Below are 121896 nucleotides of genomic sequence, written 5' to 3'. Positions count from 1 at the left end.
CGGGACGGCACGGCACAGCAGTAGGACAGGATGGCACACCACGGCACGGCACAGCAGTAGGACAGGACGGGACAGCACACCCCACCCCACCCCACCGCGTGCTGCTCGCAGCCAGGCAGAGGGAGGCCTCTCGACAGATCCCCGTTACAGCCGGGCCTGGCTTTGAGGATGAAGAATGGAGTTCCACTGAGTTAGTAGCGTGATTTAAGTTATTTTAGGCAGCAGCTGATAAACGGTAGATCTGTCATCATTCATACAGTAGCTCATTTGTTTTTTCACCCGGAAAGATAATTTCTGTTTTTAACATGCTACTTTGCTCCTACCTGAAATATCAGAGATGGAAACATTTTACGATAGCCATCTTAAACAAGTTTAATACTGCTTTAAGCAAACAACCTGTTTTATATTCGGTTTTTATCTAGATGTAAACCATATGCTGCTGAGCACTGCTACCTGTGATCCATGTCTTGTACCTGGGGATAAAACTTCCACGCAACAGGCTCTCGGCGCTGCAGGCTGAAGACGCACGGGGATACACCTGGCCCACGGTCTGCAGGAATCTTTCTGGGTTTCCTTTTCTGATGTTTATTTTGGTTCAAAGGACTTCCTGCTCATCCACCTGCAGACGATCTGGCTGGCTGAAAAAACCCTTTTCATACTCCATACAACCTTCTTCCCAGTTAGGATACTGATCCGTTAAGAGGAACAACGCATGGCAGGGGCAGTGAGCCGTAAGCCCGTGTACCCGTCACTGAGATATAACAGAGACAACCACAAAGACCTGCTCTAAAGTGACCAAACGTTCTCCACCGGAGTTATTCTAACCCCTGACAAATGTGCTTCGGTATGGTTGAGCTCTTGATTAGGAGCTAAAATCACTGGTTCCTCTGAAGAGATGTGAGCAACCCAAACAAGGACAGGATCTTTCGACTCAAAGGCAACGATCTGAACAGCTAAACTTACCATCAAAGGGCAGCACTGGGAACAGGCTCCCCCCACTCGTCAGCAAACCTCCTGCGGACAATCGAGCCGCCCTGCACCCCTTCAGCACGACCAAGATGGCAACAGCGACGACAGGTTGCGTTTTCCTTGCCACCCATCGACCGCCCCAGGAACTAGTTTTCTTCCCACCACAATTTTGCTTATATTGAACCAGTTTGAATCTTCCCATCTGTTAGAACTGGAAGTTTTGAAGATGATTATGCCAAATAAGTTTAAAGGTTTCAGAAGAGGAACCAGAGCGATCTCTCCTACTCAGCCGTTAAAGCCTGCCTTGATTACTTTGATGTAACAACACTTGAAAGCTCCTATTCTTTGAAACTAATTTAAACACATTGAATTGTTGAAAGATTAAAAACCGCAGTCAGCTAATTACACTCCCTCTCATCTCTTATTCAGCAAATGAATCACTTTTCATTACCACTTAGCTGAAGTACATGAATTTCTGCCTAATTAGAAATGTTGTAGATGGAGCATTAGCAAGGCTGGAGCGGGTCAGGATATCTTGCCTGCTTCATTTTTAATTCCTAACCGTAGAGCCAGATAGGAAAGGCTTCAGATAAGAAGTCATTAAACAATTTTAAATTATTTATAAAAATTACTTTGCCCAAATTATAATTATTTTTTTTCCCAAATGCTCTCATAAACGTCAAATGGAATGAAAGGAAAAGCAGCCCAACATTGATTTTAATGAACATTTTAATGTTATGTATAACAGAACATTATGAATACAATGGAAACAAAGTTTTATCAATTTAATAATAAAAAAGAAATCCAACATAAGAAAAGGGAGGCAATAAATTTCATACCTATAGTATAGTGCTTATTCTTAACAATCTTCCCAGCTCGTGAATATAACAATGTCTTTGTATTCCAGATTCTAGAATCATGATTCATGTGAACTTAAATGCAGAATTACAGAAGGAAAAACAACCCCCCCAAAACCTTAATTCATTCTTTTGTTTTCAGTAAATCAGTAAAATCTTTGACTGCTACAGGTTTCCTTTATTAATATATATAATTTTTTTTTACTCCTCTATTGGATTCCACAGCTGCTAATGCCATATTTACACAGAAGAATCACCAAATGTTGTATAAAAGCTAAGATTCAATGCTGTTGGATTAGGTAGGGTTATAGATTTATATAACTTAAGTGTAATTAACCTTGTTATTTTTTTTGTAATGATGACAAAAATAAATATTTTTGCCTTTTGACTGCTGCTGCTGCCCTAAACCAGTGGCTCCGTAGGCATGTTGGTGGTACAAAGGATGCTACGTGCCACTGGAAACGAACTGCAGGGAAGTGCATTTTCTGGAGTTTTCGGAAAGGAAACCTTCCAGCAGCCTCGGATGGAGCTTCTCCCAGACTTGCACCGGGTATCACTTATGACAACAGAAGCCTATTAAGATCCCAAAAATCTGTTGATCACCAAATTGCCGAGAGAGGATTTTTACAATAAAAATTTGGGTAATAGAGCAGTGTGGCTGGAATACTAGCAAAAGTATATATACATTCCAGGTCCCTTTGAATTAGCCATAATCACGTATGTAAGCCATTTTTGGACAAAAATATATATTCTTATAAAAAACTGATCATAGTACTTGTGTGACTTCAATTGTGGACTCAGTGGTAGTAAAAGGAATGATCCAACTATGACAAAGCGATCAGGGAGAGGGGGAAAAGAAAGTCAAGCTCTTCAAGAAAAAAAGAAAAGTATAAAATTAGATTCAAACATTTTTACCCAACCCCCTTCCAGTCTTCCATCAAGTCTCAAAGTTAAAATTGGTTCTTCTACGTAGGAAAGGTTTTTTTGATGGTCTTAATACAAATTATTTTGCAAAATCATCTAACACATTCCCCAGAAGAACCTTTCACCTCTCCAGAATTTGAACACGAGTTATTTCAACGCTTAGAAAATAGCTTTTGGTTCTTTATGTAGACACTTTAACTGATAAAGGAAAAAAAAAAAGGTATTGATCAGTGTTTTCCATTCCTCACCCAGCTATATTTGTGCAGCTAAAAATCCTTCATTCGGTCTGCCCATTTATTTTATTTCATTTTATTTATTTATTTTACAATCTTTATTTGCTAAAATTGGCAAAATTTGCAAAGGCATCTTGCTTGGGTTGTACAGTCCCAGGAGTCAGAGAGGTCATAGCGATATTGGGTACCCCCATTCCTATTGTGCCCGTCAAACCCATTCCTGTAGCTGGCACTCCCATGTTCATGTTTATTCCCATCATTCCCTGGTTCATCAGAGGCGTGGGTCCCATGGAGGTCATTCCCATCGTACCTGACATCACACTGGGCATCCCCATCCCCACAGAAATGGGCGCTCCCATCAATGGGCTGCTCTGGGGTCGGACAGGCATCATGTTAGGCTGAGGATTGAGGTTCACGGCTGCAAAGTTTTGAGTCATGACATTCATGGGTTGTTGCATATCTGGAAAAAAAAAAAAAAGAGAACAAGATGAAAAAATCGTTAATCAGAATCCGATGCTGAAGGTGCTCATGTATTTTAAGAAACTTATGTGGTAACCGCTGTGAACAAAGATATGATGGCCAAAAACGTAGCCATTTCGCTCATTTCCCTATTATCTGCGTGAATACTCAGAAAACTTTAAGTTTTAAACAGCATTGTATCACAATACACGCTGCTATGCTATGCACAGTCTAGAGAGGTTCTAGAGCTTGGGAAGGCAGAAATCAAGACACGGCAATGGTGTAAACTCTACAGTAAACCCATGCAGACACCGGCCTCCTGGCACGTCAGTCTCCATTTAGACAATACCACTTGCATCAGAACCATCACAACGTTTAAGAAACAATTATAACTCAAGGTAGGAAAACAGTAATTGGCAGAATGCTCCAGCTCAAGGCCAACCTACTACACACACACAGGGCTCAGCATACACGCAGAGCACTGCAACGATCACTTACTTTGTTGCTGCATCATGGAATTAAGTGATGGCTGCTGGGGTTTGGAAGGCTGCATCCCAGGTACTAAATTGTCCAAACTGATATTTACACTGGGATCTGACCAAGTTGAGGGTAGAGTTTTGCTTGCGTTCTTCTGGACCATCTCTGTGGTTGCATTATAAAGAGGGCTAGGCTTCGGCATCATAGCATTCACGCTTTGCAGAGGCTGAAAAAGACAAGTTTGTTGGGATCCACTTGAAGCAATTTACCAATAGGAATCAGGACTAAACAAGAAGCATTAGTTTTTCCACAGAAGACAATAAAAAGCCAATGAGATCTTTAGCCATTAACTTCAGCTCTTCCAAAGCAGTTTTGCCATATGCTGTTACGCCATCAGAATGGGTTAAAAGAGTATTTTCTAAGCTAGCACCAAGATCCCGTATCAATGTGTGGAACGAGAATGATGATCTGCAGTCAAGTTTTGAACTCAAAGATACTGATTTTTTCCTCCTAACACCAAATTGAGCTGTTACGGTTTCAGAAAACACCCTCCACTGAAGGAGGCACTTCTGTGTTTTGGAGAGCAGACCAGTCCTCACCTCCATCTACTTGAGGCTGGAAGCCTCTAACATTCTGTGGAGGATGGCTTTAAGATTTAAAATATCATCAACCTCGTCTTTTCCAACAAAGCAGCAACACTTCATAGAACAATGAAGACCATCTCAGGGAAGACTAGCTTATAAAAGGAGGCTTTTCAAGAACACTCAACACCTTTCCTTTTTAGGAGGTTACTCAAACATTTTTGGACAAAACTTTCTTACAAAATGCTGATCACAACATCTGAGTGACTAGGTATGGCTTCCAGGAAGGGAGTGGATTCATTTTCAAAGTTGTGGTAAAGGAAAAGGCAAAAGATTAATTGAGGAAGGTCATTAGCAAATGTACAAGTAGCAGCATACCTGTGACCTTGACATGGGTAAATTGACGCCCACAGAGTTGGAGTTCATCATAGAGAAATTCATACTTAGTGAAGAGGTCATGGTTGTCTGAGAGGGGCCCATCAAATCAAAAAGATCGTTGGAATTTGAAGCAGTTGGAGGCTGGCCAGAAGCCGGCTGTGAGCTATTGAAGAGCTCTATGGCTGGCTGCTGGGCCATGCTGCTGAAGAGCTCTCCAGATGAAGCACTGGGACAAGGAGAAGCTTGGTTGAAGGCACTCCAGTCACCAAAGTCTCCATTTCCACTTGTTGCTGTACCTGAAGGAAAGGCGAGAGTACAGGAGGAAGGAAGACAGAGAGAAGACTTAGAGAAAGGCACTGAGCAAATGCCATATTCCATGAACTGAAACAAATGAGAGCTGATCTGTGTCCGTCCAGATTAACATCTGCAGGTAGAACCTCCATCTGGACATCATTCCCTCTCATGAATATTCCAACAATTCTAACAAGGTAGCAGAGGAAATATGAAACACCCATGCACAGAAAGCAGAAGGATGTTTGATAACATGTCACCTGTGGACGCAAGACAACTAGGGACAGCTTTTCTTTAGTTGAAATAGGACTGAAAGCTAACTTAGAGGTAGATTGGAGGCTCTAGTCAAAACAACACCTAGAGCTCTGATAATATTTATCAACTTTTTATCTTGGCACTCTGGTATTTGCTGAGAGAACAGTTGTCAGAAATGAGCCACTTGATAAAGCAAATTCCATCATGACAAAGACAACTACTTCAAAATTTGGTTATATACAATTAGTAGCTCTTTGTATAAGACAATGCTGGGGGGGAATAAGAACCAGAACTTTGAAAGCGGGTTGCCAGGGAATTATTATTTTAGGTGATAAGGAATAATTTCTTCCCATCCCATGAAGTGCTCATGTAAAACACATTAAGTTTTCTACATTTGATTCCTGAACTAAATGCCTTGGCTTGAAGCAGAAATTCAATCTTGGATCTAGCAAGTCTCTCAGCAGCAGCTTTGCTGAAGCCTTAATTCATCATTTGAACTTTGTTTCATTTCAATATACCAGGGTTTTTGTAGACAAGCATTTAAATCGCAACACAGCAACTTAGAGCCTCTCTCTGTATCTCACCGCGAAGAGCCCAACACTATAAATTGTTTGTGGCCAACTGCTGCGGTACGTATTTCAGGATCACAGATGTCCAGAGACACAAACCAGTGAACTGAGAATATGTCATAACCTTGGAGTCAAATGGGAGGAGATGTTACCTCCCTGAAAGACACGTGTTTTTCTATTAACAAAAGGGTTACTTTGCAGGAGTGACGGGGGAAGAAAAGCTTACAAAAACAGCTACAGGAGATGCTAAAAATAAAGCAACACCATTTAAACAGTTCTGATTGCTACATAGTGAATTGTGTTCCAAGTCTGGGCCACAGGTCAGCTTTTTGATTATGTCACTGATAGACTTTTGGTACTTCAGCTAAGTCACAAGCCATGTCATTGCCATATGAAACGAACTTCGAGTTCTAAGGAACAGTTAAATTATCCCTTGAATTTCTTTAGATCAGCGAATGAAGACTCCAACACGTGAAGCTGGGATAGGTGAATCTGGTGCCAGTTTCACTATAATGGCTATATATGACCTATAATGGCTACTTCCGTAACGGCCATCCATAGCAGTTTTCTACAATGCTATTCTACCCACTCAAAAGGGAACTGCAGCAGTCTTTTACACTCCATGTAAATATTTATCAGCATACACCTTCAACCTTTAGTCATCTTCATCTTTACCAATATATTAGAATTTAAAGAATGACGGGAGAGTAAATCTGTTCACAAAATCCAAGTATTACCAACAACTTCAGTGCATGAAGTGCACTAATACTCATTAGCTTAGGGCCTTATAGAACATTTGCTTTGATCTCCCTCATGAAGAGGGGCTATATTAGAATGTTTCAATTAGTATTACATATTAAAAATTAAAACCTACTTTAAATATTCCTGATAGATAAGTAAATGCTGAGTGTGCTCCTATGTTCAGACCTGTGCGCTGAGCACCAATAATGGAAGCGGGGGTAAAAGGGATAAGGTTCTGCCCCTTCAGTAGAACTTCAAAGATGATTAATCAAGAAGGAAAAGATTTCTAGAGGGGCTTACGCTGTTCAGGAATGATTAATCATTTCACAGGACTCCTTGTCCCTTGCATAATGGTGATTGGAATAGATTAATCATGTTAATGCAGATAAAGGATTGTATCAATTTAGACTGTATTAACACAGAAATTATTTGCATAGTAGGCGGCTTTGTGTTTGCAAAACAACTTGGTTTTGACTAAGAAAGCCTGTAAAAAAAAAAAATTAGAGCAGTTCTTCCCTGCCGAGCAAATCAAAAGTGTATTAACTAATCCATGCCCAGGACAGCTCTCCTAACACAGCAATACAAAGGAAGAGATATAAACATGCTGACTAAAAGCTGGCTCGCAGGCAGATTTGCTGATCAACCTCTTTGCTATTCTTTTCTCATTTTGGACTTAATCCTACACTCTGGCTGAGAACCCCGAGTTACAAACTACTGCCCAAATTACTGCACAAAAGATGGCCAGCAGGTCCCCCTGCTCCGCTTTTGTTTGCAGCACTCAGTTTGTAGCACTACAGGCTTCCAAAAATGCTCAAGCAAAAGGAAGCCGATGGCTTTAGGTGGCTTCCCAGCTTATATTGTTATTATTATTTTCAGTCCAATTTTAAGGGAAACGTTTTTCAGATGCTAGCCATGTCTAGCTTGTGTGTTTGCACACAAAATGATTGCAGACGCACTGAGCCAGCCGCACGGACACACGACAGCTCTAAACTGCACGCCATGCAGCCAGGCAAGGGCAAAACCGAGTGCTGGCCCAACATGCGTTACTAAAATCTTGCTCTTGTGACTGGCAGGGACTTGTTCATGCCTGACTTAAGTAAGATCTAGATATCTTTTATTTAATAGGCTTCTCCTAAAAGGGAAACAGACGGTAACAAATCGTTCTTTAGCCAAGCTAAAATAAAGGGTTGGTCAACTTCATCCCATAAATGCGCATATGCAACTTCAAAAATGAAAAACCCCCAAAACCATCAGCGAGGTTGCACTGCCACACTGTGATGCTGTGTAAATTCCCCTCCAAGTTCCAAATTCCCCTCCCCTTCCAACAGTAACCCAGACATCACTGGAAGCTTTGGAAATAGCCTGTCTCAGGCCCCCCTCATCATACCATCTGACACGGCCAACATTATTTGCGTCTCTCTAAACAATTACAGACTTTTAATTTAAATCTCAGGAGACGGGTGGGAGCTGAGGACATCTTTAGGGATTCTTATTTTTCGAGCACAGGTGGGCCGCTATTTTACTTTTAACATGATCCCATCTTTTGGTTTTGTTCAACTTACTCATTTAATTTATTGTCCTGCCCATAACATTAAAGTTTGTAAGACTGATCTGGAGCCTCTGCACATGTCTGGAAACTACAAACAGCAGCATAAAACCCCTCTAACAACTTTCCAGTTCACAGCATTATCACAAGCAAAAGCAAACCAGACTATCGAGCACTTCATGCAAGTCTTTTTATCGCACCACAGCAGCTAGCTGTTTTTTTTTTTAATTTATAATACATATATCTGAAAAACTTGCATTGAAATATTAGAAAAATGACTCCTTTTTATTGCAAATAAAATAGTTGAACCACCTCACTTAAAACACTGGGAAGACTATGATGATTAATAATGTGAATGGTCCTATCACTACTGCCAATTTTCTGGTCATTTTTGAAACACAACTACTGTCACCTTGAAGCATTCATCTCTGTAGAACTCCAATCAATATAGCTCCTTGCCCACAACTGCAAAAACGGGATGCAGCAGGCTCTTTTTTGAATTGTTTAGTGAGCACTCTTCTGCCAGCGTTTAGACCCACACTTGTTTATTTCGGGTTTTACTTTTCCACTCCCGAAGTCAGATCTTTTTTCAGTGCATTTCAAGATCAGGCTTGGAATTGTGTTTTAAGTCTTATTATATGCTTATATTATATTACTAGATGAACAGGGATATATTTGTAACTCCTACTAACATTTTTCTGAAATAAAGCTCATGAAGAGTTTTGGGTTCAGTGGGAAGCGTGCTGTGCCAGAGAGCAGCCATCGTCCTTACCCAATACAGCACTTGTGGTCTAGTTCCACAGACACGGTTTTCCCTACAAAGGGAAGTGACTTTCAGCGACGCCATGTGGCATCTCTTCCCCTCTTTCTGCCCTTAAACAGCATTTCAATCTGTAAATTAATCCTACCTTGCGATGATGGGAAACTTGCTGAAGCAGCAGCTGAATTAAAATCAGCGAATCCTCCAAACGGGTCAGTTGATCCACCTAGAAACAGAAGGAAGCCAAATGCTGTTACAGGGTTGTGCAAGGATCCATCGCAACAACCGCATGTGGGATTTATGAAGAAAAGCCGTTCTGTATTTGGCAAGATGGATTTATTGATTCTGCTCCCTAAGTGAGCACTGTTTTTCCTGTTCATCACCATACTGTACTTATACAAGCCTGAGCAACAATAAACTGGATTATTTCCCACTGACTTGCAGAAGCAAGTTTTTGCTATCTCTAAAAATAAATTTGGAGAGTATAAAAAGGTTATCAAGTTTTTAACTAGTGAGGGATGCTACTAGTTTGGCAGTTTGTAAAATTAAAACCTTTGAAGCATGGTATATACAACCCAAACATTCTTACTGTATAAAAGTTAATTTATTATGCTTACTATGAAAAATTACATGTCGCCTTATATTTAGTTTTTGTGTTACTTAAAGCATGAATGATTTTGCAATGATCTTGAACTGGGATTTCAAGGACAGAGCTTCCATTTATGCTCATTTTTTTTATAAGTCTGCTTCCTTTCTACAGCAGGAACATTAAGTTTTCCAACCAGACATTTGTATACAGCATATAAATTATTAAGTACCCAATACAGCACAGTAACAATTTCTCACTAAAAAAATGCAGCCAAGATATAAAAACAGAAGATTTAAGAACTGTATTGGAAAACTGCTTTTTTTTTTTAAAAAACAACAACAAAACAGTTTTTAGAAAATTATCTAATTATCCTTGATACTGCTTTTAAGTAGGTATTCCACTGACCTGAAACTGCTAAGAAGTCGACCTTATTTGTTTGTCCTCAAAGATTTCACCTCCAAGCAGTCCCACCCTTAGAAGACGCTGCAGCAGTTCAATTATTTTGCTTTTAGTGTTCCGCGTACATTATATAGGTTACATCACAGCTGCTTAGCCTGCAGTGCTTAGAAACCAGCCAGGTGGGACTGGAACATCTGTGCTGCACTCAAACACCACCAGGGACAGCTTCCAACATCTGGTGCCATTTCTGAATTGTCTTATCGCTGCAAGACATTCTGCCCCATCTGCTACTCTCAACTGGGTTAATTAAACTAGAACCATCTCCTTTTTAATAAATGGCTAGTAGTAATAAAAGGAACCATTCACTTTCTAATACATGTGTACTTGTATTTCTTTTTAATGTTATTTTACTGTAGACCTTGCCAGGAAGGCGACTGTTCTTCCAAGGGGAAATGTCTTTTCTTGCTGAGCGCGTAGCACATGATATAAAACACGAGAAGGGAATGCCAGGATGGTCTCTTTGAATTTTCAGAAATATAGCACTACTGATATCCTTTTACTGCTTTTTCAAGAGGGAGAAGATTTCACACAAAGTTAAGAAATTTCTCCAACACAAATTCTGGAGTGATTTAATAAGCATCTTACATTGCTTATAAACAAATTTTATCCTGACTGCAACCTGAGAATGAAAAAGGGTAAGATGAGACAGTGAAATATCAAGCTAAAAAAACTGTTCTGATCATGTTTACTCACTCTCCCTACTGCAAAGACATTTTCAAATCATTTTTTTCAATCACGAGTATCCTTACAGAGTTCAGAACAGGCTAATGGTTTGAGAGTTTATATGCAGAATGAGCAACACAGATGACATATTCTTGACCACATCCTCAAAAAAAAAATAAAAATAATCAATGCTCTCATGCTATGTGTATTATCCCTGAGCTGTTTGATGAAGTATCTAGGGATTAATTTAATTTTAAAAACAGAACTAGGTTCAAACCCAAAATAACCCCTTAACATTTTCAGTTAAGTCAACTCTTCTTCCACCTCTGTTGTCTGTTTTCAAATGAAACTGAGTTCTAGAGAGAGGTGGCAGAGCTTAAGCTGAATGCAGTAACTCTCTAAAGAAAGGTATCGCCAGGTAAGATTAAAAAACCTCATCTCTGGTAAAATTACTTCCAGCAGGTCTAACCACAGATTCTGCATCTTCTCAAACAGATTGCTCCTTTATGGCAACCAACCGTCCCCCCTCACGTACAAATTGTGTTGCTTTAGTAATGTGTAACCCCTCAAGCCCCACCAACCTTCTTCCACATCTCTGCACCTGAAAATACACAGATAAGCAAATTCCGAGTTCCCTGAATTCATACAACTTCCCTGCCGGTTCCTTCACAGGGCAGATCAAAGGCTGGATTTGACCCTTTCCCTGTGCCTTGCCTGACACTGGGAATGTTCCCACACCCTGTGCTGCCAGGAACAGTGGTCATAACAAGTGACCTGCACGTGAAGGACAGCGCTAATCTTCTCAACATGAGCCATCCTCAAAGATTCCCATGCGAGATCTGTCACCACAAATGAACCCTTTCCATCTGCCTTCCCAGGTCAGCAAAGAGGTTATTTAGCAGGACCAGCTGGTAACACGCCTCTTCTCAACACCACTTCTAAATGCTGCTTTGGAAAAAGACGAGAAAAGGCAAAACGAAAAAAGGCTTACTACAGCAAAGAACCACACTGACGGAAGACTCAAATACACCATAATATGGAAGCTGCCATAGTTCTGTTTGAAATGTGGGGAGGCTCACTTTGAAGTGGAAACGTCTATTTTCAATGTGATTTTGTTTTCATACATTAAAACAAAAACATACAGATACGTATATAAATAAAACCAAAAGAGGATCTAATATATTTCCCACAAGAATAGGATAGGAGAATTTTCAGTATTGATTTGGGGTGGTGGTTCTGATCTGGGATCTTAAGATTCCACAGAACTGCAGTAACTCGTGAAGTTAATAAAATAGAAAATGAGGCAAAATAAGTTGTTCCTTAAATTTGGGGGCATTTGTGCATAAAAGAACGGATGCATGGGATTAATTTTATTTGTTAACCATTAGGAATTAACACATATTTCAAAACAGACATATAAACTTTATCTACTTTCTCAAAACCAAAAGCGCACAAAGTTTTAAAGACCTACCAACAGAGTTTGATGTAGTTTATACTCTATTAAATACTTACAGAGGTAGCGTTTTGGTAGCCTAGTGATGAAAGGAATTGTGTTACACAGAGTGCTCAAAATTCTGACTTTGCTCATACATTATAATAAAAATACCTAGTGTGACATATCATAGGAGTTCCTGCTACAATACACCCAGAAGCGGCATAACTTCAGATAAAAGTAAGAACAGTCTTTACATACGTATGAATGCAGCCACTTTGCCACACGTGGGCCTCCAGCCACTCTGAACTGACATTTTTTTGGTACAAACTCTGTGATTTACATTGTCTTTAAAACAAAGACTGGAGCTGAGTATCTGTCATCCCCAAGATACACACATACACTTCTACAAACGATCTGAATAAAATCCCATATATAATAAGAGAAGTTGCTTATTTATACTGGAAGGAAGTTACACGACAGGTTTCTATCTATAAGAGGCACATGCTCATGCTTTATTTGCTATTCAAAGTGACCTTTAAACAAAAATTCTGCCCACTGTTAACTCTCTCCCAACTGTGCCACTACAGCACAAGTACACGAGAGTCCTTTTTCTATTCCACGCTAGTCACAATCAAACCTGTCGATATTACGAACCTGTAAGCATAATAACAAGTCTTTAGGTGTTGAAAAGCAAAGCACGAAACCCCTGAACTCTATCAATCCTGTATGCAATGCACTGAAATTTAACACGCTCCTAGAAAGAAACTGCATTTTGAGAGCGTAAGGGTAAGTCCGTATGAAGGTTAATGGACTTAAAATTCAACTGCGCGTGTAGAGAGGGAAGTGTTTTACAATGAATCATTTTACTTAAAAGTAATTTCTTTTTAGTATTAGGGTTGGGATCAACCAAGTGCCAAGACAAAGTAAGATAAAGAAACAAGTTTGCGACATACTTTAAATGAAAGCTCATATGAAGATCATCCACCTCCAGCTGCCTAGCCTCTGAATTGCACTATGAGAAATGCTTGAATGTGAATGGATTGCATTTGCTTTTAGAGTTAATTATAAATAACTGCATTACAACCACAGTTTCTGACAGACCGATCCGGCAGTTAATCTTTGTGCTGCTAACATTTATTAGTCCCGTGCAATAGCACATACAGTACCTTGCTAAAAAAGGTTCTAGGCAGCTCTAAATTTTTTGAGTATTCATTTCTCAATTGATCTACTACTACGCTCCGCGTAACAACAAAGAAGCTTATCCTCAGAAATTGTTCAAAATATGCATTAAGAAAACAAACGCAAAACGTGCCTACCTGTTGAGACTGGCTGGCTGGCTCCATCAAACAGCAGGTCAACCAGGTCATTAGACGACTTGCTGCCGGAGGGTACAGAAGCCTGAAGAAGAAATCACACAACAGATCTCATCCCATGACGTCATCACTCATCTTAAGTGACACTGAGAAGTTTTCTGGGGTTTTTTGGGTGCTTTGTTTTGGAGATGGCAGATTTGTTTTTGAAGCCAACAATCACTGGAACCCGGCTAAATCTCAAATCAAGTAGTGAACAGCTAGCGGCTCAGGTCTTTTTCTGATAACTGAAGAACATGACAACTTGTCAATAAGTGTGCAGGTTCAGAGAATCCTTCACACTTCAGGGCAGGGTTTTTTTTATCTTTGCTTTCCCGGAGAGAGTAAAACATGGTATTGACCACATTTAAAAAATTCTACCTCTCAAAGCAATCACACAAAAAGGTAGCCTGTAATTAAACCGTTCCATCGCCTTCGAAAACCTCAATTAAATGTTTTTGATAAAACAGTTCCCTTGAAGGCCGCATAACAAAAATTCTACCCTGAAGTAGATATTGTCTCAGAAGTTGGAAGAAAACTGTTTCCAAAGTCACGTTTCACTGTGCTCTGCTGTCTCACCTTTGCTGTCGGCTGTGCAGCATGAGCAGCCGCATTCTGTTCCGGACTCGCTTTATCCCCCGTGTAATGTGCTGCTGCTCCCAAGTCAATGGTTTTTGAAGGATTTGCTGAGCGTTTGTGTCTGGTGGTGGTAGTTTCTGTAGCTTGTGTAATATGAATGTGTTTTGTTGTCACGGTCTCCTCTTCATCTTTAAATTCAGCTTTAGGAGATTTACCTCTTCTTGATTTTTCCTCATCACTGTCACTAGAAAAACAAGAGCAATGGAATACCATTCATGATGGACTTAAGTGGACATTTGGCTTAAGCCACAAGAGTGTTGGTTACTGTGGTTCCTTGTAGCGATAGTTCATAATAAAAATACTGCTTCTTCCTACGTTTGAGGAAGGAAATGTTTTACCCTTACATAACGCGCTACTATAACGCAGCATTGCGCCTATTGTACAAAAGTGACAAAGAAAAGCAAGTTATTTTGTTAAACGTTAACTGCAAGTCCACGGCAGAGGATAATAGGAAATCAGTGTTTAAATCCAGTACATTTAATTACCTTCTGACAGGAACTCCCCCACACGTTATGTAACGCTTCAGCAAGAGAAAGTTCCGATGGCAGAACTGCTCAGCGCTGACGCCAGGAGACAGAAAGCAGTGAACCAAATACAGGTACCACCTTTCAGATTCAAGAATCCCATTCCTATTTCAACTCATTGCCCTTTCCAGAGAAACAGGCTTTTAGACTCTTCAAAACATTTGTGGAAAAAGAACGCCTACAGAATTATGCAATGATGCTATCCATTTTCTACCGGAGAACACACATTTATTCTTAAAATGTAAAAAACAAAAGCGTCACCATCTTAGGCAAAAACTTTTTAGATGTCACTGCGTAATATTTGTTTAATCTGCTACATTTTCTACTTTTATGTTTTAAGTCTTTCACAAACAAACCAATTGCCCCCTGCCAACAGTCATGTTGCCTGTTATCATCAAGATAAGATTTGTACATAACAGTAAATTGCTGCAGAGAAAGCTTAAATATATTGAAACGTATTTTGAAATAGTAATTCCCTTAGCAACATAGTTGAAAAGTGGAAGGTTTTTATATTTTAATAATGCATTAGAATACTAAAACTGCAAAATTTAAGAAAGGCCGTCCCTTTGTCAGTGGGAATGTGACAGTAACTGCAATATACTCTGGAGGGCAGCTTTGTTCTCTGCTAACAATAGTGGGCTTTTTGGAATACATCGCATGTGTCATTTCCTCTACGCGTATTACCTACTCACCACCAGGGATGGCTCAATTCATTAATGTCAGTGAATATAAATGCTCACTCTCTTTTCTAATTTTTTATTTTTGAAAGAAAAAGATCACAGCTGCTGGCCAAGCTAGCAACTCCTGGCCTTTGCTGGAGCCAGCCTTACACAGACGAGTGAGCTCAAATGGCAGCACCTAACCTCATCCTTCCAAGACGCTTCGACCCTGACTTGCAACAACAGGCCCAGATCTCTGCGGACAAGTCGCCTACCTACCCGCACAGACCCAGCAGAAGGGACCGCTAACCACATTTTCATTTGTGACATCAGGATTTTAACCCAAGCCCCTAGAAAAGACTGAACTGCACATCAGCAAGGTCCACATGGTACATCCATCCTAAAAGCCTCGGAGGAGCATGGAATCATGTTGCCTTTTAGAGGCATGCTGAAGGTATCCAAGACCAGGAAAACCACAACTAAGACTCGGTCCCTTAAAACCTGTTGCAGTGTATTTCTTGTCATCACTACGGAGTCTGCCTAGTCCATATATGCATTCTGCGGGTTGAGGAAGTGACTGACAACCAAAGTCTGATCAACGGAGCTATTGCTACAGAACGGGTAGAGATTTATCTCACTAATGTAACAATGAAAAAAGTGAGTCTTTGGTAATCTGCATCAAAATAAACGTCTAAAAGCTTTTGAGAAAAGAAATTAAAGATATATGCCAAAAAGCAGGACAAATACTATAATACTCAGTTTTCTATGGCAACCTGTACTGTTTCCAAACTCTCAGGAGATCTGGGTTTTATTTTTCTTTAATGGTCACATTAACACAAAGAAAAAAGAAAAAAATACAGATTAATGTTCCCTTTAAATGTGTTTACTGTGCTCAGAATAGTAAAAATACGGTGCTTCATCTGAGAATTGCAGAATGAACTTAAAAAATAAGAACGATAGCTGGCATTGTACCAAATAATTAAAAAAACCTGAACTTCTGCAAAGGAAGTACATGGTTGCAACTTCCAGAAATCAAAGTATGGATACACATTCCTTTTTCTCTGCCTTTAGGTTTTCGTGGTACAGGATTTTTTTGAACAACATTCTTTAAGGCAATAAAATAGTTTACTGATAGTTTGAGACTATCTGAATTATACCCTGCTACAAAAGTAATCCTTTACATGGAAGTTACCTTTAAACATGACTGTTGCATCCTTTTATAGGACGTACTAAAAGTTATGCTTCCTTTCCATTGTTAGCTGCATCAGCCTTTCTGAATGCTGAAGAAACAAGGACTGACAGAGTTTAAGAATTCTTACAAAAAAAATTGTAACGTTTCAGAAGAACCTCAGTATATCTGCAGGTAATTTAGAAAATAAAACTTCAAGATACAAAGCTGGACTCAGGGCAGCAGCTGGTTTATTCACCCAAGACCTAACAAGCACTACGAAAGAAAACCAGAGGTTTTCCCACGCCATGGGGTATTGTCTCTGGTCTTCTTTACTTCCAAGGACATATTTTACTGGAAAAAAGAATCCAATTCCTGCACAGGGGTACTAACATTTTTATTCTAAAGAAAAAAAAAAGCAGACTAAGCTTCTCCAGCGTTCGTTGTGTGAACTGCAGTTTCACTAGAGTTTACAGAAAACTCAAGCCAGCTATATCACGAGTTAAATACTTAATTACTTCAACCATTTTTTTTTCTTCTATGCAAACTACTGGCTTTGCAAGTAGTCAGACATCCAGAAGTTTGTCCGAGTTCCTCTGATGCGTACCTTGGGGGTGAAGATTGCATCATCCAAATTCCATTAACCACTGTGAAGATGTGCAAGCCACATTTATTCTTTGTGCTTCAAGACCTTTATTGGCTTTACAGTACTAGAGTAATAATGATTTATAAAGCTATTTAGATAGAAACAATAGAACATACAACAGCAGATTTGCCAGCTGAGCGAGTAGCACCATGTAGTCACTTTTCCAAGGGAAATGGCAACTTAATTCAATGTTTTTACATAGCAGCATGCTACAAATAAATTAGCAAGTTTCTGGAGGTTTCTTTTTTGGTTTAAAAAAACCAAAACAAAACACACTGAGGTGGAAACAGAAATGTACGGAATTCATGAAGAATTTACAAGACAATGTTATGTTGTTGTGAGCTTAAGTCACATGATCATTAAAAGTTCATTTTTCTATTCAGTTTCAATATTTAACTTCATACAGAATACAGTATTCTGTTAATATAACATGAATTATAAGGTTTGTATTTACAGTATCTAAGTATAGACAGACATTCTATAACCTTGAGTTCAATCTTCTTTGATCCTTTGATGCCTTCTGAAGAAAGAAACCCCTTCTTTTCAATACTCTGATAAAATACCTTCCATGCTGTCTCACCACCATGCCAAGGGAAGCCAAAAGGAAACTTCAGGCTGGCAGCCAAAGCAATGTTTGAGAAGCCATACTGCTGCAACCTGGATTCCTTTTTGGGGCAGGATAACCTGCAACTACAAATTGGTTTTGCTCATGCATGTCCCAAAAACCCCTCCATTTATTTCAAGTTTGAGTTTATTACTTTCATAAATTTTTACATACGTACCATACCTGACATTTACCAAAAAATGGGAAGGAAAAAAAGTGACAAGAGTTACAAGACCAATACAAAGATGAAAAATGTCATACTAGCCAGAGAAAATCATCAGTTAACTTGGGTTAGAGACGTACAGTGGAGAAGTCCTCAAAATAAGCTGCTTTTTATAAAGATCAGACTGCAGAAAGGACTGTCTAAAACACTGGAAGGTGCAAGACTTTGTATCAGCACAAGCAAGAGTCCAGGAGCTATTCAGAAATAACGCAAAGGAAATAAGACAAAAAAATGTTTACTGTACATCCTCTACATAAAATGGAGTGAGCTTTACAGACGTCATGTGACAAGTTGCTTTTGAAAGGTAAGTACAGAAAAGCACACAGCAATATAGCATTGTTAAATTTGAAATTGTTTATTTTTCTTCTGATCTCTTCTCTTTGTAGTCTACTGATAGTAAGTTCTAAGAGGGAACCCTGATGTGTGCAAAGAATACCAGTTTTATGATTTATTAATGCCCTAGCAAGAAGGCCATACTGCCTTTTTCTCAGAAATGCTACCATTATAATTATTTTTTGTTTCCATGAAAAATTGCTTGAATTTTCTAATATATGTACACATGTGTCCATGTGCATCAGTATTTTTATAGACATATATAGATAAAAGTGTGAACGTGAATGTATTTGAAGATATTCCTGTTAAAAATATTAATCAAATCTCAGGACAAGTTTGAATTTTAAGTTGTTTCCCAAAAGGGAATTATTTCAATATACTTGAGTACTTTCTCTACAGCAATTTCGGATTCTGTTAAGTACAAATTTGATCTCCAGATAATAAAATTCAATGCACCTGTTGAAGTGTGATGCATGTAAAGTTCTTTCTGCAGGCAAAGCAGGGCAGGTTCTCTTCCTTACTGAAAAAAAAAAAAAATGTAACGGCCAGATGTAAAATACAAGTTTCTTGAGAAAGTTCAACTGAAGTTGACTTTTTTTTTTCCTGTAATATTGAAGTAAGTCACCAGCAGTTTGTTCTTCCTGAGATCAGCTCAGGGAAGAAGCACCATGTCAAGGTAGGTCTAAGCAATTTTACATCACCTTCTTCTTTGGCACTTCAGCATTCAGGGAAACTGTAGCATTAGATGGCAGCCTCAAGTATACTGGCGCAGAGATGACCACTGAATTGCTGAGACAAGGAAAAGCTTAGGAAATTTCAGCCAAATGCACTGCTGTGCCAGCACCTATCTAAGCTAGGGGTAGGAACGGAAGGCAGCCAAGAGCAGTTAAGTATTGACAGAGCTACGTTACTGCCCAAGGCCAGCAAGAGCTGCATAAGAGGCTGCAGGGAGCTGGTATTGAACCCAAACATGCTACCATACAGCCAGAGAGAATGGCAGAGTGTTGTTAACTAATAATCAGCAATGTCAATGAGCTTTATAATAGCAATTTCACAGAATAAATTCACATTAAAATAACTCCAGTACCTGCACCTTTCTGGAGAGTCTTCTCTATCTTTCCTTCGGAACTTGCTGATGGTATCGTCAATCGTGCTTCCAATTTTGTCGCTTAGCTCACCTAACTTATCACTGAATGGAAAAGCTGTTTTTTTATCCCATTCTTCATCCCATTTTGACTTGGGCTCAGGATCATATCTCTCACCTGTGTAAGGCATTACAAGAAGAAATACTAAAGATAACAGGAAAAAAATAAACGCCTGTGGTCTTTTTGGAATCACACTCAAGCCCCCCTGACCTACATACATAAACCTTACAAGTTTTCAAAGCAAACTGAAAGCTCCCACAGTGCTGAATCAACACTATTACAGCAAGGCACAGCATGTAATGCCAATCATTAAGTGGCAGGAATGCAGATTCAAAGACTTTTGTTTACGACAATGACATAATCTTAATGCACCGCAGAGCGCAGCACATCAGGCCGCTGTTGGACTCTGCTGGAGAAGCACAAGAGGCACAATCAACCCAGGCTGCACAAGCAGCTGATCAGAAATGGGACATGCCAGTTTTGTAACAGTCAATGTATGATATTCCATTCTTGGCCAAGCTGTATGCCCAGAAGTAAATCCATGCGTTTGTTGTTTGTTTGTTTTTTTTTTTTATACACTGAAATTCATGAACACATAAAAGCATAGTACCAAAATACTGAAAGATACAAGTGCACAATGCATGGTAACGTCTGCTTTTTTTTCCCCACTTCGTAATTAAAAAACCTTTAAGAGATGAAAAAAGAAGCCGTAGTAAAGCAACTCACCTTTTCAGCATCCATTGAGTACCCTGAACATCTTTATCAAGAAATCAAAAATATTTTTTTTTTCTAGTCCAGTATTGAAGAGCTCCATGCTGGTACCTTAGCTTGCAAACAGCTGAGTTTTACTTGAACTAAGTACATTTGCTGGACAATCTCATTAAGAAAGTTTAAAGCAAACCTTAAGCCTGGGTTAATTTATACACACCCAGCCAACATGAGTTTAATTTAAACGAAAAGACAACACTTACATTTTAACAAAGACTTAACTATTAGAAGCACAGCACACTTTATGAACTTGTATTGTGATCTTATATCAGACCTTCTGCTAAAATATAGATATATAGAATAACCTAGTATAGCTCAGTTTGTAGACAACACTTTTGGACAAGCATTTTATATTTTGGGCCATCACACACATAAAACAAGGCTTTTTTTGTACTACTGAAAAATGTGAAACACTAGTTAAATTTTTACTGAAGCTGAGTAAAACAGTAGCAGAAAGGAACGAAAGGTGAAAAATTCATTACTTCAAGTTACATACAAATTATATTGTAGCTCAGGTAATATCCAAGACATATTCAATTAAACTATTTTTAATAAAACCAAAATGATGGATTCCAGCACTACAAGGTGCAAAATTTGAGTTATATCTCTCTGATAACGCCATATACTAGAGTACTTTCTTACTGAAGAGATATAGGCAAGTCTCCAATGGTATCTGTTTAGACCACAAAGGATAGATAAACTTTTTCAAAGTAGAGAACCTGTTACAAAACAAGATACTCAGTGAGATCTTTATAATTAGAAAAGAAGAAATTGCTAAGAAATGTACTACTGTTAAATTTTGCAGAAGAATAAGATAGCCTTATTTCATTTTATGTCAGGCTCTCAAGCATTTTAATGTAGATTCCATCAGAAGGCTTCCTTATGTGATAGGAATTTTAAAATAAATTAAATACCAAGCTCTTGGGGTTTTTTCGGGACAAAAAGAACTAAGAAAACTCTGAAAATACAAGCATTTTATATTTAAATAACCAGAACCTTTTAGATTAGAAGTCTGACCTAGGAAAAAGTTTGTTTTATGCTCCTAGAAAGACTTTTTTTTTTTTACTTTACTCAAATGAAAGGATAATTAAAAAGCCTTTACCATAAAAAAGAAATGGAAGACAAAGGAGACAGTCCTTTAAATTCAAAAACTGGAATGATACCTAAGGAGTATATAGAGAAAGGCTTCTACCCAGTATATAGGGATAGATCACGACTCTGTACAGAGCAAGTCAAAAGATAAGGCTCAGCGAAAGAACAGAGGGACACGTACTTAAAGCAGAAATGCAGTGACTCATAAGCACTTCCCAAAAAGAGAATCACCAGAATTCCAAGCAGGTAGCAAAAGCCTAAAAGACATATCCTGCCATGGATATAGAGATTTTCAACTACTCTGCCTATGAGGAAGAGGGAGAACACTGAGACAAAACCTGTCAAAAACAGAAGGGAGCGAAGCTTCTAGTTTAAGACTCACAGTGAAGAAAACTAAAGAACACACTTGCACCAGAGAAGGACAGGTGGAGTTTAAGTCCTGCACAGTTACTACTCAGATCTTACACCAAGGCCTTCTCTCAAAGAAGTCACTGATTTGAACAAACCAGAGCCTTGTGCCACTGTGACTTGCAGACTCATCCCTTCATAAGAGCTGCCAAGGATGTACTCAGGCCAATGAAAACACAGATAAACGCCTCAAGACTGACAGCTGGATCATGGACGACATGCTGGGATACATCAGACATAAAAGCCAGTTCAAGCTCAGATCCCTGCTACCCATTATGGCAGGGACAGGGGAGCAAGGTGGAAGCTGCGCACTTGGGCTTGACAAGCAAAACCTAGTAGTGGTGGTGCGCCTGTATCCAGCCAGGGCTGTCAGAGAAAACTGGGTCCTCTCTAAAAAACAAGCTGATAGCATTACATCCTCTAAGGCCAAGATCCTGCAAACACACTATGCTGAAGACGCAAATAGCCTGACAGAACTCATTGCGCACATGAAAAACATCAGTCAACTCAAAGGGAGTGAACCTATTTCCAGAAGCAAGGGTGCATCAGACTACCTGTCCAAAGTATTTAGATTTTTTTTTTTGGTGTGGGTTTGTTTGTTTTGTGTGTGTGTGCATGTTTTTAAATACTAATGAAGGTCTTATTGCAAGTACCAGACCCAAGCTGGATATAGGACTGGCACTTTGTGAGATTCATTATGGGCGCATGCTCTAATTTTTGGCATTTTGGTTTTTGAAAATGTGACTGGGGGTTTTCTGATTTTTATGAAGGAGCAGATAACCAAGTGACCCTTCACACACATTTTTTTAAATACACATATTTTAAATATAACCCTTTTTTTTTTTAAAAAAAACAGAAAGCGTAGAACTTCCTTTCTGGTGTTAACTATGACCTCTTCACTGACAGCTGCAGGAGTTAGGGATGAGCACTGGTGCACCAGATTTCCAGGCTGCATATACGTCTGCTGTGCAACCAACATCCCGCTGCAAGCTTAGTATGTCTACAGACAGCAAGTTTGCTATTACCTCCGGGAATCCTCCTTCGAAAAGCACATGGGACCTATAGTACTAATCAAACAAGATTTTAAAAAAACCACACAAGCTGAGACAGTAACAACTGCACTGGTAAACTCCTGACATACAAGCTCTATCACTTACAAGGTACTTAGTGCATATAGTTAAAGTCAAACCTGACAGATGTCAGAATCCAGACAGATAATCCACATCTTTCCAGTGTCCAAACAGTATTACTTGGGAAACCAAGAAGTTTAACAGCATATAATATCTACGTTGCTTGACCCAAACAGTATTACCACCCTAAAAGCCCTAACCCAAATTAACCAATGGTTCTAAAGGAGGTTGGCAGGAGTAGGTGAAGCGATTTTTGTGCTGTGGTGGGTGGAAAGTATCTTTTTTTTTCTTTAATTAAAGATTGACTAAGAGACCCTGAGTTACAAGGGCATTTATTTATCTACTTCTGCTCCAGCTGCATTCATTTAAAAATGACACTGCCTATGGATAAAAACAAGACAGCTAAGTTTTGGCTAAGCCAATGCATTAATGTAATTTGTATAAGTCTCTAGTTAATTATCCAAAAAAGACTAACTTAAAAGATTTTAAGTAACTTAAATTTTTATGTGGGGGAAAACGTGCAAGATTTCTTTTAAAATAATAACACTGGCAGTTAAAGAAATATAAAGAAAAAGCATCTAAAGGAGTATCTTAGAAATTCCTTAAGTTATCGGCATTATCTAAGCCAAGTTAGAAGTCGAGACTGTCAGTCCTTGACCAAAAAAGCCTAGTACTTACTGTATCTGAACCCTCCAACACTGTCCGAAGAAACCCCAATGTATTTGTCTTTGTTCTTCTTTGCTTTCTTCCTCTCTTCCCTAAGTCGATCATCATCTTGAGCAAATTCAACCATTTCTTTTACTTTCTGGCGTATGTTTATACCTTGGTCTTTGCCATTTTCATCTGTATAGGTAATGCAGGATAGAGGCAATGGATAGAAGAGGGGGGAAAAGAAAAATAAATCAGAGGCAGCAATACTGAACATCAAACTAATAAGAAAATTTTAATTACGAACACAGCACTCAAAGATCTTATGGCTACTAAGGTCCACTACATTTGTTTAAAAGGGACCAAATATTTTGTTTCAACACAAGTTTTCATCCTTAGATAAATGGTAAGTTTGCACTGAATGCTGTATTTAGAAACATCTAAATGCTGCCGAAACATTGAAAAGATTAACAAAGACCGAGACAGAAATTATATTCTCCACTTGAACAATTTTAACCCTTCAAAATATAACCCCTTTTCCTCAGTCTTTTTAATACAGTTTTTGCAAGCTTAACTGCAAGAACTCAGTCTCATTGCAAAACTGAATTTTTGAAAAATTGCGTTCAGTTGGGATGTATACAAGCTAAACGTGCTCCTTTCCCAGCCTTTTTCACATTCAAAACACACACTGGCCTTGCTGCCTTTGCACTGTAAATATTATTTGGTGGGAGGAAAAAAACCCCAGCTTCAAACAGATGTGTGTGTTTTGGAGCTCTAACCTTTTCTTCCCATATGATTAAAGCTATTCCTTTACGGACACCACAGGGGACCAGTCTCTAGTGCATATTTTAATATAAACCCGAACACTCATGTTGTGTTGGTTCTGTTGTTATTAGCCAGTCGTTTCTGCAAGTTCTTGTCTTCACTAATTAATACTCTAGGGTCCCACGTCTTGGATTCTGCACTCTTCACACAACTGGCAACAGTCACATTCTAATTAGACTGGGGAAGCTTCTAAGCTGGTTCAGGTGACTGACAACTCCAACTACTGTTTTAATTTGCTTATAAGATTTTTCTATTGCTCACCTACAAAGTGGTAATTTTCCAGGGATCGCAAATCATAAATGTGTTCTCTGGCACTTGTAACAACACGCTCTGATCCATTCCTTATGAGGTAAGCTAGGAGCAGCAAAGACTATAAAAATACAAAGCACCTTATGATTGCATGAACAAAAGCTCTATCTTCTTTTTTTTTTTTAAAAAAAGAAGGCAATAGGAAAACAAACCTACCCCCTCCCCAAATTAGTAAGTAATAAGACTTTCCCTTTTTCAATAAATGCTTATTACATGGGTTCACATGGAAAAATCATGTTTTCCCCACATGCACCTTTTGCTCTTTAGAACATCAAAACTGTATGTCAAACTCTAATTTGTTATTATTAAATCAGAAGTTGTTACCCTCATCAGCTACTGCTTACTTTAAAAGACAGCAGTAGCAGTTTAAGAGAAAAAGTTAACCCTGTTAAATGAAGCCTTTTCTTTTGCCTCTTTTGTTCACAATATTCCAATGGTTTTTGCTGAAAAGTAACTCCTACAGAAATATAAGAAGCCTTGTGCAGGATGCAATGGATGAATTTTACTGCATTTCAGTAAAATTTTAAGCAAGTGACAAAATAAATGAAGTTTAAATAGTACTTTAATTGCAATTTTTTTATGTTGAGGATATCTAGAAAAAAATTAATGCACTTTCTCCAAAATAGTGCCTGTATCAGCTAAAACTATCATTATATTTCAGCCTATCCAAACCTGATAAGCAATTCCAAGTAGTCTTTATAACATTAAGTAGTTATGTGTGATAGCATTAAATATTAATTTATATTGTACTTCAGGGAAAACAATTACTATGAATACAAAACATCAAGCACCTGTGAAAAGCACAAACCATGCCTTATAATTAATTCTGTCTTGTTACAATCCTTGCATCAAGAAAAACAAAACACAAGCTAGTCTAATACATCAATTCTTAAAAATTAGGTTATATTTGCATAATTCAGTGAACATTGAACACCACTAAGTGCATCATGATATCTTAAGCAAAAAGTTTCTGTACCATGCTAATTAGCCAAAGACAAGAAAAATGCAAATGATTCAGTTCTATTTCCAAAACACAAGGAAGACATAAAAGCCTCATATGATAAGATCTGCAAGAAAATTTGGTCCACTCAAAGCCTAACTACAATTTTTCAATAATTATGAATTGGCAGAAAATTAAGATTAGTTTCCATTTTATTTCAGGTATTCTTTAATTCCTTCAAAAACATTTTCCTGATAGCAAAATAATTTATCATCTGCTTCTCATGGAGCAGTGTAACAACTCCTTTGGGTAAATTTAAAATGTGAATGCTACTCCAATACTTGAATATCAGCACAATGTAATTCCTCTATTATGCTCATTAAGTAGCATCTTAGACACACTTCTAAAACCAGAGATTTTTGTTTTTTCATATACAGCATTTGAAAGACATCTTTGATGTCAGTAACAGAATTATAAAGCACATAGTTAGGAAATTTAGTTTACCAGTGGAGTAAACGATATAGCGGTATCTAAACAAGACACTACATCAGAACATTATAGCAACAAGCATTACGTTCTCCATAGACCAACGTAGTCTTGAATGCTTCCAGTTCATATACATACACACCTTATAAACTCTCCTCCAGTTCTTTTTATTGTCTTTCAGCATTCGAGTCCAAAGCATGTTCATAAGTTCTGGAAACTGTTCATACATAAACGTAGCCCTAAAGAATTAAACAAAAGGAGTAAAGAGATTTTATTCTCTGTGGTTTGCACAATAGCTTGTAAAGACTCAGGGCTGACAGTAGATGGCAAGCTTGATCTAAGCCCATTCACATTTGATGACATTACAAGGGAAAAAAGCTGTTTCTTACTCACATAGAAGTAATTTACATACCAGTACTACAAAAAAGTAATTCTGAAAATACAAGGCGGTAAAAGAACCTTCACTAATTTTTAGCAAAAATAACGTTTAACGAGAATACCTAATAACCACTGCAATTAGTCAAACATGCCCCTTCCAAACCCCTTTTAAACAGAAAAAAGTTCAAGGAAGAATGTGACATGTTTCTGTGCTATTTGTAAGAGGCACAAGAAAGCAGTTTGAAAATAAACACTCCAAAAAAGTCAGATATATTGAAAGAATCGAGGCTACATAAATAAAAATCAATAATTTAAAAAAGACTTTTACTTCATTTTTTGTTTGGCAGTTTTCAATGCATTATAAGATTATGCATTAAAAAAAATAAGACTTGATTTACAGCACCATTTCAGCATTATCAGTCAGCATACCGCAGAGTTTATTTAGCAGCAAATTTCACATTCCTGTATAAAATGCACCTTTCTTTTCTTCATCACTGAGCCAAATTATCACTTACTTGGCAATCTCTCCCATGAGTTGCCCCGAAGGTCCCCATGGATCATCATTGGTTGCTTCTCGAACCTTAGACTCTATTTCTGAATAATTCATAACCACATTGGTGCTGCAAAGGAAAAAAATTAACACACATGAAGATTAGCATCAAAACTGAGAAACACATGAAAACTTAATAATGACACTAGTGCACATCTCACTTAATGAGATACCTCTACAGGGTGGGAAAGAAAACAGCTTTAGTACGGAAGTTACCCTGAGGACACTAACAACACATTTAAGTTACCTTTAAGAAGGTTTTACTATTCTATTAGTCTTCAAGAATACAGATGAGAAACCAGGGATTACATTACAGCTGGATTCAGTCCAGTAAAAACGGCTTTTGGTCAAATTAAAATCCAAACCAAACCACTAGATTCAAAGCTGATAGCCTTCCCAAGTAGATACGGCTTGCTTGCAGGTTTGTATGGGGTAGAGTTATTTGCAAGAAGCTTTATAAGTCAATCAGAAGCAGATTTTTTTTAATTATGAGCACTACAAGAGAAACTCAAGAATATCTTTATCAAACAAGTTTCAGTTAAAAAAAAAAAAATCACACAAAAGACTGAAGTAAGGGAGAAAAGATTCACTAGGAAAGTCTGTTTCCTAGCTTGAATTTATTTAATTAAGGGTAAAGGGCAAAAGAAGAAAAGTGGCGGAGCACTCTGTATTACGATTAAAGCAATGCAAATACTATAAGGAGCCCAGGCTGTTGCTACAGTTCACAGAAAAACCTAACTTGGAAGAAGGAAGCAACTCTTCCGTATCAGTTACATTAAAGTCAATATGGTATTTTTTTTTTTTAAATAATCTCAAACTGGTACCATTCAGCTGTAAGCCCAGCAACCTCCTCAGCACCCCTAAAGCATCCAGATTCATTTGATAACACAATGATTTTCCTCATATTTTAAGGCGAGTGAGCAGGCGCAAGTCATCATTCATATGGAGAACGTTCGAAAAAGAGCTGCCTAGTTACGGAGCAGTATCACACACAACATTAATGAGCCATCAGTGAAAGGAAACCCTGTGGCCTCTGCCTTCCCTACAGACTTTGCAGTGTATTTGAAGTAACTTAGAAATTACCTGTTTACACCTATTGTATCAAAAGTTTGAAAGTCTACTTAACTGTTAAAAGTACATCATACAACTGGTTTCAGAAGCCAAAACAACCCCTATAAGATGACTGTATTCAACATACAAACCACACCGTAAAGTCAAATTGATTAAACTGCAGGAGAGATTTAATGATCTTGTAATACAATGTGGAGAAGGCATCTGCTGCCTAAAAACCTCCTCTGAACCTGAAAGGACTAGAAGAAAAATCAAATACTTAATAGTCATCCCTCTGTCCACGCAGGAGTGGGCACAAAACAGCATTCAAGCAATACCCGTTCAATTTTATTTGGCATAAGGATAGCAGAGGTCTTGGAACTGGGAGTTACGAACTGCAGAAACAAGAATGAGATCTCCTTAAATCTGAAAGGGGACACAGAAAGTAACTGTTAAAACAGAATAAAATTCCTGGACTTAATCCTGGATTCTCAGCATGAGAATTCCTGCTGTTGGATTCTGATGTACGATTTTTATTCAACTTTGTGTCTAAAGAAAGCGTAAGCTACATGACTGAATAAATAATCAGCAAGCTAACAGAATCTATCTATATAAGAAAAAAAAGCATGTAGGAACACAGCAGTGGTTACAAACAACAGCAATTACGGTTTTACAAATTCATTCACGCTAAACACGCCTCAAGCTTCTGTTTCTGACTTTTTTTTTAACCATACATACAAATGTAAACTAATACCATCTTTACTTCCCATATGCATGGAACATTATAAAAACCCCCAAGCCCGAAGCTCCAGGGTTCAGCGCTTCGCAGCTCTCAGCACACTGGTCCCCTTGTCCGAAGGCCGGGAAGGAGGGAGCTGGATGGAAACGTTCTGTTTGTTTTTATAACCCCTCCTTAAGCGCTTGTTTGAGAGACATGATGGGGAGTTGGGGGAGAGAAGCATAAAATGAAGCATTTCCTTCATTTCTTAAAGCAAAGAAATCAAGCCTGGAAAATGCATGAAAATATGCAAGCTTACTCTAAAAAAAAAATAAATATGCAAAGTTACCAAAAAAAAAAGGCATTACCTATGGAAGAACTCAAAGGACATGGCTAAAGTGGCATCAGGGTTGAAAGGGGGAAACAGAAGGGAAACAGGGAAATTAAGTAATGCCACAAGAAAGAATAAGGTGCAGTTAAACCCCTCCAAGTAGAGAGATACAGTCTATTTCTAAAACCATCCTGCATAAAAGCTACTGTTCTCAGCAACCAGGAGAAAGCTCTTTTATAAATGCCAAGATGAGATCTAATGGCAAAGAGTTCCAAAACAGAGTATCTTTAAGCCCCATTTAATTCAGCAACAAATGTAAACTTCAAGTAAAAAAAAAACCACACACACAAAAAAACTGCTGTATAGTTTGGCATCATTCCAGGTCACTTAAAAATAACCATTTCTAAAAAGGTGGAAATACAGTTTTATTCTTCCTTTCCCATGTTTTCTATGGCCCTCATTCCATGCCCTACCCATGATTCCTGTGACCTCTGCAACAAAAAAATAATTTACGTCCAGATGTGAAGGGAAAAAGTGACTGGTTTGATTGCCAAGACTTCCTGTGATTGATATAAATTTAATATCAGAGGCCACTTTCAGACACCAGGGGGGGCTCTCCGATTAGTTTATACTGGGCAGCTTCCAGGGAATGCTGCTGGATTGCATGGACAGTGTCCGCTTTGCAAACAAATGGACACACAACAGCCAAGACTGACAGAAAGTCAGTGTTTAAAACACGCTACTATCTGCCAGACTGCACTTGGATTTACCCCAAATCGTGAATTGAAACCCCGCACAACTGGAATCTTGTGACAAGCACATTTTACAGAAACTTTCTGACGTGGCCAAAGACATTAAACACAAGAACTGTATTTTGAAAGTTACATCCAAAATAAAGGCACAGCAAATAAATGGGTTGACATTAACATTACAAACTGTTGCATTCTTTTCTGTTTGTGTCTTACATTTCTTTTAAGTCTATTAATTCAGACTAGTGTCAACAGATGATTTTTACTCTTTATTGTACCCCTTAAAAATTATTGCAGTATTGTTTCTTTTTAAAAAAACAAAACTGTTCAGAAAAGCCAAGAGAGGGCACTGTCACATCTCTATGAAACAGCGAGCACGGCGGCAGCGAGCAAAACCTTAGCTTTTAATTTCTTGCAAGAGAATGCTCAACTTTAAATGTTTGCATCTACAACTTAGAGCACGCTGAAGAGGTAGCTCAAGTCTTGAGACTAAGATCTTCCACATGAATAAATGGACATTGCTCATGAAAAGCCGGTGGGTAACAGTTACAAATATCTGATCACCTCCAAGTGCATCAGCCAGTAAGACACACTTCCTCTTAAAAATAGTTAGAGGTTCTACATGCATTTTATAAACTGTATTTTCACATATTTTAAAACTGAATAGATGTACTATGGATGAAATACCCCCCAAAGTACTACTCTGTCCACAATTTTGTCTGCATTTTTCCAAGAAAAATCTTCCCAAGAATTCAACTAATTGTAAATAGCTTCCAATTTTGTTCTAAGGTACCTTTTGAGATTCATAAATTTGAGATAAAGCTGTCATCTGGATCGAGGTGCCATATCCTATAGTGTGCTAAAAAACCCCAGAAAATAAGCAAGAGGGGGAGACAGAGGGATGTGAGGAGTGAAAGGAATTATTGCACATACCTCAAATCACACATCTGAGGTAAAAATAATGTTTACATGGTGTTAGGGAGAGCAAGCAGACATGCAAGAGTGGACACAAAGTTCTGTACCTACCCATATAAACCTAAGGGGATCAGAGAAGATACCAAGGTCCACCCAAAAAGTTTACCAAGTATCTGCCACTTCAACCTTTACAGTTGCAGTAGTCTGAAAAGCACTTTAGCTTCCAGGCATAAGAGAATAAAAAATCCTACAGGTCTGAGATCATCCTCTGAGCACTATTCTTTAAAACAGAGAAACGAAAGAGAGCTTGTGGACAGCCTGCTTCAAAATAAGGTCTTACAGACTGAAGGAACACTTCACAAGGTGGCATACAAAAAAGGCACACTTTAAGAGGTGTCCTGTCTTCCCCCTTCCTTATCAGTGGATACTGAACAGAACCCGCACTGCAGACAAATACACACAAACACTAGTGCGTGATAAGTGTATCTGTAGAAAACAACTACTTGAGTTTGCTGTCAAGATACTCCAGTATAAGGCTCTAATAGATGTATTTTGGCCACTCTGGCCAGGCTTCTGACCTTACATAGTAATAGATGAATCAAGCTACTAATGCTCAGAAGGACAATGTAAGTGAGGATGAGGGGTGCTCTACTCTCAGTGATATATCAGCCCTTCTTCAGTGCTTTTTCCATAAAATAGACACAAAATAAATACTGAAAAAGAAAGATTTCCTCTTGCTGACTAAGAAAAAAAATTTTTTTTTCAATCACTTTATGCCAGGAAAGTAAAATCATCATTATTTCCACCCAACATTCTACTAAAAAAATTAAATAATCACAGCATCATGAATTGAAGTGTTTGTTTTAGAGCGAAGATTTTTCATTGTCAAGGACCACAAGGTGTTCTCTACAGATTCATAATCTGTAACTGAAGTCAGCTCAATTATCTATTAGGAGATTATCATCACTTATGAAATATTACACAACTGTAACTATAGTGTATAGTATATAACTATAGAAACACAACTTCTAGTAATAGCTTCCCATTGGTAATGTTACAACCGGCTTTGTTCTGCCTAAACTAGTTCTCCCACATCAATCACTGCTGGTTCCACACTCAAAAACCCCCTGAATCTCTCTATATCTACCCCTTGAACCAAGAACACTTTGGAAACATGGATGTGGAAACACAGGGCTCTGAACACAGTCAGCAACAGAAACAGAAGGAGTATTTTCTCAGCTAAATTGTACTCTAAAATTGATTACCAAACTCTAAGGTTAATCCTCAAACAACATTCCATAATGATTTACATACACTACCAGCAAACCTGCTAAAGAAAAAGGTGCAACAGCTTTTGTCTTTGTTCACTTGATAGAACACTTCGGTTAGAGCCCCGAGCTCTTAGGAGTAAACAGTTCAATGCCCACAGTCTTCTCAAAAGAACGCCACATAGTCAGGTATTTCCACTTCACGCTCTCCAGTATCTCCTGTATCTTCCAGACTTTTTCCATGGTCAGTGGCGTTCGGTTCCCTCATCACCCTGACAATACATTGAAGTGCATGAAATCACAACTCATAAAGGAAGCTTACAGTTCACTGCTAGATTTTGGGAGTAATGTTCTTTTGAAGGAAGTATTCCTAAGATAAGCATTCATCAGGAAAGGAATAGAGACACATATCTCACAAAGTTTCAGATCTTCAAACAACATGTAAACCTAACATTTTGTATTAATGCTCAAATAGCAGCAGACGCTTAAACATGCGGAAACCTTTAAATAACATGCGTATAGGAAATCCACAATAGAGAAAATAAGTGCCATGAGAAAAGAAAGTATTTATACCTTAAAGGTAATGAAAGAGTAATAAATATCTATCCATCCATCCAGAAGGGAACTTACTTTAAAACATATTAAAGAATCGGAAAACCTAACAGATCTTAGTCAATGTTTCTGCACAAATTTAAAAGCCTTGAATATGCCCTGGGGCAGGAGTCAGAGCACTCCATTAAAAGCACCATTAGGATTAGAGTTGCTATTGATGTGGGTGGTGTCACCGAGGACACAAGTACAATTCTGGACGTTAGATCCACAGAAGATTTGTGAAATGCCACGTCGGATCTTCTGAAAACTAAAATAAACAGAAGTCACAGAGAGGGTACATTACAACAGTTTCTTTATAGTGATGCTAAAGGTATTGGATTGGACAGGGTAAGCCTAATTAGAAACACTTCTCAAACCTCTGGGAAGCTGCCCACTGTGCTGAGGGACTGAGCAGCAGGAACAAGAAACCTGGTTACACGTTAAAAATTTTTTTTCAATGTATATTTCAAACCAATTACAATATCATGTATACATGGGACTCCTATGTGCATAATATTATGCCTTTAACTATTACTCCAAGGACATCACTGGATTATGCACCTTCTGTTTTCCTTTTTTTTAATTTTACAACTGGGAACACTAAAATACTAACAGCTGAGATGAGAAACTTTCTACATTTTACCACCATTAACAGTTTCCAATGAGACACCATTCTGCAAATATCCGTTTAAAGTCTAAGTGCAGAACAAAAAACCACCAAGCGTTACACACATATGTATCATACATACAGTTTGAAGATTAATGCTATTCAAACAAATAGCAACACTAAAGAAATACTTCTTAAAGAAAAAAATTACAGACTCTTAGAGGGGGAGGGGTCTGGATGAAAAGAGGACAACGGGAGCTCTGTTACTGTACAGCACTATGCGGTGTGGTACCAAAGTCTTGCAAGAAACAAGTATTTGAATCTTTTGTTATTTAAGGTGCCAAAACAGACAGAACATAATTTTGTCTTTGAAATAACTAGGTGTTTAGCATTACCCTTGCAATAGGCAGTTTCCTATACTAATGCTTTAATTGCATTCTTTCTGTAACTTTGTTAGCAGCTTCTCTATTTTTAGAAAGTCTTCTCCACTCCACATTTCCTATGACTTTCCCTGTGAATAAAAGCAAAAGTAAGCTTTAAATTCAGTCCATAACAGATGATACTGACTCAGACTGAAATCTCATCACCTCACTTGGTGACACAGCAAAGGAGACTGTTACAGTAACAGTCTCAACATCCACATGGACAAAACCCAGTAATACACTTGCACAGCTCTATGCTGCGCTTCTTGGATTTAAAAATGAAGAGATTGCATTGTCCAACCAGAAAGGACCATAAATGGAATCTGAAAAATAAATAGTTAAGAAACCATTGAATTACAGCATAAGGAAAGTTTGCTTCAACTCTAACGAAATAAGGAAGAACATACGCAGCCGGATTGTTTATTCATCTTGCATATCTCCATCTAAACATCACCATGATTTTTGTGGAGAGGCACAAGGCTGAGAACAGGAGTGCTTTCTCACACGGATGGTTTGTTACCAGCACGGTGGTAGCTTCAACTTAAACATCTGCACAAAGGCAGCAGTAACTTACATCTGGAGGCTGAGTTAATGCTCTGCTCCTACAGTTAAAGTGCTGGCTTTGTCTTCCAGCAGCTTATTTTCTCGTAACAGTTGGGTTGTCTGCTCCTCTCAGCTGAGAAGCAAGCAGTCTTCCACAACAAGACAGGAACCCACTAGCTATTGTTCATCTCATCCATGGTCCGTGTTTTAGAAATACTATCCAAACACAACAGCAGCAATTTATTTTCAGATTTCCCAAAAATCAGTACAGGGGCTGACAATTTAAGGCAAAAAAACGTGTATAATGTAGCTTTGCTTTTAGACATTTGAGACTGCATCCATATTTGTTTGTTTTTTTTTAAAAAAAGAATGAATGCACTATAAAACCATATGAATATGCAACACAAAGTGAACATTCAACATCTGGAGAAGAGATAAGGCAGGCCCCAGTAACATTTCCACAATAATCTAAAAGACCCCCACCCACAGACATACAGGCATTTAAGATGAAGCCTTTGGAGGGGAGGGAACACACCGTCTTATCCCCCACCATTCATCTTCTCTGAGTCATGCAGCAAAACTATTTTTAGTACCTAGAGTAAAAGGTTCCTGTAAAGCAGGAGTGGAAATAGATGGAAAGCTTTCTGAGAAGGCTAAAAAGTTATTTTAATATTTACTGATCCTTTTTTAAACTGTGTGCAGAAGTTAGTTTCAACTACTGAGAATACACAAAATAAAAATAAAAAGAGCTATGCAACCTGTCTCAGTACAGGATACACCTCCCCCGCTCCCAGGTGTGGGAATCTTGGCATCTATTAAATTGTTAATTAGTTTCCAGAAACGTTTTTGCCAATTAAAAAAATCATTTAATACTTATCCATCTGGGCATGAAATACTTTTGAAAGAGCACTTGAATTGGTGAGCTAAAAAAGAAATGATCCCGCTCCGCACAGCACCACCTCCCAAACCACCAGGGGCCAGCACCACACAAGCAGCACCTCACAACAGGGGGCATCAAATATTAACTCCACTTATTTCTGTTAGCATTGCTTCTCCTTCAAGCTCTGAGGGATTAAAGCCGATCACTGGTCCAAACCTGCGTTTCAAGAAACTGAAAGGATTTAAAAGGAAGTCAAACCAAAAGATGCATTTCAGCACGATTTCGTTGTGCTGCGACAGTCTGTCACTACCTTAGAAAGCTCAACATGCAGACTGGTTCACAGACAGAGGACAGAAAGATAAGACAACGCTTATCCACCTGTTTTCCCAAACACTATAGTGGACATTCAGGAATTTATGTACCTAACTATGTGACTAACAATTATTCAGAGAAAAAGATATTAATTCCCTTCAAAGAAAGATGGTGCTGCTCTTCCCCGCAGTGAACTCGTATATTCAATCTCAGACAGCATCTCTCTCCTTGCTTGGTGAAGACTAACTAACTAAAAAACATGTAACAAACTTAATTCATTTTCATTTTGCTCCTGTCAGTAATGTCACTTTTGTTATAAAACACGCAGCTTCGATTTAGAGCCTTCCAGATGAAACATATGGATATCAAATACGAAGCCAGCAGTCCACATTCAATGAAGAAACAGATGGGTACCCATCTGCCAAAATGCTTGGTGAAATACCTCAGGTTACAGAGGTAACGGCACAACATCAGCTGATACTTGACCATTTGAAGTTACTTATTTTTAAGCCACTCCTCAGAAGCACTACAAATATGGCACCAATCAATTTAGTACACGAATACTGGGTATTATTACAGACCTTCTATGCAAGTTGCAATTACGCTCTTCCTGACCAACGATACAGTCTTCATTATGGTACAGTAGGATTTGAAACACATTTTCAGCTTTTCAAGTTAACAGTTTCATAATTTATGTGGCAGATGTGCAAGGCAAACTGCACAGAAAGAGATAAGCCAAGAAAAACATCCTGATGGCCACAAATGAATTACGACTTGTGGGAGGAAGGAACTATAAAGCTATTTCCTGTGCCTTACAACTTCTAATCACAAAAGACTACCAAGTAAACAAGATAACCCAAAATCCACCACGCACACACACTTTCAAAAAGGACAGTGACTTTAAGAATTAAATTGAAGACTGTTAGAGAACTTGGAGATCTCTCACTTACAGAAACCACCACTGCACATTGCTGAAGTCTTCCCTTTCAAAGTTTCCCCTTTCAGAAGTTACCCAATTGCAGCTTGCTATATTCTTAATGTTTTTGTAATTGCTATGCTACAGCTGAAGTAGTTTTTACAGATGTTGGGAACATGAGGTGACTAATTACATGTTAGTTTTAAAACATACTTGTGCAAGGAATGAACACTTCCCCTCCCTAAAGTTGATTTAAAGCTGATTTAATCTCTCCTACTGCAGATTCCCTGCAGTATGTGAGCAGCAATATTTTCTTATTCTTATAGAAAACCAACTCTGTGGTTTACACCAACAGATACATGGTTCTTTAAATATCTTAATTTGTCAACAACTGCAGAGTGGCAACATGCGGTGGTAAATAACTTTCAATCTCACTGAGGACTTTGCCATGTTAATACTACCTCTACATACAGTATTTCTTCATCTAAAGCCCAAGCCCATTCTTCGCTTCCCCATTCTTTAGGGGATATTTTGCTTCCAAACGCCTACCCTAACATTCTTCAGTTAGCATCCTCTAATCTTCCGTGATTAGACTATCTTCACTTTACATTTCCACAGTTCCATTTTTAAAGGTTTAGGAAGTGTTGTCATTTTGCTCATTACACTTCATTCAAAAAACCTTCTTTAAAAGGAGACTTACCAAAATAAATGCTATACTCCAGCAGGTAGAATGAGTCAATATACTTCCTTTCAACTTATGTTGTAAGAACATCACAATAGCATTTCCATTGTTTTTCAGTATTCGTTTTTAGGTCACATTTTTGAGCTCAAATTTTAGCTGAAATTGGAGCACAATTACACCTAAACCATTCTTATGACAAATCCAATTAATCCTAAGCATGAAAACCAATTTCGCAAACAAGTGGGAAAAAAAAGCTGCCTTTCAGGCAACATTTGACACTTTGGTGGGACAGTTACATGCTAACTTTTCATTCAGACAGAAAGGAGACGCTGTTACTGCCCTTTGCAAATTTTCAGTCTCCTTGCACTCATGTGAGCCTACATCTGGCTTAACAGACATCTTTCATAGCTCCTATTCCTGTGGATTTAAATGCTTTCAAACTTCAATACACTATGTTTCAACAATAGCAGCCATATAGTCAAAAGAAGTGGAATTACAAAACTTGTATAACTTTTTGTAGCTGCAGAACCAGAGATTTCCATATGTATGTTATAATCACATTACTAATTTATTTTTGCTCAGTCCCCAGACTTACTTTGCTACTCTGCTGCTTACACTTCAGAATTTTTTTCTTCTGTAACAAACAAACTGCAACACTTTGAAAAATATTTTTTAGAGTTAACCACATTTCTGAACAGAATTCAGTCAGATTCTGCTTCCTGCTTCAAGGCTCAGCAGGAGCCGCTATATTTTCCGTCAAGTGCTGCATCTTTAGTTTTACCATGTTTGTGATCCAATCAGGTAACATGACTTATACTGAAAACAAACGTTTAACCAAGTAGAAAAAAAAGAGGGCAAGAGAAATCTAATTAAAAACACACTTTCTGTAGAGTGCTTTTTATACAAATAAAATACCAGCATAAAAAAGTCAATCCCAATAAACACTGCTAGACAATTACACCATAAAACTAAAATTTAAATACTTTATTTTGGGAGAGAGAGACTGTAACACTCTTCACAATAGCTTACACCCTCAAATCAACTGTTTCTTTGTACTTTGTTGCATTCATGTGACTTCAAGAGCAACTTTCCCTGAAAATAAAAAGCTCATTTCAGCTGGTCATAATGTGTGGCATAAGCTGCCTTCTGAATAAGGTATCTAGCGCTACTTCCTTCTTTGTACGCACAAAGTACTAAGATACCATATTCAAGCCCATATTTCAAGTATTTTAAGTGCGTACAGAAGCCTTCAAAGAGACTCGCAAGTACTCCTACTCAGTAAGCTTTAAGGATTGGGGCACAAGATTTTAATGTTGAGAGAGAAGAATTTACAAGAAGAATAAGGTCTTATCCTTCTTTCAAAACAAGAAATAAAAGGGGTACAAGTTTTCAGAGGACACGGAAGTTGTAGTTACACTCAACATGAGGCAACGGTAAGCTTTGAAGTTGCGTAACTTCAACTCAGTTGTGCACCTCAGACTTCCTATTTTTGACAATTAAAAAAATCTGAGAGTGACCCTGGATGGAGGAGGAAGATGGGGAGGAAAAAAAAAAATCCAAACCAAACCCCAACCTCACAGTAAAAAGAATACTCTACCACTAGCTACGACACTCCAAACCCTCCAGAATGATGTGTAATCACTTCTGTACTTACAACCATGTTTCTCCTACTCCCAAAACAAACCTTACATTTTCAGAGTGTCACAAGAGCTGTGCCATTAGTGCTTTAACATGATCCCCAAAAGCTACCATGCCACTGAAAAGCCCTCCTCACCTCTAAAGCTTCTGCAATTCTGAGCTCTTTGTAACTGTCCGCTCACTACTCATGCAAAATGTGTTCACCAAAAAAACTTCATACTAGGGTTTTCTGATTCCATGAAGAGCATGTAACAGTTGTAAGTTTACAGTAATGCAATAACTGGTGAAGGAAACCTCCTGGTGCTATAGGTGCTTGAAGTATATTAGCTGAATACTTACAGGTAAGAGATTTTACTCTGGAAAGCAGGAACACTGCCTGGTAGTTACTACCCTTATGAATGGCGCAGACCTATTCAGTGTTACTTACCACACTGAATTCTAAATAACCCAAACTTTCTTTACTCGAAGAATTGTTTCAAATATTTGTCAACTGACAGACTATTTAGTGTGGACAGAAGAATGTACATGTAATAATATGGAGTTTAATATTGCCAAAAAACACACATCCCCAATATTAATGGGACCATGCTTAATGATCCTTGTAGTTTCAGCTATCCCTTCACTGCAAGCTGAGTACCATTAAAACATTGCCCTAATTCCAAAGTTATTACAAATTAAGCATTACTCTAAACACATGCTAGCTGTTCCACTAGGGAGGGCTGATTAAAGTTTAAACAATGCAGGCGCTGAAGCTTTTAACACACAAACTGATCATTCTCTGCTACTGTATAATCACTTTGGCACTACGACATCACATGCACCCCTGTACTTTGCAATATCAACCTTCTGCAATCCTTTCGAGAAGAATGAACCTGAGTACAGCAAACTCCTCTAAGCCAACAGTAAGCACCTATTACAAGCTCTTCTCTGATCAGACCCACAGGCCAGGTACAGGTAAGGTTACCAGATCTGTCTGGGGTCCTGCTCTGAAAGCGCTACCCCTGTTCCCTCCAGCCTGTCTGACAGCTCTAACTCCTGCCAGCTCCTCTCCCTGCCCCTTCAGGCTCACAGAACCAGAGTCAGAAACCAACATCCCAACTGTAGGTAAACCATACGTGTCAAACACACCCAAAAAGTCGCACACTCTCCCTAACACCCAAGGCCAGCTTTGAAGGGCTTGCAGCTTCCGTCTGCCTCCAACTAGAGCTATGACCCTGTACAGCTCCACATTTCAGCTGTGATGTAGCAAAGCATTAACATCGTATTACCTAAAAAAGCCCGAGACATGTATCTTGTCGACAACAGAATCTATAAGTACGGTCCAAGTAGCGGGTGAAGCAACTAAGCAAGAAAACCTTCAACTGCTGCTTTAATACAGCCTTGTGTCCTGGAAAACATCTTAAGACTGCAGCAGAAGCTGCACTGCACTTTTCAGAGTAGGAGAAAAGAAGAGGAGGCAACAGTTTACACACTGTTATCAAATTGCAGGCTCATAACCAGTTGTTTTCCTTCATTTATTCAAGTGTCTTTCAGTGGAATTGCTATGCAGGAGGTATTCAGGAGAGACAGACACTTGAGACTACTATCTTCATCTTTGTTTTTCTAAAATGAACTGCATTATCATTTACTGATCTTATTTCTAAACACACATAATGAATTCTATAGTTGCTGCTCTTTGCAATAAAAACCAAAAAAACCACCACCTCAACATCAGATTTCAGGCCTTTTATTTCATGAAAATAATTAGAATAAAATCAGAAAATGAATACTGATGTCACTAAAGAGAAGCTGATCAGCTTCGCTTCTCAAAATTGATTGCTTACAGTCTGCTTTCTTACTATTTGAAGCTGAACGCAAGAACTATTACATTATTGCATGCAGTGCTACAACACCCACTACACTCAATAACTCTAACCCCCCTGCAGTGTTTCCTTCCATATCCCATACCAAAATCCAATCCAGAAAAGACCATACTACATGGAGTACGTCTGGGTGCAAAAACCTTATTTCTTGACTCCACTACACATGGCCATAAGAGGAACACAATCAAGGCCCTTTAAACTTGTGTGTCAGTGTCTCCAAGAACATCTCCCTTTTCCTTGGAAGGAAGCTATTAAAAAACTAAGCCTGTCCCTGCACCTCACCTTGCTAAAAAGTAAGAGCAAGAAATTCAACTGTAAAGTCTTAATTGTACTTTAATTTATAAGATGTTAAATTCCTCATTTTTATGTAAGCAACCTTTTTGAAAAATGCACCCAAAAATATATTTTCTTTATGCTTTTGTTGCTCACAAAGACTTTTAATCCAAGTGCTTTATGTTCACTATTACAGAATGGCTCTGAAAATAATATCCTAAACCAGAATCAATTCACAGCTCAGGATCAAGACACAGCTTAGCAATTCTGTCTTCTCGACTAGCTCTTCAGTCAACCAGTCACTGGTCATCTAAATGCGTACTGTTCCCAGTGTAAGATGCTGACGCAATGTGTATCTAACCTACATAAGATACATGAAGTCACCCATTGCTACCACATTTCCTGCCCACATCGCCTCTCTGCCATTCACATGGGGTAGGAGGATACCAAGTGATACAGTTATCTTCCTGTTCTTGCTCTGCCCTTACACCTTTAGTTCTGAATTTTCAGTTCAATGGGACTGACTGGTTGACAGTTTGCTTGTTAATTTGATTTGAAAAAGTTTTCTTCAGCATGTTGCCCATCTCTTCAGCCGTGCCTATGTTATTTTGTGCTTGGTCCATAATGGATTCCTGCTAACCATAGTATTTTAAAATGGGACACTGACAGAATAGATTTATTCAAAATTTTCTGAAAGAAATATATTGCATGTTCCACCTTATTCTTCAGTCTTCTAAAAATCTGTCTTAAACCAAGACAGGTATGCTTTGTAACAGATGTATATCTCATACAATAGACCAATAAGAACTATTTTTCCCTTCACTAACTGGAGGCCTTCCTCCCATTAAATTACTTGGCATCTCCTGATCAAGTTAATTTACTATAATCCTAATAAAGTTATGCTGACAAGTTTCCCCACTATTTCTTCTATAACATCTCATTACATGGGATAAGTACACCATATATAATGAAAAAGCACATTAAAATAGTTCAACTGATAGAAGAATTACAGATGAGGCTCATAGTACATGAAACAAAAATGAAATACCATGGAAGGGCTGCACAATGCACTTTGTGTCACTCATGGTATTTCCACTGGCAGAAATAGTGAAGTGGTTTTTCTGCAAAAATTGAGTGTTAGGCAATACAGGGCTGTCGTACCTTCTCAGTCCACTTTCATTTGATATATTCTGGTTGATCTTCATTTTAGTATTCTATAAAGAGCTGTTACCGTTGCAGAGAGCTGAGTCAGACCGGAGACCGGCTGCGGCTGGGAGGGAGCTCTTGTGATGCCCCAGCCCACCCACCCTGCTCAAGCAGGCTCAGCAGCAGGTTGCCCAGGACCATGCTCTAGACAGGTTCTAAGTATCACCAAGGATGGAGCCCCCCCAGCATTTCCGGGCAGCCTGCTCCAGTGTTTGACCATCCTCACAGTAAAAGAGTGTTTCCTTCTGCCCAGAGTTAATCTGATGTGTTTTAATTTGTGCCCACTGTTTCTTTCCCTATCAAGTTTTAGTACTATTTATTGTGTCTTTGAGTACACAAGGATATTACTGGGATATGATGTTTTAGTCTTGTTTGCCCTAAACAAGTCTTTGATTTCAGGTGGTTCTTTACAATGACAAAACTGAAGTTTCTCACTAAACCCACCAGAATAATTAGTACAAGAAAAAGGAAAAAAGTGCACGAGGAAAACAAACACTACTGTTCCAAGAACGCACTGGGGAAAAAATACTTGCACAGGATTTAAATCAATTCAAGGTTCCTAGGAACGTCAAAATTAGTTTTCAGACTATACTACAGCCAGTAAATTAACAAACAAAAAGGTTTTTAAAAAATCTAATCTTTTCCTACTTCAGTTGTTCATCCTTTAATAACCTTGAATTATTATGTTTCTTTCCTGCTACAAGTATATCTAAGAATAAAAAGCAGTCACCATAATCCTAAATAGACTAAATTAGCTTAATACCTATTACTCTTTTGTCATTCAATTTTCTATGAAGGCAGGTCACAACCTAGAAATCCTTCTACTACTGCATTAAGGAGTTAGACAAAGTAAACTTGGGTAATAAATGGATATAAACTTGGATAAAGGCAGAGTGTCCTTCTACAGCTATTCACAGCAGAGTATCCAAAAATGGGCACAAGCAGTAAGAACACACCATTCAGAACAAGTGAAGTATTACAACATAAATGTTATATTAACAAGTTTTCAGATTGGTATCTCACATTAAATAAGAAGTGTAGCTTGGCAAACTAAAAACCCACAGGTTCACAAACACGTATTTTTACTCAAAGCAAGCGTTCTTTTCTGGAATGAGTCTGGCAAATTACATACAAATTAACTTTCAAAATACCAAGCCATGCTTATTTGCGGGGGATAATGATGTTTCCTCTCCTTTCATAGGTATCATTTGTTAAACTGGTTCCTCCAGGAGATCAAGTAACTCTTATGTCCTAAAAAGGTAACAAGAGCTGTTCCATTTGCCTCGGAGCCCCAGTTTTAGTTCCTGTCCACACAGAGATGATAATTTCAAATTACACTGTGTATTTACAACAAGCCAATTTCACTATGGTTCAATACAGGAACTATTTATTTATTTACTCACTAATGGTAAGATTACTGGATTTTTATGATCTAATGTCTGCAGCTACAGAAGTTACAGTTACCGTGTAATTAACAAAAACCTGACACTGGCAGTTTAAAGGCTAAGAGACTCCACTTTCCAATTAGAAGTCTACTAGCACTAAGTTTTCAAGGTGTCTCAAGAAATGCAATCATCTGTTTGGTAGCAAGGAGAGATAACTTCTATCACAGGGGTTTAACTCGTTCATACAACAAACACCTCTGAACAGAGCGGGGGGGGGGGTTCCCACCTCTCTTTGCCTGATCATATGGAAGAGTAGTTAAAATAATTAAATAATCATCAAAACAGGGAATAATTAAAAGTGACAGCAATTATTAAGATACACGCTCTATTCACAGATGTAAGTTACCAAGAATGTAATTTATTTTTCAGAAGATGCATCCACCCACTGCAACTCCAATAAAATTACCTAAGGTTATCAAAAGCCTTTTTCTTCTCTTTACATTCAAGATGGATTTAGAGAAACCTTCAACTGAGAGGTCTCACAGAACAGAAAACATGCATCACATAGGGATGTATGTTTACTAAATATAAAGTTACACCTTGAGAGGGAACACTGAACAGTCTGTAATGTACATTAGGACACTTCTAAACAGCTTGACAGGATGGGGAAAGCAACCAACAAGAAAAACATTTATTGTTATGAGTCAGAACAGAGCAGAGAAAAACACAAACATACTCCCTAACCCCCAAAAGGTCTCATTATTATTATTAAATAGGTTAAAAAAAATGCAGGTCAGTATCATTAAACAAGTTGAATATACACTAATATTTCTAATTGTATCCCAAATGAATGAGTTAATATCTATTAAGCATGCAGTCAATATTTAACTGGTTAGGGTAAGACACACTATTTGGATGAGGAGAGGGAAGAGTACAACAGCTATGTAGTGGTTTCCTTAAAAGACACAAATATATTCTTATTTTGTCACATTAGTTTCATTTTTAATGGCAAACCAAACACATCCAAAAAGATTCAATCTATTTAACATGACCTACATAGAATACCACTCTATAACTACTGAAATATATTCACCACCAGTATTTCTAATACAATCAGCTGCACTTTTAAATTGAATTGAAAGCATCTCTCATGTGAAGATCTGTTGCATCCAGAGATCACCTCCAGCCTGAATCATTCAAAGTAGCACCATACAAAACAACTACCTGTTTCAGTCTATATCCTTTTCCCCAAATTTGGGACCTGAGAGTGGAACCAGAAATACTGATGCATATCCCCCAACACAACAGTGATACAAACATAGAAAGGTTAGCTGTGAAGCTTTGAAGTAGGGACATACAGTAGAACAACCTTAAGAAATTTAAACTTAGAATTTAAATTTGTGATCTTTTAGAGCAGTTCTGCAGCTAACAAACCACTGACAGGGCAGTTTCAAATAACAAAGTTAGGTAAAAATGTATCATCATCAAAAAAGGGTCCCAGTCTATCATCCTGTCCTTTTCCCTATCAACACAAGTGCTTGTGGTGCCATAAACAGCTGCTTATGCAGCACGCTGCCAAATCAGTTAAGAACCCTAAAAGCTTGGGGTTTTTCTTTTAGCTATATCAGCAAGATAGCATAAGCATAATACACAGCAGCAGCATAAGGAAGGCAAAGACAGTGAATGGCCAGGTGTAAAAGTGAGACGGTCTCTTTTAGCAGAAAAATAATCTTAGAGCTCCTCAACCTGCTTGTGAAACCACATGCTAAGGGTATACTTCAAGCACTAACCCCGTACCTTGCTCTCCTTTGCCCCCAGCCACTTATTCTTACCCAACTACCACTCCTTTCTTTATGCCAGTACAAATATTTGTGTGACCATGGAGTTAACTATACCAGGGAACTGATCCAGCAGAGAATTAAATTGGCAAAAACAACTGGTTAGTCTGAGAGACAGATTCTCTCATCAAGCAGAAAGTACGCTAGTGCCAGCAAAAGGGAGAGGGAAGCGTGCAGTCTGTGGCAGACGGAAGGCTGTGAAACCTCTTTTACCATCAGCCTACGCTTACACCGACTGTGAAACTTCAACCTAAGATTTCATGGCTTAGGCTATGTTTTCATGTTTGTGATAACACTGATGGCATTTGAAACTTCAGGGTAACTGTGAGGGGAGACTCAGCCATGTGTTCCTGCGTCCTCCGCGTACGCTAGCTTTAACCACCTCTCTCCTCTCCCCTCCCCTCCCATCCCAACACTGCTTCCTCAGATGTGTGACACAAACACTTGTGCGGTTGTATGGCAAATGAGTCTAGGGAACTAATCTAACTTAAAAACAAATAACTTACAAAGTCCTTTTGGGAGAGAGACAAAGGAAGAGAGAAAGCTTCCAATTGGATCTGTTCCTCTATGTGGTTCACTGCACAGCAACCTAAACCACCACACGATGCGGGAATAAATAAGTAATGAATACTTTTTCTAACACTGTTATTGAAAAAAATACTCAGAGAGCCACAGCCTACACAGCTTTCTGGAAAGAACTGAACTACCAACTTCTAACCGTTTCATATGACCTTATCTTAACAGACACTTGTACCTTAGAAAAATAAAGTGCACCCCTGCTAGAATCAGATCTTATTTTTCAGAGAGGCAGCATAGAGGGACTGTTTTGTCACGAGAGAGTTATGCTCTCCTACACGATCGCTCTTTCTAAAGAGACTACTGAGCATCCTTAAAAGAAAGTTTTAGCTATACTACAGCTGCTTATTCCAAATGGAATAGGTAAAAAAAGCTCATGCTCCAAACTGAAAGACGACAGCAGCTGTCAATCTTTGTCTATACTTGGGCCCATATAAGGCCCACTATAAGGAGCTGGAAAAAGATCAATCACAAAAATGACTACTTTATTCACCTGTTACATTTGCTAATTTAGTTTTTCATTTTCTTGCCCTATTATCAGTTTTGCCTGATGAATAAAAAAATTTGAGAAAAGCATTTAAACAAAGTCTGTAAACCAGTCAACTTTAAACAGAAATTTATGCAATCGTACATCTTTGTTTTAGTAAAAAAGCAATTAAGGACAGTAGCTGGCCTACTTTTTCCAAAACCAAGAAGTCTCAATTCCACCCCCACACCCCCAATCCTTTTTAAAATACTGTCTTAATATTAGTTTGGAACACAGAGTGGTAATTTGGAAGTTGATGTTTCACATGAAGCACAAGCAAGCAAAGCATTTGGAATATACTTGAAGCAACAGGTCATGTTCTGCATGTTGGAGATGAGTTTCCCAGCTTCAAATGGGATTTCTTCTATTATGACTTATGGACAAGTTGTATCCTAAACTTCATAATAAACAAATGAGAAAAATTCCAAGAGTTCAAAAATGAAGCATACAACTCTTAACACATTTTTGTTCATCCCACGAAACAATGCTTCACTTCTCCAACATCTTGTCTTTCTGTTTTCACAAAGGCTTATCATTTTCACATAAATACAGAAATTCATTTTAAAACTTGAAATGAATGGAGGCAGATATGCGATACAAGAGTCGGATCAGAATTTCAAGATTGAGTTCTAGGACCATTGCGATGCTTAAGAGTTGCACCTTGAAATAGGCAAGCCTGAGGAGAGAAAGCAGTAGCGCGTTCCACATTTGCACAATGCTTTGGAAGTAATTATACCTTGTATATGAAATGATTATGCAAATCAGCTAATATTTTTAATATACTAGCTGGCAACACAACCAAGAGGAATTATCAGAGAACTGAGTTAAGCACCTTGATCCCTCTGACCACAGTTGCACACAGTGATGTAGGTAAGGCTCTTATCTCTGACCAGCTTCATTTACTTCCCAAGCAGAAGCCTAGTCTTATTTCTGGCAGGGCGATGCAAAGCAATGTTTTAAAAATACTTCCAGGATGTAGAAGTTGTCGCATATACACACATCATTCAGATTCCCTGAAAATACATAAGGCCAACACCGTAGCTAGCCTTATGCAATGTAATACAAACTATTTTTAGCTTCCATAGGGTGTAAAATGGCAATAATACATTTGAAAGAGCACTAACAAAAGCACCACTTGAAGGACCGTTTTGGTGAAATTTGTGTGTTTGGTCACAATCACCTTATGCTAACTCTGAATATATACTGCAGCACGTAATATTTGCCTACTTTTGATTACTCCACCACTTGAATATTCAAACAGGAAAATGACATATCTATGTAGATGAGATAACAGAGTATAATAATTTCAAAGATGTATATCGCCAATACTAAATTACATGGCTCAAAGACTACAAGCATTTTTATTCCTTATTAAAACCAGCAACTTTTGAAAAGTTTTTTAAACAAAGGAGGAGAGCCCTAAGAAGTAAGTGCTGTGACAAGTAGTTGGCAGACACAGGCACGCAATGCTGCAAAGCCAAATGGCATGTTCAAATACAGTCCTCCTTTGCATTCCCAAGACTATTTCTTCTTTCTCTCACTCTCTGGTAACCAGGCAGAGGACAAGTCCTTATAGGGCTGGAGATAATCATCATCATCTTGCTTGTAATAATGATACAAAATGCTGTTCTTAAAGCAGTTATCAGCAGGACATCTCTTAAGCAGCAATCGGAAGATAACTCATGCAGGGAGGGTTAACTGTCCCTTACATAAAATGATGGAAGCATTTACTGCTCTGAAGATCTTGCTTATGCAAACCAAAATAAATCTTAAATGTAAAGAAAACCAAATGATCCTGGAACTGGAGCAAGGGAGTTTACAGAAGGTCAGATAGCAATAGACTAGTGTTAGACAGTTATTTACCCTTTCCCCGTATATATCATGTGATGGATCGTTTACCATAATACCTGCTATTACTAAACTAGCAAAGAGCACTTGATTACAGAAGAGCTCAGTAGTCTGGGTGGACAAATCCATGAACCATAAGAAAACTGCCCGTAAACAAGAACAATTACAGGTACATTAAAAAAAAGTAGTTAGGCAAGAGGATTTAAAACCCCCAGCTGAGTATATATGGGATCTTGCTTATATGTTGGTCAAACATGAGCAACATGGCGATAAGCAACTGAAAGTTAACTGTAAGCCACATAATTGTAGGGCAAATTACTGGTATGCATTTACCATGTCAGTAAGTACAATAGCTAGCAGACAACATGAGACTGGAGGTCAACAAATCCAGAGTTTTAACTGTTATCAACTCACTGCAACTTGGTTTACTTGACACAATTATCTTTTTAGCTTTCTTTATCTGTGAAGTGGGGGGTAATACAGAAACCTCTACTCCTCAGCTGAAGTGCAACCTCTAATTTGCATGCCATGCTTTAGGCTACACCAGCTAGGAATTGCAATGACAATCGAAGCAGTAATTCACTCTACCAATAAATTACCCTTCTCTTTACAGCTTGTATAATTAGAAGTACTAAAGAAAACAAGCCGTTTATTAACCAGAAGAACTTCTCCCCTACCTAGTTGTATTGGAGCTGATGACAGCAGCTCCTTCCTTTTTCACCAACGGTAAAAATCCTTCCTCCTTACATAGATGAAACATCAGAACAAATAATAGAGGACCCTAGTGCCTAACTCTACAAATAAATTCTAAAGTGTTATAAATGTTTCCAGCATTTAGTAGTCGTGCAAGCATTACAATCAGTTCTAAACAAGACAACTCACTCTCCATTTAACAACAGCTTAAAATATTACACACTCGAGCAATTCATCAAGCTTGCAAAACGTATGAAGACATAGCTCTGTAAAGCTTCAACTCCCACTCTACACCACGAGGGAGTGGAAATACATTCCTGCTGGGTCACTACAAAGGTGTGGTTAAGAGCAGTACTAGCAAAGCAGTTAGGACTCAGCCAGGTGGACAAAAACCTGAACTGAAAAGGGGACGGAAAAAACAGGGGGATGGCAGCTGTCATATTCCTCATACTGGCAAGAAATTCACAGGCCGTCTCCTCTTCTAAGTATACATCCAAGAAGCTCAAAGACTCAGTGACAACTATCTTGCCCACCTTAACTAATTCAAATGAACATATAGATTATACCGACCTTACTACATACTGATCTGTCACCTTCACCAAATTTTTAATTAGACTGTTTCTTACCCTTTGATGTGTGGAAGGTGCTTAAAATGAGCTCTCTCACATTCTGGTCATGCAAAGACCACAAAAGCTAAGAATGGTAATAAAGTTTTAAAGAAAGTGGCCATAAAGTCTCATCACATTGTGACACCGGCAGCAATCTAATCTCAATGGGTCCAAAGGCCTTCCATCCTGCTTACTGCACGTCCATGACAGGAACTAGTTAGCAAAAATGTTAAGTTACAGGGACATCTTATATTGAGAGGAATTATTGACATGAGTTCAACTAGCCTTGCTAAGTATGTATGCACAAATGCTGTCTTCTGCTTTAAGCAGAAGAACCTTGTGCTAGATTAAGAACATACAGTAACATTTCTGGAAAACGAGAGTCAGCAGATTTGCTTCAAGAAAAGATGATTCAACAGAACTAGAGAGAGATGTGATGGCCTGGCTTTTGAACTTGGCCACAAGGCCAAACTAATACCTTCCTGCTTCTGCCCAGCTAAAAATTGTTTTAACGGTGATTCTTAATATCCTGTGTTTTCTTCTGAAAAACTTACGGGGTTTTCTTTGTAGAACTTCCCTAGAAATTTCACAGGGAACACAAACCACAACACGTACTTGTCTAATAAGATTAAAAAAGGAAGTTACCAAGTTGCCTAATACTCTAGATTTCCATAGCCAGGACTCCAGAACTATATCTCAGCAACTACAATACCTTTTGCCAGCTGTGTTATCACACAGTAGGGAGATACTTTGAGGTTTTGATTATCAAAGTACAGACGCACCTATATGGATAGAAATATAACTTTTCTCATATAAGCTGCTTCTACACAGTACTGGCCAGCCTGCAGATCCTTAGTCTCGTGCAGCCCACAAGCAGTTCAAATGCAACACGTAACCTCAAGTTTCACCACGACAACCACAGGGGCTATTTCAAAGCACACATAGGGTAACCTGACCACCCAGCTACAGGAGCCGCAGAACACCCGGGACAACTGTCACCAGGTCATCCAGAGACAAAGCTAGAAAACCCATTGTGCAGCAGAGCAGTGGGATACCTGGTGACCAGCACACTTCCCACCTGCCAAATGTTCTCAGAGCTCACACTCCCACCAGCTATCTAAAGCATGCTATGTGTGCCTCTGCACTCTGTCACATTAAGTTGTGGGTATGCAGCTTGTTAGGTCAGAAAAATTGGCCACCTCTTGCATATAATGCTTAGGCTACATATTTCTACCACAGACTTAAGTCTATGACAAAACAGAATCTAACAAAAGTCTACTACATTACTTCAGGAGTGACTCAGAACTGCCACCTGACTCACTAACTTTGCACCATCCTGGACTTGAGCCATCAGAAACCTCTGCCATTTAAACTGAGTTTACTGTTATAACGCAAACAAGTTGAGCACAGAGGGCTACATTTATATAGTTTACGTTCCAATTCAGTTTTGACCTACTGGGGAAAAAGAACCCGTATAAATAAACCGATAACATCTATTTTAGATGTTTACCTTCTGAAATTAATCTATTCACATAATAAAATAGCGTGAAATAGAATTTATTCCAGAAGAAATGAAAAAATTTAGACCTGCACCTTCTAAACAAACCAGAAACTCAACATAATTCCACGCATGTGAAGAACTCTCACACGCATTGCAGTACCTGGGAAGAAACCGGAGAGTGAAAGAAGTTTGACATTTATTTAGAAACTGCAAGAATAAAGCTTAGGAAAAACAAATTTTACTAGGCACAGACAGGCTTTATTAGTTATTTGGTTTAAACCCCAAACAAAATGCCCAGTTAGAAACAAGGTATTACTGTTCAACTGCAACTAATCACAGCACTTTAAATTTAAGGAGGGGGAGTTATATTAGCAGCTAAGAACAATGAGGTTAACAAAAGGGAGAACAAGACACACAAAGTATCTTGTCACATCTTTGAACAGTTTAATACTCTATCACATAGTCTTTCTAAATTTCATATATAATAGGACCACCATTTAGTATCAAAAATAACTGTCTTATGCACAAAAGGATGCAGATCCATACTTTTGAGTTTCTAGAAAATACCAAAATACAAATAGTAGAGGCGATTACAGTGTGAAGAGAACTACAAAGCAAAGTTCACCTAATGAACTCAACTGCTTAACTTCTATCACACAGAAGAAAACATAAATACCAAATACTTCAATAATACTAAATACAAACTGGAATTTTTACTGGGTATTTTGCAGTTGTTGACTTATTTTTTGGTTCTAAAACTTTGAAGAATTTTAATAGGTTACCATTTTTACTTGGGTTTTTTGTTGTTAAAGTAGCCTGCAGACATTGAAAAAAATAATTAATAGTAGCTTAACTATATATCAATGTTTGCTGAACTTTCACACACCAAAAAATCTAAAAATTGTTTAATCAGGTCCTCCACCTTGAAATATCTCTGACCTAACCAACCTCTCAGCCACCTGAAGCCCAAATAAGGATAAAAAAACCCAGATGAGTAAGTTGAAATTCTAAGATGATAAGTATCAGCTGACTACAGATCCAAGATGTAGAGCTAACAACCACTAAAAAGCTATTAAAGTTTGAACTAGCAAAATCTCAAGCTATTTGCACATTTTCAAAATGCCCATATAATCATATTCCTTTTTTAAGGAAAGAAAGAGACTTTCTTCTTAAAGTTCAGTATGTTCCTGCCACAGCATCAGCAGTTATTTATGAGGCAGATAATATCACTTAGCCTCTTCTGCAGAGAATTTTTTAAGTCATGGCATTAAGACAGAAGACATTATGACAAATCTGCACCACACACAATGGGACTATTGATTTTGATGTCTCTAAATACTATTTACTCTGTAGGCTCCACTTCCCCCCCATTCCCCCCCCCCTTTTTTTTTAAATACACAATCTGCTTTATTTGGATAATGTTATTCCCAGAAACTAGAGTTTATTCAAAAGACATTTTTGATTATTTGAAATGTCGACTTCTTGCACCTGGTTTGGAAATCAAGTGTCTTTTCTGAACCAGATTTTGATGTACTGTTTGGTTTAATAACTTATAAAATATCCTTAAAAGTAAACATTTTAAAAACAGTGACAGTGTTATAATGCTATAGTGATCACTAATCCTACACAAATAAACCTACATAAGGAAAACTTAAAAAAACCCCACATTATTTCCCTGAAAGCATCCTTTTAGGTCCTGGAACTCAAGACAGGCCTATTTGGGTTGTCCTACTATATACTGCATTTCTCACATTATTAAACCTAATTTAGCAAGGGCTGAATTTGCATGCAAGGAACTGTAAAAAGTTCCTCAGGAGAAGTCTCATTCACGCTGGTTTTTAAATGTCATTGATTCTTGGCCTAGAAAAGTCTCAGTCCAGTATGCAGCATCATAAGCAAAACACCTGATTATCATGAATAAGTTGCTGTTTCTCTTCAGTTTATTGTCTTTAAGCATATATATAAAAAGCAGGTCAGTTTAAGAAGTGTTTGGAGAAACAAAAGTAAAAAATGTTCAAAATGGAATCTCGATTTTGAAAGATTCACCCTTTGACTTCTAAGGCTAGACACAACTATAAATTCACATAACCTCAGTTGGTATATACTAATCTACAGACCTTCAGCCAGTTATTCCTCTAAGTAGTTCACAATTCATGGAAAAGCATTCTAAGTTTGTCCCTAAAGATTTATTATTTAAGGAGACAAAACATAACTTGTCTTAAGTTCTCCACCATATCAAATTTTTCCCATGACAAAAATAAAGGAGTGGCTGAGAAACGCAACAATAACGTCATGTTATCAAGCTGCAACACGGTGATCATGATAACCAAGACCACAGCCAAGTTTGCAGTGGGAGGAGGCTCCACTCAAGGAAATAAACTTGCAAATATCTGAGCTGTTTAAATGTTTAAGGGGGGGATGGAGCATTTCACTACCCTACCATGTTCCACCTCTGGAAGACCCAGGGGTGGTGAGTCAATGGCAATTGCAACAGTGACCCGTCCTTCGGGAGGAGGAAAACACTTAGAGAGCATGTGGTGACTTTGGGAGCACTCTGAAAATTTACTGTTGTACAGGTGGTTCTTCACTCCCCTCCTTCTTCCACTGACCTGTCTGTTTCTTCTTAAGGGGCGTAGGGGCCACGACAGGAGCCAACCCAGCAGAGAGAGATTTCAAAGGCTTCTGTACCAAAATAGGCCCACAGCCCCGGGGACCCTGGCAGAGAAGGGGGCACCCAAAGAAGAAGTGCAGCTCGCCAAGAGCTGGAAGGGCCCACACGAGCCCAAGAGGGGCGGGAAAGCAGCCAGCCATAATGGAAAAGGCCACAGACTACCTGGAAAGCAGCCCCTGCCTGAGAGAGGGGCCAAAGCCGGGCCGTGAGGAGGGGCACGGGAGCACAGCGAGCAGAACCCCGGGAAGGCGGGAGGGCGAGCAAGGAAGGGGTCAGCTGGGCACGGAGAGGGTGGTGAGGCGGCCACCTCAGCAGGGGGAGGGGCAGCGGCCATGTTGTGAGGGGGGCCGGAGGGGAGCACAGGCCCGGCTGAGGGGCCACGACCGAGCCGCCTCGCGACCCCCCGCCCGCCCCGCCCCGCCCCGCCCGCCGCGCCCCGCCGTACTCACGCCTTGTCCACCAGCTCCCGCACTTTCCACATATTGAGCATGGCGCCGACCGCCTGGAGACCTCCCCGGCCTCGCTGCCCTCCTCCGCCGCCGGCCCCAGGAGGCCCCGCTAGCCGCGCTCCGGGCAGCCGCCGCCGCGCCGCCGAGCCAGGCCCACTCCGGCTCGCTGCCGCCTCTGCCCAGCGAGGGACGCGGCGCCGCTCCCGGAAATGGAGAGTGTCACGGCCGCGGGGCCTGCTGGGAGATGTAGTCTTCCCGCCGGCGGGGCGGGGCGGGGCGGGAAGGCCGTGGCGCCCCGCAAGGCATGCTGGGAGCCGGGCGCCAGCCGGGCGCGCAGCCTGCTGGGAGTTTTAGTCTCCGCCGAGGGGCACCGCCTCTGCGCGCAAGGCCTGCCGGGAGTTGTAGTGCTGCGGCCTTCCCTGAGGGGGAGCGGGCCGGGCCGGGCCTGGCCGGGCCGGGCCTGGCTTGGCTTGGCTTGGTCTGGTTTGGCTTGTCATGAGGGCTCCGTAGATACTGTCACATAGTGGCGGGGCCGAAGCTTTGTGCCCTCTTTGGCTTGGGGTGCGGGTACAGGCCGGCTCTGACGCACCCGCCCTCACACGCATCAAGCCTGTGGTGAACTTCTTGACCCACAGCAAGGCACAGCAGGAAGAAAGGTCTGTGCAAATAGCTGGTTAAAGCACAAAATACAGGTGCAAAAGTTATGTCTGACTAGAATATGGCATAAAATACTCTAGTTTTATTGCAAGGAATGCAATTAAATGATAAGGGCAGTATTCTGTCTTTATGACTACCTGTTTGCTGACCATGCTGACAGACTACGGTGAATTTGGGGTGGACTTTCTGGATTCTCTTGCAGGCCGAGACCTGGATTGCTGCAAGAAATGCGACACAGGAAAGCGGATGAAAAGGAGCAGCATGTGCACTAAGGTAGCATAGTCCATCGTGGCACAGCACATGCACTTCTTGATAAAGATCAAGTCAATTGACAAAAAGCCAAGGAACAATCACATACATTAGAGCTGCCTCAGGAGAATATCCACTGTTTTAACATATTTGTCAACAAGCATTGCAAGACCATCTTCAAATATTGCCTATGCAGGGTATTGAAGCGGCATCACAGCTCCCTGGGTATAATGAAAATAGTGAAGTCAGTGGTGTTATAATCAGGATTGTCAGACAGTTTCATTACATACATTTACTTTTGTTCTATATCAACTTGTTTTCAATGTGAGTTTTGAATGACCAGTCATGATGGAGGGATTTTCTTCTCAAGAGAAGTCTGTTGGCTATTTCTTGGCAAGTCACAGAACATGAACAGAGTGCCTGGGTATTATAGTTAGTTAACAATATATTCTTGATGTATATTTCTTGGTTTTGTGCTTGTGTCATAAGTGAACATATTTTGCCTAAAGAATATATGTATCTGTAAACTTTTACCCAAAGGCAACATATATCTGTAAACTTTTTGCCTTTTAATTGTTTAGTCCGAGCAAGCAAAAACAGGCATGAGAAAGACCAGTTGCATCTTCACTTACTGGTCAAATAACAGTCACCTCTTTTAAAAATTGGTGGTTCTCTGAACTGTTCTGGAAAACTAAACAGCTGTTCACCTGCCCATTTTCTGACATCCCATTATATCTTTTTACATAGGTACTTTCATGGCTCTGTCTCCTGAACATCTCGGTGAAATCTGTTTGAATACAAGAGTATCCTGAACGGATCATCAAATCCAGCATCCTCAAACTAACAGTAGTAAGTATTAGATGTTCATGTAAAGAATGTAAGAACTGCTGAATGTGGATTGATCAGTCCCCAGGTACATTTTTCCTATTTTCAGTTTTCTGTAGCTTAGGGACCTGGTTCTGGAGTATTAGTACTAAAGCTTTCTATTTATGAGCACTGGATGGACTTTTGTTTTATGAATTTAACTGATTGCTTTTTGAATCCTTTTAGATTAGCTTACACAACACCTTGTGGCAATGAATTCTGTGTTAGAACTGTTGTGTGAAAAAATAGTTCCTTTTGTATGTTTTAAATCATCTGCTTAACAGTATTACTAGTTCAAGTATTATGAGAATTAGTATATAAAAATTTCCTATTGCTCCTTTCCTTGTCAGTTGCGAATTTAGAAATCTGTAGTTTTCTTACTACACTGTTTTCTTCACTGTGCCTAAGACTTGCAGTATACTTAAGTTTCTCCTTGTTCAGAAGTTGCGCCATACCTTTTTGATTCATCTGTATTTCAAACTGAAGGGGAAGAACCAGAACTGCATACAGTAGTGAAGACACTGAACAACCTAGACGTGTTTTATGGGTTTTTTTTCTCAGTTTCCTTCATAAAAGTTCTTAACACAGTTTGCGTTTTTGAATGCTAGTAAACACTGAGATGATACTTTATTCTGCAGCACAGCATCTATGGTGACTGACTGTGGTTGGTGTTTAACTGAACTCAGCACCAGTATTGCTGTCCCCACAAATGCAGGGCACGTTACCATGTGCCTTTCCGTTGTGGACTGGGAGGAGCGAGATCCTCAATTTCATATTCTAACACCTGGCAAAGCAATCTGGATGAAAACTCTCGCTCTTTGATATCTGCCCTTCATTTTTTTCTGTGAATAAACTGAGGACACTGGTTTTCAGGACTAGGAGAAGAAATTGATAACCTCTGTTTAAAGAAAAAATAATATAAAGTATTATAATTGGAGCTTACAGAAACACAACTTTTCTGATTTGCTAGAAATGTTGTTATTTTTAAATTTGGCTTCAGTCCATATTGGATCAAAATCAAATTTCTAAATACATTTCTGATGAACTGCAAGTTCCCCAGATTCTGCTGTGGTGCAATGAAACTGATGTTCTTGTTAGTGCTGGTTTTCTTGAGTAGCTGCGAGCAGCTCCCAGAGTTCTGAGTGCTGGAACTGACCTGCCAGCTCATGACGGGCAGTTTCCAGGATCCGGACTCTTAACCACACCTAAAGGTGCACAATCCCCAAAGCCAAATCCACCCGTTCCTCCCTATTTTCCCATCAGGGATGACATTTGGACTGAAACAGTTGGGGATCAATAAGCCATCATTTGGTTGATTTGGTTGTTTGTTTTTTACAAATCTTTGTTCCTATGTGAAAAAAATTACAATGCACTGTAATCATACACTTCAGAAAAAGCGAATAGTAAAGAGAATATTTTAGATGCGGGCATAGGAAAATAACAGTATATGCAGAAGAAAGAGAATGAAGCTGGAATTTAAAAGCAGTTAAGATGAAGGTGCGTATCTTTTAAGCATCACTAGCTATGTCTGGATGCAGTAATGGGGCAAGGAGAGACGACTGGCATTTATTGTCAATTTTAAGGTATAGTAAAAAGCAGGTCTTTATGTGAGATTGAATGCAACATGACTGACAGTAATTTTGCCATCCCCATTCTGTCAGCTACTGATAAAGTGCATGAGCATATGTATAATTTCTGAATGATGTGAAGACACTTTCTGGTTCATAAGTAGTTCCTTTACAAGAAAGATCTGATCAGTGTAGGTAGAGGGAGTTTCAAAGCAATGCAATATTCAGCATAACAGGTAGTAGTTGTAACATATATCATGTAGAGGAACTGTACTTTATTATAATTTGAGCCATCAATTACAGGAGAAGCAGTTAGAGAAATTGAACTAATTTGAACACTGCAATAGAGTTTGCACCTGGCTATTCCAGACGTTAATATGGGCCATTTGGTGCACAAAAAGTCTCGCACATTCCAAATGCCTGGAGAGCAATATTGTTGTTAATATCAACCATATTAATGCACAGTAGAGAGATGTCCAAGTCAGTGATTAATTTACAATTAAAATGTAGAAAAAAAAAGAGGAATGTCAAGGAAAATCACATTGTCGCAGGGGAGGGGGGCAGTGGCACAGGCTGAGACAAACTTTTCATTTAAAGCAGTATTTGTTTTCATGATTTCATAAAGCTCCACTTTTTACCCACTTACACAGCTGAAGTCTGAATTTCGTAAAGTCTGTTTGTTCTAAGAATTAGTCAATAGGGCAGAAGTAATATTGAAATTATGTTCTCTGCTTGTAGGCTGGTTAGTGTTCCAGGCTTTTCTGAACAATTGCAGCTTCTCCAAATCCAAATCTGTCTTTCTGTAACACATCCCATACACACACACATATCATGTTACAAACAGAAGGTCACTAGGTGGGCTGTTTCGGAAACTGTCTTCCTACTCTGACATAGAATGGTTCTGCCTCTGGTAAAAATGGCAAAATCCTCCAGTCGCCTCCGTGATTGTAAAACTGCCTGTAAAGCTTCCACCACTCAGCACCTGAGTCTGTATCACACTCGTATCAGAAGGAAAGAGTCTTGGGGTGCAGGCAGTAACAGGGAATATTGGCAGTGCATACCCCCTGTGGGAACTGTGGGGAGAGTGAAAAGGAGACTGTGGCAGTGATGTGTGTGGTTCCAACTTCATCCCTCCTAACACTGTCCTCTTTCCCCCTACGCTGAGGTGTTCCACCCATTTACTAATAGCATTTGCATGTCCAGAGCCTGTCTGATTCATTATAAAGGAAAATAGGTAGCAAATTTATTCAAAGTTTTTTAAGTGAAAATGATCCTATTTTAAGCTTCAGAGCCAAGACTATAACTTATAACTGCCCATGTTACGCTTGTGGAAGACTGGGAGTACTGGGCAGAAGTGGTGACTTATCTCAGAAGCTGGGATGACAACTCTGCCCCTCAGACAGCTTCTTCTGCCAAGATAACAGTAGCATATTTTTTTTGCAGGAAGGCCCTGCAGGGAGGCTGCATTGAATGTTAACATCAGTCTGTATTCAGCCCTAGTGCTGCTTTATTTTTTAGCCTGAAGAAATGAAGGTTGATTCCATACTGTGGTCATACTGTGGATTTTGCTCTGTCTCCTCACAATCTTTTGAAACAGTTGAACAATTTCATTTAGACGAGACACAGGTGCTTACTTCTAAAAGAAAATTACAAATCTATGCAAAATTCTTACAGATTTTCTGAAAATGACAGAGTAGGAGAGACCATATTGTTACTGCTCCTGAAAAAGTAGTGCAAGCTGAGCTCAGCCCTTAAAGGAAAGCATTTAAGGTCAAGGTTCTCTTCTCAGGGTTCTCCATTGTCCAGTAAGCAGTAAATTCTGGCTTTTCCTGTGTCTAGGGCATTCACAATGTTGCTCTTTGTTGTGGATTCCCTGATGTCTAGAAAGGGGTGAGTTCCCACTGCCAATATTACCATTTAATTATTAAACCAATCAACTATGAGACAAATGTCCCCAGGGAAGCCGTCTTCATTAGTTCCACTTTTTACAGAACTACTTGGGGGTTTTTTGGTTTCTCATTTTCTCCCACATTAGCAATTGGCAGTGTGTGCATGGCTCCAAATTAGGATGAAAATGTGGGGTTTGGGGATTGCCAACTAACGGTTGATATTAGATGTTCTGAGTTTTCCTTCAGGCTGATGATGGGGCACTATCTGACACTTCTTGGGGAGGCTTTGGAACCATAGTTTCTAAAACATTCCCACTGTTAGAAGTGTAAAATATGGGGAACCCCCCTCTGAATTATGTCCTGATGTCACAGCTATCTCTGTCATGCCCCTGGACACCTCCTTTAAGTGGCTGTAGTACTTTCCAAGGGAAATTTAGGAGTTTGTATTTGAGAACTGATCCTCGGAGTAGAATTCTCTTAGATGAACGATGCATGATCTTTATCTCTCTCACAGAAACTCATCTCCAGATTTTTCAGTCTTTTAAGTCTGGAGTCTTTAGCTCCAGTATATTCTAAGAATCTAGAGCCTGGATTGTTGCTGGTATTTGCTATTATGCAGCTGTTCCAGTAAGTTCTTTTGTCCACTGACAACAATCCATCTCTAGCATTTAAACTATACAGGAGGAGGAGAAAAGGACAGGCCACTTCTGCTTTTTGTAACAGTTAGCCCTTGACAGGTTTGTCTTGGTTAGCAGTCTGGGTTTGAAGTTCCAAAATTCCTGTGACAGTGGCCAGAGTTAGAAAACTGGTAGCAGAACAGGGCTGAACCAGAAGCACATGCCAGACCAGTGAGGTCAGAATTCTTGGGTATGGTTGCAGTCCGTAAGTGTTCCCATTTGTTATGTTGTCAGTTTGACTGTAGTCCAAGTCACTCAGCTTTGTGCCAGATCCCAAACCAGAAAGGTCTTGTTTGCCTGGTTTCCTAAGGATACAAGGCTTATGAGATCTTGCTGTCTCTGTGTTTGTGTCTCTCAGTCCCCTTGCAATTACTGTTGGGCCAATTTCAAACACATTAGATACAGGGGTGGCAGGCTTAAGGATATGAAGTTATGTTTTGTGAAAATGCACAGCTGTATGGAGAGATACACCATATGAATACCCCTGTAAGCATGTAGTAGGAGTAGAAAGGCTGCAGTAGGAGTTCAGCTGAATAGCTAGGAATCCCCTTGGAGAGCACTGTTACTAGTGTTCCCGTTTCTGAGGGAGTTTGTTCATTCTTACAAACAGGCGAATCTAACTACAAGACACAAAACTATAGGAAAACAGATCTCAGTTATTGCTCACTGAAGGCCTTGTTTCTCTCTGGCCTGGCTGCTCTCATAGGTATTAACTAGTATCATACATGCCTTGTATGTCCCATCAGATAAAGCCTACTATGGCTTTTCATCAGCTATGAACAATGACAGGACAGTTGTAGTCATGCTTCCCTCTCAACATTACTAAATAGCCCCCTAAATGGGTGAAAGAAATAGCAAATCAAAATAATCTTCAAGCTATGGTCCAGGGCAACTGCTGTTTGGTAAGACAGTAAAACGTGGTCAATGAAATCACTGCAACTTTATCTCTTAAAGGTCATACATACATATTTTCATGGATACAAACTAACAAACAAAAAATAGGGAGATATGAAAGCAGTGTTTGAACAGCCAAAAATTAGTCTAATTTTTATTTGGCTGGAAATTAAAACTGCCATGGCAACATTTCACAAGATGGTCTTCAAATTCCTTTTTCATAATGTTTAGCTGGACTTGGATCGAAACACAGTAGATGGAGACATTTTCACAGACTGGCAGGCTGGGACTCTCCAGCCTGGAATTATCCAGTCAGTTTTAGTCAGAGCAACTGGCTTTCTACCTCAAAGTGTGAGACAATGCTTTAAAATGCTGCTTCCCCCCACTCCCCCCAATAATTTTTAATTACATTATGTTCCAAAGAAAAGAATGGAAGAAAGTGCCGCTGATTTTTCTATGTTCAAATAAAATAATAAAAAAAGCTGTTTAATGAGTTTCTTTTCTCTCTTTCATTTCACATAATAATGTATATGCATCAACAGGAAAACAGTGCAGATGCAAGTCCTGTAATGTAGGGCTCCCACCTTAGTAACTTCTGTTAGGGGGAGGAAACGGTTCTACGGCAACTTTTACTTCCATGCCTCCCTCATCCTTCTTTTCTATTTCAGTTGCTTGCAAGGAATGTGGTTGTTTTGGTTCATGTTGTTTTGCAAAAATAAGGCTTTAAAAGCTGCTGTTGACTATTAGTATTTTACAAAAGCAAGCTGAAAGCACCATCACCAGCATAAAAGCTACTGAGGTTTTAATGAATTAAAAGGAAAGTTGAAAGAGCAAAATCAATCTCAGAGGTGAAACTGATGCAGTTTGTTGTCAATTTAAGTGAATGTCAGATGGAAAAAAATACCATAAATGAAGAGCATGTATTTTTTGTGCTGTCTGCAAGAACCAGATTTGATCCACTGGGATTTAAGTGGACATTTTCTTGCAGCATTGAGTAACCTTATCCGCAGTCATTTACTGCAGCTTCTTCCTCAGGATTATTTGGTACTGGCCACCATCAGGTAAAAGACAGTGAATTAAACACATTGATAATCTCCAGTTCCAAAGTTCTTCTGTGAGGTTCTTGACAGTTCATTCAGTATTGAAGTTACTGGGTCTGGGACCTTCAATTTTTAGATTCTGACAAAGAAAGTGAGAGCTACCATCTACTCTTTCTCTGAGATTGAGGACAGCTTTGGGAACAAAGTGATGCTCATTTCCAACTGCCTGTCTCCTTCTTCTGGAATAATTGCCAGACAGATCTAAAATTTTGCCTTGCACGCAGTACCATCCAGTAAAACAAGTATGTTGCAGAAGACCATAATGCAGCGGCCTGGTTAATTTTATACCAGTTGTTCTACTGCTTTCTTAATTTGCAATAGTTTCAATTCCTCTCTTGTTCCCATTGGTCCGGCTTTTATTTGCAGTCTCCCCCTGTGTCATGAATGTAATGCTTACATTAGGATGAAGGTTGAGGGCTGAGTTGAGAGAGAAGATATTAGCTGCCCTTAAGCTTTGAGGTGCTTGTTCATTAGAGTTCATTAGTTTGGGAACTGCTTGCTGTTTTGGAAGAAAGGAACAGAAGAGAGTATAAATGCTGCTAGCCTGAATAAAAGATTCTGTTACTGGGAAGAGAAAAAAACCCAAAAACATTCACAACAAAAACAAAGAGGCAAGAGCTCTGGAGAGGCAGGAGTTGTCAAAAAGCCTTCCTCATCAAACAGACTTCAGAGAACCACAGCAGACGGATTTTCAGTACCAGTCAAATGTAAGAATGTAGGAAGTTGACATGCTGTCCCTTGGAGAGCCAAGGTATTGACAAAAGACATGCAAACTTGAAAAATGTACATTTGTGAAAAAATCCATCCTGACAAGTGACTGCACTTAAGTCGCCAAATGGACTTTACCCGTGGGATGAAACTCAATTATTGTTGCACATCCAATGAATCCGTCCATGGAGAAAGCACATGGCCAATAAAAAGGAACCGTTCAGTAATCAGATCTTTCAAAAACTATTTAGCTCTTTGCCACTGAGTGCCTGCTATAAGCGACGTGTATTTCCCTGCAAACCTGCTTGGGTCCTTGACTAGCTGGTTAGAAGTACTGAGCCATTCTGAGCTGTTCTGGAGCACAAACGCATCCTGCACAAGCCATTCAAAAGAATTTCTCAAATGCTTGTGAGAAGACATTCAACATCTCAGCTTCTTCAATTGCAGTTTGTATTTAGCACATATGAAGAATGCTTTTGTGTTTGGAGATATTTTTGATACTGGCAGTAGGAGCTATTTAATACTAAAAGGATTGTGTTAAATGGTTTAGCCCAGAGAGTCCCAGTCAAAGCTCCATTAAGTAAGAAGCCTGCAAGCTCTAAGTCATTCAGACAGTCATCCATTTTGAGTGAGGAAGTGTCTAGTGTGCAGCTGCTGCTCAGAGTTTATCTTTCCATACCAATATTTACTAGGTGCCATCTCTCTTCTTCTGAGATTACATTATCCTTTGCACAATCTGTGTACTTTTTATTTGCCATCTTCTTGATTTCAGGATGGCCACAGTTATGATCATGAATAAATCCTTCTTAATGAAAGATCTATTTTGGGTGGTTTTTATTTTCTGCTCCATAAATGAAAGCCAGCCCCACTAATGGCATCTAAGCCATTTGTTTTAGGATGCACCTGCACACATATTTATTTCGTAACAAAAACATCTTTGTGAAACTGAAACACTGCAACTGTTGTTTGCGAAAAACAGGCAACAGTGGCTGGCAACAGATGCTTTTAAGAACATGGATATTAGGTGCAAGTGTTTCATAAGTCCACTTAGTTGCTATGGCCAAATTTGAAACCTTTGCTTCTTTTGTCAGCCATGTAGTTCTCTGCTGTGTCTGTCTGTTTTCATAGATCTGTTGTGGTGCTTTTTAGAAATTGTCGTTCTCTAGAATAAATTGAATGTCCACTTTTCCATGACAATTCAGAATTCAGTTTCCCTCAGATATATGAAATTCCAGTTCCAGCACTGTGTACACACGCGTATGTGGACATGCACACAGACATCTGCCCTTCCACCCATCAATAAAAGAAAAAATATCCTGGAGACTAAGCTGTACTTTTTTTTTTCTTTATTTCTTTTTTACTCCCATTGTTTCAACCAAGCTTTTTCTCATAATCAGTCTGCCTTTCTCTTTCTCTTTACAAGCTGGCAATTTGGTCTTGGAACATTCTTTGGGCTGCCAAGCAACAAGCTTCTCCTTATTCTGATTTTCAGGGGAAAGTATAGCGCATCCGTTTACGCTGTCACCCTGGCATAAGTTTGAGCCCGCTCTCAAGACAAGAGTTATCAGGCACTATCAATCAAGCAAGAGCAAAGAAGAATCAAGCATCAACCATCAAGTCTGCACCGTTCCAGCCTTAGAGCTGAGAGCTATAGAAGACTGTTTAGCAGAGTTTTATTCATATGGTATGAGTGCAAATGAACAGGGTACTGGATTTAACTCTTGTTTCAGCAGTAGGTGTCCAGAACTTGACTCTTCTGAAGCATTATGTGTAGTTCTTTGATCTCAATCCATAGCCAGGAATGCAAATCAAAATGCAGGGGGACATAGCCTAGCAATCTTAAGTCCACTCTCAGGCTTACTTTTCATTTCTTGATATAATCAGAGCCAAAGACTGTTTAACATTTCTAGCAATTTTATCCCAACAAAATAAAAATTCCACATGCTTTGAAGAATCTCCTTGGGGAACTGAAAAAACTGCCTTCGAACCCACACGCTTTCATAAAAACACTCCATCTTTGCTTCATATTTATGACAAATCTTCATCACACTCAAAAGTCTGTCTAGCATAGTTGTTTCTCTATCTAACATTCTTTTCAGCATTTGTCTTCACAGATATGGTGACTCAGCACAACAAGAACATAGTATGCAAGTCTACCATTAAGCAAATATTTTTCATTGTTTGCAGAATCCCTAGAATTCAGCAGAGGAACAGACTGGTATTTGAGCCAAGAAACATCTGAATGTCATGTAAAGTTCAGTTAATTATTTTCTAAATAGTCACCAGCACTACTCTAGCTTAGAGTAGGGTTCAACTGGTATTGTTGTGATCACACTGGAGCCTTTCAGAGGAGGGGAATGTTTGCTTTCACTTTGGTCTGCTTAGTTTCATATTGTGACAAAGCCATTCAGTAAAGGATGCATTCTCAAAGACTTGGAAAAAACATGGCAGTGGTCTTAAAAATTGCACCGTTGTGCTTCCAGGCAGTCGGCTTAGTCTGATTAGTACTCTGCACATATTCCACGTGTCCTTCAGCCAGAAGCCCACAAACTAGCTGTGGCCACGGCAAAATTAAAGTGAACTGCATCTTCACTGTAATCTCCTGTATGTATGTTTATGGTAGCATAAAATAAAAAGGAAGTGCTTGTGAGTGTTTAGGTTCGATGCCACAAGGCTTGAGCTTTCTGGCTCTGCTCTGGGCTCCCTGGCCTGTTCTAGCAGTGCTAAGGGGATGGGCAGCTGAATTACAGAAGAGTTGCTGTAGCAGCAATGAGTCAACTCTAGTGAGTAACCTCTGAACACACCTCAGCAGGTCTGCTGCTCTAACGTCAGAGGTTCCAAAGGTAGCAAAGAACCACCTGATTTGTAGTTCATACTCCCCGATCTTGAGATCTGCAAAATAAGCTACAAGATCTGACTTTATTCTATTACCAAAACCTTGAAAAGCAACCTAAGGAGCACGGGAGCACACCCTTGCCCAGGTTTACAAAGGTATTTAAGCATACAAAGATGCAGACAGACACCTAATAGGATTTATGATAGTGCCTAAGGGAGTTTGGGACCTAATTCCCATTGGCTGTCAATGGGAATTAGATGTGTAATCTACTTAGGCAATTTGAAAATCCCACTGGCTGCATCTTTTCATGGCTAAGTACCATTACAAGCCTTAGCCTTAATGAATAGAATTATTATTATACTTGGTTTCATTTCCTAAAACTCTGATCTTGGTATGAAGGCTCAGGGAGAAACTGCTTGACTCCAAGCACAGATGGGTGCCATGGATATGAAGTGTCAGGAAGGAATAACTGAGCTGCTGCAACAGTCTTCATATCACCATTGTGTCTGCAACTAGCCCAGAGAGCTCCCAGGGGTTTTGTGTATTGGTCAGCTTGGCTTTAATGTGTGTCACGTAAAAAATGCAAGTGACTTGGTGAAGGAAAATTCTGCTCACTCACAGCAAAGTAATAAAGAAAACAAAATCATAAGTGCCCAGAGGCTGTAACTAGCCAGTTGAAAGGGTTTCATTTTTCCTGCAAAGAACAGCACTGGAATCTTCTCACCACTCCATGGACTGAATTAAGTCCCATCTGGTGCTGGAGAGAATTCACAGCTTTGGGCAGTACAAGGACTTTTTGGTTACCCTCTTTTGCTTAGGCAACCCAGACACAGGCTGCAGTGCAGAGTTTAACTAAACAACAAACTTTCCCTTTTTCTTGTCAGGCTTGGGCTCAAACAATAACCAAAATTCCCCTATCCATACCACTTTTCAAAAGCTGTGAAAAGCTTGATTTCCGTAGATTTCTACACGTTGTAGTTTTCACTAAACCCAACTTGAACCTCTCATAATTGTTTAACCACTTAACTTTACATGCTTAGAGTTATGTTGGGAGAGCCAGTTCAGCATACAAAAGGGTCTGAAGGAGTAATTCGGGTAGGAAATAGCTGGGATGCATTTCTACATTGTCTGAAGCTGCAAGAAGATACTAATTAGTGATGGAGTTCCCATAAACTTGTATGAACAAAACAAGGTGGTTGAAATGCTTTTTAAGCTTGGTGGAATTTGAAAATACCGTTTGTGTTCAGTAAGAATATTGTGACGCTGAAAGTTACAACAAACAAAAAAATCTTTTAAAATGTTACATGTATTGCTGGGTGAGAACCTTACTCAGTCAGTGGAGTCCTTGACCAGGCAGCATGCTGTATACATGTGGCTAGTGGATATTACATACAGCGACTTAAATTGGCTAAAAATTTGGCCAAAGTCTTTAAGCACATGATTATGAACTTTTTGTTACGTCTCACCAAGCATGTAGAGTGGATAGAGAGGAAACCTGAGGACTGATAGAAGAGATAGTAAGTTCTTGTATGGGAAAGTAAGTCGGGACTTCATAGTGTTTGACAGTAATTTAGCAAATGCCGCTTTTTACTATGTCACTGCTTGCATTTCATATAGAGAGTGATTATAACAAGCTAGTATATGACTGTATGCCAGCCTGGCACTTAAAATGCAGTTTTCCAGTATATCACACCAGAGAACACGTCCCATAGCGGGGATGTCTTGATCTCCTGGCAAGAACTCTTACCATTTATTTCAGCATCTGCACGTGCACAGAGCTGAACACAGCCAGCCTGCTGTACAGGTTGGTATCACTTGAGGTTCAGTATAGTTTTTTGAATCAGAAAGAAAAGAGTCCACGCTGAATGTGGCCGTAATGCCCACTCAGAGACCTCAAGGCAAAGAAAGAGATGAAATGTCCTGTGAAAATGGGCAAGTGCTTAGGTGCAGTCAGCACTGGGGACCGTAATTGTCTAAATAGTCACTAGGAACCCACAGAAGGCTTGGCTCTTGCCAACTGAATTCAGTTTTACTGCGGACTGCAACTGCCTGCTGAAATCTTGCCACAGCTAGAATTTCTTCCCAGCACACCCATTGCTGAGCAACAATGTGTGTCCTTTTCCAGAGAATGGGATCAGCCCAGTCTGGCTCTTGAGAAACACGCCAGCTGCACTTGAGAGGATGATGGGATGAATGTTAAAGGAGCTCTGCAGACCCAGCAGAATTCTAGGTTTCCATAGCTCACAGCAATTAGGCAGTGTAATCCCTCATGTGAAAGACACCCTTGCCAGAGGCAATGGTGTTTAGGTGCAAGGGGGATACACCATTACAGGGAGGAGAGGGGATATGTATCTACAGAAGCCAATTGATCTGTAGGAATAAGGGCAGCCAGCTTATTTCTTTTCCTTTTTTTTTTTTTTTCCCTTCTAAGTCTATTTGATGCTAATGAACTGGAGGGGTATTAGGACTAACTGCTTCCTGGCATGGAGTACACAGACATTGTGCAAGATTCCTTTCAGCTCAGCTTCGCTGACATGCTTGGTTCTGACCTCAAATATCTCAAGTTTTTCCAGTTCTGAGTTCCCCTACAAGTGAAAAGGCCTGTGTCAGTGAAATTGTGCCAAAATACCTGCAGAGCTGGGGCAGACTGGGAAGGCTGGGTTGTTCTCCCTGTGATCTCACGCAGGGGTTTGCATTGCGCTGCAACTCTGGGAGGTCAGTCTCCAGTAGAGGGGAAGAGGCATCAGGTGGGATGTGGAGGGTTAGTTAGAGTGGGATGAGTGAACACACTGCCAGCAGGCAAATGGCTCAGTTCCTTTATTTCCAGTGGAAAATATTTCAATTACGTTTTTTTTTCTTCTCATCAACATTTTTCTTAGATCCTTTCTCATTTTCTGAATAAAAGGAAATCATCCTTAGCATAATAATGGGTGAATAATGCCATGAAAAAGCCAGCTCCCATTAAATGCCCCCTACTCCTTCAGTAGACATTTTCCAACAAAAGGCTCTGGAATTTCAGCTGTCCCTGCGTGTATTCCAGATGAGTTTTACTTGGGGTGGTTCATGTTCCTTCCAGTCTCTGCATGTATTTTTTTCACTGTTAGTCTGATTCAGCTTCCCTTGAAAAGAATGGACGTCTTCCTGGTGACTCCATCAAGACTGACTGGTGTGTATTCACAAGACAGAGGAGGCACAGGTTCTCCTCTCCTCCTGATAATGATCACAGCAACGATTTTCACTCTACCTGGCTTTTGGCTGTCTTGATTGGCAGGCTACAGAACTAACTCTTCTGCCTCACAAGGGGTTTATAACCCTCCCTCTGAATATAACTCTTAAACTTCAGACTTGGGATATTTCCTAAATTATTTTCCTTTCCTTTCTTTTCATCCACTTCCTCCTTTAATTAGTGAGAAGAGGGTAGCTCACAGCTGGGGAAACCTGCCCGTACTGTTTTATTTCCCTGTGTTTTCTCTGTTCTGAATTTTTCTTCTTTTTTTTTTTTTTTTGTAAAATGTCCTTAAAAAGTGTTCATTTGCTCATCCAGTCCCAGAGCAGGATCTGTCTGTGTCTGTGTGTGAATGTTGGCATGTACATGTATGTGTAGCTAGTAGTATCTCCGTGAAATATTTCTCTTTCTTGGCTCTACTGTTTGAACTGCGTATCACAACACATTGACCAACAACTGCAAAGACATTAGTTACTGTATATGGGGGGAAAATCTGGCATTCATTTGACATGCTCATTATTTTATAAACTTGCTTACCTGTAGCTGTAAAGAGTAGTTTACTTATGCAGACGTCTTAAAGGAGCCACTGCTGGAGAGGCCGAGGGAGAGTTTAATAACATTACTTGTTTATGCTGCTTGAGAGTTCTGCTTTGTCTTTGATCTGTGCGTGGGCATCTGTATTTATCAACTTTACTCACCATTTCTTGATCATGTCAGCTCTCTTAAAGCACTGCAAGAGTTTTAATGCTTTTTACTCAAGTTGCTCCAAGAGAGGTGTTAGTTCTGTTTGGAGAAGGGAGCACTGAGACTGGAAGCTTTACAAGGCCTGATACCCCCTCCTTCCCTGTTGCATGTTCAGTAGTTTTTAGCTGCTGGAGCTCTTCCCAGCAGCTGAAGGGCTGGGTGACATAGACGGTACTTCACTCAACTTGAGCTGAGGGGCCTGGGATTGATTTGAAAATCTATTTTAGACTAGCTGGATTTAGCTAGTCAAAGTTTACACAGCTGGGGACAAATCCAGCTGTGCTGGTAGAAGATGTTGCTTTTCCCAGGAGATCATCGTCATCTACCTTGCCAGAGGTTACTGCCCCAGCCATTCTGCCAATGAAACATCCCATGAGTGATCCTGAATTCAAGCAACACGAGGTGGATGGATGGATGAACTGATCCAAATGATTCTGCAGGAAGCAAACTACAGCACACTCACATGAGCCTGCTCCATCAGCATGTCTAAAGAGGGAAAGGTGGTAAACTCTTGTAGGCAGGTCAGGGTCGCACAGCTGGGGACAGGGTCTCACACCATCACAACTACATGGAGAAGAGGACATCTCTCCCTGGCTTAAGTCATAACATAACCTTCCTCAGTTTCTGCTTCACTCCCCTGTCTGTGTCACCAGGGCTGGTTAGAGTAGAACTTGTGAAAGTGTCTCTCACTCTATGCACACTGTGCAAACAAAGTGTTTAATGCTCATCCCACCCAACAGAGTACTACGGAAGTACAAATCCTAGAGATAAGAAAAATTTACATCTTTTGAGAATGAGTGAAAGTGGCACAGTCTGACCAACCATCAGAGACTGACATGGAAACCAGCCAGAATTAGAACTGATTATTTTTAGCGGGCAGCTTCATTCTCAAACATTGCTCTGTGTGGTTTGCTGTAGCCTTGGAGCCACTCCTCCTAAATGCACACAGTGAATGTTGCTCTTCAAAGAATGAGGGTGGAAAGGGATTGCTCCCAGCAAATATAACATGGTACAGAAGAGAGGAAAGATTTGTCAGGCTTTAAAGTAGCCAAAAATTGGCATCAGTAACAAAAAAGCCTTAAACTGATGGGCAAATATGGAAAGTAAACATATTTGCTCTGCTGAGCAGGGACAAATATCTAGATAAACTAAGAGAAAGGTTTAACTTTTGCCTAATCCTCATGGCATTTCCAGCCCACAGATTTCTGGGAATCTGGTGGAGGCCAAATCGCGTGACATTTCTAGCCAGATTTGCTGACCAAGGACTTTGGGATCAGCCCTGAACTTTGGACGATTAGTCAAAATGAAGTGCTTTGGGCTTAGCTATTAACAGAGTGTCTGGAGCTCTGTGCTGTGAGAGCTGAGCACCAATCAGCCCAGTGCAAAGCCAGGAACCCTGGCTGATTCCTAACAGCCTTGCCCTTGTCTCTAGTAGACTCAGCCCAGACTATCAGACACAAACCCTAGCTGTCTGCTTTGTGTTTTACCTAGCTCTCCTAGGGTAAAGGGGGTTAGTGAAACAAGCTACCAAATACATGGTAGCCTGAACGCTGTTACAGAGGTACCTGTTGTCATCTGCTCCTTACCCCTGGATTTACCAACTTCTGCCTTCTCTTTTCTTGCTCCACACTTTTAAGGTTGCTCTTTTTTCCCTTCTTCCCTCATTCCCAGCCCTGAGAAGTGAAGGCTGTGGCTTCATGTTGCCTTCTTCCAAATTTGGGACTACAGCTATTGCCTCCAGTTCCAGGGTCACCGCTGAGCCCAGGCATGGTCTGGGCTGTTGCTATCCAGAGTTCCTCCACTGTTCCCATGTTAGGCTTTCCAGCACAGCAGCCTCTAGCCATGCAGCACAAAGCCACCTTACTTTGACCTGCAGGAGCTGGCTCACATCTTTTAGGACTTCTGCACTCAGGCTCCATGTTGGGCAAATGCAGCTACAGCACCGGAGCCTGACTGTCCTTGGAAGTGCTGTAGCCACATGCAAAGAGTACTGCATTTTAGCACATATCTGTGGCTCAGGTAATTTGCAGTAATCTTCCTCTGAACATCTTGGAGTCAACTGCGCTCGTCTGGGCACCTGTCAGATATGCAGAAGGGATCTCGATGGGAGTTGCAAGAGTGAGTATGATTCGGGCATGCAACCTTCAGCAGGCTTGAGCGTACTTGGCATGGGGTCAAGACCCTCACAACAGCTGTGCCCCTTTGCTAATGGTTTGACAAATATGAGCATTTTTGCATTTGTCACAAAATCCCCAGGCCTGTCGCTTTCATGTTTCCCAGGGCTTTAATTCCATGCCAGTATATTGGGCTGGGAGGAGAGAGGGAGAAGCAATGCTCCACAGATGGCCCAAGCTGGACTATCCTGGGAAGCATTAATCCTCTGAAGACAAATATTCCTTGAAGAAAGAGATTTTAAATATGTGCCACATTTCTACAAACACTTGAAGCTGGCATAAGCCAGCACTGCAACAACCTCTTTCAGAGGGAGGTCCACCATTCCCATTCCTCTGCCTCCTCCTTCCTGGCCCAGGGCTGCTCCTTTCCCCATGCTGGCACCAGCACACACATGGTTGTGCAGTGAACCAGGCCAGGGAACTTTGCCAGGTTAAAACTAAACAATTTCCTTTTCCCCAGGTTAGTTTCAACCTGGATGAGTTCCCTGATCTGGTTCATTGCAGGGCCACAAGAACACTTGTGTTGGCGCAAGGCAGGGAGTAGCAGAGGGAGCGAGGAGGAATGTGGTCTGGGGGTGAGGGGAAGGAAGGGCCATTTCCTTTAGCAGCGGTGCTGGTTTATGCTGGCTTAGAGACTTGGTGTATCTGTGGTGTTAATTGCTGAAAATGATGTGCTCCAAAGTGTGTGTCACAGCTGAGAGATTTTCAGGAATACAACCCTGTCTCGCCTTTAAAATGGGGCCTTATTTCTTAGATTCTTATTAGATTAAAGTTTGGCGAGTCAGAGTCAAAACTGAGTCCCTAATGTTGTTATGCCAAATAATTGACAGTCTACCTAGGCATGATAAAAGGGGAGATGGAGGCACAGGGATGGAAAAAACTGCATCTAAAATTATACAGCAGATTAGGAGCAGAGCCACAACGACCTGGCGTGTCTCCTTGCAGCTTGGTCCCCGCCAGTGGCTTCCTTCTCTCTCTGTATGGCAAGGGGGAGACTGACTCAGTTGTCTGACACACTGCCCTCAGTTCCCATGCGTTGATGTTGCCTACTTATTATGTATTTATTTAAATATCAAGGAGAATAAAGTGGCAGCTTGGTGGATGGTTTGTCAAAAGCTGGCTCATTTACCCTAAGCAAATAATTCCATTTATCTGAATGGAGGTTTCTCTGGATTTACAGTGATGTAACTGAAAGCAGGATCAGCCCCGCTGACTCTAAAGCAGTATTAGCAAGTATTCTGCTGTCGGAATCATATTACTGGTTTTCTTCTAAGTTCATCTGAGGTGTCCATTAAATTCTGGGGCACAAATGCTGCCATTCATTTATGGCTGTAGCCAACAGGAGATATAAGAATATGACCTGTTAATGGAAAAATGGACATCATCAAAAGTTTCCAGTATTTGCTCCCCTGCAGTCCCACTGAGCGAGAGACTTACTTCAGTCACGCTGGGCAGTCCCGAGGTCCATGCGGCTGTTCTGGCTTTACATGCTTTGTGAAGATAGGCCATGTTCGTTGTGCTTGTTGTGTATGTAATTCACTCTGAATCAGCCCCAGTCTGTGGTATTTTGAAGGTGAGGTTCTTGTACGCTGATTGTGACCAAAGGCATAAGAAATTCCCCTTTTTAAGAAAAAAAAAAAAAGTTAATTTTAGTTACTTTCTTCCCCTTTTCTTTGGTTTGTTAGAGTGTTACTGTTTTCCACTGAGAAGATAATTTAAAGTGATGCTTGACCATATTCCTACACCTTTTCCCACCTGAGGAGAGATGTACTTGAACTGATTTGCGTATTTATTGAGTATATATTCCTAGGATGGCCACACTGCGATGCCATATCTCATTTACAGCATGTTCCTGCTGGCTCTGTAGCTTGTTAAAAGAAAGACACTGTAAAAAGAAAAAAATATGCAATGCATTATTACGTGGACTACAAACATAAAAGTGACCGAAGTATGGAGGGAAAGGGATAGATTGGCAGCCTGGAGGTATAATAAGCCATTAAACCATTTAAGGGAGGCCTGCTGAGTTTGTTGTTCAGTTACTGTTACTGATGAAGAATGTCAATAATTATGATTTTCAATCCTGTACATTTGTAAGTTTCACAGATTGGCTTTACCAAAACCTAGTGAGGTTACTACTAATGAGTTAAGATGATGCTCACAGTGCATCTTTTTACAAAAAGCATGTATTATGCACATGCACTCAGCTTATTCAAAGCCCACAGCCTTTAGTCAACTCTGGCAAGCCCGAGCCAGGCGAAGCAGTAGGATGGTCTGATCTCACATGGACCTCAGAGTCTGAGACGAATAGAAGAAATGGGAATGTTTACTCTTCACTGAGCCAGACACATGGTGGAGTACTTCTGTGTAATGTAACTCCATGAAAACTCCTAGGAATGATAGAAAAGTGCTGATTTCATCCATCATCACCATGACCATAACTTGAATTCTTTGAAGAGAAACTTATGCATCTTTTCTATTTTACAAAAGTGACTGTTATCTGACACTACATACGACACTATTATCTTTGATAACAGACAAGAGTGATAGTTTTGCCTGTAATAAAATGTCTGCATAGGACTTCTGCCAGTGGCTAGATTTTAGTCTCTGAGAGGCAGATCAGGTCAATTTTGTATTGCCAATTGCTAGCAATATAGCACTGTTTTGTATGCTCCTACACCCTGTTCTTATTTATTTATCTTCTAGATTTAGAAAGTTAATGTGTTAGTGAAAACGAAAGGAATTTAGATTAACCTTTCAAATAGTGGTTATGTGGGAGTGCCATTGCTATCTCTTGTTTTACAGGTGTATCACTAATAAGAATTAGAGTGGCCCTAGATGTTTGCAGTGATAGAGTTACTGTGATGAGAAAAGGCAAGAGGATTAATAAACTCTGAGTTTCTAGAGGTTTTCTGGGGCAAATTCATGTAATCCCACAAGCCAAATTTTCTATATCCCTTTTTACCCAATGGAAATGACAAAACAATTAAGATGATCAAAAAAAAGAAAAATGATGGTAATTTTAAAATGCCGTGTGGTAATTTATCTGAAGGATCTCATCATTCCAGATTCATTTTCTATACACTGTAATAGTATTGGCCCTTATAACTGTCTTTGGTATTCAGATGGATATTACAGCTGAAATCTGTAAGTACTGGGTTAAATTTTAGCGTAAGTTATTGGAAACTATAAGTAAGATCTCACTGATTATAAACCTACAATGAAACATAAAATAATAATGTGAAAAAAATCACATATAATAATATTAAATAATATTTTATAATATTAAATAAGATTAATTGGTGACAACAGTGATACTTACACTGTTTTGTTTCAGTAGCAGACAAAATGTCTGTAATTAATGAAAGGATGATGGCCAGGTGGTTTTTCATACATACCTATGTAACAGCTGTTACTCCTTATTTATGCTGGTACAGGTGAGAGTAGAATCTGACCCCAAATTCTGAAAGGCTTACTGTACATTATATTATATCATCTCATAAAAATATTTCCATGGAAAAAATATAACTTTTGAAGACTTTGACAAGTTTGAACAGATTCTTTTTGTTTCTTATACACCTCCACAAATATTATTTTTCAAATTTTTAACCAGAATGCTGATGAAAGCATTATTCTTATTTTGTTTCCTCAACACCTGTATAGTAAGTACTGTTGTAGAGACCAGGAGATTTTTTAATTTATTTTTACAAAAAATGTTTAAAAAAATACTGTTAAAAGGCATAAGATGTTTTGTGTTAAATCTTGCCAATGCTGAAAGATACTGAAGGTTTCATTTGAACAGTTTGGTGCAAGGTTCCCTCTTTCAACAAGTCTGTGTCTCAAACCCTGTTGTGTAAGAACTCTAGCTGCCAACTATTTTGAAAAATAAACTGCCAAAGTTGGATTCCTGTTAAGCAATCAGCTTTAATCCTCTGGAGAAAGGGTGAACAGCTTTGTTCCTCTTCCTTGAAGTCTGGGTTAACCCCCTTCATTTCTTTGTCTAGAATAATTTTGGTTCATAGAGAAGGCCTTCCTTGTGCTAAAAGCTCTGCTTGGACACAGCGCGCTTCCCAGCTCCCAGTGTGGTTGGCTTGTGCGTGTGTATACCTCTTTAACCAACCACCCCTGATCTTTAGGAAGGATTCTGAATACCACAGAAAAGTAGTTATACTTGAAGAGTGGTTTCACAGTTCCCTTGAACTGATCTAAATCAGCACAATGCCAAGAGGTCTAGTCTTGACTTCCTCTCTCTGTCTGGAGACAGGTCTTTTGGAAAAGTAAGGATCACTTGGGGCATGGTTTCACAATAGCCTAAGCTGGTCTATGCTGGGACTGGCACAGCTTCTAGTTGTGCATTCCCTCCACACTCGCTATTGGTTCAGAGTGCAACTTAGCAGAAATTAATGATTCTTCTTGTTTTATAGCATTCGTTTTCTGCCACGTCAGTGAGCTGAACTGGGTCATGCAGGAGGGAGCCCAAAAAGCACCTTTTCCTATGCCAAGAAGGAAATAGACTGTGCACAAGAGTTCAATATCTACTAGGTTAGACCTTGACAAAGAGGGTATGAGACCGTCAGCAGGAGGAATACATCTGACCCTAGGACTTTCCTGTTTTACTTACCCAGTACATTTGCAAACACACTTGTATTTGCTTGTTTGTTTAAATACCTATCTTTATCGTCTGGGATACTTCTGCTCTCTGGTCTGGCAGCTGACAATGCATTTCCTTCTGTTGAGAGTCATCGCAGACTCCCCAGGGTTACCAGTACACAGAGAAGAAGGTTGCTAGACGCGCATTCACACCTACTAATGGAAGAATCATCAAAACTGGTCACTGGGGTAAATTATTTTCTCTTGGAAGTGAAAAGAATTAAATCATGGTGGCTGCTTCCTGGCATGAAATGCAGCCCATGAGAAGAGACTGCTGCAGGGGAGGGAGTGTCTCTTTTTAGGAGTATACCCACATTCTAAGTACTACATCTTTGCTTGCTTCTGTCATAAAAAGTATGCAAAAGATGACAAGTATCTTTTGCAAGAACTGCAGTTGTTTACTATGAGATTTGTAAAGGAAAGTAATACAGCCTTCCTGTTTGCCCTCCAAAACGAGGGCTGTGAGACTACTGCTGCAGCAAAAGAGTAAGGCCCTTGCTGAAAGGGAAAAACTCACTCCCTTGCATGGGAGTCACAGGCAGGACTTGGGTAAAGGGCTGATACCTATCAACACATTTTTGATGTCACTGTGCTATTCCTCCCTATTTGAGCTGACAGCTGATGCCAGGACTTGGCTACATCTCCCCTGCACTGAGAGGAGTTTGGATGTCAGATGCAGGGAGATGGAGCAAGCTTGGGCAGCCAGGCGTGAGCAGAGCGAAACAGTGAGGAATGACTCTTTGCTCCAGGGCAGGAGGTGCCATTGCTAGCCTGACCTTTTGAATACAAAGCATTTGTCAGAAATCCAGAGAAAAGCAAGCCTAACCAGTCAGGGTGGCTCTGCCTTTCTCTTAAAGAGAAGCTCATGTATTCAAGCAGACACACCTACCCCCAGGCCTGATCCAAGACATTGTAGGCAAGTATCTCTGATGAAAATGGGGGCCCAGTGTGCCCTCTCATTAGCAGGAGAAACGAACTTGTGTGAGCTCTTCACTGATTCCAGCTGGGAGGCCAGTAACTCCCAGTCCAGCCAGGGGAAGCTGTTAAAGGCTAACATGATGTTAAAGGCACCATGAGATGGGTGCAGGCAGCTCTAGCGAAAGCGGTATGTATCTTTCTTGCAGTTCATTCTTTAGATATCCTGTCCCACACCTTGGAGCTTCAGCGCTCAGGGTCTGACACACAGACAACCTTTCTTCCCCACACCTCTGACTCCCTGAGCCACCACTCCCCAGTGCAGATCTCCCAAAGTCTCATGCCTTGCGCTCTGGATTCACATGACTGAATCCCCCACTATGCTCTCCCACAGGCAGGCCAGTGTCTTGTCATGTAGGTTCTCAGCTTCACACCTTGGTGGTCATGGCAAGAAGCTGAGGATGTGAATGGCAGCTCAGGGTCAGGAGAGGGGAGGTGAAGTTTATGCACCCTAGAATCCCTGTCAGGGGTATTTTTCTGCACCACAGCTGAGCGCTCTGTCCATTCCCCATCTGGAGATCTGATACACAACACTTACCTTCCCATACCTGACAGGTCACAGGCTGCTCTGTATGGCAGAGTGAGTAGGATGAACCATCCTTATGCTCCACCATGCCAAGTATGCTTTTCCTAGGAGCTTTTCCTCCCTCCTCCTCTAGATCTGCATTAAGCTGCTGCAGAGCTTCACCCTTAGTAACCTCTGAGGGACCCTTGGAAACATTCGCAGGTTGCATATCATGGAATGGAATAATACATCGGCACGTTCCAGTCTCACTTTTAACTCTGTTTTCCTCCACTAAGCTAATCAAGCATGCAAATCTCCTCTGCAGATTAAGGAAGGCAGGACACCAACCGTGAAGGGCCCCCTCCTGTTTCCTGCGCCTTTCTGCAGCAGCACGCAGAACAATTTGCCTTCCAAACTGACCCTCAAGGCCACACGGGCCAGCCTGCAAGTGGTGTGGTGACAAAGAATAGCAGTTGTTTTACAAGAGCAGCTGAACACGGAGCTGGGTCTTGTCTCGTCGCTCCGTGCTCGGCCCTGACATCTAGTGGAACAATTGCACTAAAGCATTTAAGAAGCTGAGCAGAAAAGATCACGGTTTGCTTCTCTGGAAGGCTCAATGGAGCAATCATTTCCTCTGTATGCTGCTTTCTTTTATTGCACTTAATACTGCCAAAGGATTTGCTGTGGGAGAAAGGAGGAGGCCCCAACATGAAAAAAGGGCAAACCCTTTGGGTAATAGTTTTTTCCTTTTCCTCCAAATATGAACTTCTTTTTGCTGCCAGGTGAACGGTCTTCTAGCTGCAGCAGTGACAAACATCAGTTTCACAGTTACTTCTTGATTAGCACCATTAAATGAAAACCAACTGTGACACGATCCCAAGAGACCATAGGTTAAAACTGTCAGAGAGCTCATAATAAACCCTGTGAAAAATGCAAAATTGCTATGGGCTAAATTTTCCACCCGGCTTCTCAGAACACAGCTGTGCCACTTGTAAGTACAACTGTTTGCACATGCGACCCATGCTCTGTTTTCACAGGTGAGAAAGGAGCTCTGAGTGCACGGAAACATTTTGTGTATATAAAGCAGATTTTTCAACTGCTAGGCTGGAAGCGCACGTAATTGTCTTTCATAAGGAAATGCATAAATACCTCATCTCAGCTGAGAGGACAAACACGCGGTTTTGTGCTCTTGGAAGGTTGTTGAATGTTTGCGATGCCCTTCATGTAGGAGCTGAAAGCATTACGATGACAGTGATGACAAAGATGACCAGCTGTTGTTGAGGTACCACAGGAATCTTTGTAACGTTTAGAGACTGTGCATTTGCGGTGCTTGATCACTGGCACAGACAAATGGAGTTTCCCATGGCCACACAGCCCTGCGAGCGGTTGGGTCTGAGGGATTCATGCCTGCTCAGACACAGGCTGGCAGCGGCCCTCCCAGATGCAAATCAGATCTTTACAAAGGCCAAACCTCATTCTTTTTGCTCCTGCTTGAGGGCAGAGGCTTCCAACAGGGGCACAGTGCAAGAGGCAGGAATGCCGTAAATGGCCCCAGGAACTTCCAGCCCAGGGCTGGAGTACTCCTCAGAGACACGCTTCAAAGCGCCTGGTCAAGCAACTGACTGACCGTGGTAACAAGTTACTGCCTATCAGCTGACTCTGCTTGTGAGGCACGTCTTACTTCATCGCTAATGCCAACACAGTTGATTACTGTGGCTGTGCTGATCATTGGCAACTTACTAAACTGCTTGCGGCTGTGTGTCTAGACCCTACGAGTCTGATCTGAGACAGCTGAAGTGGAATCTGAGCCAAAGCTTTTGTACTCTTTGAGGCTGCTACTTGATTCTCCATCAAATGGGGCATGACATTCAGTGCCAGGGGCATGCCGAGCGTTCATTGTGTTGGGGCAGAGGCAGTGTCAGAGAGCTCCTGCAGAACGGTGGCATCTCTGCTGCTAATGTGTTGGGCAGTGCTGCTGTCTCGGGGCCATGGCTTCTCCTGGTGGGTTTATTTAGGATTTTCACAGTTTGATCACTGCACAAGTCTTAAACAAGGAATTAATTGAGATTTTAATAAATGGTTGCTGCATGCTAATTGAATGCCCACTTGATTATTTAAAAATATTATGTGAAGTTTGTGTAATTGGTTACATTGGTATTAAATTAGCATATAAAATCTCCTGCAACTCTCATATGATTTAATGAGGCTGTTACCGTGCGTGAATAAAACGGTGATTGATGAGTGAAAACCTCTTTTCCGAGCACGGAGATTCTTTAATAAGGTCAGGAATATTTCTGACACGCACTGAGTTACTCATGTTATGCAGGTCACTTTTTGATGACAGAGTGACCCATGTGTATAATGAGGACTTTGGGATTGAAATGGATTCCTAACTAACCCAGCATGTGATTTGGATTTGGACCTGCAGTCGCACAGCAGCCCGTGAAAAAAGAGAGGTCACTACTCTGTCCTGGCTGAACTCCTCTCTTTTTAATTGTCAAGCACTGAAATGGACTGAGCTGTAATTCAGGGCGCAAAAGAATAGAAAATATAAAAGGCAAATCAGTAATCTGGAAAAGGAGGATTTGAAGCTCCTCCTCACATTAATCCTGATGCCACTTCGTCTGGCAGGTCAGAGCTGCCTCGTGTGTGGTCTGTCTTGGGTGTGCTGAAAACCCGACATCAGCCCGGGGACAGCCCAGCCAAACCTCCTTTCCTTCAGCTATAACTCTCATCTCCTACTGTTCTGGCAGGAGAAAGGTGGAGCATCTTAAGAGACACTTTTATGGCCATTACAGGAATTGGCCTTGTGGTGTGTGGAACTGATTTGGGACCAGAGTGGGCGGATGAAATGGAGCAAGAAGATGCATTAGACCACAGCCACTCTAGCAGTGTGGGGAGGAGAAGGGACATTCCCCTACAATGAACCCCCTTGCTAGAATGCATTAGGGTTCGCTGGCAGTTGGTGTAAGGAAGAACACCCACATGGGCAGGAACTGGGGGATGTTTGCAGGGGGTGTGAAGTCACTTATACTCTTCCTAAGCTGTGCTGATAGCAGCGTAGTCAGCCACATAAGATTAAAATATGGATGCTAGGAGTTGATGTAACAGCTCTGCTCTCCCCGTGTAGAAAGCAGATGTTCTCAGGTTTCCAGGTGCTGAGAAATGTGGCATCAAACTCATGGAGGAGCTTGCCAGGTAGTTTGAAGATAGCCAGTTTTCTCATCTCCTGGGCATGTTCCCAAGCCACTGTTCAATGCCTGATACAAGGCAGACAAACATCTGTCAAGACTGATGTAGGCAGAGCTGCTCCTGCCTTGGGGCAGGCAGATAGTCTAGATGATCTCTCGAGGTCATTTCCAGCCCTCATCTGAGACTGATTTCCTGGGGAAATGGTGCTCGTACAGCCATTCTGCTTGTCTACCCTCCCCTCCCCAAGAGTTTTGGAGCCAGTTGGCCAATTTCAAGCATGTTTGAATTCATAGATACTAAATTCCTAGAGCTTCGTGAAAATCAGCAGCTGAGTAGAGAAGAAAGACCCAAATTAGTGCCCCCACTGAGAAATGCAGTTATAGCTCATCTTACTCATTCAGAGAGGCAGCTGGCCAGCCATCATATGTAATGGCCAACCTCTGGGCACAAATGGAGCCATGAAACACCCACAGCTCATGCTGCCTCATGCTCAACTAACAGGGGATGGAGGAGGCAACTGTGGAAGTTACTGTGTGGGACAGGAGGGAGAGCATCATAGCAAGGGCTTAGCAGATGTGGAACACAAAGACTGGAGGGAACTGAGCTTCGTTAACTGCTTTGCTCCTCTTACAAGTTGTTTATGATTCCATGGTTGTCTTGCCCACCCTCTACGTTGCCTGTTAATGATCCTGTTCTTTAGTTGCTTGGCAGAAGATCTAACTTGAGAGAGATCAAGCAGCAGCAACACATTGTCCAAAGTTGTCCAACTTCCTCCATCTGGTGATTTCTGGTCTAGCCCCATACTCACTGTCTGTGAATTAGGAAATGTTATGAAGATGTCCAGGAGTGTATGAGCATGTATTAGCAGGGCTAATTGCTATGTGGGAGGGTAAGAGTGAAGGAGAATATATACCTAAGGTTGTGTGACTGTGTATGTACATGATTCCTGAGGATCACACTACCTGTGCTCACTGTGGGAAGGAAACAGAAAATGCACCTACGTTGATATTTTTTGTTGTCACACACGTCTGTTCCCCTGGTCTGGGCTCTGCAGTAGAACGAGCATGCAGGTTCCTGGTGTCTGTGTGTGAACAGACTGCCCAGGGCATCCACTGGTCTGTAGATACGGGAACAAATTTTGAAAGCACAGTTTCATTGCATTCCTTCTAGAGGTCTGATTCCTTATCTCCTTCACTCCTGCCCGCTGGCTTGATTTTACATGCTTATCTGTTACATCCTTTTCCTGCCCAATAAAACCCCATTTTTGGAGCCGGATGTGCATATGTGCCTGACTGCTGACCTCTACAAAGCTTTTTAAATATCCCTAGCCGTAAGCACACATTTAACTGACTGTTGTTTGAGTTAGTATTCTTATTTATTTGCACTTGCGACAGAACCCTGCCACTTGGCAGACTTAATGCAAAAGCAGTTTGCTTTTGATTGTGGTGGGAGTGTGGGGTGCAGCCATATCATACGTCTCTGCACCGCAGAGCCTTCAGGCAGGTTCTTGCCTGCGACTTGAACCCGTGTCTGCTCAAACATGTAAGGGTCAAAACACAAGCTGTGCTTTTGGCCACGCCAGAGCTCATTCGAGGGAGGAGAAAACTCATTTGTGAGTTGATTCTTCCTCAGAACCAGTCTCTCAGTTTGCCACCATAGTTCTCCTGCCAGCATCAGAGAAGTAATCCCAAGGTGTCTCAGCCCAGAAAACCGCAGGGAATACCAGGCACTAGTGGCTACCAAAAGACTGAGGACCCAGAGCACTGTGTGAGAGGACCATATTTTCCCGGGTGCACAGGCAGAGCCTGCAGATAGGGCAGTACGTGTCCGTGAGGGCAAACAGCACCCCATTTACCGGAGAACCTCCATAGCCTCTCTGCTAGGCCACCGTGTGCAGGGGCAGCAGACAAGCAACCTGGAAACCACTTCCTCCCAGGCAAAGCTGAGGTGAAGCTAAGATGAGAACTAAGACTATGCAGTGAAAACACGCTCCAGGCTGGCGGTGGTTCTTGCTGCAAAGAGAGAAAACAAAGAGGGGAAGAAATAAGGTAGAAAGCCTAAAAGTGATGAAGTGGCTTGCGCAGGGTCACACAACAGGATAGTGACAGAAGTTGAACTGAGCTTTCTTGATGCCTGATTTAGTGTTATTTCAGCTCAGCTGCCTGGCTTCCAGGATGTTGTGACTGCAGAGCCTACAGTCACTTACACCTATTATTATTTGTACTTCTGTTGAAGTAGGTTTCTGGATTTCACCCATGCTGGTCTATCCTCCTGGGAAGTCAAATGGAAATGCTATAGTCTATAACGATCTCATTCCCCTGGCAATGCACTGGAATCACAAGCGTTTACGTTAGCTAAATATAGCAAAGAGGGACCTGTGGTTGATCAGTATTTCTCCCATTAGTGCTGTAGGTGGAACTGCACTTAATAGGAATTACACTAAATGGATATAGGAGACATGGGGATAATTGACCAAACTTGTCTTAAATGTGTTTGTGGAGAGAAAGAAGCCGCAAAATGACAGGCATTTTCCCCATTAGCCTCTATAGAGAAGTTAGCAGGCACTATGGGCCAGATTCTCAGCTAGAGGGACTTGCCATTGCCGTTTTGTCTTCACTGGAATCAAGCTGATTTACCCCATATGCACATAGCGTATTGGTGTCGCCTGAAACAGTAAATGTCTTAGGCTTATGGAAAAGTGAGTAAAAGACATAACTACGGCAACCACGGGTTTATTGTCATGAGTTTGAGCTTTTTAAATAGGAATAACTGAGCCTGCTGAATAGTAGAATTAAGGCCAATGTGCCCACTGGTGTAAATGAGCATGCAGCTGTATGGCCAGCAATAGAATTCCACATATTATGCCAGGAAGTAATTTAACACTGAATATACAATGTATGCAAGCTGACAGGCTCATTTCCCAGAAGGTATTTTTTAGTACCGGTATACCTGAAACTGCAAAATAGACGTGTCTTTTCAGTCTTTCCTCTCTACAAACACAAAGCTGTTCATTTAAATAAAAGGGAACTTAACGCACCGTTTATAGCTGTGCATTTTGCACTGGTATTTGCATTCAACATCGATTCCCTTTTATTTCAAAGGAGGTAGTGACAGGATTTGTAAATTATTCCCAGCCACTATCCACATCAGTCTAAACACGAGAGGTTGTGTTTTTTTCACTGTCACCATTGGGGATTGTGCTAAACAGTAACCTCCATGTAATGGTTCTGGTCTCTGACCCCACCTCCAGTGAAGTCTTCTGCAAACATCTCTTTATGCCACCGCATTCATCTTCTGATGACATGTATATTTCTCAGGCCTCAGAAAGATCTGCCTTTGAGGGGAGATTGTACTGCAACGCATTGACATAGTGCTTCAGATCTCTAATTCAGGAAAAAAATAATCTTGAAGTTAAGCGTGCTCTTAAGATTGAAGGAAGGAGCTTTATTTTTAAGAAACTTCCTAGCCACCATAATGATAGGGAAAAATAACATCTAGGTATGCTTTTTTTCCCCCCAGTGTCATGCCAGTCTGATGATTCTGGGACCTGAGTCATGATTTTAGAATGCTCCATTGACTCCACTGGAAATTAAGCACTTCAGGTTGAAGTGCTTGTGTAAGTCGTGTCTTGAGTAAGATTAGATTTATACTTGTGCTTAAGTGCTTTGCTAAACAAGGGCCCAATTAGGTTAAATATGATTATTTTGTTTCCAGAGACAATCCCCTTTCACAAGTCTGCAGCAACCAGCTCCTGTAAATGCATTCACGCTTAGGAACGAACACAAATGCCTTTACCAGGACTCAAATAAAAATAGAGCAGTTTATTTTAAAGAGAAGCTGGATTTTCGTCTTTTCTAATAAAAAAAGGAAACCTGATTAAACTCTTTACACTTATAAGTGCCCTACTTTAAAATCAGACCTGACACTAAGTAGGTTAGTGGGAGGGGAGCTTTAACAAATTTCCTTTAACAGAACTTGATGTGATCCTCTGACCTGAATTTTCAGACTTAATCTTCTTTAAAGAACTTGCTTGAGCCTAAACCGGCAGTAAAATTCCCAAAAGAGCTAACCTGTCCATTTTAAGCAACAACACAACAGTAAGCCCCCACCCCAAACAAACCAGCCCCCAACCTAGAACCATACACAGTCAGCCCCTTATGATATTACTTGTACATGTGTGTGTATGAGTGTGCTTGTGTGTACGGGTTTTTCCCCTCGTTTTTTTTTAAGGAAGAAAAGTTGCTATTGAAAGTGTTAAAGAAGCAAACCTGGGACTTAACCCAATGCTACTGAAAGGGGCTTTTGATGATACATCCCCTGAAAAACTACAGTCCTCCCATAAGTCATCAGATATGGTATTGCAAAGGCATTTAAATGTGAGGTCCTGTCAAGTTATGCGAAAGCCCCATGATGTATGGCCCAAAGGAGTTTATCTTGCTCTGGGAACAAAAAAACCTTGGAACTGACACTTTATATTCCGAAGCCAATAAAAACATCTTAAAATAACGCCCCCTCCCTTCCTCAAAGAGTAACTGACAGTGAGAGAGAGAGCAGGGGTGGGAGAGCAGTGATCAGCAATGATTCAGTTTCTGGGTCTGAGAACTTTGTTGTGGGCAGTGCAACTCCAATGATTTATAATTAACTCCAACATGAAGAAGAAAATGCCAGTCTTTCATAACAGCACTACAAAAATAACCACATTCTCAGTGTTTGCAAAATTGGAAACAAATGTCCCAAGGAAAACAAGAGCGCTTTACAGCCCTATCCATGCTTTAGAGCAAGGAAAATACTGGAATTCAATCATGACCACAGATGATGAGCCAATATCATTTGTCATGGGAAATTCATCTGGGTAAAACAGGATTGCTCCATTACCCTTCCATCACTCTAACAAATAACTGGATGGAAATCTCTTAAATTAAAAGCAGTTAAGACCTTTTCTTCTTTTTGGCAGAGAAATGTTGTCATCTTCTGTACCCCAAGGACCTGAAAGTGAAAAGCGATAGACTTAAATATATACATTTCTTGCATCCAGCTAGTGATACAAGATTCCTGGGTTCTGGCTGATTATATGAGTTCTCTCAGGTAGTAGTTACATAGAGACACCTGATGGTTTTGGGGTCTGGGCCCAGTAGATTCTGGTTTATGTGATTTTAAGTAGGGCATGTTATTTCAATTTGGCAAGATATTACTTTTAAACATGGGAGTAATCCCAGTACAGCTAGTGGGGCTACCAGGCAGAGATGTAAGTATCTTGCTGACTCAGGACCTGAATTAGACAAGCAGCAGTGGCGTAAAGGCCCCCAGAGAATAACAGTGAAAATCCTGAACTGGGTCATGAGGAAGTAGTAAAGATGAAAAGTTTCTCTAAGGAGGTTTCATAAGGGAAGCCCCGAACAGATCATTGCTGGCTTCCATTATGTTAGTAGCAGTCTTGTGCTAATGGGTCTTTTTTCTTAAAAATTAATCTCTGGGGTCCTGGGATTTTAGAAACCTCTCTGTTTCTGCATCTCTATCTCTCTCTATCATCTCTATCTCATCCCTATCTCTATCTCTATCATCTCTATCTCTATCTCTATCTCTATCTCTATCTCTATCTCTATCTCTCTCTATAGAATCATAGAATCATAGAATTGCTGAGGTTGGAAGGGACCTTTAAGATCATCGAGTCCAACCTTTAACCTACCCTGACAAAAACCGCTTCTAAACCATGTCCCTAAGTGCCCCATCTACCCTTTTTTTAAACACCTCCAGGGATGGTGAATCCACCATCTCCCTGGGCAGCCTATTCCAATGTTTAATAACCCTTTCAGTGAAAAAATGTTTCCTAATATCCAATCTAAACCTCCCCTGACGTAACTTGAACCCGTTTCCTCTCGTCTTATCACTTGTCACCAGGGAGAAGAGGTCAGCCCCCATCTCTCTACAACCTCCTTTCAGGTAGTTGTAGAGGGTGATAAGGTCTCCCCTCAGCCTCCTCTTCTCCAGGCTAAACAACCCCAGCTCCCTCAGTCAGTCTTCATAAGGTTTGTCATCCAGACCCCTCACCAGCTTTGTAGCCCTTCTCTGGACATGCTCCAACACCTCAATGTCCCTCTTGTAGCGAGGGGCCCAAAACTGAACGCAGTACTCGAGGTGGGGCCTCACCAGTGCCGAGTACAGGGGGATGATCGCTTCCCTAGTCCGGCTCACCACACTATTCCTGATACAGGCTAGGATGCTGTTGGCCTTCTTGGCCACCTGGGCACACTGCTGGCTCATATTCAGCCGGCTGTCCACCAACACCCCCAGGTCCTTTTCTGTCAAGCTGCTTTCGAGCCACTCTGCCCCAATCCTGTAGCGCTGCATGGGGTTGTTGTGTCCCAAGTGCAGGACCCGGCACTTGGCCTTGTTGAACCTCATACCATTGGTCTCAGCCCATCGGTCCAGCCTGTCCAGATCCCTCTGCAGAGCCAACCTACCCTCAAGCAGATCAACACGCCCGCCCAGCTTAGTGTCATCTGCAAACTTACTGAGGGTGCATTCGATCCCTTCATCCAGATCATTGATAAAGATATTAAAGAGAACCGGCCCCAGCACCGAGCCCTGGGGGACACCACTTGTGACCGGACACCAACTGGATTTAACTCCATTTACCACCACTCTCTGGGCACGGCCATCCAGCCAGTTTTTTACCCAGCGAAGAGTACACCTGTCCAGGCCATGAGCAGCCAGTTTCTCCAGGAGAATGCTATCTCTGTCTCTCTATCTCTGTCTCTGTCTCTGTCTCTGTCTCTGTCTCTGTCTCTTTAAAAAACTTCTTAGTGTTGAAGATTAAAAAAAAGCTGATATAATCACGTGGGGTCTGACTCCCTCTTCCCAAATGCCGGTGCCTGTCCACGCTGCAGATGAGCAGAGACATTCAGAAAGGAGTACGCAGAAAAATGTTCTTTTTGAATTCCGTAACAAGTCCTTATTTTGTAGATCCTGAGGTGAGATGTGTCAGGGACATGCTCAGCACTCCACGGCTGTATCCTCTGGGGGCTTCACCATTTTTATTGATATATTTCATGCTAAGTACTATACAGAATGTAGTCATGCCAAGCAACGATGACAGCCCCTGACCAGGAGCGTTTACAGGATAAAAACACAAATCAATAAAAGTCAGGGCTACTACACAACAGAGCAAATGCAACGCTAACCTGACAAAGGAAGACAAAAGCAAATGTATAATGAAAACATGCTCTCAATGTGTTTTTTATACTCCAGTGACCCTATAGCTAGCATCTATAACTACAGCCACCTATATAGCTGTCATACCATTTCTGATAAGACGTATCCCTGTTTAAGATGACAGTTTCTTTGGAGATACTTGAAAGGAAAGCACTGTGATTCTCAGTCATTATTATTTTGGTCCAGACCTAACATTTTTCTTTTTTTCTTTTCCTTCTCCGCTCCAGTTGAACTCCTGTCAAATGCACCCATTGGAAACAATAAGATAAACCACCTCTGTCATTTACTTCCAATGCAGGAAGTCTTAACTGTGCTCTCTGTTCATTAGCACCCCTGGCTTTCAGAGCAGCCATCCGCAGAGCTGCTGCAGGATTCAGTGACTACAAGCCTGTGAAACCTAATTTTGATTCATGAGCTGAAATCTCTCTAGCACAGCCCTTGTGGAGCTTGAAATCTAGCTGGTTTTTCATCTGGTCTTGTGCATGCAAAGTCAATATCTGGCCATATTTGGAAGATTTTGCAGAAGAAGTCTAGAATCTCTTGGGGACGGGTGCCCTCTTTAAACTGGCTTTGCAGTAAGGGCATCTGGCAAGATGGGTTTTGCATGGCTGTTGTTTGGAGGTTGCTGATAGATTTCTGCAAAATCTCACTACTTTTCTGTTTTACTGTCTAGTAGAAATTTTGTTCTTTTTCTGAATATAATCAGGCATGTCTCAAATGAAGCATTATCAGAGGCACTGGGTACTTTTATAAAAACAGAAGAACTCCAAAATGTCTGTTTTGCTTTGCAAAATATTTATTTGTGGCAAGTACACTAGAATTAGTTCAATGGAAAATGTCCATTTAACAAAACTGAAATATTTTCACAAATGTACCAGTTTCATCAGCATTTTCATGGGAAGACACTTCAAAATTCACTTTGATAAGACTTCATTTGAATTTGAATTTTCATTTGAAGCATTTGAAATGCTTCATTTTGATAAGACTGAAATGCTTCACTTTGATAAGAAAAGAACCTTTAATTCCAAGAGGGTCAAAATGTTTCATTTCAATTTCAATATAATTTCTTATAATATGTGAATGAAATTAAAAGAAAATACAGTGTGAAAACATTTTAACCTTTCTGACAGAAAACATTTTTGTGCAGCATAAATGAAGAGTATTTCAACAGAAAGTTTGGAGGTTTTTGGTTTTCTTCCAAATTCAGAATGAAACACAGCTTCAAAATGTTGATTTTCCTTGTCACATTTTTATGTTCTGAACATTTTACATTTTCTCCAAGAGCTGTAAGTGTTTATTATATTGACATCTAAGTGGTCGAGATGTTACTACTAGAGTTTTTCCTAGTGATTAGGACCATGACTGTCTTTAAAGTGATGTTCGTATTGCATTTACTAACCTGTGCCCATACCTGGAAATGCTTGAGAAGGCTCCATTTTAACAAATGGATTATAACATTGATCTGGGATAGTGAAGATCTCCATGGCTGACTAACAGTCATAACATGCCTGTGAGGCAGGTAAGCGTTATTACATTCATGTAATGGATAGATAATCTGCTGTACAAAAAGGTCTCGTGTCAGTCCAGGGTCTGTGCCAGTATTGAGTCCTGACTGGGTGAAATTGGAGTCGATTCATTGCAATGAAGGAACCAATGGTGGAATCTGTCTTGCCAGCCAGCCTTTCCTTCACCATTTCCTTAGAATTTAGACATCAGCACTTGGCAAATTCTTGTATCTTTCCCAAATGTTTCTCGAGTACAATGTTCTTCAACAGACTGGCAGCTTCCAGTCCTTCTCTAACTACACATTGATGGGAGAATTTTTCCCTGGGAGGAATTTGCTAGGTTGAAGGAAAAGTTAAGGAGACTATATCCCCTCTTCCTTTAGGATTTCGTAGTGCATGGCGTACTTGTGGTTGGGGGATGGAGGATAGTCCATGTAGCTGCAAAGTCCTCTCGTGCACATGACTTCCAGTCCCGCTCCATGTGGTGTTGCTAATTTATCTCTATGTTCTTCTGACTGGTTAGAGCAGTGCCCTCCAGCTGCTTGGCTCTCTGCTGAGCTCTGCTAAGGATACCAGTCCTAAGGTGGGGCTTCATGCCGGAGAAACGTGCCTCCTGGCACCTGTGGGATTTAACTAGCTATTAGTCCTGGAGAACTAGATGTATTTGGCCATATAGTGCTAATGTGAACTGTGCTATTATCAAATGCAACCTCCCGTATGTGCTTTCTGTGAATTTTTACCTGTTTTTCCTAGTTGAGAATTGGCCCAATTTTGTTTCCCTATGCAAAATGAGTTCTTCTATTTTAGACTTAGAGATGCTTGTATTGAAGCAACTAAGGAGGAGCTTGGCAGTGAAAGACTATCCCAAATATGCCAAATAAAACTGGCCTTTGTTTTGTGCCATTTCCGGACTCTGCAATATTATAATAACAAATCCTGAAACCATATGACAGTAATACAGAGCATCTTTTTATGATAAACATAAGTAATGATCCTTGTCAAAGAGACACGGGAATGAGTAATACATAGCAATCTCCATTCAAAGGAAAAGAAAGAACAACTGTTGGAAAAAAAAAAAAAGTGACATTTTCCTAAATCTCTGCATATCGGTGGCCATAAAGCAATAAAATTCCAGGACACTGTGAGCTTAGGCACACAGAGAAGTAAATGGGAAAAAATGTTTGGGAAGACAATGTAACATTGTCTCATAATTTACAAACCCCTAATGATTTCCAAAGCTGGTATGTGAGATTTACCCTCCTTTTTTGGCATTCAAATTGACGCAGGGGCTTTTTCTTGCCAACTAGAACATTCTTTAGGTGTTTTTTTTCTTCGCATGAAGTTCGTTGTGATCCCATGCTTGCTATTATTCATAAATTAATTTCTGGCATCGCAATAAATTCTAGGAAAACCAATAAACCACAAACGTACAGCTAATTCTTTGTCATTTTTCTTTCTTTCTTTTTTTTTTTAAAAAACATTCTGTGGGAAAGAAAAAAAAAAAGCAGTAAATGTTTGCCGAGGTGCTGGATCCACAGCATGAATTTATGTTTCCAATTGTTCTTCCTAACTTGTCAAAGAAGTTTTATTGCAGTCGACAATCTTTATTGGGTCTGTTGGGCAGGGCCAGCTTCAGAACGTATCATAAACCGAGCCTGTGTAATACATGGAAACACATTTCCAATGGCTGGTGAAACTGGGGCAGATCCCAAAACTCTGACTCGGTTTCTGCTTGGTCCTTACTATGAGATCAACAGGTTTTCTGTGTGAAAAAACTCACCTCAGAGAAAGTCACGGGGTCCTTAACTATTGCATGATGTAAATGTTCGCGTCTGCATTTAATTGAAATTTCAGCCCACCAGACGTTTTCGTTTCAGAAGCAGAAGGGGTTGGCCTCCGAGGTGTGCGTTTGTGCGGACAGACTGCACACGCATGCACCAACTTGGGCACAAACTGCTTTGGGGGGTAAAGTGACACTTCTTCTAGCAGCTGTACCTAGCAGGCTGTCGTGGGCCAGGCAATAGAAGAAAGCATCCTTGACAACCAGGGGAGAGCCTGTCACTTACAGCTCATTCCCCAAGACAAAGGAAAATGGGTGTCTAGTCCATTAGGCAACTGAGATGTGAAAATAGCTCCATTTTTCTTGGTGCGATAATACAGATTTAGAGCCTCATTTCCATTAAAATTACTGGGTTGAAATGTCCACACCGGATCCTTATTATGATTAATCTATATACAGGCAGGTATGTACATATAGTAGCTCTAGCTCATCTATCTGTCTCTTTTGGCAGAGCTTGGTTCAGATTCAAATTTGCTTTGGGAAACAACAGGCAGGGACTGTAAAGTCCTTCTCCGCTTGAAGATTTTGCTCCAGAACTCAACGGTATTTAGGCACCAAATTCCCACTGAAATATTAGATGAAGAGTATCTAAGTGACCTGAGGAGCTAGGCATTTCAGCTTTGGTTCTAACGAAGCTTCAAGTAGTTTAACTACTTAAAGACTGCCACTTGACTAGAGATCACAGGAATTTTCCTGGCCATCTGGAAGCTGAACTTATTCTCCTGCAAGTTTTTCTCTTTGAGGCTTTCATGCTACAGCTTGGGAAAGCTTGCATGAACTGCCATGTCCTGCCCTTGAAAACATGGAGGCTCCTTCAGGCTTGATGGGCATTGTTGGCAGAAAGAACAGATTTACTGACAGAAGGGTTGAATGAACTCTCAGTAGCTTTCTTAATGAGGAATAGCCCTGCCTGAAGTTTTCTTATGTTAGCTGATTAATTTCAGTTCAAGCATTACAGCAATTAGGAAAATCCTGCTTTTTGCCAAAAGGGAAGGATTAACAGAAAGTTTTCTGGTTTTTTTAATGCTGTTCTTTCTGAGTGAATCCCATCAAGCCTCAACCAGGCCTGCAACAGCACTTGGAATTACCAGCATGCCAGGCGGTAACACTAATCCAGAGGTAAAAATCCTGCAAAGTGTTTTTCTTGGAATTCCTCACCTTGCGCACAAGAGTCAAGTGCACACAGGCTTAGTGGATTGTCCCCAGGCAGGATGTTTGCACAGGTCTGTAGTTCCTTTCAGCTGATGACAGGGATAGTAAATAATATGTACTATATGTCACTCACGGTCCTCTGGGGTGAAATAGGGAAGGGTACTGCTGAGGGGAACTGCAACACAGATAAGTGGAAGCTGCAGTTTTTTCCAGCCTTTTAGCCCCGTGTTGCTGGTGGGCGTGCTTGGGCTTTGCTCTGATCTAATTAGCTTTGTGATAGCTACCGCCTCCACTCTCAGAATCTCTGGCTTCAGTGATGTGCCGGAGTTACGGTGACTTAACAAGGTATAACCCATCAGCTGAGCTCCAGTAACATCCACACATGCACTTCTAGCATGCTCCAGCAGCGAAGTAGTGCAGTTTAGTGTCAGTGCCTTTCCCTGAGGTCAAGTGGGATCAAATTATGTCACAGACTATGTTGGCTGTGAACTTGTGCGTGCTGAGCTTGTAGTTCAGCGGAACGCAGTAATTTGTGGCATGAACGTGTATCTGAGCATCTTATCTGTCTTGTTTTTTGGGGATAACTGTGAAAGCTTTCAGAAGCAGACCCCATCTCTAAATGGATCTTGGGGTAGTCTGGAAGAAATGGGTGTGAATGTGGTACCAGGAAGACCACAGAAAAAACACACAATTGTGGATGGTGGAGACTGGACAGCCATCTATCTCATTGCCAGGAGATAAGCTGGCAATGAGATCCATTGCCACAGATATAAGCTCCTTACTCTGCAAAAGACTCCTTCCTTTCCCCAGCTTCCCCCAGTCCATTTCTTGTGCTCCTCAGTCTAAACAGAACAAAACGTGATGGTATCCAGTTCACTGCAGGACAGAGAGCAGTGGACAGTCAGCTGTGGGTTAGCAAGAAATGATTAATTTTTCCAGAACACTGCACCGCTCTTTTATAAAACATATTAGTGTTGTTATAAATCAATGAACATGGTTTATAATAGCAATGATGCCCTTGAAATCTGTTAATACTGTAGTCAGTGGTGGTTTGCCAGAGCATTTAGTGCCCTTGGTTTCACCTTGGGCTATTAACTAACAAATCGGTTATTAGCCAGTGGTAATGACCAATTTTCTAGGGATGATTGCTTAAATATTGCCCACCTTGAAAAGAGAATTATTGCTCAACTGAAAACTGAACCCTTATTTTCAACTCGACAGAGCTAATGATCTTATCTGATTTCTTTATCTTCCTCCACGTACTCGAAGGTGGTCCAAGATCATATTACTAGAGAACAGCTTCGCCTTCTGCCTTCTGTGACTTGAATCCAGGAAAAGTTCCATATTTAATATTTATTCCCTAAGCATTGGTGGATGAAGACAGATGGTAATGAAACCAGCGTTGCTGAAAGTGACCACAATGATAATAGATTCTTTATGATGTCCAGGAATTCTGGACTCTCAGTCTCGGCTTAAATGTAGCATGGCGCCAAGCCCGTCACCTTAAGCTTAGTATTCCTGTCATCTCCCTGACCTGTCTTTAGACCTGATGAGTGCAGGCTGCACTAAAGGCATCAATCTGTCTTTCTCCCCCTATAAATGTTTTAAACACCCAAAGCTGGTCACAAGTGACACATTCTGCAAGAAAACCTTTGTGGGGTGGGGGCTGGGAGGCAAAATATATAGGGTAAAAAAAAAAAAAAGAGAATATTTACTGTGGAGCTCATTGGATGTATAACGTGTTTGTTAACAGGTTATATGTTGGAGGTATATGTCTGTGGCATGTGCTTTCTGCTTCTTACTGTCTTTGCCGAAAAGCAGCAAATAATTGTAAATGTTTTTGTAATCATGAACTTCCCAATATTTTCAGAAGTGCAAACAACTACATTTTGAATTTAGCATATGGACAGTGAAATTTTGGTTGCTAACTTTTGAGGATCCCTTAGGACCCACCCAGGTCTGAGGACCACAGGGTGGAGGAAAGGGTTGTGACCAGAAGCTGAATTTCTCTTTCTTCTCAGGCTAACCCTCCTGCTAAATAAAAACTCTGCATTTCAGAAACGAAAAAACCTAAGTGTGGTTGTAACTAGCAGTAGTTTGGACCTTGTATGGATGGGGTCAGCTTGGAACAAGAAGTCAGAGGAAGAATTTGGGCAGCATGTTTGGGTTCTTGAGCTCCTGTGGCCAGAGGTGCTCTCTTGCAACTCACACAATTGCTGTACATCAAGGTGCAGTTTCTGTACTATGGCTGTATATAACTATATATAGCCTCATATATATATATATATATAAAAAACTATATATATAGCCATATGTATATGTAAAACTATATATACCCATATATATAGATATATTAAAAAAAACCCTATATGCACTGTGGCTTTATATAACTATATGCACTATAACAGCATTTAAACCACAAAAAAGGTGCAACATGGGTGTAAGAACCTATATTTTACAGGACAGCAATGGAAAATCAGGCTAGCTGAGCAGGGAATGCATCTTCTAAGATGCTGCTGGATAAATAAATAGACTTTCTTTTCTCTTAGTTTCTGAACAAAGCAGCATGCAGTGCTCTTCATCTGGCTGAGACAGCAGGAACAGTCTGCTGGGGACATTGGGGAGCATCTTCCTTGCCTCCACTCTCTATGCTGCCAGTGTCAGGTCACTGGGGCTGGGTCTTGTGGAGATTCCCAGTCCAACAGGAGTAAATAATGGATGTTGCACCAGCTGGCTGGTTGGCCTGTAAAATTCTGTTTCTAAACACAGGATAAAAGGAGAGAAAAAAATACGTGCTCTCCTATCCTATTCCTAATACATTTTCACCCTAATGTATATAATGTGATTTCTACCTAGCAATGGTTTTAAGAGACATTCTTAGTGCATTAGGCCAAGGCATAGTCATTGTGTATGGTAGGGCCATGCAATTATCTGGTTTTTGTAATTAAATTAGGTACGCTGCTGTTTTATGCAAGCTAAAACACTTGCAGCATTGTAACCATCAGTAGTTGGTTACTCTAAAAATCCAGTACTAACAAGGCTTCGCTGGGCTGGGTGCAGCCAGAATATGAAGGGAAAAGGGGTTGTACAATTGTGTTGCTATTACTTTATCACAAGAGCCAATGTATATGTTCAGCAAATGCACCTTTTCAAAATCAAACTGCCTTCATTCTGCCCTCACCAAAAGCTGAGAATGATTCCCACAGAGGGTAGCTTTATGCCAATACCAAGTGACTGGGAACCACTCCTCCTTGAACTAAATATCGTGAAGACAGACACTTAGGGAGAAACATCCAAAGTGACTTCCTCATCCAGCTGGAAATTCTTGAAAAATGCCTGCATTTCAGAAAGTGGATGCTGGACTCTGCTTGAAAACTCACTAAGTGGTCTGAGCCCTCAGAATAAAATTCCTCATAATCACTAGGCATTTTGGAAAGCCTGGTGATTGTTACCCCGTCAAACTTTTGAGTAACTATGTGAAGCAGGTGAAGTTCAACAATAATTAGGTCCTTCCTCTCAAGGCAGAACATGAAGTCTCAGGGGAGGCACTAAAATTTGGCATGACTTAGTGCAAAACAAATTAAATCATGGTCATGCAGTTGAAGTTCCCTCCTTTCAGTAATCCACAGCACGCACAAATGCACCTTAACTCGCAAAATTTATTGCCACCAGCCGCATAGCCTCAAGAAACAGTGATTTTCATCCTGCTTTCAGCTGACTCCTTGCAAGTCTTTATGGCAGCTTCTATGTGCCCCAAACCCAAAAGAATAAATTAGCCTAATAGGTCAGCAGAGAAAGGGTTAACACTATACCTTTGGGTAGACAATCTGCTCACAGCTGAGTGGGGATGGGGCAGCTGTAGGGCCTTATCTGCCCAATGCAGAGGAGACCCTTTGTGAGTGACACAGCTTAAAAAAACAGAAGGAAAGAGGTTAGGGGCTTTGTCTGAATGCTTTTACCATGGTGAGGATTTTCTTTTTCTTTCTGCTTTTACTTTCCTCTCCTCAAGGTGCCTCTAAGATGCTTTTAACAGATAGGATAATTTCCTTTTAGAAGCACTAGGGCTGTGATTAGGATACTTCACACTTTTGTTCTCCTTTGTACTGCTGAGGGTCCTCTGCAGAGCAGAGGAAGGGATGTTACCCTAATTCTTTTTGATCTGAGGAGTAGCTGCATTTGTCTAGGGCTTCTAGGTAGGGCTGCTCATCCAAAGGCAGGTTGACCTCTTAAGAGGCATGGGCTGCAGTAGCTCCTGCAGGGGAGCAACAGGCTCGGAGCGTTCCGAAAGTTCCTGACTTACTGTATGGGGTGTAAACAGCACACATGCAGGGAGGTTGTCCAAGAAATCCTGGACGTATGGTATTCCAGTGTTGTGATATGTTCTCCATTACTTGAAACTTTTCTGTTGTAATTGGAGATCTTTCTAAAAGATACTCGCATTCAACTGCGGCTATTGGACTTCATGTGGAATTTAATTTAGAGAAGCCCTATGGCCTGTCTTGTGCAGGAGACTAGATTTGGTGATCAGTAGTACCTTCTCGCATAAAGTCACAACTGCCTGCATCTATAACTTATCTAATTAAAAGCTGGGTTTGGCTTTTATAATGGCCAGGTTGCCCCCAGTAGTGTGATTTTTCTGAACCTTAGCCTAGAAAAGGCTGCCAAAAACTTCTGCTACAAGGAGCACAGGCAAATACACAGTGTGCTATACGTCTGCTCTGTATATTTGTGGTGAACAAAATATAAATCTTTCCAGTAAAAGAACTCAGAAGAAGTCTGTTTGCCAAGTTACTTTCCTCCTTGGCTGAGAGTTTAAGGGAACTTTTTTTTTTTCTCATTTCAGTGAGAAAACAATTGAACAGATTCTCTAGTTCTGACCCCTGTTCTCCAAGGCACATGCTCCCACCACCCTGGCTTTCACATAACTTCACAGGGAAAATCAGGAGAAAAAGTTCAACTCTTAGGGCTTATCTGAGCAGGAAGTTAGTACAGAATAAGTTTAGGGGTATGTTTTTAGGCACTGTAACTGTTCTGTGTTAACTCTCAGAGCAGATGTTCCTCTGTGCTAAACCACCTTTGTGCAACTTGGGTTGATGCACTTTACAAGTGGATTAATTTAAACTACAGAAAAAGTACTTGTGGTTCAGGAATGGCAATGTGAAATGGCTACCGTGTTTTGACACTCGCTTAGAGTAGCTGCAGAGAACCAGATTGTATTTTTTCCTCTTTTAAAAGGCCAGAATAAAGTAGATGATACAGTATTCTCTTTTAGTAAAACAGACAGTGATATATTTCAGTGTTCCTAGGGCAGTCTCCTATGGTTCAAAAAACCCCTGCCTCGTAGGCAGTGTCCACTGCAAACCTCTTGCCAAAGTAGTTTGGCAGTGCCTTGAAAAAAGGAAGGGTGAAGGCACCAAATGGCTGCTGAGCAAAGCGAGCCTGTTAAGGTCTTGATGGGAACAAGCACCTGAATGACACTTGCAGAAAATTTTTATAAGTCCGAGGAAACAAATCTGTAATCGTTCTGTTTTTAAACCCAGTAAATTTTAATTATAACCATGTCAGGGCCATGGTCTGTCTTGGAGAAGCTCTGGCTTAAGCAGTGCAAGCGCAAACTCAGGGAGGATCCCTGCAGTACCATTATGTGGTATAACTTTGCTGACTACAGCATGGCAGTTGTAGTTGTTTCTCCTGGTATCTCACATGATGATTTATCTCTATTTATTGGAAAACTGTTCTGAGCAATGTCCATCCCAGTAGTGATAATTGAGGTGTGCATTGAAAGTTGACCAGTATTCAAGGCTGTCAGGAAATGGGGAGATATGCTCCATAGATAGTTTAGCACATCTGTGGCTATATGTGAGATAGTTCTACTTGTGTGAACACCAGTAATGGAGGCTCAGTCATCCCTACCTGCAGCATGCCTTTATCTAGATAAGATTCTTGTGCTTTCTGCTGTGCGCTATGAAGTTTTGATGCACGTGCAATGCCATGGCAGAGACACGGAGATCAGAACTGAAAGAGCAGATCCAGAATGACACAAACCCCAGAATGACACAAACATCTGGAAACACCATTAGGAGCGTGGATTCCCAGATGGTGTTGAGAGAGGGGGGGGAAATTGGGCTGCAGACACCAGACGGTCTCACCTTGCCTTGGCGGCTTGGAGAGAGAGGTGGAGGGGTCAGTAGCAACAGAAAAACAATGAGGAAGGAAGATCTACTGAAGCTTGTCTCCATTCTCTCATCTCTTTCCACTGCCTTCCGCTGCCTTGGCCAAGTTGCCTGATGAATTTTCCTACTCCCAGCTCTTGGCTTTTTTTCTTTGAAGACATGCTGTGCTCTGCTCCCAGATGGCTTCTCCTGTGCCCCTGTGCTTCCCCTCTGTCAAGCACATCATTAAAACTTACTCCTTCCAAAAGGTAATTTATACACTCATAACACTCCACATTAAATATCTGGGGATTTTCAAAGGGAAACAGTAGAAATCATTTCCAAACATGCTAACTTTGCTATCATTTCTAGTTCTACCATTTTCCTTCCCCCATGTTTCTATTGGTTTTACTCAGATTTAAGGATACCAGCCCCAAGGTGACACTTCTTAAGAGCCTGGGAGACTGACAAAGATTATCTTCAGGTAAATGCGATACATTGCTCATTTACAACAGCTAATGAACAGATGAAACCGACAGGTAGAGTTTTGTCATAACAACCTGACCTGAGAACAGATTTTGATCTCCTACTTCAATGCTGAGGGCTATTTTTTTTTCTCTTAGTAACCATGCTGGTATATTCTGCAAAAGGCAGCACATCCTATCCTTTGTGTTAATGGGGAACCCACTGTTTCTGTAAGGAACTTCCTAAAAAGCCAAGAAGGGGTAAACGGTGAACTTGTCTTCCTCTGGTATTGCTTTCTTCTCCACCTGTCTGTATAAAATCTAACATCCTACTTGTATTATGTAGGTCATGAATAATAAAGTGGTTTGGCTGGAACTAAACAAAGACAACAGGTAGGAGGGTTATGTTTGCTATTTCCTTTGCAGCCTGGACACTTGCATTTTTCTCACAGAGCAGATCACCAACAAAAACATCAATACCCTTGCATGGCTTGTGTTGTCCCAAAGATCTTACAGACTGTTTGCTATGTGGCCATGCTGTTAGGATAAAATTTTCAGTGACGTCAGGGTGAAAAATACTTCACACTGATGCATGATGGAGGTGGTTATCTTCTATCATAAACTCGGTGATGATCTGCACCTTTGCCCGTTGTTTGAACTGACAGTAGGCCTTCTCCTTCCCACAGCCTAGGAAACCTCTGCTAGTTTACTTAATACTTTTCCCTCTAGCGTTCTTTTGTGGTGGTCTCAGCAAAACCTTGAAGGTGAAGGTGAAACACATCAAATAAAATCCTCTTGCAGCAGCGCTGGTTCAGCCAGGGAGAGAGCAGTAATGAAAATAGCATGAAAACACCTGATTATGTTTCCAGCTCTGTTTGGCAGGCCAAAAGACTTCAGAGAAAACATGAAGAGACACCAAACACTGTAGTGAAGTTTGAACTAAATAATAATAGAGTATTCATTAGTCGTTGAAAGTAATTAATACTTTTAATAATAGCATGAAATGGCAGATGGTTCCAAAGTGAGCAGATTTGGAGCAGTTGCTTTACTTCCCTTAAAAACAGAAGACAAAATAACAAATACAATGTGTAACCAAGCAATAATATTCTGTTTTATAGTCTCTGGCAATAAGTTAATAATGGCTCTGTGGTGTTAAGGGCCCAGGACAATTTTAAAGGAATTTGATATTTCGGTCAACCAGGGAACCATTTTTAAAGCGAGGCTGGTCTTATTCACGTGATGGAGCCCTGAAATCACAGAAGCTGATCTGCAACAAAAGCAAACAAAAAGAAGGCTTTTTGAGTCTATCAATCATAAACATTTGGTTGTAAATCACCACCAGCTCCAGAAACCACTTAAAAAATGTGACGTTATTTGACATTTTCATAGCAATCAACTAGAAAGCTCCAGCTTCGAGATCATACAAATTTAGTTTAATATAAAAGTACAGTAAGTTACACAGTGCCTTTCATGATTATATCAACAGCACTTTCTGTTGGCTGACACATCAGGCTTGTTTAAAATCATTAGACCAAAGCAGACACGCTTTCCTTTGCCTTTTTTTTCTCATAATTTCTGAATTGATCAATTATAGGAGATTTTGACAAAGTAGTAACAGAAAAAAAACCAACCCGAACAGAAGATGGACAGTTTAAGTGCCAACTGTTAAATCATCATTATTAACAACATAAAGGTGTTTTATGACTTTGGAAATAAACAGATTTACTAATCTGAAAATTGTCTCTCTTGCTCCTTGCTGTTTTCTTCACAACTGCAATTTATAAGAAGCTGTCCGGCTGCATTTCAGGATACAAGAGAAAGCAGCTTCTGTGTGAAAATAAGAAATAGATTTCAATTTTCTTGCTGCTATTGTAACTAAACAGCCTGTTAACCTATTTAAATAGGAGAACATACTGTGTACTCCTGGTCTAAAATACATCAAAAGTAATGTGATTACGTCTGTTTTGATACAACCCTGTCTCACTGCTACCTAGATGCTCTTACATGAACGATACATGGAATTAGTTCCACGTTTCTTCTCTTACAATTAGCATATTAATGTACCAGACAGATAATGCTAAAAGCCTGGATGCTTGAGCACACACAGTGCCTTCTTCACTGAGTTCCAACACTCAGCCCCCGTGAGTCCTCAGGAATGTATCTGTACATGCTCTCTGCCTCCCGCTTGTCCTGAGAGCAGCCCTGACCTATGGACCGCAGCTGAGATACTTTAGGCGCTTATTTACTTTGTTGGCCTCAGAAATTCCATTTAAAAAAAATGGCTCAGTGTCAGGCTGCCCACAATGGGGCCTTTGCTTTTCCTATGTGCGCATGTTGATGTGTGTATGTATGCACGTCACGGCTACACACGCAGTCCTCGATATACGTGGAGACGGTCTAAGGCACTTTTAAATACCCAGGTCTCACAAACACATTTTTGCTATATGCTCGTTTGTATGTATGTTTAGACCTATATATACAGTATGCACATACATGCATGCAGGCCACGTATTTTTGTGTTTGTATATGTAATGTGGAGGTTTAGACAGTCTCCCATGACTTTATATGTCAGGGATCCAGCATGGCTGGTGAAAGTTTCTAATCTTTAGTCTATCTTGGTGAAACACTAATGAACTTGTAAAAACAGGAAGCAGTGGAAAACAAATGAATTTCAGCTGGTGTTTGAAGAGCTGTCAGATCCCCTCGCTGAAATGTTTCAGAGGAACATCTTTCTGATAAAACCTCTGAGAAAAGTGGAGGAGTTTCAGAAGAGTGATTGGAAAAACAGGATGCCGACTGGCAGGCTTTGCTAATGCATTGCATCTGTAAAGACTCCAGCAACCAAACACAGCATTAGCTATGTGAGAGCCACGGAACTAGGGAAAGTTATTACATCTGAGCGTGATGGGAAGAAGGGGGAAGGGGAAAAGCAGGCTGTTCCCTTTATGCATCTTGAAGTCTGCAGTTTTTTTGAGCCTTTGACATTTTTCATTCCATCTACTTTGCTGTCAGCACGCAGACTTAATTCTAACACTAATGAACAATGCTGCTTTGCTGTCCAATATCATCTTTCAGCCGAGGCTCTCCAAACATTGCACAAATGGTAAGGAAGCTTTGCAATACCAGCGTGAGACAAAGCTAGGACTTTGCTGGCTTCACACAGGATGCTGTAGTGTCTGCACCTCATTGGCAGATGTTATCCTCATTTTACAGTGGTTTAAATCAGAATTGCAGGATTCTCGAGTTTCTACTAATTTCCCCGTTTCTTCATTCCAGAGTTTCTGTTACTGTTAAACTGACCTCCTGGTGCTGGCCGCTCTTTTGGGGGGCTCCTTCTTCCACTGTTTAGGTCAGGAGTCTGTCGCTTTGTGTCTTAACTCCTGCTTGACCCAGGCTCTTGAAAATCAGGGCATGGGAGTGAGATTGGAGCTGGGCCCACATGGATAAAGGAGCTCAAGGATATTCTTGGTTCCTCCAGTCTAGACATGCTTCAGAGAGCTAGGAATCGGGCCCTTAAAAACAGAGGGGTGTTAAAAATGTAGAGTGAAGTGACTTGGCAGCGAGTGTGAAGCAAATTCTAGCAGAACTATTGATGACACAGAACCAATCCTGGGTCTGTGGCTTTACCCACATCCTTTCGGTTCTGCCTTTGCTGGAGTTGTCCCCCTGAGCTGAACTACCATCCCAGGGACTTGCGTGAGAGCGGGAGCCTGTCTGTAGGGTCTCAGTCATGTGGGACTCTAATACAACGTGTCAGCCTTACAACATACAACTTCTTGCATTTTCCCTCCTGAGGTCAGTCTCTTCTTGTTTCTTTGCATCGAGTCGATCTGCAATTCAGCAAAATGCTTACACATGAGCTTTCCTTACTCAGCAAAGCACCGAAACTTCTGTCTGCAAAAAACCCTCACATCCATTCAGAGAGCGGCTCTGGGGATACGCACATGCCCTGTTTGAAGTCCGTGCACCCAGTGCGTCGTGGTGGAGCTGAGAGCCTGCTTTGGATGTCTTTCTCGGGCTGTCACAGCCCTCTCTCTTCGGGGGAGTGCCTCCGAAGGTTGTAGGCTTTGTTTATGTGTAAGCGGTTTCTAACATCCGAGTCACAGCAGCAGAACAGCAATTCCAAACATCCTGATCTCCGCAAGAGGATCTAACAGTGGGCCCAGGAAAGCCAAGGACGAAGCAGCAACTGAAACAATGTAAACAGGAATACATCTTTAAAATAACAAGATGCAGAAAAATATCTAACAAAGCTGGTCTTCATTAAACCATTTCTCAGCTGTCTCTTTCAGCCGTTCCCGCTGCTGCTTCAGTGTATCCCAGTTCCCTCTGCTCCAGCAGCCCTTCCCAAAAAAAGCAGATGCTTTTGTGGGTGAAGCACCAGGCTGGGAGTTGGGAGACTTAGTTTTGCTACTGAGTTGGGCAAAAGCAGTGTCACGTTTTCCTTTTTGGCGCCTGTCCTGTGATTCTCACCACCCCTAGCTCCCAAAGGCCTGCGCTCATGCTTGGTTTTACATACGCGGGGCACAGCAGCTGTAGTCGGTGAGTTTACATGCGTGTGGAAGGTGTTAGGAGGGCCGTGTAGGCGGGCTGAGAAGCTCTCTTTGAGGAGACTCTTCAGGGCACAGCTGAAAAAGTCGTTGCTCTCACTTCTGAATGTCACGCAGTGTTTACATAGATATAAAAATATTTTTCAATCACATAAAAATATCTGCTTCTTAATTTCTGTATGCTGCGCTCCTTCCGTAACTAATTAATGATCACGATGTCCTAGGAAAAATGTAATTATCTCAGTTGTCGTTGTCCCATTTCACAGCCAAGGAAAACCCTGGGGACACCTTGCTGTATTGTACCGGTATTTTGTTGATCTCAGTAAGCCTGTGTGCCTCTTAAGCGCAAGACAGGATTTATGAAACCTACCTCGGTTCTGGAAGGAAATATATTATGTGCTTTTACTTACAGAAAAAAAAACCTATTTTCTTATTTGTAACATAACACTTACTTGTCTGTCTGTTGCTTTGCTTTGATCGGATTCATCTTTTTGAGGCAACTGGCTTCCTAGGGCACGGTCTGCCTTCTGTTAGCTGATTACGTACCGTGCTCTAACACCCACTCTAACCCTGGCAGGCCCTTCATGTTCTGCAGTCACTATCTATTATTTTTGACTGGACAGATGGTTTTGTGTAGTTTTTTGTTGTATTTGTATGATCACTGGGCTGTTCGAAAGAGTTATAATAATGATAAGTTGCCGTTATTTTGATAGTAAAGAGTTCACTTCTGTGAGATATACTTTGTTAACCTGCCAAAAATAGAGTTGACTTCTAGGCCATGTTGTAAAAAGGTGATAGAGACGTCCGTTCACAGCTCTAGATAACATGTGTCCTTCTAACAGTAGTCAATGCAAAAATGGAAATTTGGAACAATGTAAATTCTTATGTTTCTTGGTGTAAGACTCTAGACATCGAAGTTTAGAAAGAATTTTAATTTTGGAACCCGGTTATTCAGTATCTGTCACACACATCTAGCTTCACGCTATCATATTCTTTAGTGTTGTCTAATGCTGGCTTTGACTGGAGATCAGATACTGGATGAGAAGGACTTTGTTCTCCGGTGGTTGTGGGGTTGTGTCCCTTGATACCGGCTTCAACCCCATCTTAACTGCTGGACCCCAGTGAACTCAGGCTCTTAGAAATGGCCGTGGGATGTGTGACGTTAATGCTGCAAATCTGTTTTGCTGTGAAATCCTCTATTGTTCTAGGTTTGAGGCCTTGAGAATTCTCTCCATCAGAAAAAATAATTTGCCAGATGTCTTAATAAGCCCTGTGCATTGACGGTTCTATATAAGGAGATTTTTTTTAAGCAGAGGATGTTTATTTTTGGCAGCTTCTGTCATTTAATGATTTTCCTGCTTCAGCTACCCTCCAGAAAACTGATAAGTGTATCCTCTTCCCATCTTTTAAATTAGAGATGAACCTCGGTACTGGGTCCAGTCGATATATTTGGCCCGAGTCCAAACACTGTCTGAACATGGCAGGTCTGGGGAAAGTTCCAGTCCATGCGTAAAACCATGCAGGTTACGGACTCTTTGGGTCTGCTATTTTGCTTTTGTTCCTTATGGGTTTAAAGGTTGAGTCCAGATTTCTATTATTTAAAAAAGCATGTATGTGTGTACATAACGGGAAAGAGAAATAGAACATCGACTTGACAATCCTCCAGTTCTAATAAGGGAAACAGCTTTCTCATAGGTTCCCACATCATCAGTCAGCTCATCACATGCATGCTGCTGCAAGACATTTTTCTTGTAATGAATTGAATAATCACATCTGTTTCTCAAGCTTGAGAAAAGTTTAAAAAGTCATTAACATTCTCCCGTTTCCATCATTGGCAGAATCTACTTTTTTTTTTCTTTTTTTTTTTTTAATCAGCATCTCGGCAGTGTAGACACGTGTGCATGTGAAAAAATGTCTGTGCGTGTGCATGTGTGTGCCTGCAGCGAAAATGGTGCGTGCGCGTTGGCGTACGCTTCCACGGAGCCAAGGGGCACCTATTTCTGCACATGCACGCACTCACGCCTGCACGCATGGACACAGAGGTGGGCTCTGGGTACAGCAATGCATGCACACACCTGCTCCTCTCTGACAGTTCTGACTCTTCATCGTAACCACGCACCAAATTCGGTGTGGCTGTAAATCTGGTGGCGAGCAGATGCAGGCAGAAGACACGAGAGGGCAGGCTTTCCCTCTCCTGCCTCCCTCTGCCCGGGATCTCTGCTATTGTTATGTTTATGCAAACAGCCTTTGACATAATAGCTTTGAAACAGTTGAAAATTGGATTGTGCCTTTAGGCCAAACATTCAGACCACCACCTTGGCTATATTCATCTGCCACAGTAAATTGGGTTCAGCGTTGGCTCCACACACTGTATTTCAGGGAAAGATTACAGCTTGGCAATAACTTTTGTACAGGAAAGACAAATGCAAACTCCTGGCAGAAACATTGGAGCTGTTTAGTTGTGCAACCCCCTATCTGGAGGAATACAGATTGTGCTGAGAATTTCCTTGGACATCCAAGGAGCAAATAAAACAAATTCCCAGGCTGGAATCTCCATTCCTTTCTTTTTCAGCTTCCTAATGCAATCTAATTATGGTTTAACCTCCTGAAATAAATACCTAATAAAGGATAAACCTATTAGAAGAGTAAATTTACTGCCCACTAGTTAGTAGAAATTCTTGCCGTGCTCCCTTTAAGCAATAATATTATTGGGATTGAACATTGTTTGACTGGCTAATGGTCCCTCTACTGCAAGACAGATTATATGGAAAATAAAAGTCAAAGCAAAACCAGTCATAGTATTAAAGCCCTTGGTCAAAACCAGTGTAACATAAAAATGTGTTGAAAAGAAGCGAGAGGTAAAAGCCCCTCCAACAGGGCTTCAGCAAGAATCTAAGCTGTGGTCTGAAAGGGAGACAATGTTCTGTAGTCAGTGTCACAATTAATTTTCTACAGACTGTGTTACAATTTTATTGCACGTTTAAAAAAGTGAAGGTTTATTTGGGCCTGATCCCAGAGGCAATGTGCTAGTTTCAGCCTTTTCCAATTCATCCCGGCAGATGCGACGTGTCTATGGAATTCGGGGCTACATTCTTCCTTCTATCTCCAAGCAGGGTGGAGTTCCAGGTGGAAAGGAGGAGATGGTGGCAAGAGCTCTGAGGGCTGGCAGGAGGGATCTGAAGGTGAGATTAGGGTGGAAGCAAGGTGAAGGCTGGGGAGAGAAGAAAAGCGGCAATTCCTCTGGCAATCTTCCCTGCTGCATCTCTAGTTTCCATCGTGGTGCTGGCCCATCAGCGGATTAATGAGGCCATTGACTTTGCCAGGGGTGGAGAATATAAATAAAAGCAATTTCCTGGCCTAGCTCCCACTGAAATCTAATCCAGTGGGAAGAGAAAGGCTCTCATCTTAAGACGAAGGTTTTTTTAGCTCAGGTGGTAGCTGAGCTGCTGATAACTTTATTGTAAAAGCGATGTTTTTTTTCAGAATATATATTGGGCTTTCTGAATTCATGCAGGCTTGCACACCAGCTACTTCTGGTGTGCCAATGAGGTGACACATGTATTGTTAGCAAGAATGAATAATAACGTGTGCAGTAGAAACACATTTCTTGCATGAGTACCTAAATGTTTCCTGTGCTGGAATTTGCCCAGATCTCGTTACGCTGTACCCACGGAGGTCTCCCCGTCAGATGGTCTTAACTCTGCTTTATTCATTGCATATACCAATATCTCATCCCCTGCCTTTAAGGCTACAGAATGCAACAAGAATTTTACCTGCCTAATGCATTGTTCGTGCTTCTGAACGAAGCAGTCCTTTTATGTTAGCATTGCAAACAGTAGTTACGCTTAAACAAGAAGTAAAGGAAGCATGAGAAACTCTGCTCTGCCGCATCTCCCATCGGCTATGACGGACCAATTTCTGAAGCAAAGAAACCCATGCTCATGCTTTAAACACACACTCTGACCACTTGCCCTGTGCTAAGTAGGCTGCAGTACCTTCCGTAGTCAAGAGACAGCAGCTTAGTTGGAGTGGGACAAGAGGGACATTACACATGCTCCATTCCAACAAAAAAATGTCAGAATTAGCCCACATTTTTTTAAATTTTTCTCAGTCACACTTTGCTGTCTTAAGCAACTTGGTTTTGCCTGTGGGTAAAATATTTGGTACTGGACTCTGGCAGAAAACAGAAGTCACTAGCTGAAAATGGGTAGGAAGTCACACATAATAGGAGAGTCCATATATTTCCATAGTACTATGAGGAAGTTTTGCTGCTTGAAAAAATACTTGTTTGACAATAAACATTTAAATTTTTTTCTGTCTCCAGCTGTTTCCCCCAGAAAGAAAAAAAAATCTTGCTAGATGTCTTCAGTATGGTCCCCCCCCATTGATCAGGCCTCTCACACTGAATAGAGCAGTATTTTTATGGACAAAACTGAGTGAGCTGGCTGAATTTTGCTGTAGCAGACTCTGATGTGGTAAGGCTCTTTGTCATATATCACAGTCAGAAGTCACTTATTATCCTGCTTTCCTTTGGGAAGAGTCTGGGGCAAAAGATCCAAATCCTACCTTTCCTTTTCCTCAAGCGTGTGTTTTATAATCATCACTTATTAGCAGGATTATGGTAGCATCTAGGTAATCTTGCCAGGATCGGGGCATTATTATGATGAACAATGACAGAAGTCTATTCATTAGAATCCAGAGAAATTGTTTTGCTTGGCTGTGAAAGCACTTGGGCCAAGGAGGTCAGACCGCTTTATTCAAAGTCTTCTGCCCGTGTTACCAACTCTCGTGATATTATCAAAGTCTCCCACCATTCTGGGCTTTTCAGCGAGCAGCACCTCCTGCTGTCATGTGAGTCCACAAGAAGCTCAGCCTTCATTAAACGAGAGACACGATTCAAGCCCTGTTGATTTCAAGTGAAAAGACTGAAAAATATGGGAAGCAGAAGGCAAAGAATTACCCTCTTGAGATATATATATATAAAATACATATATATATATTAATTTTTAAATGTTTTTTGAAGGTCAGCTTTGTACTTTCTTGGAGCCTGACTCATTGTAGACAGGACAGGAAGGGACCTTGGAAGTCCTTAGCCCCACGTCTCTCAATCTGCAAGCCTGTGCTCCCTGGTGCCGGTGCAGAGCAGGAAGGCAGGTGTGAAACACCTTTTTGTGTGACTCGGGGCCCTGCCAAGGCAGGAGGGATTCCTCATCATTTGAAGGAGGCAGAAAGAGTATGAGTTAAATACTCCATAGATATTTACTCCATAACGTGAGGTTCTATTTCAGTCTAGCCTACCCACCCCAAGATGATGGCTGTTCTTTTTTCATTTAGAGGGTGAAAAGTTGGGAGCCATGAATAAGTAGAGGGAGAGGGGCTGTGATAGAAATACTTCTTTCTCAAGATTGCCTTTACCACGGCCAAACACACATGAATGCCACTAACTGTATCTCATTTATCCTTGGTTTCTCCTTTCCCCTGTCTAGCCCCTTTGTCTCCTGTCTCTCTGACTTGTCAGATACATTTACCCATCCAGGCTCCCAGGCTTTTGCCCAACTCTAGCAAGGCTAAAAATGCTGGTTTTCAGGAAAGCACTACTTACAGCGGACAGAAGAAGGATCTGAATTAGAATTAACCCAAAGAAAGCAATTCCCTTTATTGGAGGTTTTTTGATAGCCCCAATTTCAGTTTTGTTCCACTTTGGGAAGCTCCAAATAGAATCTTTTCTGACAATGTGGTCCCCCAAATAGAGGAAACCCTGAATTCCCCTTTTTTGTTTCTTTGAGCCACAAATACCAGGAGCCCTGAGGCCCTAAGTGATGGGCAGAGCTTGCTGAAATGCAGATTGCCCCACTCATGGGAAACCAAAATTGTTGGAACAAATGCTGGAACAAAACTCAGGAATGAGAAGGCTTTCCATGGATTGGAAATGCCAGTTCTCAGTTTGTTTTTTTCTCAGAAGACTTTGAAGCATTTGGGTTGATGTTTTTGGTTTTAGAAACAAAACAGCTGCCTGGTCTCCTGAGGCTGTGCCAGGAGTCCCCCACTCCCAGGAACCCTTTTGTGCTGTCTCCACGTTATTTTCCAACAGACAACTATTTCACAGGAGAGTTTCCATCCAGTTCCTCTGGGAACCTCTTCTCAGCCCTAACAAGCCTGGTACTACCAGGGGAATTCTGGATCCCATTTTGAGCTCTGCGTAGTTCTTATTCCTTCTTGCTTGGACCTTTGCCTTGCCATCCCAAACTACGTGTGAAGAGGGGCCTCGCTGTCTGAGTAAAAGCTTCCAGGTTCAGGGTCTTCCTTCCTATTCTGAGAGCCTATGAGAAGAACTTTCGGTCCTGTCCTTTCAGACAAAGATTTTTTTTTTCCTTTTTCTTTCCCTTCCCTTTACAATTAATTAGCTAATAATTTTGCTACTGATCCATTCTTCATTAAAAAGCTGAATCCCTTCTGTTAGATCTGGTCGGAACAAAGGTAGGAGAATTTATGTCTTAATTTTAGTTCATTATGGCAGAGAGCATCCCACCCCATCACTCTCCCTCTCTCCCTCCCCTTCGAACCCCTCCCTCTTCCTTTAGAGGATCAGTTATCACTCTGCCCCTAAACTCCTCACACTCTGCAGCGGCATTGGAGGAGCCTTCACTGCCCTTTATCTTCCGCTGCCTCATTAAGAGAAATGAACCTGAGTCTGAGAGAAATGACACAAGGGAAATAAAAATGTAATCCCTTGGTGCCACCTATAATGAATTGTTATGAAAACCATGAAAATATCTGTCTGCAGATATTGTTCTTTGATTTGAAGTCAGTGTTGTAAGCAGTAATTTTTGTCATTAAAGCTGTTAATCTGCGCAGCGTTCCTCATAAGTTTTTATGAAGAAAAACAGCCCTGCTGCCTACATGCTCATGCAGGGAGCTTCTGAGCAGTGCTACGTGAACAGGGTGCCTTTGAATAATTAGCTTTAATTATAGCCAAGGTGGTTGTCTGTCTAAGAGATGGGACTGTTTCATGGCAGCCTGCTGTCCACCGTCATGGTGGGATGGAATGAACTGGTTCATCTGAACCTCACTGACATGTTATTCCCCCACCTGGCTGATGACGGGGTGTGGGCATGTCCCAAAGCACTGAGCCCTGTGTGTGTGTGTGTGTGTGTGTGTGTGCGCGCGTGCACGTGCAATTAAACACAGTGATTGCCCCAACCAAATGCCCTTGCATATGGGATGGGACTGTAAGGGATTGTTGCGTGCTAAGCAAAGGTGAGCTGTAGTGAGCAGAGAAGTGTTAGGAATATTATTCTTTTTTGTCCTTCCCCAGCTGTCACAGAGCTGACCTCCTTCCTGCAACCCATCTTCAGCTTTTCTCAAGTAGGGAGATCTTCTTTTGCCACATCTGAGTGCTGCCCTGAGATCTCAGGTAGCTGATTTTCATGCTGTGCATGTCAAGACAGAGCTGGAGCTGGCAGAGGGCGTCCTGCAGCCCCCTCCATCAATGCACTGGGATTACTGGGTGCATTTACAGTGTGTGTTCACTATGTGAGTGCACTCCATTGCCCCAAGAAATTACACCCATTACCCCACGCACTCTGCAAAGAAAACACTGATGTTGGGAGGGAAGAAAGCATGTTTAGATTGCTCTGGATGAAAAGAATTGCGGGCATAAATGTTTTCCTGAGTAACTTCCAGCTCTTACAGAAGTTGCATTTTGTGTCTCCAGAGCAATTACCTGCAGCAAAAGAAAGTGGAAATGAGCGTAGCTCAGCAGGGAAAATTGAGAGAGATGAGGACCTATGAGGTTCTGCAAACCAGGAATCCATGCAGTCTCCCTTCTGTGGTCACAGCACACCACAACTTCTACTCTGGCTTTCACCAGCAGGGAAGTCGCTTCCATATAGCACAACTTAGAGGTGCTCTTCAGAGAAAACAGGCTGTAGGAGAGAGTGTAATGCAAACTCAAAACTTGGATTAGCTGGAGGGAGCACTAAATCTAGGGCTGGCACCTGATGCCGTCACACACTGTGAATTGGGAGAAAAAGGGGCACTCACTGAAAAGAGGCCCCTCTGCCTGTGGCCTGGCTTGGCTTTGCCCTGGGGCTAAGGGCGATATCTACATGAGCAGTACCCTACGTGTGCATCTCCTTGCCTGCTGCACCGGGAAGCCAGTTTTTCTGGAGACCTTGCTCCATTGCAGTTAAAGAAAGGAAATCCCAGTCAGATCATTAAGGTGTTAAGTCTCAAACCATAAAATTCAAAGCAGTCTCTAAGCATTAAAGATTTCAGAGGAGAACTAGTCTAAGAGGAAAATCAGACTTTGGAAGGTTTTGTGCACCTCCCTCAAAGAATTAGCTCCCTGCTGAAAATGAACCTTCAGTCTGAATTTGTAAGGATTTCCTTATTCCCATCAGAAATTAGGAAAAGTCACAATGTTGATTTACAGCAGGCAAAGATTTGGCTCAGTGGCTTGACTTCCTGGATCTTACCACAACCACAGACACCCCTGCGCTCTGCAAACATTTAGGTTTCCCATTTGCGGAAAAGATGAAGGCTGAGACTAATCTCCACTGACTTTGCAGAAAGGCCATTGTGAAGTGCATGAGAATAGAGGCAACATCAGAGACTTAAAAATAGAAATAGAAGACCAATAAAGAGAATGAGTTAATAAATCTTTCAGGACACCGAGTTGGTGGAATAATGAAAACAACTAGCAGGACTTGCTGTGGCCCCTGCCCCTTAAAGGAAGCCTCTTCCCCATTTGGTCTCTGCTTTAAAAACGGAAGGGATGTAAATAGCACATGATTCAAGGCATAAGACATTCATTGTCTTTTCTATTCTTCTGCAAGTGTCCACTCTGACAGTGGACACTTGCAGTATTTTACCCTTAAGCATCTGGAACTAGGTAGTGCACAGTGTCCTGTGCAAAATAGATCAGGCAAGATTCCTTTATATAACACCCATAATTTCTGTAGAGGAAGTCAGTTATGTTCCCTGAAATTCTCAAGAGCATCACTAGCACCATCTCTTTCATATAGGCAGCTTGGAGCTTTGTGTGTTCCTGAGAAGCAGCTATTTATCTGCTCTGCTTCAAGGTAGAGAACTCCATAATTTGGCAAATTACCCTTTATACTCCAGGCAGAGAAGCAGAACAGGACAGGCAATTCTTTCCTTGCTTCTGACATCCTATAGCTCAGCAAGTATTTTCCAGCATTTTTGGGGATGTAAGAACAAGAGGATCAGAGAAGAGGGCTCTGCAGACACCATTAACATGGTAGGCTGAATCTGCTGACAATAAGTCAATGATTCTTTCTGACATGGCTCTAAGCGTAGCAGAAGGACGTCTGTAGGATGACTCACGTTAATGGAAGAATGGTATGTATGACTTGAGATTTAGGACAGATGTCAGGTTCAGAGAAGTGTGGTGTAAGGAAGATCATTTTTATTGGCATAGTAGCAGAAGACAACTTGTCAGAGGGATGTTGACTCCTTTTTTTGTATTGTTTTGGAAGGTCCCTTGGGAAGATGGCAAATGGAAAGGGCAGAGAAAGACCTGGCAACATCCCCAACCAAATGGAAAAGGTTGCTTTCCTCCAGACAAATAGACCATGTAGTGGTGGTGATTCCATTACCTTCAGTTTGCAAAGGAGCAGCCTTGGAAGAGTTGGGAAGAGGGTCTCTGTCATCTCCAGTGTAGTCAGGGTGGTTCCTCCTTCTCAGACCTGCCTATGTGTTTTGTTTGCACCGGTTCCCATGTGTTGACTTAAATAAGGGACCTATTTAAAATATGGCAAACTCGTATGGAGGCATCCCTTCAAGGGTTAAGCAATTTTCTTTCTGCCTTGCACAAGCATGCTCACCAAAAGTTAAATATTTGTAAGTCTAGGTTTAAAATATCAGAGAGCAATCCACCAAGTTAAATCAGGCTTCTGATGAGATCAGAAGATACACCTCTTCTGCTGCTGGCGCTGATTTCAAGCTCTTGGGCTTACTTTTCCTGCTTTTGAAGAAGGCTAAGTATTTCAGGACAGCTTCATGGTCCAAGAGAGGCCCAGCGAAGACGTTAAGCAAAATCGTGATACTTCCTTTTCTTTGTTCAAGAAGTGTATGTGGGTTGCGTTCTTAGCTTCATTCTGGTAACTATAACAGTAAGATCTACAGTAATGATTAAAAAAGCCTTTGAATGAATTCCAGTCTCTCCTCCCACCTCCTAAAAGCTGGGGTGAAGTTCTATACAGCTCCCATTGGGAATTAGAAATTCAACCAGACACCTTTAGCAGTATTAGTCTTTTTTATGTAAAGTCAATACTTAATTAATACTGATGTACAGTCTATAAGGCAAGGATTAGGGCTGTCTACTGCTACTTCCGTGTGTGACCGGCACCCTATCCCAGACCTAATTGTTCACTGGTTGCCTCTTTGGGCACATGAGATTTATCTACTGCAATCTCTGCCCATTTTGTCCCTCCTGTTCACAGAAATGATTGCAGCTGGAGTTTGAGTGGAATTTCCTGCTCTCCCTGGTTTCCGTGTTCCCCTTGCCATGGGGTCGGGACAGGAAATGGGATTTTGCAGAATATTTTGAATGCAGTGTCGGAGAGTTAAGACAAAAGTGAGGTTAAAATGGTATCCCCTGCTGCATCTGCAGATGTGCCAGTGTTTGTTCCATTGTACTGCCATTTATAGGGTCTTGTGTTTTCTGTACACAATGGGATCCTAATTCACGATAAGGCCTCCAGGCAGTTCTGCCTTATACAGATAACATTAGAAATGCCCAGAATAATTTGCAAGTTATTAGCTAAGTAATAAATTTCACAAGGTTCCACTGAATAGGCAGAGTTGTAATTTGCAAGTAGAAAAGTGAAGACCTAAAACTAAGCATGAGTTCCTGGCTTAGAAAGAGAGGGAGAACCCCTGATCACACCCCCCGATCTCCTGGCTGGTAGGCACCCAAGCATTTCTCTGTGCCTGCTGCACGTATGTCTGTAAGTGCCCTAAAAAGACATGTTTCTTCCATGAGGTTATAACAGATTCCAGAGCCAGTGTGAGCTGAATAAACAGATAACACAGTATATTGTGTATTACCTCTGGTTGCCATAGCAGAAAGACTCCTGCAGACAAAACCTGCTGAACAGAAGCCTTTGAGTTGCATTGTCTTTTTTTGTGGATGGAGGAGGAGGAGCAAAGTGATGTGCAAAAGAGGGAGCGGGATATGGTCTGAGACTCGGAAGCCACAAGGTCATATTCCTTTTCTGCCTTCTCGATTGTGACCTTGTGTTTGTTCCCCATCTGGACAGTGAGGTTTTTCCTTTCCTCACATAGGCATTACGGAGATGAACGTGTTACAGGTTGTGGAGTGGCCAACGTGCCCGGAGATTAGAGAATTTACAGCACCCGCCACTATGGAGGGCTGTCCTGCATCACGTCTCTGTCCTCCGATGTCCACTGCAGTGCTTGCAGCTCAAACACCCAGGGTCTGTCAGCTGTAAAGATGAACCAGCTTCCCGTACTTTCACAGCGAGAGTCAGGCTCTGAGCCGTGGCCAGCAGAATCTGGCTGAGAAGCGTGGGAAACTTAACAGTAAGAGAGAAAATCTGCTCTATCAAGGGCTGTTTTCCTGGGGCTGCAATTTCTGATGCATCCAGCACATTTTTTGGGTAATCTGTACTCCTGAAGCAACATTTGAAAGAGTGGAAAGAAAAGTATTTTATCTCCAAAAAAACAATTCATCCAACAAATTGAGAGGGTCATGTCAGTCACTAACAAAGTAAACGGAACTCCTCAGGACTCAGGCTGCCACCTTTTGCTGAACCCATTAACCGTTTCCTTAATGGCAGAAGAGTGAAGTGGATTTTCCTCTTCATTACTTTTAGGGTAGGATATAGGTTTTTAAAGTGGATCCTTTCGGAAGGAAGGAATAAATTAATACTTCGGAGTTTATTTCCAGGCTAATCTTTCTGTCAATGAAGGAGATTCACTTCACCTGATTTTCTTTTCAACTCTCTACTTATTTAAGTTTGAAGTAGGTAGTTTTCCTTCAATATCTCATTGTAACCACCTCCTTTACTAGACAGTTAAGGTACGTTGACATGATTGTTATAGACTTGCTTTACTCAGCTGTTTCTTCACTGTGAGTTGTTGCAGTTGTCCAACAATCATAATTTTGAAATGTTTTAGACTACAAGTCAGGCAGGACTGAACTTACAGGAGAAACATTCATTTAGGGTTGGTGCTTGCACAAGGCCTAGGAGCAGCTCTTAAGGAGCAAACGGCTCTGACCCAGTGGAAGCACTTGGGACCTGTCTCTTGCAATCACTTATTCCAAAATTGTGATATTTGCTTATTTACCCAATCAGCACACCTTCAGTCTTACATTAACTGTTGGGACCCACTGGATGCGCTTACTGGCTACTCTTGTCAGGCAGGTTCATGGGAACTTTGTTGAATTTCTGCCCCTTGCTCCTCCCATTTTATCTCTTGGGCTGGGACATGTCAAAGCATCCCATAAAGGCAAGCCTAGGAGTAGCTCATAAGCCCTAAAAGGGCCCTGCTTTGTAGGCAGGAAGCACAGTGCGAACGATTTTGACAAAGGCTGTGAGCTATTCCGTAGATAAGGAACATGATCAAAGTGCACGAGGCTGGTGCAAGATGACTTCAAAGTTCATTACAACCATTGGTGTAGACAAAACGTGAATGGCAAGAGAGCAGCATATTTGTCATGAATGACCATGATTGTTCAGTATTCCTGTATTGGATGCAGACTGTGTAGAAGGAGACTGTCCAAACAAGCAAAACTATTCCTTGTCTTTTTGTTCAATAGTGGTTCCTGCTGCATAAAACCAATGCCTTTATCTTCCTAATTGGCTAATGGCATCTGAAAGGGACACTGAAGTGCTGGAGTGTGTCCAGAGGAGAGCTACCAGGCTGGTGAGGGGTCTGGAGACCAGGGCATATGCGGAGAGGCTGAGGGAGCTGGGCATGTTTAGCTTGGAGAAGAGGAGGCTGAGGGGAGACCTCATTGCCCTCTACAACTACCTGGAAGGAGGGTGGAGAGAGGTGGGTGTTGGCCTCTTCTCCCACGGGAATAATGACAGGACCAGAGGAAATGGGCTGAAGTTGCAGCAGGGGAGGTTTAGATTAGATATTAGGAAGAATTACTTTACTGAAAGAGTGGTGAGGCACTGAACAGCCTGCCCAGGGAGGGGGTTGAGCCACCAGCCCTAGAGGTGTTTAAGAAACATCTAGATTTGGCACTTCAGAGCATGCTCTAGTGGCAGAGATTGTAGGTTGTTTGGTTGGACTTGACGATCTCAAATGTCCTTTCCAACCATGAAGATTCTATGATTCTATGTCATTTCCACTAAAATGCGTATACAAACATTGACCATTTTTCTTTGGCATTTGGAATTTTTTCAGTGGGATTTTGGACACTATTTGAGAGAGTTGACAAATGGGACAAAGTCTTCATGAAGTTTTTTTAATAAACTTTCCAAGAAGAAATGTTGAAATATTTAATTTCTAACCAGCTGTGGATATTACTTGGGGAAATAGCATCCTTTGCTCCTTGCTGTAGCCATGGCTGATACAATGGCATGGGAGAACTGAATACTGCCAACTGTACAGCGCTCCTTGTCAGCTGGGTTGCAACTGTCACTTGTGAATTGCCCTGTTGTACGCTCATGTGTTATTTCTGCTTCCTTCTCTTACGGTCCTGAATTAGGACTTCCTCCAACACTTCTGCAATAGAATCCCTACTATCTAGCTGTTTTCCACATTACTGTATGTGTTTCGTAATTACTTTAAGATTCTTATTTTCACCCCATTCCAGGCAGATAAACTCTCATATTCTTACTTAAAACATATGGAATTAAGGCCACAGAAGTATAAGGGCTACACTCACAAAGGAATCCAGATACCTAATTTCTGTTTGGTTTCTAAAGAGAATTTACATGTTGATATCTCTTTAGAGACTGGGGTCTGAAAAACTATTTGCAGAGCCTAATTTTCAGGTGGAGATGAGTATTGCCTTACAAAAAAAATGATGAAATTTGTGTCCTGTATGAGTTTTCCAAAATCCTTCAGAAAGCCTGCAACTGAGCATCTCCTGACACCGAGCCGCTCTACCTAATTGATGCATTTCATACTTCTAGGAATGTAGCCAATTTTTAATCTTTGATCTTGGTGTGAACTTACTTGATGTTATAAATGTTGAATTTTTAGTGTATTTTTGTACTGGTACAATTATGAAATTGACTTCTCATATTTATCTTCCTTCAGGAAACTGAGTAACATGATTATTGGAATCGGTTCTTTGAAGCCTGCAATTCCGCAGTATTTTTTTTCTTTAGGCTGTCTCCAAGCAGTGACACCATGTCTAGGTCTCATCATAACAGCCCTAATGAAAAAGCAAACCGAACAACCCATCATTAGGTTCATATGTCCTTTAGGATTCGCTAATATCGCAGTGAGTCAAGCTGCAGCGCTATCGTTTTGGCTGCAGTGTTTTATGGTCTCCCTGACCCAGTGAAGTCACACGGTCATCGGCGCCGAGGTGTGGGGTGAGCAGCATGCAGTCTCCTTGGAAACTGCAAAGTTGCGCGGGAGGCAGGAGTGCATGTCCCAGAAACGGCAGAGAGGAGAAGGGACTCTGATAGGAGATCTCCAGCCGGAATTTCACTAGAGGAAAGCGTGTCTGGTAACTTGGCCTGCCAAGCCTTTCATCAGACCTGCTGCCGTCCCTGTCCCTCACCCCGCTAACCGCCCATTAAAACTACCAGCCTGTTTCCTCGCTGGCCGGACGTCCCGCCAGGGAGCTTTGGTATCACAGGGAGCCGAAACACACAGAGGTCCCCGCTGCGACAGTGCGTGCTGTGGGCTGTCACCCTAAAGCAGCACAAGCTGCGCGCAGACAGCCGGCAGCTCGGCCACCCACTTCAGCACCTTCTTTCAGAGGGGTCGTCTTCCCCACGTTGTATATGATTAAAGCTTACAGCTAAGGGGTTCCCAGGTGTACCAGCGTGTTAAAATCAACACCCGCCTACAATTAACAGCCAATGCCAAATATTTTCCTTTCCATTGTGATAATAGCGTAATATTCTGTAGAAAGACACTGCCAGCTTTGAAAATGAGAATGTGAATTGCTTCTGGTTACTGTGCTAAAGCTCTCCATTTTCACAGATTCCTCCTATTTAGCTGGTGGTGTGTTTGTGTGTTTGTTTGTTTGTTTGTTTATTGGTATTGCCATAGCACCTGGGAATCCCAGTGGAGACCTGCAGCCCTGTGGGGACGGATGCTCCCTGGCCAGGTGCTGTAGGAGGCAGGCGCAGCCCCAGGGAGCTCACAGGCTGCCTGCCACGGTGCAGTGATGGGTGCCTTGGACGACTTGGGAAGGTGTGGTTTGGAAAAAACTTACTGCAAAGGGAGACACAGAGTTTAGCAGAAAGGTCATCTGGCTGCTGGATGAATAGAAAACAATGGGAACAATCTGTAAGCCCTAAGCACAAGTAAATGATAAGATATGGTTTACCAGAGGACAGGTAATTGGACAGGTTTTTGGCACAAATGGGTGGAGCGGTGTGGGAGAACACATGGCAATGCTTAAGGGAGAGGTTGGCTTGCAGCTTCTCAGGCTTGTCTGGGACGCAGTAAGCCCAGGAAGTTCCTAGGTTTTTTCCTGCAGAGAAAAAATTTAGCTTTTTTAAAAACACTGAGATTTAGTTCTACCAGTTCCTTTTCACTGGTGCTCTGAAAAGTTTCTTAACTTTGTTTTTATTTGTTTTATATTTCCTATGAAATTTACAGGGATCAAAATTTTGAAATGTATCTTTTGGTACAAGTTTTCAGACTTCTTACAAAGCCACATTTTGAAAGCCAAACATTGCATTTTTTAAGGGAAAACATTTCACCAAGAAACTCCTCGTTCATTTTCTTTGTCAGGTTTTCGCAGGGAAAATGCACCATCCACGTTGAAAGCTTTGGCTAGCAAGCATTTCCATGTTTGTTGAAAAGGTATTTTTCCTGAGAAATATTCTAATGAAGACACTTCAGCCAACTCCTGAAATTAGAAAGAAATGATATTAAGAGAAATTTCCTAAAGTTTCCTAAAGGGGGACGAGTGTCAGCGTTAGATAATTAAAAACCAGGGGCTCAGCCTTTTCTCAAACAACTGAAGAGCGCTTCCTTGAACTCCACCTTTCAGTGCTGTGTCCGAGCATGGAGATCAGTGTTGGAAAACACGCTGGAGACAGGAGTGAATGCTGCACTGTTTAAGAATGAAAAAATTGCAGACCAAGACCTTTTTTTTCTCCCCCCTCAGCTACAGCTCTTGCTTCGTGAGACAGGATTTGTCTTAATTACGGGAGTGCCGAGCGGCCCAAGTGCTGGATGGAGGTTCTCTGTGTAGCAGGAGGCAGTCGCTGCTCTGAAGAGCTTGCAGGCAACAAACAAAACAAAAAGGATGGAAAGAATTAAGAGGTTCAAGGACAGCTTCTGCTGATAACCATACAAAATCTCCATGTAGGGTCAGGCCAGAATATATAGCTGAGATTTTAGAGAAAATGTTTGCTTAGAAGACAGTGTAATCTCACTACAGGAGGTGGTAAAGAACACCGAGCATCCAGGTCCAGGAAAGGAGCAGTGTGCTGGAAAGAGGAGCTGCACTGGCAGAAGAAAAATTATGCTCTTTGTTCAGAGGAAAATTTTGGATTGGAATGCAATTCACTGCCTTAACTACTGAGGAAAGTAACACAGAAAGAGAGTGCTTCTGGGAGATTTCCGTTAGAAATTGCAAAATCTTTTTCCCCCCTTTCTCTGCCCAATGCAATTAAACAGTAATAGGAGTGCGTTGCACAGTTTATGAAGCAATAATCCAGTTCCCAAATGGCTAAACCGGGAGACTGATGGCCAAGTCATTTATCCCAATGAGGAAAATAGATTATTGCTCAGGAAAGCAGCAGGATGGCATTGTTACAATTATTCTGCTGTCTGAGTTTATCAGTTAAAAAATCTAGATACGAATTCTTTCTCTGGGATCAGTTTCCGCTTTCCTTGCTTGCGTTGCCAGTCCTGTGCGAGGAGTCCTGCTGACTTTGCCACGGTTACCTGTGGAGCGAAGTGTAGCTCTCGGTGAATAAGGGCGACAGGACGAGGGTTTCAAGGCTGCAACAAAACATGGTAGCTAGTGAAGTCGGTGTAATTTTGGCCGGGATATGTGGAGACATAACATTATGAAGTAGGAATGTAACAGCTCTCATGTGACTGCACTGGGGATATTGTGCTTAGTTCTAAGCACCTCGTTAACAGAAACGTATTAACAAATTGGAGGGGATCCAGAGAAGAGAAAGTCAGTTGGGTATGTTGATTTACGAATTAAGATGGGCCTGAGTGGCCGATGTCCAATCCGAATCCGTATTGGAATGCCTCCAGATCTTGCAGATGTTTGTGGGTTCAGGACTTTATGATCCTGAGTCCGCTGGAGTCAGTAGAAAGATTCCCATTGGCTCCGCTGATCGCTAGATTTGGGTCTGAAACCTTGGCTGAACAGTGATTAAGGCTAAGGATATATATATAACTTGGAAAAAGGGTAAATAAAGGGGAATGTGATGTAAGCTTGGAACTATTAGAAGAGTGCAAATGTGAGGACCACCGTCTTGGCTGACATACTGGGAAAATGAACTGGGGACCTTCAGAGTTGGAAGCAAGAGCTTTTTAACATCACGAGCCAAGGTGGCCAGATTGCAGCATGTCCGTCTTCTCTGGATCTGGGAAGAAAGCAGAGTGTGGGGTGCCCTGGCGGATGGTATTACCCCAGTCTGACAGGCATAAGGAACTCCTTAGCATTAATTGACAGAGCCATCATTTTAGGATCAGGGTGATAAATTTAAGAAAAACAAAATAGTTTTGCAGCCATTAACTGATGAACCAGAGTCACAATACCCCTCTGTATTTTTTTGCGTAAGCTTTCTTAATGAACAGGTCAGACAGCTGCTCAGAGAGAAGATTGTTCTTGTTGATCATTTAGTTTTTGGTATCGTAGGACTATGATGTAACTCCTTCTCTCTC

At 41.0% G+C, this 121896-nt stretch overlaps 1 protein-coding gene and 1 long non-coding RNA gene across 2 annotated transcripts; one reads left to right on the top strand and one right to left on the bottom strand.

The window, feature by feature from the left end:
• Positions 1–1680: 1680 nt before the first annotated feature.
• On the bottom strand, positions 1681–54284 carry CLINT1 (clathrin interactor 1). The gene is made up of 12 exons (XM_054217115.1): positions 54069–54284; positions 26976–27080; positions 26225–26321; positions 24609–24717; positions 23553–23717; positions 19419–19593; positions 14115–14358; positions 13503–13584; positions 9189–9266; positions 4879–5174; positions 3941–4145; positions 1681–3443 (listed from the first exon to the last, which is right to left on the bottom strand). Exons 1-12 carry the CDS (start codon positions 54107–54109, stop codon positions 3082–3084), a joined length of 1959 nt encoding a protein of 652 aa, XP_054073090.1. The 5' UTR covers positions 54110–54284; the 3' UTR covers positions 1681–3081.
• A 202-nt stretch (positions 54285–54486) lies between these two features.
• Positions 54487–61294, top strand: LOC128916342 (uncharacterized). Its single transcript, XR_008468929.1, has 4 exons — positions 54487–54724; positions 54928–54998; positions 55722–55823; positions 58850–61294. It is a non-coding gene; the product is annotated as an uncharacterized LOC128916342 (long non-coding RNA).
• The last annotated feature ends 60602 nt before the right edge of the window (positions 61295–121896 follow it).

The sequence above is a fragment of the Rissa tridactyla genome, chromosome 11 (genome assembly GCF_028500815.1).
Source record: "Rissa tridactyla isolate bRisTri1 chromosome 11, bRisTri1.patW.cur.20221130, whole genome shotgun sequence".
Lineage (NCBI taxonomy): Eukaryota > Metazoa > Chordata > Aves > Charadriiformes > Laridae > Rissa > Rissa tridactyla.
This window is presented reverse-complemented; position numbering and strand designations above follow the sequence as displayed.

What these genes read in the sequence shown, in the direction of transcription:
- CLINT1 (XM_054217115.1), bottom strand. Translation starts at nt 54,109, where the DNA reads ATGCTCAATATGTGGAAAGTGCGGGAGCTGGTGGACAAGGC. An exon ending in TGTTGGAGGGTTCAGATACA is followed by an intron (nt 19,594 to 23,552) that starts GTAAGTACTAGG and finishes TGCCTTACACAG; the next exon opens with GTGAGAGATATGATCCTGAG. An exon ending in TACCCATGTCAAGGTCACAG is followed by an intron (nt 4,146 to 4,878) that starts GTATGCTGCTAC and finishes TGTCTTTTTCAG; the next exon opens with CCTCTGCAAAGCGTGAATGC.